At 48.5% G+C, this 143793-nt stretch overlaps 1 protein-coding gene across 3 annotated transcripts; it reads left to right on the top strand.

Moving 5' to 3' along the window:
* The first annotated feature begins 38785 nt into the window (after nucleotides 1–38785).
* Nucleotides 38786–125579, top strand: MFSD12 (major facilitator superfamily domain containing 12). Of its 3 annotated transcripts, none has more exons than XM_078670736.1 (11): nucleotides 38786–39502; nucleotides 73483–73693; nucleotides 77817–77949; nucleotides 79102–79302; nucleotides 92370–92462; nucleotides 92958–93050; nucleotides 101536–101706; nucleotides 102942–103036; nucleotides 103871–104001; nucleotides 122756–122830; nucleotides 123980–125579. In XM_078670736.1, the coding sequence occupies exons 1-10, from the start codon at nucleotides 39238–39240 to the stop codon at nucleotides 122818–122820; spliced, it is 1458 nt and encodes a 485-aa protein (XP_078526862.1). In that variant the 5' UTR covers nucleotides 38786–39237; the 3' UTR covers nucleotides 122821–122830; nucleotides 123980–125579. The 3 variants fall into 3 exon arrangements, with proteins under 3 accessions (XP_078526862.1, XP_078526864.1, XP_078526861.1); XM_078670738.1 differs by lacking the exon at nucleotides 123980–125579 and adding an exon at nucleotides 122972–123973; XM_078670735.1 differs by lacking the exon at nucleotides 122756–122830 and having other exon boundaries at nucleotides 38789–39502.
* Nucleotides 125580–143793: the final 18214 nt, after the last annotated feature.

Raw genomic sequence — 143793 nt, 5'->3', positions numbered from 1 at the left:
CTCCATTGATTTCAGCGGGGCCCCCGGACGTCTTCTTTGCACACTGCACTCAGTCATCCCTGTGCCGCAGGTGGTGCAGTCTCGGTGCTCTTTGTTGGTCCCTGCAGTGCTCATCCTAACCCCTGTGTCCCTTAGCCTTAGGTACTTACCTGTAACCGGTGCCTCTTCGAGGTGCCCCCCAGCCTCCATAGGTTAACATTGGGAACAGTGACCTCTGCACCCCGCTCACCAGTGCTGCTGGCGGTGCAGTACCTAACTTGGTCAGAACCTTGCCCAATGTTGACCTAACCCCCAAGATACTGAACTTGAGAACCGCATACTTACCTGTAAGTTACGCACCTGTCTTTTTTTCCCATAGGATTGTATTGGTCTCTCACTGTATTGTACTAAGTGTGGTTGTAAAAACACAGTATATCTTCTTGTATTGAAAAGCAATTCATGCGCATGCAAAGTATTGTTGATGTTATACAAACCTATTGCCAGTAATTGAAAGTATTGCATAAGACAAACGTAGGGGCACAATTTTAATGCTACTGTCGGGCACAGAATGATCTTACTTACAACACTTACCCTAGGGTTTTTATTGCGAAATATATAGGCATCTGTTTATGTGTCACTATTTTGGAGCAGGCAAGAGGTAGTTGGGAAAAGAAAATTGTAAAATTGTCAGAAAGTTTTTGTAACTAGTCAGTTATCACTCTACTTACTCTAATAATCAACCATCCTGAAATGATTTAGATAGCTCTGAAATACTTTTTAAGCATTGTGATCACTATTTAGAAGCACCAACATGTCACATCCTCTTGTCAACATCACCAAGAATCCAATGATCTGGAACAACTACCTCCTGAACCCTATTTTTCTGCTCTGCATCCTACCACCAATCCGAGAGAAACCCCAAAGTAAAAAACAAACCTTTAGATCCATCAAAGCCTTCTCCATGAATACCCTAATGCTTGAACTCCTCTGTTGCCTTGTTAACTTCATGTCAGATGCCAAGACCATTCTAAACAACATCAAACATTTTCTGGAAAACTATGTGGACATCCACGCTCAAACTAAAGCATGCAAGTGCACCCTAGCTGAAGACAAATGCAGTATCAACAGGAAACAAAGAGAAAGAAAAATAGAAGAACCACTGATGACCTCATAATACTAAAGTTCCACTGGACAACACACAGGTATATCATCACATCAGCCAAAGCACAGTACTATAGCAACACCATCAATAAAGCAACCAACAGAAGCAGCACACTCCTCAGGTCAATTAAGCTCCGCATCGACCACCCCCACCCACCCAACTTTATCCTCCTACCCAAGAGATGATCTGATGACATATCGACAACACCGAGCTAGCTTCTCCTCTTACACCCACCGCTTCTCATAGAGTCCTCCAATGAAAGAAGATAAATCAGTTGGCACTGAAGGAGAGCCATGAAATGAATTGGGTGTTATGACATCATAACCGCTTCATGGCTGTCACTGGTGCAGAGAAGAAAGTCCACCAGGGTTTGTACCAGCTGTTCCAACCTGTTGTTTTACATTTTTCCTCTGGCTTCTGGTGTGTTCAGGTGGCTAAACATGGTCTAGCATTTCTGACTCGCTAGTCTGGAGTGAAGACTGAATTGCATAGTTTCTCTGGAATGCCGCATTGAACATAAAATAATGTAATGGAATGTTTCCCAGAATACATTGCCAGTGGTTTGAATTAATTTATGCATTTCACCTTTCCATTTTTTGCCTACCCCTAATCCAGACACCCACTGCAGGGCCACAGGTAGAGCCGCAAGCTACAGCTGTAATATACTCCTCATGATTTCTGATTTCCTTCTGCTCACCATCCCCAGCAAAGACAGCAATTCCATTGTTTTCCTGTAGATGGCCAACCCAGTTGATGGGTTGTTTTCACATCTCATACAGTGTGCAGTGTGAGACCCAAGAATACCAGGCATGTCCAGGGAAGGCTTCACCTTGCTTTAAAACTTTGGCAGAGGCTGTAGCATTACTGAAGAGCTGACGTCAATAGCAGTGGGACCTGTTAACGCCAAGAACCTACTTGATGATAATGGGAGTGACCCTCAATATGGAGTAGCTTCATGATGTGAATGATAGTTTGCTACTAATTGCAGAAGACTATAGAAGCCAATCACATGTCAGCAAGAGGAAGTAGATGGAATTGAAGAGGACCAGCAGGTATGGCAGAAAAGTGCAGTAAATTACCTCTGGTCTGCAGTAGTCATGAAAATAAAAACAGACCGGTGATAGGTGAAACAGTTCCCTCCATAGACAGTGCATCTACTAACAGACACTCCAAAGCAATTGAAGATGGGAATGAGAAGGCCAATACTTTCTTCATTTGACATCCCTATGGATTGTGTGGGCACCTGCAAACTTGACATAAACCCCCATATGTTTCGGAAGAAGATTCCTTGTGGGCACAGCCGGTCTTAACCACATACTCTAATAGTAGAGCAGGTTGACTCCTTAATTTAACGAACAAGTGATGCAGCCACTCTTGGTGGCTTCCGCAAGCAAGACTAGGCATGAAGTGGCCACATACTTTTTACTGGCTAGTTCCAGTTTTGTAACAACCATCATAATTTAAAACTTAGACTCAACTAAAACTGAAATAAAATGATGGATTTATATATTTCTGCCAATTTACAGATTTTCCATTTTGTAAGTATGCTTTGGGAACACTGGTGTAGGGTTGACTTCTCTTTTGCTTGCTGTTTGTAGAGATCTCATCATTTCTCAAAGCTCAGTTTGGCCCAAAGATGACAGATAGAATCACTGTGTTGATCACGCAGAGCCCAGAGTCTCAAGGTGGGCATCTAAACAGGAAAGTAACACTGGTATGTTTAGCATTTAGGACTCTCTACCACCCATGCATGCATGACTTTGGAAACGTGGCATGGGATGATGAATCTACGACACCTGCAACATCTGAACCTGGCTAGGGTCCAAAGTAATATATTCACTTCTGCAGATATTCTGACTTTGTAACTTAAGTTCTTATTTTGATGGGGCCCTTAGCAACAACTTCACCCCTTTCCCACCACCAAACACTTTGCCAGGTAAACCAAGACAGCATATTGCAAGCTCTTCCCGCCCGAAGCCAGGTTCAGAACAATAATGCACATCCGTGGATGGAAGCAGTGCCCTCCTCAATGGCCTACAAGATGCCAGACTGGCACCCAAGAAGGCACTCCACCTGCTGCAGCTCAACTCATCAAGGGCTTGAAGAGGATCACACATCACCCCAACTCTGAAGGAACTACATTGGGTCTCTTGGAGGCTCGTACCATCTTCAGGAGCAACTGCATCGCCTACACGGTCACTAGAAACAATACCCCAACAATACTGGCTGTTTGGACTGGAAGTCTTGTGGATTGCTCTGGAGAACACACTTCCCTGTCCTATGTTTATTTCCTGGTAAATTGCGGTAGGTTTTCTTGCTTTCTACCTCAGTGAACATAACACTCATATGTCCACTGAGGGTGACTCTGTTTATATAGATTGAGACCCCATGGCTTGGATCTGAGTGCAACCCTCTTTTACAGACTGTGGCTACTGCCCTCTCTACTTAAGCTGTGCTAGACTGACAATAATGGCAACATTAATTTATACTTTGGGGGTACTCGCACCCCGGAGAGAGGGGTTGGCTAGGAGCTCCCTCCTGGTAACATCTGTCTAGTCTCCTTTACATGGATTTGTTTGCCTCTAATTTGTTTAGTATGTGGGTTTTGAGAGCCAGTGGATTCACTGTGTGAGTATGGTAAGCCTTTCTGTTTAATGTGAGCCGAACTGGTATCTGCTTAAGAAATTCCAGCCCTGCCGTGCCCCTCTCTATTCCTTTTAAAAAGTTGGTGGTTTGGGGGTAGGCTCTAGCTATTATCTGTTCTTAACGGGAAACAACCTTTAGAACGCAACTTTTACAACGCACTACCATTACAATGCATTCATTACAATGCAACATCCCTTACAACGCATGCCATTATACAACGCAACCATTACCACGCATGACACTACAACGCATACAATTACAACTCATGTCATTACAACGCAGTCATTACAACGCATACCATTACAACGCATACCATTACAACGCATAGTACCCTTACACTATCAACACTTACCCTACTGTTGCACCCCCTGGAGTTAGAATAGTAAATTTTACCCCTACACTATCCAACACTTACCCTACTGTTGCACCCCCTGGAGTTAGAATAGTAAATTGTACCCCTACACTATCCAACACTTACCCTACTGTTGCACCCCCTGGAGTTAGAATAGTAATTTTTACCCCTACACTATCCAATACTTACCATACATGCAATGTAATGGTATGCGTTGTAATGGTATGAGTTGTAAAGGTAGTATGCGTTGTAATGGAATGCGTTGTAAAGGTAGTTTTAAAAAATTTGTTGTAATGCCATACGTTGTAATGGAATGCGTTGTAATGGATGTTGTGTTGTAAAAAATGCGTTGTAAAGGTATGCGTTGTAAAAGTATGCATTGTAACGTCATACAACCGTTCTTAACTCAAACTCCCTTGCTGGGAGGGACCCCTCCCTTTCTGCTGGTGGTTGGTCACAGCTTACTCGTCTGGAGTTCATTAAAATTCCTCCCGTGTATAGGATGGACAGGTACCAAGTGACTGGGAAAGAGGGCAGCAGCCATTAAAGGTGAGACTGCTTCGCCCCTGCCCCCTCCCCTATGCTGTGGGGGCCTGTGGGTTTTTCCAATTACCATCTGTAGCTGAGGGAAGAGTGCCCTGTTGAAGAACTTACCATTTAACCCTTGGTCCCAGCCCATTATGTTGCATAGTCTCCCGCTTTGTCCTTGCTAGTCCTGCAATAGTAGCGCGTAACACCGTCCCCATGGGTGCCCGCTATTAGAAACTCTAGACTTCAACAAACGTGCTTTGTCTTATAGGACCTACACCCTTTTGTGCCATCTGAGTGTATCTGGATGGACGAGCATCCTGGCCAGCCAGTACCCTCCTATGGCTAGCCAATGGCTACAGGACTAGTGGGACTCCAGTAACTGTGCCAATACACCAAGCACCCCTCACCAGACCCCTGACACCAACAGAGTGGTGCCCTTGCCAAGGAAGTGTGGGTACTTCTGTTGGTTTCGATAGTGGGACAGTGGGAGGGCCAGGCACATTTGACTTCCTATTAACTGCTAAAACCACATCACTGCAATTATAGTACTGGGACCACTGCCCTACTTTAGAAGAGTAACCCTGTGCAACATGTATGTAAATGTATTGCGACTTATATAGCGCAACGTATCACCCGAAGGTATCAAGGCGCTTGCTTAGGGAACCCGTCCTGGTATTCCCCTGTGAGATACCCCGGCAGGGTATCCACAAGGTGAAAGCCAGGCATCCCGCCGCGAGGGGCCGTAGTGGAGATTAAGCAAGCTATTGCCCAGAGTCGCAGAGTGTGACCCCGTGAGTCGAGTAGGCACCGGAGCGAGAATTGTCGAGTCCGTGGAATTTTGAGCCCGAGACCCGCCGAGGCAGGGAATCGAACCCTGGTCCACGGCTGATCTCAGCTTCCGGGTCTGCCGCCTCTAACCACTGAGCCACGCTTCTCCACATGGTCTGTATAATGCAATGTTAACTGTGTTTTTATAGTGCTTGGAGTGTATGCACTATAATACTGTTTGGGGTCAGAACTCTGGCCAAGAAGGTTGTAGGACTTCTGTTTATCACTGCTTATCTTAGTTTTATGTGTAGTATATTTTTTAGAGATGGGCGGAACTCACAGAGTTTTACTCCACGGAATACTGCAAAGTTACCTAAAAACTCTACAGAATTCTGCAGAGTTCCCCGAGCGGTGGAATTTTGGTTTGCCGCACTGCTGGTGCTGATTTTTAGCCTTAGGGTCTTGTCCCTCGCTGTAAAATTAGCAAGAACGGCACCAAGCGGTGCGCCAGCGGGCGTTGCTTCTTTCTGCGACCTGAGTACACTTTCTACTCGTATCGGCACCTTTCTCAATACGAGCAGTAGTGACCTGCTACAACCTGCCTGCATTGAGAAATCTCACCGGGAGGCAGTCTAGCACTCATGTTTTCTGGTTCATGCTCCCCATTTCATCTTTGGCGAGCTGCTCGCAAGAAAAACTCTACCATACAGCGTTTGGCAGCGGTTTTGCTGAGTTCTGCAAAACTCTGCAAACTCCACCGGTGGAGCGCAGTTTACGGCCCACCCCTAATATTCTCTGCATGTGTATTAGAGTAGATTTAAAGCACTGACTTGACATTGATCTTGTTAGCTTGTATTACATTGTAAATTGCATTCTGACGTTTAACCTAACTTCTTCTCCTTAAGTAAACCTTGGACTTCTCTGTCTTGCTAAATTGAGAGAATTAAATGCTGGAGAGGGGTTCTTGGTTATGCAGTTTGAGGTCCAGTAGTAATGTGGCCCTAGGACAGGAGCATTGGATAACTCTAATTCAGGCAACTGGAGACCAGTAACCTCTAACTACCCTGATGCTCCAAGAAACCGGTCGTCACAGTGCCCAAGAAACTAGCCATATCAGGTGGAATGTCCCAGATTAGGAGCTAGGAGATTGTCAGAGTGTAGAAGAAAATGTGCAAGCAGGAAAAGGCCAGAAAGAAGCAAGGATTTCTCCTCCTATGCATCCACCATCTGGAAGAAAATTGAAAAAGACATTAGAACTTTTCCCACCATCTTACATTTCAATAAGAAAGTTAAGCCCAGCTCTTCAAAGAGCACTACCACCCAGCACAATAGGATCCTACATGTTTCTTTCCACCATAAACACTCTTGAAGCAGTGTCCATGGACTTTCACTCACTGTACAGCACTGTTTGCCTCGAGGCTAAGTCCACAATAATAAAATACCAAACATAATTTATGTGTGTGGGGTGGGGATGGCAAAGAAATCTCTAAACCCAAGATTTAATATCACAGAGTACTCACATGGCTATCTCTCTGCATTTCTTTTTACTTTTACCACGCAACTGTCACTAGAGTTGTGGTGGTGGATGAGGTGAAATGTGTACAAAGATGACAGCAAACAGAAGAGACAAGCATTGGCAAAGCCAATAGATTTCACCTACACGAGAGCTATTGGCTTTGCAATGTCTTTTAGCCTTGCTGCACGGCAGCTTGGAGTAGCATGGCATAACGTTGAGTAACGTGGTGTAGAGTGGTTTGATAAAGTGGTGTAGAGTGGGGTGGGTACAGTGAAGTGATGTGGAGTGGCATAGAGTAGATCGGACTGGAGTAGATTGGAGTGGGGTAGAGTGGCATTGTGGAGTGGCATGAAGTAGCGTGGAGAGCAGTGTCATAGTGTGGTATAGAGTAGAGTGGCTTATAGTGCCCTGGGGTAGAGTGGTGCAAAATAGATTGGAGTGCAGTGGTTCAAGTAGAGTTCAGTGGTGTAGAGTAAAGTGATGCAGAGTAAAATAGAGTGGCATACACTGCAGTGGTGCTGAGTGCAGTGGTGCAGAGTAGAGTGGTGCAGAGCAGAGTGTAGTGGTGTAGAGAGGAGCAGGGTAGAGTGGCGTACAATGCAGTAGCATAGAGCAGAGTGGTGCAGAGAAGAGTAGAGTGTCATTGCCTAGAGTAGAGTTCAGTGACATAGGGTGCAGTGGTACACAGTAGAGTGGCATAGAGTGCAGTGGTACAGAATATAATGCAGTGGCGTAGAGTAGAGTACAGTAGCATAAAGTACAATGGCATTGAGTGCAGGGGAGTAGAGTAAAGTGGTGTAGAGAGCACTGCTGCAGATTAGAGTCATGTAGAGTGCAGTAGTGCAGAGTAGTGTGCTTTGGCATAGAGTGCAGTGGACAATGCAGTAGCTAGAAGTAGTGAAGAGTAGAGTGGCATACAGTGCAGTGGCATAGAGCAGAGTGGTGTAGAGAAGAGTAGAGTGCAGTGGTGCAGAGTAGAAGAGTTGCCTTGAGTAGAGTGGTGCACAGTAGAATGCAGTTGCATACAGTGATGCAGAGTAGAATGTCTTAGAGAGCAATGGCGTACAGTGGTATAGAGTAAAATTGTACAGAGTAGAGGCCAATGGCATAGAGTACAGGGTCGTGGTGGGTGGAGAAGCAGAAAAATGGAAGGGGACGGGTGGGAGGGAATAGAAGCTTCTTGTATGGGGATATGAGAGATGGACTGAAAACACAGGCACTCAGATGGGGTGCTTAAACACAAAGCAAAAAGTAGCTCCAAAAATAGGAGCAGGGCATTGATCCAAGAACTTGTTCTATGCTCCAGGGGAGGGTCAAACACAAGAACAGGAATGACTCTCACATGCCCTGACAAATGGGGACAAAGGAAATGAGAGCGATGCTGAAGATAACAAATGGTAAACCATGGACGGGCTGTAAGCCCACTGTATGTAACATGTCTTGTAGAAAGTGCATGCGCTGTCTAGGTGAAACCAAAACATGGTTGTGTTGCCACTTAATGAAGTACTACATCTGGATCACTGAAATAATATCGAGGGACAGAATATCGACCATCAAAAATATCGTTGACAAAATATCGACAGTCAAAATATCGAGTTTCTATCTACAAACAGGTAAGTACAAAAATATCGAGTTAAAATATCGTTTACAAAAATATAGTTGTAAAAAATATCGTATTTACTAAAAACAGTGTTAAATTAAATTAATATTAATAATTAATTACTAAAATATACTTAAAATTACTTAAATTAACTTATAATAATTAAATAATTAATGAAAGTTAAATAAATATTTTTTTATTTCATATTTATTAAAACATATATATATAGTAACAAAATATAATAAAATAATACCCAAAAACTGAAAACTGACCCTGAACCCTAAAAATACCCCTTTACCCAAAAACCCAAAACTGACCCTGAACCCTAAAAATACCCCTTTACCCAAAAACTGAAAACTGACCCTAAACCCTAAAAATACCCCTTTACCCAAAAACTGAAAACTGACCCTAAACCCTAAAAATACCCCTTTACCCAAAAACCCAAAACTGACCCTGAACCCTAAAAATACCCCTTTACCCAAAAACCCAAAACTGACCCTGAACCCTAAAAATAAAAACGATTTTTTTTACTATCTATATTATATACTTACATATTTTCACTTTCTATATTATTTACAGTCGATATTACTTCACTTACCTTAAAAACGATATTTTGGCTGTCTATATTCTGTCCTGTCGATATTTTGTCCAAACGATATTTTTGACTCGATATTCTGTCCAAACGATATTTTGGAGTCGATATTATGTCTGTGCACCACTACATCTAAAACAGTAGCCTATTGTTATTAAAGAATGGAGGACATGCTTTGTGCAAACTCTGTCACCACTTCCGTGGTACTTATTTCACCTTTCCGTGGTGCAAGGTGTGTGTATACCTGTATTGAGCATTCCTCTTCTTGTGGTGCCAGAAGAGGTTGTAGATCAGGGTTGTATGTCATAATATTGATAACAAAAATAATGTCTGAAATATTGTGGGCTAAATATTAACAAAAAAATTGCCTCGTTGGGTGTCAATTTTACATTATTAACTCCATTAAAGTGATATTTTTATAAACAATATTTAGGACACAATATTTCTGTCAGACAGTATTTAGGTGCTAGGCAGTGAAGACCTGGAGGCACAAGCAGATGGACACTGACTTTATGTTGGGCACATACCTGTTGTTTAATTTCTTGGAGAAAAGCCTGTGAAGGAAGCAGATTACTAAGTTTCTCTTCTGCACCACTCATAACCACCAATATAATAGCTTTATTGTGACCCCCCTGAATGAACCGGGTCTTCTCGTGCGCAAACTTAGCCCAATGGGCGTCAAGGCGCCTAAATCAAATAAAGCAGCAATGTACCCCCCTTCTACAGCCTTCTCTCATTGGTATGCCCTCTTGAAAAGGCAGGTTTTAAGAGCCTTTTTAAATGTCTCAATTGAGGGAAGGGTTTTTATTTGGACAGGGATAGAGTTCCAGAGCTTCGGAGCAACCACAGAGAAAGCTCTGGCTCCCCAGCTGGCTAACTTAGCACGAGGAACAACCAGTTGACAAAGTCCCGAAGAGCGAAGATCTCATGTAGGAGCATAGCGTGTGAGAAGAGAGCCAATGGCGCTCGAGGGGCCTTCTGCCAGAGCTCTATAAACCAAGCACAGAATTTTGAAAGAGATTCTGTGGTGGACAGGGAGCCAATGGAGTTCTTTCCTGGCTGCAGTGGCGGAGGAGGATTTGGGGAGAGCCAGGACAAACCGAGCTGCAGCATTCTGCACTATCTGCAGTCGGTGAACAAGACTTTTGTTGGCTTCCGTGTACAGAGAATTGCAATAATCTAACCTTGATCCTACCAAGGCAACTGCAACCTGTTTACGAGCCTGGGGGGAGAGATACCCTCGGATTTTATTGAGTATCCTAATCACACCCCAGCAGGTAGCCACGGTTCTGTTGGTTTGAAGGGTCATGGAGAGCGAGATGTCGAATATTACACCCAGATTCCTGGCCGATTGGGAGGGGGTGGGGCAGATGCCAAGAGAAGGTGGCCACCACTCGTCAGACCAAGCATCTTGGTCCTTCCCGAAAATCAGCACCTCCGTCTTTTCGCCGTTCAGTTTCAGGGAATTTATAGTCATCCAGTCTGCCACATACTGCATGCATACCCTGAAACTGGCAGCCGATGACCTGACGGAGGAGTGAGCCAGTGACACCATTATCTGGGTGTCGTCTGCGTAGGACACCACCTCCATCCCCTGCGATCTTACTAGTCTTGCCAGGGGAGCCACATAGGTGTTAAACAGGGTCGGACTTAACGCCGACCCTTGTGGCACCCCACATTGCAAAGACTTAGCGGGGGAGAGGTGGTTCCCAAGCATCACTCTCTGTTCTCTTTCCAACAGGAAGGAGTTGAGCAAACTCAGGGCCGACCCCGTGACACCAGCTTCCCTAAGCCGAGATGTAAGAATGGCCGGGGATAGGGTGTCAAACGCGGCCCCTGGGGAGAGCTCCTGCAGGAAGCAGAAAGGCAACTAACCAGGGACCATGATGCTTGGAATTCACACATTTGCTGGCACCACTTACCTTTCTAGCCCATATCCCCTAGTGTGACCCTGACTGCCACAACAGGAAGTGTCAAACTCTGAGGGTCTCCCCGCCAGGCAGCACCCCACAGAGACAGGGTACCCAACTGAACAGTCATCAACCAACACCTTTTAACAAAATAATAACATTATGGTGAACAGCAATCAGCAATAGCATGAAATGATTTTTCAACAAGCAGCTCCTTGAGGCTGTAATGCATTAAAGTGCACAGCAGTGGCTCTGATGTAGTAGTGTGGCAGCTGGCTAGAAGTACATCAGCCAAACTCCTAATTATAGACGTCTGGAGTAGCCCGGAGGCAGGGATGCTGATGCTAATCAAAGGCCAGAAATTATGCCACATTCCTAAACTTAGAGGAAGATCTGCATCGCCTCAAACACATTATCAGGAGAGAACCCCAGGTCGAGACTACGGGCTTCGCTGCTTGATGTGAGGTGCCAGCTGAGCTAAATCCACCTGAAGAAAGACCGACACCACAGGTTTGGTTTCTCCTGCTTGTCTTCCTGTTACAAAATGCAAACTTGGCAGTGGCGGCTCCTCCGTTATGGCGGAGGAGCGTCGCCTCCCCCTGCCAGCAGAGACAAAGTTGAAAAATAAAATGTTAATAAAACTGTTTTATTATCATTTAATTTTTCTTTAGGGAGCTGAGTCTTGGGGGTGGGGCCAGGGCTTTAAGGGGACCGGGTCTCACCGGTGCTGAGCACCGGCAGCTTTTTAAAGGGGGCCTCGAAACGGGTCTCTATCGGACTCGGTTTTGTGCCCTGGCACAGGCGGTCCTGCAGTGACAGCAGGCACATCGAAGTGCGCTTGCTCACACTGCTCACTTCTCACTAGTGGAGAAGTTACGGCATGACGTCAGGGAAATCTTTTAAAGAGAGGCATTTTCTTTCTGGATTTCCCTTCTCTTTTTGAAATTCAGGAGCAGCACCATTGTCCTGGTGTCACCAGGGCTTTAAGTGGAAGCTTTTTCAATATTATATACAAGCCATAGTTGCTGCTTATTTATCTTATGCAACTAACAACCATTGACATTGCCAATAGTCCTGACTTGTTGTAGGTGTGATGTTACTTGAATCATATATTTGGATGCAATGATAGAAACAGCAAAATACAAGTCGGCGGCACACTATGCTAAGCACAGATTTTTAGACTACGTGTTTTTAAACCACGCCCTTAATTACAATGCCCATACCCATTTTAGAGGCCCCCACCCAGTTTTTTCATCCCACTTAAAGCCTTGGGTGGGGCCATACTTACCAGAGCACTGGAAGCATGGAGGAGTGTTGGGCACGGCTGGCAGTGCGCATGTCGGTTTAGTTGGCTGTGTGAGGACAGCCAAATCAACATACACTTTGACATCTCTCCAACCTGAGCTGCATTGCCAGGTGGAGAACTGCAGACACAGGCTCCCAGTCCCCATTGGAGTGGAAAACCAGCCCGCTCAGGCCAATCCTAGAGCTTCACTCATGCTGAGTACCAGCAAGAGAGTAGTGTCTGGATTGGCCGTAGGGGAGTCTGGGAGCCTCAGCCAGTTCACAGCAGAAAATAAGAGCGGCGAGCGGCAAGCAAGTTCTTTTTTTGTTTTTTATTTTGTTATTGCCCCACCCAGCGCTGCCTCACCACTTTCACCTGATACGAGCTGCTACTGAAACCTGAAATAATGCTATTTTTTAGTGTGCATACTTCAACAGCATTTTCACAGCTACATTTATGCATGGGCAAATACTGCCGGGTCTGGGTGGTATTTGCGTGCCAGGTTTTACTCCTAGCTTGACATCCTGTGATTCTGGTCAAGTAACTCAGCCTCGGTCTGTGCAGGTAACAGCGGTGGGGCGGTGGGCTGGGTGGGGGGGGGCTATTTCAAGGGATGATGCAGAGGGAAAATTAAATAAATAATGAATTTTCCCTCGAAATACACTCGGCCGCACCGCTGTTACCTGCACAGACCGCGGCTGCTCCCTTTGCCTTAAAAAAAAAAAGATTTAAAAACGAATCCGACCTTGTGTAATGTAACCTGATGCTCATGTGAAGCGCCCCAAAGTCCTTGGGCCGAATTTGCACCATATAAAATTGAAAAATAAAATGTAATGAATTAATGTGAGGAAGAGGTATGTCATAGGTTATCCATGCGGGATGCTGTCTCTGGAAAGAGGAGGTGGAGTATGAGGGGTGCTCCTCTTAGCTCCCTCCACCAAACCCAGACAGCTATGTCAATGTTATTTATGTACTGCATTTTTTTTTTTTTTTGCAGTTTGGATAGCATTGTTTATTTTCCTAGATTTTTTAAAATTTGTATTAATTTGATGTACTGTACTTCCGCTCTTATTGGAAGCATCGAGCTGAGCACACATATGTGCAATACGCGAGTTTAAGAGCAGCTCTAAAATCTTCTCAAGTTTATTTAAGCTTGTACTTTGAGTGCTCGATTCTGCTTGTTTGCCTTTTGAGTTCTTCCGAGAACTAGTGCACGTGACTGCTTGTCACCTGTGACACCATGTTCTATTCTAGGAATTTCCAGTTACAAGTCTTTGTGTTCAACTGTGTGTTTGTCCAAGTAGTTCCTTTGAAGTGAACCAAGACTACAGCTCCCAGAATGCATTGCGTTGTCAAAGTCAAGCCCAGGCCTGGTACAATGAGGTTACCAAAAAACTCAGTGAGATTGCCCCCCCCCCCTCAATGTAACTGAGTTTTTTGGTAACCTCATTGTTACTGCTTTTGTGTGTAGGCACCACACAGCGCCTCGAAGCTCAGTAGTGACCAGAAGCAGACATACCAAAACAGAAAAGAGTAATACCAGAACAAACAAATCCGCCTCTTCCTCTTCTCATGAGTGAGGAGTACTTGCTGACTCAACAGACATCAGATGTCCTAAAATGGACGCAGCCTGCGTCAGTGCTCGGCCTCCCAGCCCTTCCCCTCACCCTCTGGGCACACTTCAGTTGTGTCAGCTGACTGTCACTGTGCTGCACACTCAGTGACACGCTCTGCCGCACTTTCCCTACTCAGAGTTTTGTTAGTAGGAGCTGCCGAAGTCACAAGACCGGTTCTTCCTTTCACCTGGGGTATGTTTTTGTCTTTGGTTGTTGTTTTTTCCTGTTCTTTCCAGGCAGCGAACCAGGTCCCTCAGGGGAACTTGGACCACCGCCATAGCCACCAGAAGTCTGCTCGTGACTCCAAATGCCAGATGTGGGTGAAGTTTACCAGACAATGATTTGCAGAGGTTTTCCCAGAAATCCAACTAGAGTTCCTGCAAGAAGTTGTGCATTGTAGCTGTGCACCTGACAAGGTCCTGGCTGCACCTGCAGAGGGGTAGCACACTACTCCACAAGTGTGGTGCAAACCATCACAGTACATGAACCTCGAGGGAGCAAAGGCACCATTTACAGAGGACATTTACTGTAGAAGGATCACCTCAAACATGTAGAACAGAGACCAATATGGAGTGTAGAGCCCAGTTCAGACTGGTATGTGATGGTATGGGGGGGACAGAAGCATGAACTTGTGGCAGTACTTTGTTCAAACCACTTTGTATATATTTACGTTTCACATATTTACTATTTAACCCCTTCACTGCGGCGGCTATTCCGCCGCAGTGCTAAGGGGGCGGGGCGGAAATACGGCGGGCGCATGCTGGTGACGGAACCGCTCCGTCACCAGCGTCGGTTGCGCTGTGCTTGTCACGGAGCGGTTCCGTCATGGCCCGCCCCGCTCAATAGAACGCTCAGCGCAGGCGCGGAATTCGCGCCACGCATGAGCGGCGAGCGGGCCATGACGGAACCGCTCCGTCATCAGCACAGCGCACCCGCAGCTGATGACGGAGCGGTTCCGTCATCAGCATGCAATGGGTTAAGAGAAGGGGAGATAAAGCAATTTACCTAAAACTAGATAATCATTTTTTTCTCAAGTGATGATGTCAGGATTTGTATCCGGGTCACCAGACTTCAAGGTCAGGCATTAGACCGCATCTCCCCTTGTTATGTGAATTCTGTTATGCAGAAGTTATCTAAGACCCCGCCTGAAGACATTATACAAAACCCTACAAGCAGACATTATCTGAGATACAATGCAGAGATAATGCAACACAGCACATGCATGCATTACACAAGACATCCTAAGCAAAGAAAACTACATTCATCGCGCCACCATGCCTAACGCCTCACTAGCAGATCTTACGCAGTACTCCTCACACAGGCTTTATATAAGAACTGACAAGCACCTCTCATAAAAGATACCCCAAGAAGGTACATAGCAAAACAAAGAAGGCCTTCCTCGAAACCTCATAAGGAGAACTTGTATAAAGACCCAACAAGTCACCAAAAAGATCCCAAAAACAGATCTTGCACAAGATGCACAATATGGAGAAATCAACGTTTATACATAATCGAAAAGCAAACTGTACACAAACCCGTCACAAGCAAGTTAGCTAAAAGACACACATACAGACTTTGTGATAAACTATTGTATGTTGACCTGTAAGCCAGAAGATACATTAATATTTATTTCAATTCATTTAAACATTGTAGATGGTAATAGCATGCCCCACCACGAACTTGCCCATCTTTTCCCTATTTCTAAGTTCCAGCAATTGAGACCTAAGAGAATATTCACGACACACCTCTCTATAGTCCTTGGCTTTTGGACAATCAGCATCTTTTGTCCAATGGATTTTCACCTTACAAAAGTAACACCAAGGCTACTCAGAAAGCTATGATGCTATCTTAATGCAGATCTGGGGTCTTACACATACACTACACTATAGGACCAGACAAGTAAATTCAACCAAGGAAAAGTTCTTAGGTCAGGAGTCAATATAGGTATGCATGAAATCCACTGGCTTTATGTGACTCTTAGTAGCAAGTGTGCGCCGATAGCTGGAAGAGGATCTGGGAGAGGAATGTGATGTGATTGAGTGGGTTAGGTTAATCCAGTGAGGAAGTAGGAGCCACTTGCTGTAAGTGATTCTGGACAAATAGTGGGATCCACTGATTCATAGTGAATCCAGTCAGGGGTTGGACCAATGGCAGTAACTGTATCTGGGAGAAGAGAGCGATCCACTGACGTGTGCTAATTAGCAGTTATTTATTTCCTACCATATCCCAAGTGGTGTAGCCCATCCTCTGCTACTCTTCAGACCTTAAGTATTATAATGAAGTTTTATGTCTGACTCTCTCCTTGAATCTGAATAGAAATGAGCTCATGTGGGCTTCATCTCACATCATGTCTAGTTCTCTGCCCTACACTGAGAAATATCGGTGGACGTCCTGCTGCATCAACATTATGCAGATGTCAACCAATAGGTAGACAGTTCATATACATAATAAAATGGGGACATTGATGTTTGGAGTAGAGAATATGCAAAATTGGTGAGTGTTTTACATTTTTAAAAGTGGTTGAATGAGATAAAGGGCCTTATTACGAGTTTAGTGGTCCTCCCGCCGTAGGACCGCATCTGCCCCCGCCAGCAGCCCATGGTGCTGGTGGTCCAAAGATCGCCATATTACGAGTTGACCGCGGTGTGAAGGCAGAGTCTAGCAGCTGTGATGAGTATTGTTCACAAATAGATGAATGCTTTTATGTGCATTTCGACTGCGTATGTGTCGGATGCACACATATGCATGATATATGTGGGAAAATACTGTATACCCATTACTGGTGTTCAGCCCATATGTGGGCAGTCATTGCAATGGGTATATGGTACGGAAAAGACTCACCTGTAAATCGCAGCAAACAGCGTTGTAATCCTCAGTGTGAAGATCCTGCTGTGAAGCTGAGAGGGGCAGGGGGCTGGAGAAAGGGATCCACATTGGAATCTGCCTAGAAGAAGAAGAAAGGGGTGAGTATGCACCCCAAATCCTTCGTCTCCACCACCTTGAAGCAGGTGCTTGTGGGACAGGCAACTCATAATACGCATGGCGGTGCAGCATCCCTGTACTGCCCTATGGTGGCTGCCTTTCCCCGACCACGGACCTGGTGGTTGGCGGTCTGCTGGCAGTCTTGGCGGTCCAGTGGCGGTCTTCGCACAGCCATTCCACCCAAATCGTAATATGGCAGTCGGACCACCAAGCTCACCGTGCTCGGACCACCAGCCGATATGGTGGTCCACGGGACAGCCAAACTCGTAAAAAGGCCCTAAGTGCGAATGCAAGTGAATGAAAATCAGAGTTCTTTTTGTATGAATAGTGAATTGAATATACTATTTTTATACAACAAAAAAGTGGTGGTTAAATAAACGTTTAATTAAAAGATATTTAGGGTTCATGTTTTACAGCATCCAAGCAAGGCGGAATAATGCTATATCCTGAAGTGGGGAAGAATCCCCAATATAAACGTAAGGGTAAATGGGGAAAAGCGGATAATATTGAGAGCACAGGCATAGGGAGACGCTACTCTATTTAAGGTAATCAACGGAATCAAAACGTGTTTTGTAGTTCTCCGAGTCCTTCCCAGCTACTTCTATCAATAGTTGATCATTTAAGTTTAGTATTGCTCGTTGGTCAAGTACTCTTTCTACCATCATCCTTACTGTTGACCTTATTACTTTCTCCATATTCTTTTTGACTCCGATTTCAGATTTGGGCATAATTGCAGGATAATTGTCAATGAAGTATCTTCCTGGGTCTTTTCTGACATTCTCACCAGCCTCTGTGCAAATCTTCTAAAGAACCAACACTTCACCTATAGCTAGGAATACAACATAGTAGATTTTAATATCTAATAATAGTACTAATAAACATACATTTACAGCAACGTAAGTTGTATATATGTTTTCAACAGTGTCGTCTGCACCAGCACAGTCCCTAAAGTTAAGAAGTAAAGATGTTTATATCTTCGCTGTAAGCTAAAATATGAAACTGCTCACAAGTGAATAGCTGTCAGATTTCCAGACTGTTCCAAAATATAGTGTTTTTAGGTTCTGAGCTCAAGCCATACGAAACGCTTCGACCTCAGAGTATAAATGCGGCTATGGCAAACAGCAGCTTAGAGAAGACCATCTTACTCAGTGATACCATTTAAGAATTTCTCAATTATGTGTTTAATGTACTTTCTAACAAAGCAAACAAGCATTTGCAATGCAATAGGTCTTGCATTTGCAAGAGTTTAAGCTGAAGGCATTAGAATTGAGAACACCTTTTATTTATCTGTTTTGATAATTAACTAAAAGGTATTGTCATTAACAATGCCAATAGCTCAAACTCTTGTAAATGCGAGACCTGTTGCATTTCAAAGAAGCGGCCGCCATTGTTCCGGGCGGATTGGAAAGTGAAAGTGTACATGTCGTGCCTGCAGTAGGAGAAACTCCTTAAAGAAAACAATAAGACATACAGTGTAACAACAGAGGTAAAAGGGCCAGTCCTCATTGATGGTTACAAATGAAGACAAGGCGGTACTAAGGAGGGACTAACAAGCCTATTAACTAATCAGAAGCCAGCATTTACGGAGGACAATGACACACGCCAATGACAAATATGGGTGGAGAGTGGGCGGGGCTTCACATCCATACTCGAATACAGGATGCCTCGCAGAGCAGGACATGCGCTACCCAGGCTTGACCCAAAAACAAGATTGTCCTCCTTAACAAAGAGGCTGCTTGCACTATAATGCAATGTGTTCCACTGCAGGCTGCCATGCAATGTGTAAAATGAATGATTCGTTCATGAATGATTGGTCGGTAGAGAGTGGTTAGCCCTAGAGCCGTCCTGGTATGTGCTGTGGTTGAGGAAAAGGTATTGCCATAAAGAAAAGGATAATAGAGACAGAAGCCTTTATATATTTTCGTTAAAAAATGATTATTTTGTATGCAAATCTCTTAATGAGTGCAAAACCAACTCTTGTGCATGCATATCTAACTTGCACTCCTAAATAGCTTTGAGAAAACGAGCCCATCCTATTTTGACTATTACCTTAAAGATTTCACCTAGTTGTAGAATGTAAATGTCAAGTCTTTGATACAATGCTAAGAACATGCTCACAACTGTGGCAACCGCAGGAGCTGAGAACAGTGAGATGAAGAAATTTGCAGGATTTTAACAAACTGTGGTCAAGTGGAGAAATCCACGTAGCAGCAATACTATGACAGTATAGCTGTCACCTTGAGCACAAGTTTTTGCTGATTCTTCAGCTCCAAAGTTTTAAAAAATAAGTGTTCAAAAAGAATTATTTTTAAGGTTCATTCATGAGTGTCTTTATTGGCACTTTTCCATTATTAATATTCATATATTGACTGTTCCCTGTTTATATCATCCAATGCATTTCGGCAGGATCTCCCGCCTTCATCAGGGAATTATTTCAGCAAATTCAAAACAACTTTCGATCAGTATCACAACCTACTTGACTCGAATACTCAAATCAAACTCATTAAACACATGATATTAAAGGTGAATCTACTCATTACTCGTACAATAAGTATTGTTCTTTCAATAAGTTCTAACACAATCACTTATATAGGTTCAAAGCAATGCGTTTCATTCAATACAATTCTAAATAATCAACAAAATTCAATCGCTGTTGGTCATAGCGTTTTTTGTATCATTTCAGTGAACACACGAAAATGCACTTCTGTGCCGCCCTCTAGTTGCTCTGTTGTTAGACCTGCGCTCTCTAACTAGACCTGTACAAAGAGACTGCTCTTAGCTCGGTTGGTTACTCGCGAGTAACTCTCGGTGGTTTACAACATGTGTAGATCCTACGGGCTTCTACTTCCGTGTTTGTTAGAACGCGCTGTGACGCGCATGCGCTAATGTATACTTTCAACGCGCGCTTCTTTTAAAGAGACACTGTCCCTTTTAAGCGATAGTGATATTGGCTATGGACTATCGTTAGCGGTTCGATCCCCAGCGGGGGTGAATGCTCAATCATGCTACTACGCCTGTCGCGTTTACATATCTATAAATAGCCTGCTAAACAATAGTGTGCAATAAATAATATGCAGTAAATAATATACGATGAATAATGAATAATGATGTGATCCCAGACTCTGAATTAATCAGTGTGAGTTATAAATAACACAAAAACTCTGTGCGTTCAAGTGGAGAAAGTCAGGCTGTAATGCTAATAGGTAAATTTGCAAGAACAATTTACAAGAAAGGGAGCAATGGAACAATTAGAAAAATTATATATACTAAATTTAAGGACACAGGATATTTGCAGCTTTATACCCCCCCCCCCCCCCTTTGTCTCCATTTTGACTGCAGAGTGCTGCTATAATGACTCTGAAATTCCCTGAGCCCTGCTCAACAGGACTCTGTGCATGTGCTCTGACCCTTAAAATAGACAATGTTTAATTGGCTTGTCTCCAATTGCCATAGCCAACTTACTTGTAAGTCCCTAGTATATGGTATCAATTGTACCCAGGGCCTGTAAGTTAGAGTGCCCCACAGAGACTGCAGCACTTGTTGTGCCAAAAGAGTGGAACAAGGTAAAACATGGCTCTCACTCTGCCACTGCAGACTAAAAGGGCAATTTTAAACTGCAAACTCAACTTTGCCATTTAAGGTAATGGCAACGCCCAAACCTCCATTTTTAATATATGTAAAAAGTCACCCCTTATAGAGCCCTAAGGCAGGGTGCTGTATGTTAAGAAGTGGAACATGTACTTTTACGTGCTTCAACAGTAAAAAACCCAAATTGTTGGTTTTACTGTGGAAAGGTTAATAGCCCCATTGGCAAGTACAGAGTTACAGGCTAACACATCATCCCTGCTAACGTCTGAATGGGACTATTAAAGTTCGCACTGAGAGAGCTGCTCCATTGTTTACGTAGATAGGCTGGCACTAGTGTAATGGAATGGCAACAGCAAGAAAAGACACAATATGATAAGAAGCGTTTCTTTATTGTACTTAATACAGGAGCTCAGTAAGTATCAACCGTCCCAAATCACTCCTACTCCCTATCTAGCTCCTCCCGTTCCTGTTCCTTTACTCTGCCGTCTCGCCATTCATACCCATGGGTCCTAGTGCCCTTATGTCACTTATTGGACAATATTATGGAGGTGTGAGTTTTAGCTTTCTTCAATGAGACGTGCAGGTCTTCGACAGGTACGCTGTGACTGACATGCCCGACTTGGTCCTGTTATTTTCCTCTCAGCAGGGGAGGAGTGATGGTCATCACTGCTGGTGGATACTTGAATGGTCTCAAGAGCATCATCGTCTTTCAAGCCAGTCACTGACTCCTTTGTGGGTGAATTGCACTTTCTGATGTGAGAGGTGCTTCGGGTTATCCTTTTTCCATCAGCGGCAGCCGTGAGCATGGTACCTTTAAGACTGGTTACTTGTAGTGGATGTTTATAATATCGACCGTCTTTCTCTTTTGTTCTTGCCTGATGAGTGCCAAGTCTCCTTCGTGTACAATTGATGGCTTGGCTTTCCAACGACTGTCTGCATATGCCTTCATCTTTACCTTCTTCATTTGGTCAAGCTTTGACATCTCGCCATTCATAATCACAGGTCCTAGTGTGCTTGTGTCACTTATTGGACAACATTACAACTAGGTACAGGGAAAGGGAAGCCAGTTGTCAACCCGGTTTTCCAAGGACGTGTAGCCCACATGGTAGCCACACCTCTTGATTGTGCTAGGGAGCTCTGGATGCTGACAGAGAGGTTCTGCCATCTTGGGAGCGGGCAGAATGGTGCATCCTTGGATGGCCAGATGCCACACTTCCCAGGAAGTGGTCATTAGGTAGGAGGGAACCTGGTAGACCATTGGCTACCAACTGCTTTCTATCCTGAGGGAATTTTCTGTACATAAATAGGGCACCCCTGGCATCCAGAACTCAGATCTTGACTGGAAGGACGGCCCTGTTGCACCGTGGAACTGGCAAAGAGAGGCTGCAGTGATGTGGACTGCACCTGCTAAACCAGGTGGCTAACAAAGGAGAGGGACAGTGCCTGCAGTGTCCAGATGGAGGTGAAGTCTTCTCCAGAGTGCAGCCGATGGTCAGTGAGTTGGCCTCTTGTTTATAGCAAACAAACACAACAGCTGAGAAGCCCGCTGAGGCAAGTTGGTAGCCCAGAATCTTCAACCACCTCCAACTGCCGCTGTATAGCACCTGGACCCGACATACAAAGTTACACCTGAGTTTGCTAAACCTGGGTGTGTTGTTGAAGTGCAACTGGGACCTCAAGAGGCCTTGTTATCAACCCAGGAAGGATTGGCCTGTGAACACGATACTGGGTGACCGGTAGCCCAGTTTGCGACTGGACTTCTGCCAGCACACAGAGGACTTCAAGGGACGTCGACCCTGTGACCATGATCAGTCCTCACCACCTTCGTGGTCCCAGGAGTAGTCGCACCAGGACCCCGTTCAACCAAATCCACAGCATCCTTCATCCCTTGCATAAGGAAGGTGCCATAACTGAGCCTGGCTGGAATCAAAACCCTAACTCATGAGCCCGGTCACAATCACAGAAGCTACCATCACAGCTCTAATTTAATGAGAGTGATGCCACGATTTGTCACCTAAATGTGACAAGTGGATTTACTGACCGGACAAGTACATTTCTGAAAAATCTTGTCCCTAGGACAAGCAGATACTTTATAAAATTCCACACCTTTGCCCCCATCCTTTATAAAGTGACCATAGCCACACCATGTGTTACGTAATGAGATCTAGCTTCCTCCCTATGCTAATCTGATTTATAGTTCCACACCTTAAGAACTGGCACAAAAACAGTAATGGAAGCAGGCACAGGGAACGAATAATAACTGCCATTCTAGGTTTGAAAATGTGTCTTTGGTTTCATAGTACTATAAATCTATGATGTTCGCACTTAGCAGGTTAACCAACAGTGACATCGCTACGGCCAAATGCTTAGATTTCCAAAGAGAGTTCAGGAGTAAGTTTATTTTCTTCACAGTAGTTTTTCCATATGGCCTTCTTGTTTACCTTTTCTCCTTTTAGTCTCCTACGGACTATACAAACAGTGTAGATCGAGCCATTACAGTTACAACTAAACTAGGAGGATGGAGAACACAAGAGTAGTTAAAGCCAAAAAGATGGCGGGATGCTGATAAAACTACTTAAATAAAGATTGCACATTGCACACTTTTGAGATGCAGGTTATGCTCACGCCCTACAAGCACACCAGCTGTAAAAGTACTACATGAACCCATCACTATGAAGTCTCTCTAGAATAGTATCTCACATTGACTGTGATGTGTAGATAGGTGCACTCAAGAGCAATCAAACTAACTCTTAAAAATGTGCAGCAAGTGCCTCTGCATTGAAATGAATGCCCATAAAAAATGCATCCTCTGTTTAATAAGATGACCTATTAGGTGGCAAATATGGAAAATCAATATTTGAAAAAAAGCCGCAGAATCACGTAATTCCAGTGGTCCTATCTGTATAGATTGGTATGCCCACATTCACTGTTATGTTTGGACAAGTGCACTGCCCACCCCTACAATGACAATGACTCAGTGGTCTAACACCAGAAGAGATCCAAAACACACTACAATTAAAGCACACTTTAATAGCCTTGTTCTCTAGGGTGGCAAACTATCTGTAAATTTCATGGACCGTCTGTTATTTGAACCTATTGTCTGGGATGATCCCTTTCACGGACACCTCTTGTCCGTAATTCTGGACATTGTCGCGACCTGCGCTGTCCCCCCCAGCAAGAAGCCTCAGAGTTCTAAGAGCAAGCTTGCACTCCAGCTGTGAACACGAGGGCCTGCAGCAGCCCCTCCCCGACCTAGCACAGACTTTGCGCCATTATCATTCTGTTATCCGGCCAATTATCACAAACAGAATGATAATGGGCCTCTCTGTGCAGTTACAGCATTTGCTGGGCCTCCTCCTGGCTCTGGGGAGGTGGGGATGTGGTTGCATTTTGACACTTCTTGCAACAATAAAGAAACACACTTCAGATCCCTTGTGTGCCAGCAATGTATAGGCTAAAAATTAAAGTTTATCTCTAGTGATTATTGCATCTGTTTGAGAGATCTGAGTTTTGTCTTGTCTGAGTTTTGACTCATCATAACGTAGTGCAGAGGGATAGTGTGCTTTCTTTAACAAACAGTGATTTTTGCCTGTATATATGTATATGACCTTTTAGTAGTGCAATCCTAGCCAAAAGGCAGTGAGCACTGTACAAGGTCCAAGACAACACTTAAGGCTGGACACCTGTGCCAAATCTTTGAGGGATATATTTAGTAACATTTCACACAACACAGTGCAGTAAGTGAAGTTGATGTGTTGCGTTGTGTGAAAGGGAAAGAGAAGAGTAGCACCATATTTTCAAAGATATGGTGTATTGGAATTGAAAGGTCTGACATGCAAGTTACAAAGTTAACTCTCACATAATTGCTCTGTTCACTCTATTCAACCTCTTCATCTCTTGGTTCCTTTTTCTCTATCTGTTCTCTCCTCATCCCTATCTAGCCATTAATTTCTGCCTCTTCCCCCCCCACATGCTTTCTCTTGGTTCCCCCACCTCACCTTTTGTATGCCCCATCTACCTTTTTAGGTCTCGCCTACACAGTGCGCATGCGCTGAATAGGAGGAGACCTTTAGGAATCGATTCCCTTTTTCTGCCAAAAACGTGCACGCATTGCATTGCTTTCAATGGCAACGCGTGCACGTTTGGCGATTCCCTTGCGGGAGCGAGCTTTGAAACCATCTGTTTGTAATTAACAGATGGTTCCTGCTCACTCCCGCAAGGGAAACAGGCGCAGGCCCCCTCCTCTCTACCCTCCCCCTGCTGTCTCCTCCTCTCCTCGTCACATGCCCATATGCACGCTTCTCTTTCTCAACACACACATGCATGCAGGCACGCACGAAAAGAGCCACAAGGCCACCTCCCCGTGCAGGGTCACACGTTAACCCGCTCTGCACCACAGATGCTCTCCACGCGCTGGCACGCGAGGAGTTTCACAGACCCGGGTCACTGAACGCCCCGCTCGCCGCCCAGATGTGCACGTGACTCAGGGCAGTTGGAAGGGGCGCACTCGTTTCTTCTGGGACTTGAAGTTTGGCTTCTGCAGTTAGATGTATAGAACTACCAAAAAAGGGTCTGGTTGGCAGCCAGTTAGAGTTTCAGAGGTTGCCAGGGAGTTGTAATAACTTTGGTGTATCTCGTCCAGCGCTACAACCCTCGTCAGGGGTATTTAGCACTACATAAATGCAATTACTAAGAATGCCCTGTTTGGAATTAGTCAGTACGTGATATACCGTGTAAATAATTTCAGAAAAAGAAACTACTGCGATGTGTAGTTTAAGATGTGCCTCCCACATGCCATTACATTATTGCGCACCCCAGCCCCCTCAAGATGTCTCAAGCGCTGTGTTGGCCTTCCTACCACTACCTGCAACGCTCTGGCTGCACTCAGACCCGGGTTGGGGGCGGTCAGGGATGGGAGCTGGCTCTGCGGAGTCCGTGCTATGTCTTACCACCCGGATCTCTTTACGTAGGTGAAACCCGACTCCCAACAAATACTGCCATCGACCCCTGGTGTATGAGGGGCCCTCAGCACTCAGGGAAGCCGAAACCATCCAGGGACAGGAGTGACAATGCGAGTGAATCACTAATGCCCCCCCATTTGTGGCAGCCCCTGAGGGGAGGAGACGGGGCAGTTTACCCTAGGAAACATCTACGTATGATTATAGCATTCATTTTAACAATGTGATTTAATCTCACAGTAAGCACGCACAACTTATTTTGTATATCTAGATGTCAATATACATATGACATGCCCTTATTTTGCAGAGTTCAAGACAAACTTAAGTAAATTACGAAGAGATGGTCCATAAATAAAGCAGAACAGATCCAAAAAGAGATCCACACTATTAACTCAGGTAGCCCAATGGACCCCTGTCCATCCAAAATAATGCACATCTGCTCCAAACAGCTGAGCATAGTACTAGAAAAACTTTTTTCCCAAATTATTAAAACCAACATCTTTCCCGATGAATGGAAAACGATATCGATCAGGCCACTTCTAAAAAACCCAACTTGGACTGCGAAAACCCGAACAACTATAGACCAATAGCCAGGATCCCTTTTGCCGCTAAAGTTTTAGAGAAACTATTAAATAAACAATTATCCCGATACTTGCTGGACGGCAACTGGCTGGATCACTCACAGTTCGGTTTTCGTGAAGGGCACGGAACAGAGACTGCGCTTATCACAGCAGTGGAAGAACTCAGGCAAGTACTGGACAACGGATCGAAGGCCGCCTTGATACTACTTGATTTATCGGCGGCCTTCGATACAGTCTGCCATGAGATCCTCATAACACGCCTGAAAACAGCACAATTACATGAATTAGCTTGTGCACTCATTGCCTCCTATTTAGAGAATAGAACCTTCTCAGTAGAATCGGTAGAGGCAAAATCCAATCAATTTAACCTACCATGTGGAGTCCCGCAGGGCTCCTCGATGAGTCCCACTCTTTTTAATCTGTACGTTACTCCCCTTTCACAAATAATAAGGAACTGTGGCTTCACCCCAATATCCTATGCTGACGATACCCAAATCGTGGTCTCAATAAATAAAGACGTAAAGAACACAGCAGAAAAATGTCATATCTGCATGGTACAAATCAGCCAATGGATGAGAACAAACTGCCTAAAATTAAATGGGGATAAAAGTGAAGTCATGATATTAGGAGGGGACACAAAAATACGGTCCCATTCATGGTGGCCAAAAGAACTAGGAGGATGTCCAGAACCAACAGAAAAGGTGAAAAACCTGGGAATCACGCTAGATATCAATCTTTCCTTTGATGCCCAAGCCAGTAAACTGGCATCATCACTTTGGTACATCCTGAAAATGATTAAGAAAATCCTACCTTACCTACCGCATGACTCACGTAAGACAGTGGTGACAGCATTAGCCTTGTCCCGACTGGACTACGGGAACGGCCTATATGCCGGAGCCAGGAAGAAAATCCTACTCAAACTCCAACGCCTGCAGAATACAGCAGCCAGGCTGATACTAGGGATACCAAAATTTGAAAAAATCAGCCACAAACTAAAAAATCTACATTGGCTGCCAATTGAAAAAAGGATACAATTCAAATCACTATGCTTAGCATATAAAGCAATTAATGGAACTGGATCACAATTTCTAAAATCCCATTTAAAACTATATGAGCCAAATAGACCTCTTAGGTCCAGCCAAAAGAAAACAATCAGGGTCCCAAGATTCAAGAGAGCTAACTGGGGCAGAAGAAGTTTCCTGGTGCACACGACAAGAATCTGGAACCAACTACCGCTAGATATAAAAAATAGCCCATCTTTGAAATCTTTCAGAAAGGAAGTTAAAACGTGGCTTTTCTCCGCATAGCCCTAATCAACATCTTCAAGAGCCAGAGGTATCTCACAGCGCCAAGACGCCCTTGGGCATTCGCGCGCTCTACAAATGGATAAATCAAATCAAATCATAAATGCAAACAGAGAAAACATCAATTTTGTGCTGCGCCCCAATATTTAGTGTGCTTCGTCGAGCAGTTTTAGTACGTTTGTCTATGAGGTGAGAATTGAAAAAAAGCACCAGAACTCACATTTTCTCTTCCAGCTGACACTTAGGTGTGATCGCTTTGGCAGCACATATACTCAAATGGGAGCTGACACTTATGTAATATGAATAAATAATAAATATCGACTTCGTCCAAGGTAGATGGTGTGTCCAGATTTCTAAACTGTACAGCATAGAAACTGAAACCCGGTTAAGGTTGGAACCCCCATATCCATGTGTGATCCTGAGCAAAGCTCTATTGTGAAAATCCACAAAGCTTTTCTGCAAGAGTGGAGCGTGTCTTGGGGAAACTCGGGGTTGACACTCAAGTCAGGAGTAAAGGTGTTTTCTGCAAGGACGCCTCGAGCATGAGTGTGCATCATAGAAAGTAAACACTCAGGGAAATTCCAAAGAGTTAGTGTCCCTGCTAATGTCTGTCTTTTTTTAGCCCAATATTGTAAGTAAGATTCAAATGAGCAGTCAAACATAGTTAAATTGGAGCATGCTTTATCCAAATGGCGGCAAGATCACCTTTCCCCTCAGAACTTCTCGGTCACAGCTGCACTATACTTTGGTAATTGGATCATAACGTTGATTAATTATTTTGTGAAAGTTTGGGTATATGTTGGAAATGGGATCCCCGGCTGGCCAGGGCTTTCGCCAAAGTCAGTCAGCGACCACCACACCCAAGTCAGGGCAAGGGAGTTACACGCCAAGATAACCCCTACTCACCCTCTAGGTAACGTGGCGCGAGCAGCAAGGCTAAACTTGGAGGCGATGTAGGCTAAGTATTTGCGCACGCACCCCAGCAACAACAACCAAAGGTCCACCACAAAGGAAACTCCACACAAGGTTATATAAAAATAGCCTTTGTATTACACCAAAACACATTAGATAAAACACACACTTTACAATGTGCCAGCGGCACGGGCAGAATTTACAAGGGATATGTACAAGACAGGGCCACCTGGACCACTGTCAGGAATCAGAAGTAGCACTTTCAGAAATAGCACTTAGTACATAGAATATAGCACAAAATAGCACCCAATATAACAATAGGGCGCACAACCAGTAATTACTGGTAACCAGGACCTCACTAGCACCACCTGTACTAGGGAGAAAACAACCACCTATGTATCACAATACCTGTAGGGGTGTAAGAGGAAAACACATGATGCAATGCATAACATTCATTCAGAGGTGTAAGGGCACATGACGCATAAACAATACATTCAGAGGTGCATAGAACAATAACAATTGCGCCAAACTCACAAGTCACCACCTGTGACTGTCCATGTGTCCCAATGTCAGGGCCTAAACGTGGCAGTTGCCCACAAAGTGCTGGGCAACTGGGTAGCACAATGATGGGGCCAATGTGGGAGCCTCGCTGGGCTCTCAAGAAATAAATTGGCCCTCTGAGCCTCTCAGGGCTCCAAGTAAATCAATGCACCCCCTCTGGGTGCTGAAAGCACAGATGCAGCCTCACTGGGCTGTGGGGGTCCCTTACGGGGGACCCGGGAACACTGGGGGTGCCTCGAGCCTCTCACTAGGCTCAACGAACACCAAGTGCCCTTCTTGAGCCTCTCTGGGCTCTTCACAACAACTGATGCCCCGAGCCTCGCAGGCTCTTTGAACGAATGCAGCCCGAGTGGAGCCTCTCGGGGCTCAAGCGACCCTGCAATGCCCCCAGAGGTCGCGCTAATGAGAGGGGGCGGGGCGGACACCGGCAATGTGTCCCGACGCCCCCCTCTCCTTTCCAAAGCACCAGCACTCACCGGGTTCTGGCGCTGCAGTTCTCCTCTCTCTTCTGCACTCCTCTGTGTGCAGCGCGGGGCTCTCCTTCCGGCACCGGAGCCCCGCCTGCCTCTGCAGCCGCCCTGTTCCTCTCAGTGACTGCACCGGGGCGCAGGGTAGGCTCCTGCCTGCTCCGGTGCTTCAAAACTGCCGCAGCTTCTCTGTGGGAGGCGGGGTAGGCTCCCGCCCTCCCTCTTCCGGTTCCGGTTGTCCCGGAGGCCCGCCTGACTTCCTGCTTCGAGGCCGCCAATGGCAGCGCGGCCCCGGGGGTGTGGAGGCGGGACTTCCGGGTCGCCGTAGGCAGCGCGGCGGCCCGGGTCTCCTGGGCTGCGGCGGTGATTTAAACACGGGGTGAGCTCCCGATAATAAAATAAATCACGCAAATATGCGGCGTGGGCAGCCGCTAGAGCAGCAAAATGCAGGGTGGGCACCTGCCTTACAAAAGCGCTCCCAGGCGCTGCTGATCAATATAAAGCGCTCTCAAGCGCTAGTGAGCACAAACCACAGCGCTCCCAGCGCTAGGACGAAAATAAAGCGCTCTCAAGCGCTAGAGAGCACAAAATGCAGTGCTTCCAGGCGCTGGAAGCTAGCAAAGTCCAGGCAAAGTCCTTACAAGGGGCAGGGGGCAAGGCTGGGCCCAGAGCCAGCACACTGGGTCTCCAGGCAGGGAGACACCCCAAGTGGCGGTCCTCTGGCCCAGCAGCAGCAGCAACAGCCCCCTCAGGATCCTGGAAGAGAACAACTTCAGTGGGGACACAGCCCCATTTTTATACAGTGCATTCCTTTGTCTGAAGGTGCAGAGTGGGGGCGGAACCAGTCGCAGCTGGTTCTTGAGTACTCTGTTTACCTCAACCACCCTCTCTATTCACTGGCAGGGCTTGGGTCATTAGACACACCACAGGGGGGCGGAGCCAGCATTGTGTGGGGAAAACCCAGCCCATCCAGGACACAGGTACACTCCTCCCACACATCACTCATGCTAATCTCCCACTCACCACCGGGCAGACCCATCCAGACTTCCTGGAGCCTGGCATGCCAGCCAGCTCCAGCCAATCACACGCCAGCACCCTCACAGCACACGTACAGCCATGTCTAGAAATGGCGCTTCGCTACTAGACACATACAAGCCGCACATACCGTTGCGCAGCATTCATTCTCACGAGTTCACACATACCAGACTCAAGCCTGTACACCCCACGCATCAGGAACTACCAGGGACACATACATTCCCCATGCATTCCTATGGGCGGGCAGGCCTAGCTCAGCACATGCACTCAGAGTGCGCACGCACTTTCCACTGGGACACAGTGAAAGTGCGCAGAATCCCAAAATCACCATCTCCAGGTCACCATTTCAAGCAAAAAGTCTAGGGGTGAACCTGCCCTAAGGGCCAAAGTCCAACATAACCCCCTTCCAGCCAAAACGCAGGGGAGACCAATCACCACCGTGATGGACTTCCCTGCTTGGGGCGATAGAACACGGACGCGGGCCCACAACTGCAGGGACACCCTCCTGTTCTACGCCACGGTGAACCCATGGGATTCCTTCTAAACACACTGTCTGGACCAACTGGGCTACCCCACTGGTACTCCCAAGTTGTCCGCGGCCAGGACCAGGCCCTGGGCCACCCAGGTGCCACTGGTCCATGCCAATTCGCAGAGCGGGGGGTAGTAACCCCTGGCAAATAGGAGCCATTCTCCACTCTTCCTGTCTGCAAGGCAGGACTAGACTGCCACTGGTTCTCCAGCCTAAGGCCTACAACCTCAGGCGGACCAGGAGTCTCAGGGAAGGCTCTCCTCCCCCTACCTCTTCTCCTAGGGTTCCTCCTCCCTCTGCGAGTGGTACCCCTAGAACGCCATTCCAACCCAGGACTTATCCACTCAGGTTGCACCGGGGTCAGAGGTGGGCTCTCCCACCCTCTGCACCCCCTTCCAGAGGTCTGCCCTCTCCCACCTGGAGAAGTTCCTCTGGAAGAAGAACCGGTCAGGACACTGGTTACAGTCGTCCTACCCTTCAGGTCAGGCTGACCCTGAACCTGGCCTTCCAACCTCTGGTCTAAAACCTTCGGTGGAACAATTGCCTGGCACTCCAGGACTTCTGGGGACTTACACTCCATCCCCCTGAGGCTAACAAATGTCACATCTGTTGTGTGACTGTCTGTCTGGCGCAGATCTCCCGCCCTCTGTCCACCTGACAGTGCGTGACGATCCCCCAGACCAGAAGTGTTGTTACCATGGTCACTACACGGGAACCTAGCCCAACTGGGTAGTCCCTGACCCACTGGTCCTTCCACTGGGGAACTCCCCCAATCACTCCTCACTCTGGACTCCTGTACCCTCCCTACCGGAGCGGTACTGCCAGACTCTAGAACCACAGGAGCTCTGGTTACAGACACTCCAGGTCCTCTACTCACTAGGAGATCCTCCTCAAGTGGACTAACAGGACAGCCTAGGTCCCCAACCTGGTGTTCCCTCAAGAAACCATCCAAGTCCTGAGGCAGGGCTTCGGGCGTCTGGGGAACCTTGGTCTCCCCCTCACTCCTGCTCCACTGAGCCAGGCAGTGAGCCCCTACACCCTCCTCGCTATCCTGGGACCTAGCTGGGCTACACTGAGCCTCCTCCACCACGCTGGGCTGGAAGATCCCTGAACCACTACTTTTGGAGTCACTCACCAATGACTCTAGAGAACCTCTGGCCCTTTCCCAGCGGTCGGCTTCCCTTGCCAGTAACTCTGTATCAGTAAATCCAACTTGCAACAGGTGTTGGCGCAACTCTGGCGAACAACCACTGAGCACCTGCTCTTTGACAATAAGATCAAACAAGACTTCAAAATCAGAGTCAGTGTGAACCTCTACCCAAGCCCACAGTGCTCCACAACATTCATCCTCAAACTTCTCCCACGACTGGTGAGGCAGCTTCCTACTGCCCCTGAATTTCAACCTATACTCCTCCTCTTGGGAAACAGGTACCAGACTGGGGGAACTGGGACTGGGATTTCCTACACTGGAATCTAAATAGCTGCCACCACTGGACCCAACCCTCCCTGGGGGATCCAGAAACTCAACACTGCGCGCAGGGGATAGTCTACCCTCCAGAGCTACTTCGCCTCTGGTGGAGGCCCTCTCAGCCTCCTCTATCCTTTCCTGCGCTAAGACCCTCTCGGTCTCTAGCTGTTGCTTTCTAATGCCCAGCTGTGCCATAGCCTGGGCATGCTCCAACCTGAGCCTCTCTAAAGCCAGCTGGTGCTCCCTTTCTCTCCTCCTATCTTCCAGCTCCTCTGGGGACAGGGAAAGGGATGAGGCGCTGCCTCCTATGCTGGACCCAGCAAGGGACTCCCTATCTATGGGGTCCTCACTATCTGCTGGCGTCCCTGTGCTATCATTTTCTTCCTCCTCTTCTGAATCTTCAGGGCTCCCCACAGACCCACCACCCTCCTGGTGTGAAGCCCGGGCCCTTTCCTCACTGCGCTCAAGGTCCCACTGACACTTTTGCCATAGGATCAGGCTGCTCCTAAGTTCGGACTGAGTGTCTAACTCATCCACCCCTATGTCTCTCTCTTCACAGAACCTTACCAACTCTCCCATACTGTATCTAAACAGATCACAGACATCAAAAGCAGGCACCATTCTGGCGGACGTTCTAGTGAAGAGATCACACAGGGAACCTAGGGGTCTGAGCTAACACAGGAGTACACAATTCACAAGGTATTCAGCAAGCTCTCTACCCCAGAGAACTCACACTCACTTGCCTAGTGCCACACACCATTCATCCACACACAACCCCCCCCTCGGACTAGTAAGGCAGTTTCTACCACCCCTGACTTCTCAACCTGACCACAAGTGACACAGGTACCAGACTCTGGGCGCGGGGCAGGGGAACAAATGCACTGGACACAATTGCACAATGATACCTTCAGGAGAAGAAAATATGAAACTTCCAAAAAAACAATCCCCTTAAAATGTGGTCATCTAAAATGCAGAGTTTTGTGGTGCAGCCAGCCGCTACTAAGGTACAAGGCAAACACAAATCCTTATCCCACCGCTTGCCGCCAATGTTGGAAATGGGATCCCCGGCTGGCCAGGGCTTTCGCCAAAGTCAGTCAGCGACCACCACACCCAAGTCAGGGCAAGGGAGTTACACGCCAAGATAACCCCTACTCACCCTCTAGGTAACGTGGCGCGAGCAGCAAGGCTAAACTTGGAGGCGATGTAGGCTAAGTATTTGCGCACGCACCCCAGCAACAACAACCAAAGGTCCACCACAAAGGAAACTCCACACAAGGTTATATAAAAATAGCCTTTGTATTACACCAAAACACATTAGATAAAACACACACTTTACAATGTGCCAGCGGCACGGGCAGAATTTACAAGGGATATGTACAAGACAGGGCCACCTGGACCACTGTCAGGAATCAGAAGTAGCACTTTCAGAAATAGCACTTAGTACATAGAATATAGCACAAAATAGCACCCAATATAACAATAGGGCGCACAACCAGTAATTACTGGTAACCAGGACCTCACTAGCACCACCTGTACTAGGGAGAAAACAACCACCTATGTATCACAATACCTGTAGGGGTGTAAGAGGAAAACACATGATGCAATGCATAACATTCATTCAGAGGTGTAAGGGCACATGACGCATAAACAATACATTCAGAGGTGCATAGAACAATAACAATTGCGCCAAACTCACAAGTCACCACCTGTGACTGTCCATGTGTCCCAATGTCAGGGCCTAAACGTGGCAGTTGCCCACAAAGTGCTGGGCAACTGGGTAGCACAATGATGGGGCCAATGTGGGAGCCTCGCTGGGCTCTCAAGAAATAAATTGGCCCTCTGAGCCTCTCAGGGCTCCAAGTAAATCAATGCACCCCCTCTGGGTGCTGAAAGCACAGATGCAGCCTCACTGGGCTGTGGGGGTCCCTTACGGGGGACCCGGGAACACTGGGGGTGCCTCGAGCCTCTCACTAGGCTCAACGAACACCAAGTGCCCTTCTTGAGCCTCTCTGGGCTCTTCACAACAACTGATGCCCCGAGCCTCGCAGGCTCTTTGAACGAATGCAGCCCGAGTGGAGCCTCTCGGGGCTCAAGCGACCCTGCAATGCCCCCAGAGGTCGCGCTAATGAGAGGGGGCGGGGCGGACACCGGCAATGTGTCCCGACGCCCCCCTCTCCTTTCCAAAGCACCAGCACTCACCGGGTTCTGGCGCTGCAGTTCTCCTCTCTCTTCTGCACTCCTCTGTGTGCAGCGCGGGGCTCTCCTTCCGGCACCGGAGCCCCGCCTGCCTCTGCAGCCGCCCTGTTCCTCTCAGTGACTGCACCGGGGCGCAGGGTAGGCTCCTGCCTGCTCCGGTGCTTCAAAACTGCCGCAGCTTCTCTGTGGGAGGCGGGGTAGGCTCCCGCCCTCCCTCTTCCGGTTCCGGTTGTCCCGGAGGCCCGCCTGACTTCCTGCTTCGAGGCCGCCAATGGCAGCGCGGCCCCGGGGGTGTGGAGGCGGGACTTCCGGGTCGCCGTAGGCAGCGCGGCGGCCCGGGTCTCCTGGGCTGCGGCGGTGATTTAAACACGGGGTGAGCTCCCGATAATAAAATAAATCACGCAAATATGCGGCGTGGGCAGCCGCTAGAGCAGCAAAATGCAGGGTGGGCACCTGCCTTACAAAAGCGCTCCCAGGCGCTGCTGATCAATATAAAGCGCTCTCAAGCGCTAGTGAGCACAAACCACAGCGCTCCCAGCGCTAGGACGAAAATAAAGCGCTCTCAAGCGCTAGAGAGCACAAAATGCAGTGCTTCCAGGCGCTGGAAGCTAGCAAAGTCCAGGCAAAGTCCTTACAAGGGGCAGGGGGCAAGGCTGGGCCCAGAGCCAGCACACTGGGTCTCCAGGCAGGGAGACACCCCAAGTGGCGGTCCTCTGGCCCAGCAGCAGCAGCAACAGCCCCCTCAGGATCCTGGAAGAGAACAACTTCAGTGGGGACACAGCCCCATTTTTATACAGTGCATTCCTTTGTCTGAAGGTGCAGAGTGGGGGCGGAACCAGTCGCAGCTGGTTCTTGAGTACTCTGTTTACCTCAACCACCCTCTCTATTCACTGGCAGGGCTTGGGTCATTAGACACACCACAGGGGGGCGGAGCCAGCATTGTGTGGGGAAAACCCAGCCCATCCAGGACACAGGTACACTCCTCCCACACATCACTCATGCTAATCTCCCACTCACCACCGGGCAGACCCATCCAGACTTCCTGGAGCCTGGCATGCCAGCCAGCTCCAGCCAATCACACGCCAGCACCCTCACAGCACACGTACAGCCATGTCTAGAAATGGCGCTTCGCTACTAGACACATACAAGCCGCACATACCGTTGCGCAGCATTCATTCTCACGAGTTCACACATACCAGACTCAAGCCTGTACACCCCACGCATCAGGAACTACCAGGGACACATACATTCCCCATGCATTCCTATGGGCGGGCAGGCCTAGCTCAGCACATGCACTCAGAGTGCGCACGCACTTTCCACTGGGACACAGTGAAAGTGCGCAGAATCCCAAAATCACCATCTCCAGGTCACCATTTCAAGCAAAAAGTCTAGGGGTGAACCTGCCCTAAGGGCCAAAGTCCAACAGTATACAACATTAGATTTCAAAATCACTGCACTCTTGGCATGTTTTATAATTGAATATAAGTTGACATCTTTGGAATTTCCTGTCAAAAACGTGCAACGTGCCTTGTGCGCACTCATAAATGAATGAATGGAAAGCATGCGTTATCAAAGCCTCAAAGTATGCATTATCAAAGCATCATGGGCAGTGCGCTCATTCATAATTCTCGTACTGACTACTTCCTCCCCACCCCCATTTGTCTGAAACTTACTTCAAAGATTAGATTACTATCATAACTGACAAATTACCCCATGGCAGGCGAGCCTTCTTGACATTTTTTTTGCAGTTTTATAGTGCTCGAACTCGAACCAAAGGTATTTGAGTCGTTTCTGGATCTCTGAACTGCAGCCATATTTCAGTAGAAGAGCCTGTGACTGCTTTACTAAGCAGCGTGCAGGATGCAGCTTTGGAAAGGGTCTCTTTGAGTGCAGATTTTACCCCACTGGCTCTGCATGCGAGGCGTACCTTCCTCACTGTGTTAGGTGGCAATAAAAACACGACAGCATGAAAACACATTACCACATCTAAAGGATGGGCATTGCCTAGAAAAGTTATCATTCACCTGAACACCAGATTTGGATAATTTTGCCCTCCCTCGCTCACTTGTTCTCTCGTTTATCTCCCTGCTTTTGTTTTGTTCCCTCCTTCACGCATACTTCCATTATGTTTCCTATTCCGTCCCATCTGCCATGACCATACCAATCCTCCTCCCTCCTTCCTTCTTTCCTGATCCCTCCTCCTTCTCTCCGGTTCCTCAGCCCCCTCATCTGTTCCAATAATCCCTCTCCTGTTCCCTTCTACCCTCCCACCATCTTTCCCACTTAAGTTAATTCCTTCCCTGTCCTCAGTCCCTGACTATCCTATTTCCTCCTCCTTTATTTCCTCTACTGGTCATTCCTTTTGTTCTCTCGTTCCTCTGTCCCGCCACTGTTCTCTCTTTCCGTTCTGTTACCTCCTTGCCTGTCCTATTCCATCTTGCATCTTTCGTACATTGCTCTATCTTCTGTTCCTCCCTTGTCTCTCTTGATCCCTCATGCCTTCTGTCCTCCCTCCTTGGCTCTAATATTCCATCCTATCCTCTCTCATGTGCCTCCCATTCCCTTTATGCATGTCCTGGTCTCTCTTTTCGTCTCACATTCTCCTGTTTTCACTCTCACATACCCCTTTCCCCATCAACCGTTCCTACCGTCTCTTTCTTCTCCCTCTTCTTTCTCCTGTTCCCTTCTTCCCTTTCCCGTTTTTTCTTCCCTCCGCTTCTAACCTCTACAGTCCATTCCTTGCTCCTCCGTCTCCACGTTCCCTGTCATGTTCCTTCCTTCAACACCTGCTGCCTCTCGGTGCTTCGAAGTGTCATTTTGTCGGTATAAGCGCTATTCCTCCCATGAGGGGAGAGGATGTGGCGTAACAGCCAGAGCGGCCAACTTTTTAGTTGGAGAAGTAGGGTTGAGTTTGGCGCCCGCTCAACATACTGTGATTCTGGGCAAATCACTTCATGTCCCCGCGCCTACCAACAATGAATATGCCCTTGTGTAATATAATTGGTGCTAATGTAAAGCGCTTCAATACATTAGGATCGAGTTTGCGCTATCTAAAACTACAGAAAACAAGCACTGGCATAGCCAATAGGTCTCGCCTTTAGGACCTTATAAGTGTTTAGCCATGCAACAGTTAATGTTGTTGCACCAAGGATATTGCGCTGCATAACTAAATACTTATAAGGTCCCAAAGGTGAGACTAATTGGCTATGCCATTGCTTGTTTTTTCCTCTTTTCAACCTTATCTTTGTCACCCTTACCATCTTTCTGTATTTGAGGTTTGCTCTTTATCTGCTCCATGTTCTTCTGTTGTCTTCTTTTCACCATCTGTTCTTTCTCTTAGCTGGTGGGCCCTCACTTGCTTTCCTCTTCTCTCACTGATCCAACCTTCTGTCTCTCCCTCTTGGGATATAGCTCTCTCCTTTCTCACCATCATTCCCTCTCCTTTTCTCACGTTCTAGAAGTGTTACATCCTGTGAACGCTTAAGTCTATGTTCAGCAACAGAGCGAAGCTCTAATCGGGGTGTATATGTTTTACTAGTTTTTTTCATCTTTAAATCTGTTCAGCTAGTTGTGAATGTTTTTTGAACACTCAGATGTGTAATTCAAACTAAAGAACGGAAATCTATTTTGGCTAATACTTCTGTCAGCTGTCTGTTTTATAAGCATTCAATGTCCTCAGATGTGTCCCTAAAAAATGACCTTTTGTTCAGAATATTTGTCATGATTTTTTACCTTTTGTCCTGAATTTGTACTGTCCAGAAATTGCCTTCTTGGCAGGGGGTCACCCTATTGTTCTCTGAGGTAGCAATGATTGTACTCCTTGTCTCAGTGTGCACAACGTGTGTGACTCAGTGATCATAAGACCACAAGTGATGAAACCTGGGAAAAGTAGGGCTGGCCCTCAGGCAGCAGGAAATTGGCGAATATGGATGAAACAGGAAACACCCAGACATTACACATTCCTGAAACATCAAATCATAGACATGTCCTTTTCTACCATTGATGGGGAAGGCATACAAATATTGAAGGGCATGTTTATACGCCTCCCCTCCGCTTCCGGGGAGCATGGAAATACAAGGGACCTCAAACGGTTAGAGCCCCTGCTCGTGCCAGGGCTCGCATGATGTAACCGTGTTTCTTTGACCGCGCGCCGCTTTCGTCACAGACGGCCGCGCGGACCGGCTCAGTGCAGCCGACCGGCTCTGGTGCTGCTGGTCCACGACTTCCGGTCCAGCTGGACGTCACTTCGGGGTCAGCCTCACGGCTGGTCTCTTCCCAGGCAACGGGACGCTCTTTTCCGGTGCCCGAGCAGCTGGTGTTTCTCTGGGGATGGGGAGGGCCGTGTGTTTCGGGGCGTGCCAGGCTTCGAACCAATCGCAGGACTTGCTGAGAGGGACCCTACTAGTACCGCCCCGCAGAAGGGTTAATCAGTTTAAAAACTGATTTTTTATGGCCCCAGCGTATTGCAGCTGTTTTAGGTTAGAGTGGAAAGTCAAGTGGGGCCGGCCGGATGTTTATGAAACGAGTGGCGAGCCAGCGCACCCGCCAGGCTGTACAGAGTTGTCATGAGGGGCACTTTATAATAAATAACAATTAAAAAAGGGGAAATTAGCTAAAAGCCAAGTCCCTTCCTGCCAGCGCCCCTCACATGACCACCTTCCAGCTGGTGTGACGGCCCCCAGGGGGCACAGACCGGACCATGGCGGACCAGGACTCCATGCCGCTGCGGCAGCGGCTGAGTTACTCCACCGGCCACTTCCTGAACGACCTGTGCGCTTCCATGTGGTTCACCTACTTTCTGCTCTACTACCACTCGGTGCTGGGCTTCAACACCACCTACGCGGGGGTCCTGCTGCTCCTGGGCCAGGTGGCCGATGGCATCTGCACCCCTCTGGTGGGCTACGAGGCGGACAGCTCCCCCGGGTGCCGCTGCTACAGCCGCCGAAAAACATGGCACCTGGTCGGTAAGTTGGTCGTTTTGTCATTTATGTACTGGTGTCCATGTTTCAGTGCCAATTGTGAGAAATATTGTATTGCGAGTACCTCTGATATATCACGTTTCTCATTTCTGGTGTGAGTACCTGAGAGTTCTCATAATGTCCCAGGTTAGGCGTGAGCAGTTCAGGAATCTCAAGCTGTCTCACTTTGGGTGTGAATGGTTCAAGGGTCTCACGTTTCATGTGTGAGATAAGTGTAGTTAAGACACTTGTGGTCGCCCTGTGCTTGGTCTGAGATGACCAGAGATCTCAAGGTGACGTGTGTTCAGAAATTCGAGATTGTTCGGTGACAGATGTGAGTACCTCAGATATTCCCAGCTGTCCAGTGCCTGATGTGAGTACTTCCCAGTTCGTTGATTGATTCTTGGCCACAGTGATGCTTACGAGATTACTTTGTCCAGTGTGAGGAGTTTGGACATTTCGGATTGTCCTTTGCAGGTGAGTGACCTTCAGTTGTACTGTGCCAGATGTGAGGAGGCAGAGATCTTTGTCTCATGCTGGCATAAGCAGTACTTCATAGATCTCAAGTGGCCTCGCTATGCGTGAGTAACTGTCCTGCCCATGCTTCTTCCATTTTATACTCTCTAGTTTGGATTTTCCCATTCTTGTTTTGTAATTGCATTTACATAACGCTTACTACCCCTGGTAGGGCGGTGAATCGCTTTTTCGGCAAGTAGCACGCTACTCCGGAACCCATAAAGGATTAGTGGTGAATTAGTATAGTGAAATATGAAATTAATTTGAGCAGTGGATATGTTAGTCTTTTATTTGGATTGAAAAGGGTAGTGGAGGGATATAAGAGGGAAGGGTTTGCTTTTATATAGCGCTTGCTACCCCTGATGAGACGTTGAAGTGCTTTTCGGCGGGTAGGATGCTACTCCAGAATCCAAGAAGGATTAGTGGGGAAGTTAGTATAGGGAAGCATGAAATTAATTTGAGCGGTGGTTGGCTCACATATCTCACTACAAGTACCAGAAGGCTCTACGTCTGCACAAATGAAACTGTTTGTCCGGTCGCTCCATGTTGGCCGTGCACAAGCACTCCAGTAGTGGGCTTTGCTTTTAAAGCACGTTATTTGACATGACGTGGTTTGAAGAATCCGTTGATTTCATGATTAAAAATCAGGGATGGAAACATTGTGTCATTCTGACATTGAGTAATCTGGCAACCCTTGCAGCGTTTCCACGCTTTATTGTATGTCTGTACGCACAAAGGATGCTTTGTGGTACTGCAGGCAGCAATTTGTTATGAACTCTAACATAAATAGGATGACTGAGCAAAGGGCCAGATTAGCGTGGGTCTCTTGGCCAGGCTGACACCACCACGAGGCAGTTTGGGATGCCACAATAATGGTAGTAAAACATCAATTTCCCTCTAAGTGTGATGCAGCGATAAATGTGCGATTAAATAGTTTCATGTAAAACCTTGATACAAGTTACTCTAATCCCAGTTTGCGCACATGACTAAATTGCGTGCCCTTGGACGTCTCGGGTGTCTGTCCCTCGGGACCCATCGCTACTGTAACTGAAAACAATTCGATACAAGCTATTAAATATTAACAAAGCCAATAGGAGTGACTGCTCATATGGGCGGCACGGATGTCTTAGTTTCTTTGAGATTTTGGATAGTTTGTAAGTTTACAGCACTTTGGAACTGGCGAACCGGGTGCGAGTCTCGGCGTTGGATCAATATCCTGCGATTCTGGGCAGATCACTTAATCTTCCTGTGCCTACAAAAAATTAATGTAACCATGTGATGTAACAGATGGTCGAGTTTGCACTGCAAAAAACAGAGAAAGAAAGAGTAGCACAAATGAATAGGAGCCTGGACCTTGGTGCCATCGCGGGCAAAGTTAAGATTAGTAATATGGCAGAGACTGACCGAAGTGTTTTAATAGCTCTTCTACTGGGCTACATGGGGGTTGGGCAGTGGGAAGATGTCCAGGCCAAATAACCCATGTCATTGTGTCCTTTACCCTGGTGCCTGAATGCAGCAAACACGTGAGCTCTGTAGGTGTGCAGACAGACATAGGCGTAGTAATGCTGGTTAGGACGAGGCTATCCTGCCCCCAGGACGCAGGGAGGCTGCTAGGAGATGTCTGACAGACTGAGGATTTGAAAGCCGAGACCCCCAATGGGTAGCTGGAGGTAATCCAAGAGATTCATGGTTTACATACCTGTTTTCTTTCTAAAGGTTGAGTTGTGTTGGAAATTGATACCCAATTTATAGATTAGCTCCAATGATTCATCTATATTATGTTTGGAAAAGGCTGCACTATCCATGGAGGTTGAGCCAGATTCTGCACTCCAGTCATAAGTCAAACAAGCTTTAATGCAGGAGAGCACTCTGCACGGCCTGGTTGTAATGTACAGAGCTTCGTGTTCTGTGGGTTTGTACCTGGCAGCAGGTTATGTTCCAGTGACTTCTGGCAGAGATATCATATATGCTTCTTTTTTGTTTTTGCAAACATGTTTCAGTGACATCTGCTTCCATTCTGTCCTGTTCACATTCTAGTGCCTTAGTTTCTGCGTACTCAACTGGGGTGAGGGTCCCGGAAATGTTTTATGTGTTAGGATACATGCATTGTGGCGGGTTACTAACACTGCTGCTGTGCATTGTGCTGCAGTAATGCCCTTCGGATGATGTGCACTGGATTGTTACCTGTAGGGTGCAGTGAAATGCGACGTGTTAGCATTTCTAGACCGGAGCATGGTTTGTTGTTTTGCTGAGGATAAAGTGGAACGGGAGTCAGGACTGTATCAGCGGCAGATATGAAGTCTCTGTTGCTGGCAGAGTTTGGCACAAAGGGTACATCGATGCCATTGTGATGGAATATCCACTCTGCCAAGCTTTAAATCAGGCCTTGATTGCACAATGTTTCTTTCCTCTTCCTTGGCTTTTGTTTTATGTTTTTTCATGCCACCTGGATGCCGTTACTGAGTAAATGTTTGACATTGTTCAACATTCTGTCCATCAATTGTTCTTTTTGCATTTGTCACCCGAGTGGGACAGGCATGCCCAGACGTGGGTCCTGTGCTCTCCATGCCGCTGGAGTCAAGCTAGTCTTGCTGATGAGGGGTGAAACCCTGAAACCAGTCCTAGGTTGCTTGGTTTCCAGTCCAGGGAGAACCTGGCCTGGCAGTTTGGTCTAGATTGTTCCCATGGGGAACAGGGACAAGACTGAATTGCATATGGCTGGGTTTAAACTGGAATGGTGTGGGAGCAAAAAAACGATGGCTTTAGGTCCAGATCTTTGTACTGGGGTGAAAGCTTGACCTTTTTCAACATTCTGTCCATCAATTGTTCTTTTTACATTTGTCACCGCTAGTGTGATGGGTATGCCAAGACTCGGGTCCCGTGCTCTCTATGCTGCTGGAGTCAAGCTAGCCTGGCTGATGAGGGGTGGAACCCTGAAACTGGTCCTAGGATGCTTGTTTTCCAGTCTAGGGAGAACCTGTCCTGGCAGTTCGGGAAGGACTAGGGAACATGGTCAAGAATAAATTGCTTATGGCTGGATTTAAACTGGAATGGCATGGGGAGCAAAAAAACGATGGATTTAGGCCCACGACTGGCAGACAAGAATATAACCTATTATTTATTTCCTCTTTTTGGTACATCCTGTTTCTACCACACGTTCTGCTTTTGTTGACTCTATTTTTGAAAGTGTCTTGCTTTGTAGGCAAAGCACCCATGAAAAACGTCAAACAGGAAAATAAAAACTTTTTAAAGGTAGTGACACCATAAGTAAGATGTCCCGTGATCTGGTATCACTCAAAGTCACCATCCTCGTGATTATTACTTTCCTGTGATGTCGACTGAGCAGAGGTCCCGTGATAACATATTGAAAGCATGAATTTAAGTCTAATAGCAAAGACTGTAGATTGGGAATCACTTGCAAAACAGCCTGCCGGTGACTATCTTTGCAAAGTGTGCCAACCATGTTAATAATTGGTGGGGCACACAGACCCTTTAGTGGGGCTTTAAGAGGAGCTTACCATCCCATCAATGGAGCTTTTGGACAGGCATACCACCAATTCAATACTGCTTTTGGGTAGAGCTACTCTCCCATCGACTTGGCTTTTGCAGAGTCAGTGAATCCCATTGATGTGGCTGTTAATGTAGTGACCATCTGAAAGATGTGGCTTTTAGAAGGGAAAATCGGCCCTTTGGTGTGGCTTTCGAAAGAGCATACCAGCTCAACAGCCCAGCTTTTGTAGGGGCACCTGTTCCAATAGAAGTGATCTTTGGAGAGGCAGACGTCCAACTGGGCATTTGAAGAAACAGACCATCCTACTGGTGTGGCTTTTAGAGAGGCAGGCCATCCCACCGATGTTGCTTTTAGAGAACCAGGCAGTCTCACCAGCATTGATTTTAGAGAACCAGGCAGTCCCACCGGTGTTGATTTTATAGAACCAAGTAAGTCTAGAGGAAATCCCTGGAATCTTATTAAGAAATAACGGTGTATAGGGGACAGGTATTATATTTTGTCCACAAAACCCCTAGTCCGATAGGCAAGGGATACACCAGAAACCAAAGTATGACGTTTACAATCTTTTATTAAAAATAAAAACCTGGTATTAAAATTTCAGTAAAAATCAATCAATTTTTCTGAAAGTTTACAATTTTTTCGAAAAAATAATACAGTGTCAACAAAGTAGATTGCAATTCATATTAATAAAATGTGGTTAAAAAGAACACATAAATCACATATTCTGAATTTAAAAAAGAAAATTACATACAGATTTAAACATAAACATATGCAGCACATTGATTTTATAGAACCAGAGTTTCATCGGTTTTGATTTTAAAGAAGCAGACAGTCCCACCAGTCTTCCTTTTAGAGAACCAGACAGTCCCACCAATGTTGCTTTTTGAGAGTCACATTCCCACCGGTGTTGCTTTTAGAGGGACAGACGTCCCACCGGTGTTGCTTTTAGAGAGGCAGACAGTCCCACCAGTGTTGCTTTTAGAGAGGCAGACAGTCCCACCGGTGTTGCTTTTAGAGAGGCAGACAGTCCCACCGGTGTTGCTTTTAGAGAGGCAGACCGTCCCACCGTTGTGATTTTTAGAGAGGGAGACAGTCCCACCGTTGTGACTTTTAGAGAGGGAGACAGTCCCACCGTTGTGACTTTTAGAGAGGGAGACAGTCTCACCGTTGTGACTTTTAGAGAGGGAGACAGTCTCACCGTTGTGACTTTTAGAGAGGGAGACAGTCTCACCGTTGTGACTTTTAGAGAGGGAGACAGCCCCACCGTTGTGACTTTTAGAGAGGGAGACACCCCCACCGTTGTGACTTTTAGAGAGGGAGACAGTCCCACCGTTGTGACTTTTAAGAGAGGGAGACAGTCCCACCATTGGGACTTTTAGAGAGGGAGACCGTTCCTCTGCTGTGGCTTTTTTGAGTTGCAGACCGTTCCATTGTTGCGACTTTTCAGTAGGCATATACTCTACCTGTGTGGCTATTAGAAGTAAAGACCTTCCTTTGGTGTGGCTTTTATAGGTGGAAACCATCCACTGATCTGGCCACATAAATTCCAATTCAGGTTGGCGTCTCCTTAGTTTTAAGCTAAAAATAGCTTTCCTTTAGCACTCTCCCACCTAAAATTGTCTTCAATTCATTTGAACTCAGTGGGGAAAATACATTCTTAACTTTTTAGGGCGAGGCCTCCGCCCACGTAAGTGGGAGGAGTTTCGAGATCCTAATGTTAAAGAAGAGAAAAAAAAGTATCTCCTAGGGCTTTGGCGAGACAAATTCCACAAATTCCTTACTGTGTTCTGTCATGTGGCCAGTGATTCGTCTTCGTTGTGTTGTCGTTTTAATAGGCTTGAAGTGATAGGGTAAATGTAGTTTTGTTCCGCCATCTTGGGCATTTTTCGTTCGTGCTCGCGCAAAGAAGAACATTAATTATAATTAGGAGCTGTCAGGGTGCCTCCGTAAGTGAATCCAGATGGCCGGGCGCGTTCACCATTCAGCAGCGCTCAGCTGCTCCATGCCAGGCCGGGAAAGGGCTTCATTAGCCTCACTCATCCGGCGCTGAGACAGGCCCCCTCCCTCATCTGTATCGGCGAAACCGGACAACTGGGGGGGGGGGGTTGTCTAAAATATCCTGTTAAACGAGGTTGCTGAACTTGTAATAAACTGCGTTTTGCTGGACCCATAAAGGAAATGCAGTTGTTTACTATTCCATGGGTGAGTGTGTTGAAAAACATGGATGTAGGTTCGTTGTTATAAAAAATCCTGCTTGTGCAAGACTAATGTTTACTTGTTTTTATATGGTGTCTGGTGCCCTGGCGTTTAGATTTGCATCGATATAAATACTATTTGGAATTCCCTACCAATTCGGACTCCGTGATTATCGGCATTGACCAGAATGGAATGGAAGATGGAGGCCGCCTGCTCTAACTCAAACCCAAGGCACCCCAAGTCATCTTACCACCCTAACACTTAATCCTCCTATTATGTTGACATGGGTACCGGAAGCCCACTTGGCTGGGAGAGGCTCGTTAATGGTCTCTGGCATCTCCAAGACTGACCGCGCGGCCGGCCCGAAGCCTCACAGTAGCGCTCCAATGGAAAGCGCCTGCTTCAAAGCGCCCGCTCTTTCTGAAATGTTGGCCCCGTAAACTCGCTTGGTGTCACATGTTTGGGGAAATAATATATGGCTGTAGTTTGTAAAGGCAATGCCTTGTTTACAGCACAGACCATCAAAGCCCCCCCCCCCCCCAAACCCCCTCGGGGGACTCCCCACTCCAATGATGCCAGCAATAAACAGATTGTATGATCGGCTCTCCCCCGTTTTGTGTTTGTGGCTGCAGCGCTTGACAATGCTGATCCCAGACGCTATCGGGGGCACCGCACCACAACAGAGGCGCTTGTTATGGGGGCGGGGGCGTAGGGTCAGCTGTCTGAGACGAATGGGGAATCGAAAGGGGGCGTCTCTGTTCCAGTCATGAGACCGAGCCTGAGGGGCTTCACCTTTAATGTCGTAGATCGCGGTCACTGGTACATTCACCCTCTGTGACCTCCGTCGAGAACCAATGGCATCCTTTACAGCCCGACACGTCACTAATAAGAGGCCCCATTCGCATGGATCTTTAACTTGTACACGTTCAACCCTGTTGCCTCGTGAATATACAAAGATTGCAGCAACATTAACCAACTGAGCTATCTTACCCGGATACGAGGGTGTGATCTGCAAATTAAACACGGAGCTTAGAGAATGTACAGTCGCTCACCTAGGTTTGTCCATTGGATTCTTCCCTGAGACCTGCAGGCTACACCCATACCTCAGCAGCAGGAGCATTAACCCTCAGGACTGTTTTACCAGCTAGTGCGCTTCCATTTGTTTTCGGGCATAGCCCCCTGCGTGTGATGGGACTACGGGCAGTGCAGAGTGCAGAATCAGAGTGCAGAATCAGAGTGCAGAATCAGAGTGCAGTTTGAGAGTGCAGAGTGCAGATTGAGAGTGGAGAGTGCAGTGTGAGAGTGCAGTGTGAGAGTGCAGTGTGAGAGTGCAGTGTGAGAGTGCAGTGTGAGAGTGCAGTGTGAGAGTGCAGTTTGAGAGTGCAGTTTGAGAGTGCAGTATGAGAGTTGAGAGTGCAGTTTGAGAGTGCAGTTTGAGAGTGCAGTTTGAGAGTGCAGTTTGAGAGTGCAGTTTGAGAGTGCAGTTTGAGAGTGCAGTTTGAGAGTGCAGTTTGAGAGTGCAGTTTGAGAGTGCAGTTTGAGAGAGCAGAGTGCAGTTTGAGAGTGGAGAGTGCATATTGAGAGTGCATATTGAGAGTGCAGTTTGAGAGTGCATTTTGAGAGTGCAGTTTGAGAGTGCAGATTGAGAGTGCAGATTGAGAGTGCAGTTTGAGAGTGCAGTTTGAGAGTGCAGTATGAGACTTGAGAGTGCAGATTGAGAGTGCATATTGATAGTGCAGTTTGAGAGTGCAGAATGAGAGTGCAGAATGAGAGTGCAGAGTGCAGTTTGAGAGTGCAGTTTGAGAGTGCAGGTTGAGAGTGCAGGTTGAGAGTGCAGGTTGAGAGTGCAGGTTGAGAGTGCAGGTTGAGAGTGCAGGTTGAGAGTGCAGGTTGAGAGTGCAGTTTGAGAGTTGAGAGTGCATTTTGAGAGTGCAGTTTGAGAGTGCAGTATGAGACTTGAGTGCAGATTGAGAGTGCAGATTGAGAGTGCAGATTGAGAGTGCAGAGTGCAGATTGCAGTTTGAGAGTGCAGTTTGAGAGTGCAGAGTGCAGATTGAGTGGAGAGTGCAGTTTGAGAGTGCAGATTGAGAGTGCAGTTTGAGAGTGCATACTGAGTGCAGAGTGGCAGTGAGTGCAGACTGAGTGCAGAGTGACAGTGAGTGCAGACTGAGTGCAGAGTGCCAGTGAGTGCAGAGTGCCAGTGAGTGCAGAGTGCCAGTGAGTGCAGAGTGCCAGTGAGTGCAGAGTGCCAGTGAGTGCCAGTGAGTGCAGAGTGAGTGCAGAGTGAGTGCAGAGTGAGTGCAGAGTGAGTGCAGAGTGACAGCGAGTGCAGAGTGACAGCGAGTGCAGAGTGACAGCGAGTGCAGAGTGACAGCGAGTGCAGAGTGACAGCGAGGACAGTGAGTGCAGAGTGACAGTGAGTGCAGAGTGACAGTGAGTGCAGAGTGACAGTGAGTGCAGAGTGACAGTGAGTGCAGAGTGACAGTGAGTGCAGAGTGACTAGAGTGAGTGCAGAGTGAGTGCAGAGTGACAGTGAGTGACAGTGAGTGCAGAGTGACAGTGAGTGTAGTGACAGTGAGTGTAGTGACAGTGAGTGCAGAGTGACAGTGAGTGCAGAGTGACAGTGAGTGCAGAGTGACAGTGAGTGCAGAGTGACAGTGAGTGCAGAGTGACAGTGAGTGCAGAGTGACAGTGAGTGCAGAGTGACAGTGAGTGCAGAGTGACAGTGAGTGCAGAGTGACAGTGAGTGCAGAGTGACAGTGAGTGTAGAGTGACAGTGAGTGTAGAGTGACAGTGAGTGTAGAGTGACAGTGAGTGTAGAGTGACAGTGAGTGTAGAGTGACAGTGAGTGTAGAGTGACAGTGAGTGTAGAGTGACAGTGAGTGTAGAGTGACAGTGAGTGTAGAGTGACAGTGAGTGTAGAGTGACAGTGAGTGTAGAGTGACAGTGAGTGTAGAGTGACAGTGAGTGTAGAGTGACAGTGAGTGTAGAGTGACAGTGAGTGTAGAGTGACTGCAGAGTGACTGAGTGCAGAGTGACAGCAGAGTGACAGTGAGTGCAGAGTGACAGTGAGTGCAGAGTGACAGCAGAGTGACAGTGACTGCAGAGTGACAGTGAGTGCAGAGTGACAGCAGAGTGACAGTGACTGCAGAGTGACAGTGAGTGCAGAGTGACAGCAGAGTGACAGTGAGTGCAGAGTGACAGTGAGTGCAGAGTGACAGTGAGTGCAGAGTGACAGCAGAGTGACAGTGACAGCAGAGTGACAGTGACAGCAGAGTGACAGTGACAGCAGAGTGACAGTGACAGCAGAGTGACAGTGACTGCAGAGTGACAGTGACTGCAGAGTGACAGTGACTGCAGAGTGACAGTGAGTGCAGAGTGACAGTGAGTGCAGAGTGACAGTGAGTGCAGAGTGACAGTAGAGTGCAGAGTGACAGTAGAGTGCAGAGTGACAGTAGAGTGCAGAGTGACAGTAGAGTGCAGAGTGACAGTAGAGTGCAGAGTGACAGTAGAGTGCAGAGTGACAGTAGAGTGCAGAGTGACAGTAGAGTGCAGAGTGACAGTAGAGTGCAGAGTGACAGTAGAGTGCAGAGTGACAGTAGAGTGCAGAGTGACAGTAGAGTGCAGAGTGACAGTAGAGTGCAGAGTGACAGTAGAGTGCAGAGTGACAGTAGAGTGCAGAGTGACAGTAGAGTGCAGAGTGACAGTAGAGTGCAGAGTGACAGTAGAGTGCAGAGTGACAGTAGAGTGCAGAGTGACAGTAGAGTGCAGAGTGAGAGTGAGTGCAGAGTGAGAGTGAGTGCAGAGTGAGAGTGAGTGCAGAGTGAGAGTGAGTGCAGAGTGAGAGTGAGTGCAGAGTGAGAGTGAGTGCAGAGTGAGAGTGAGTGCAGAGTGAGAGTGAGTGCAGAGTGAGAGTGAGTGCAGAGTGAGAGTGAGTGCAGAGTGAGAGTGAGTGCAGAGTGAGAGTGAGTGCAGAGTGAGAGTGAGTGCAGAGTGAGAGTGAGTGCAGAGTGACTGTAGAGTGCAGAGTGACTGTAGAGTGACTGTAGAGTGCAGAGTGACTGTAGAGTGCAGAGTGAGTGCAGAGTGACTGTAGAGTGCAGAGTGAGTGCAGAGTGACTGTAGAGTGCAGAGTGAGTGCAGAGTGACTGTAGAGTGCAGAGTGACTGTAGAGTGCAGAGTGAGTGCAGAGTGACTGTAGAGTGCAGAGTGACTGTAGAGTGCAGAGTGACTGTAGAGTGCAGAGTGACTGTAGAGTGCAGAGTGACTGTAGAGTGCAGAGTGACTGTAGAGTGCAGAGTGACTGTAGAGTGCAGAGTGACTGTAGAGTGCAGAGTGACTGTAGAGTGCAGAGTGACTGTAGAGTGCAGAGTGACTGTAGAGTGCAGAGTGACTGTAGAGTGCAGAGTGACTGTAGAGTGCAGAGTGACTGTAGAGTGCAGAGTGACTGTAGAGTGCAGAGTGACTGTAGAGTGCAGAGTGACTGTAGAGTGCAGAGTGACTGTAGAGTGCAGAGTGACTGTAGAGTGCAGAGTGACTGTAGAGTGCAGAGTGACTGTAGAGTGCAGAGTGACTGTAGAGTGCAGAGTGACTGTAGAGTGCAGAGTGACTGTAGAGTGCAGAGTGACTGTAGAGTGCAGAGTGACTGTAGAGTGCAGAGTGACTGTAGAGTGCAGAGTGACTGTAGAGTGCAGAGTGACTGTAGAGTGCAGAGTGACTGTAGAGTGCAGAGTGACTGTAGAGTGCAGAGTGACAGTAGAGTGCAGAGTGACAGTAGAGTGCAGAGTGACAGTAGAGTGCAGAGTGACAGTAGAGTGCAGAGTGACAGTAGAGTGCAGAGTGACAGTAGAGTGCAGAGTGACAGTAGAGTGCAGAGTGACAGTAGAGTGCAGAGTGACAGTAGAGTGCAGAGTGACAGTAGAGTGCAGAGTGACAGTAGAGTGCAGAGTGACAGTAGAGTGCAGAGTGACAGTAGAGTGCAGAGTGACAGTAGAGTGCAGAGTGAGAGTGAGTGCAGAGTGAGAGTGAGTGCAGAGTGAGAGTGAGTGCAGAGTGAGAGTGAGTGCAGAGTGAGAGTGAGTGCAGAGTGAGAGTGAGTGCAGAGTGAGAGTGAGTGCAGAGTGAGAGTGAGTGCAGAGTGAGAGTGAGTGCAGAGTGAGAGTGAGTGCAGAGTGAGAGTGAGTGCAGAGTGAGAGTGAGTGCAGAGTGAGAGTGAGTGCAGAGTGAGAGTGAGTGCAGAGTGACTGTAGAGTGCAGAGTGACTGTAGAGTGACTGTAGAGTGCAGAGTGACTGTAGAGTGCAGAGTGAGTGCAGAGTGACTGTAGAGTGCAGAGTGAGTGCAGAGTGACTGTAGAGTGCAGAGTGAGTGCAGAGTGACTGTAGAGTGCAGAGTGACTGTAGAGTGCAGAGTGAGTGCAGAGTGACTGTAGAGTGCAGAGTGACTGTAGAGTGCAGAGTGACTGTAGAGTGCAGAGTGACTGTAGAGTGCAGAGTGACTGTAGAGTGCAGAGTGACTGTAGAGTGCAGAGTGACTGTAGAGTGCAGAGTGACTGTAGAGTGCAGAGTGACTGTAGAGTGCAGAGTGACTGTAGAGTGCAGAGTGACTGTAGAGTGCAGAGTGACTGTAGAGTGCAGAGTGACTGTAGAGTGCAGAGTGACTGTAGAGTGCAGAGTGACTGTAGAGTGCAGAGTGACTGTAGAGTGCAGAGTGACTGTAGAGTGCAGAGTGACTGTAGAGTGCAGAGTGACTGTAGAGTGCAGAGTGACTGTAGAGTGCAGAGTGACTGTAGAGTGCAGAGTGACTGTAGAGTGCAGAGTGACTGTAGAGTGCAGAGTGACTGTAGAGTGCAGAGTGACTGTAGAGTGCAGAGTGACTGTAGAGTGCAGAGTGACTGTAGAGTGCAGAGTGACTGTAGAGTGCAGAGTGACTGTAGAGTGCAGAGTGACAGTTATTGCAGAGTGACAGCAGAGTGACAGTGAGTGCAGAGTGAGAGTGAGTGCAGAGTGAGAGTGAGTGCAGAGTGAGAGTGAGTGCAGAGTGAGAGTGAGTGCAGAGTGAGAGTGAGTGCAGAGTGAGAGTGAGTGCAGAGTGAGAGTGACAGTGCAGAGTGACAGTGAGGGCAGAGTGACAGTGAGGGCAGAGTGACAGTGAGGGCAGAGTGACAGTGAGGGCAGAGTGACAGTGAGGGCAGAGTGACAGTGAGGGCAGAGTGACAGTGAGGGCAGAGTGACAGCGAGGGCAGAGTGACAGCGAGGGCAGAGTGACAGCGAGGGCAGAGTGACAGCGAGGGCAGAGTGACAGCGAGTGCAGAGTGACAGCGAGTGCAGAGTGACAGCGAGTGCAGAGTGACAGCGAGTGCAGAGTGACAGCGAGTGCAGAGTGACAGCGAGTGCAGAGTGACAGCGAGTGCAGAGTGACAGCGAGTGCAGAGTGACAGCGAGTGCAGAGTGACAGCGAGTGCAGAGTGACAGCGAGTGCAGAGTGACAGCGAGTGCAGAGTGACAGCGAGTGCAGAGTGACAGCGAGTGCAGAGTGACAGCGAGTGCAGAGTGACAGCGAGTGCAGAGTGACAGCGAGTGCAGAGTGAGAGCGAGTGCAGAGTGAGAGCGAGTGCAGAGTGAGAGCGAGTGCAGAGTGAGAGCGAGTGCAGAGTGAGAGCGAGTGCAGAGTGAGAGCGAGTGCAGAGTGAGAGCGAGTGCAGAGTGAGAGCGAGTGCAGAGTGAGAGTGACAGTGCAGAGTGACAGTGAGGGCAGAGTGACAGTGAGGGCAGAGTGACAGTGAGGGCAGAGTGACAGTGAGGGCAGAGTGACAGTGAGGGCAGAGTGACAGTGAGGGCAGAGTGACAGTGAGGGCAGAGTGACAGCGAGGGCAGAGTGACAGCGAGGGCAGAGTGACAGCGAGTGCAGAGTGACAGCGAGTGCAGAGTGACAGCGAGTGCAGAGTGACAGCGAGTGCAGAGTGACAGCGAGTGCAGAGTGACAGCGAGTGCAGAGTGACAGCAGAGTGACAGTGAGTGCAGAGTGACAGTGAGTGCAGAGTGACAGTGAGTGCAGAGTGACAGTGAGTGCAGAGTGACAGTGAGTGCAGAGTGACAGTGAGTGCAGAGTGACAGTGAGTGCAGAGTGACAGTGAGTGCAGAGTGACAGTGAGTGCAGAGTGACAGTGAGTGCAGAGTGACAGTGAGTGCAGAGTGACAGTGAGTGCAGAGTGACAGTGAGTGCAGAGTGACAGTGAGTGCAGAGTGACAGTGAGTGCAGAGTGACAGTGAGGGCAGAGTGACAGTGAGGGCAGAGTGACAGTGAGGGCAGAGTGACAGTGAGGGCAGAGTGACAGTGAGTGCAGAGTGACAGTGAGTGCAGAGTGACAGTGAGTGCAGAGTGACAGTGAGTGCAGAGTGACAGTGAGTGCAGAGTGACAGTTATTGCAGAGTGACAGCAGAGTGACAGTGAGTGCAGAGTGACAGCAGAGTGACAGTGAGGGCAGAGTGACAGCAGAGTGACAGTGAGGGCAGAGTGACAGCAGAGTGACAGTGAGGGCAGAGTGACAGCAGAGTGACAGTGAGGGCAGAGTGACAGCAGAGTGACAGTGAGGGCAGAGTGACAGTGAGGGCAGAGTGACAGTGAGGGCAGAGTGACAGTGAGGGCAGAGTGACAGTGAGGGCAGAGTGACAGTGAGGGCAGAGTGACAGCAGAGTGACAGTGAGTGCAGAGTGACAGCAGAGTGACAGTGAGGGCAGAGTGACAGCAGAGTGACAGTGAGGGCAGAGTGACAGCAGAGTGACAGTGAGGGCAGAGTGACAGTGAGGGCAGAGTGACAGCAGAGTGACAGTGAGGGCAGAGTGACAGTGAGGGCAGAGTGACAGTGAGGGCAGAGTGACAGTGAGGGCAGAGTGACAGTGAGGGCAGAGTGACAGTGAGGGCAGAGTGACAGTGAGGGCAGAGTGACAGTGAGGGCAGAGTGACAGTGAGGGCAGAGTGACAGTGAGGGCAGAGTGACAGTGAGGGCAGAGTGACAGTGAGGGCAGAGTGACAGCGAGGGCAGAGTGACAGCGAGGGCAGAGTGACAGCGAGTGCAGAGTGACAGCGAGTGCAGAGTGACAGCGAGTGCAGAGTGACAGCGAGTGCAGAGTGACAGTTAGTGCAGAGTGACTGCAGAGACAGTGTGTCAGGGTGCACATTGTGTGAGTGTGCAGAATGAGTGTGCAGGGTAAACAGTGTGTGACTATGCAGGGTGACATTGGGAGTGTGCGGGTGAGCAGTGTGTGAATGTTACGGGGCAGTGTGTGAGTGTGCAGAAAACACCACACACACATACACCGCACACACAAACCACACACCTCAGTCTCTCAACACCACACACTTGTCACCACTCAACACAACACACTCACCACCACACTCACTCCCCAGGCTCACCCCCACAGACTCACCACCACACACTCACCAGCACACAGAAAACAACACACACAACAACACACCCCCAGCCGTCAATGAATGCTTTCACCATGCACAAACACCAACAACCATCATCCATCTGTGCACGCTTTTACCAAGCACACACCCACCAGCCGTCAGTGCACCCTTCCACCAGGCACACACACCTCCAGCCGGCAGTGCACTTTTCCACCAAGCAATCGCAGTATGGTACACTTTACTTTTAAACATATTCATATAAAGCACAGCATGCCACCATTGGTAAAATTACAATTCAACCAAGATACTTCCACTACACACCACATGCACACACTCCATAACACATGGCAAAAAGACATTGGCATTTACAATGCCATTAGCTCAAACTCAAATAAATCCGAGCCCGATTGCATTTCTAATGCTTGTTAAATATCTACTATAAAGCTTATAGCATCTGCTTTCATGGTTTGCATTACAGATGTGTAGACTTTTTTTATTATTTATTCCTGAAGTTTGTCAGCCCAACACACATTGAGTTGCTTTTTTAACAACCTGGTTTTTGTGTCACCCAAACAGCCAGTTTTTAGGGCTCGGGCCTACGTCACACGAAGTGAGGCGGGGCTTCCGAGCTCTAATGTTATAAAAAAAAAAAGTTCAGAAAGGGCTGTCGGCTGCCGCATTCCAGAAAGCGCGCGGTTTTTGCGTGTGGTATTCTGCGATGTGAATGGTAATTGGTCCAGGCAAGGCTGTGTTTAAGTAAGGCAGCACGCCATAGGGCTTTGGAATTTTTGCAATGTCCACTTCCTGCATAAAGTGTTCGGACACGCGCAGAAGAATACATAAATCCTCAATTACCAGCTGTCCGAGGTGCCGGTAATTGAAGGCAGATAGTGCTGGGAGCGTGTGCACTGATGTGTTTTTTTATCCCTTGAGCTCTGTGTGCGCGCCGGCAAACCCGCGCCTGCTCTTTGACTGAGGTAGGCTAAACAAGCATTGGCAAAGCAAATAGGACTCTCCTATACAAAATCTGTTGGTTTTGTCAGGGATATGTTTAGCCATGTTGTACAGCAGCCTGGCTGCTATGCAGCACAGCTGAAAGTAAAAAAACAAACAAAGTGCTTTGATAAGCACTCGTGCCCACTCACCCGAACTCAAACTTTTAATGTCAAAATAGAAGATCACTTTAATTTACTGCCCTCATAACAGACCCCTTGCAGTAGCTCTCGTTGTCCTCTTACCAGATCCCTTGCATCTTCCCAGCTATTGCCAGATTCCTCACTCGCTACCCGTCTCGTCACCATGACTCACTCTCTCCACCCTTTCATAAAAAAAACACTCCACCTCGCTTTCCTCACTGGGAGCCTCACATTTACTCTCACAGTCCGGTTACCAGATTCCTACTGCCATTGTACCAGATCACTCATTGTAGAGTGGCGGTGCAGAGTGGCGGTGCAGAGTGGCGGTGCGGCGGTGCAGAGTGGCGGTGCAGAGTGGCGGTGCAGAGTGGGGGTGCAGAGTGGGGGTGCAGAGTGCAGAGTGGGGGTGCAGAGTGGGGGTGCAGAGTGGGGGTGCAGAGTGGCGGTGCAGACTGCAGAGTGGCGGTGCGGCGTGGCGGTGCGGCGTGGCGGTGCGGCGTGGCGGTGCGGCGTTGCAGAGTGGCGTTGCAGAGTGGCGTTGCAGAGTGGCGTTGCAGAGTGGCGTTGCAGAGTGGCGTTGCAGAGTGGCGTTGCAGAGTGGCGTTGCAGAGTGGCGTTGCAGAGTGGCGTTGCAGAGTGGCGTTGCAGAGTGGCGGTGCAGAGTGGCGGTGCAGAGTGCAGAGTGGCGGTGCAGAGTGGCGGTGCAGAGTGCAGAGTGGCGGTGCAGAGTGGCGGTGCAGAGTGGCGGTGCGGCGGTGCAGAGTGGCGGTGCAGAGTGGCGGTGCAGAGTGGCGGTGCAGAGTGGCGGTGCAGAGTGGCGGTGCAGAGTGGCGGTGCAGAGTGGCGGTGCGGTGGTGCAGAGTGGCAGTGCAGAGTGGCGGTGCGGTGCGGTGGTGCAGAGTGGCAGTGCAGAGTGGCGGTGAAGAGTGCAGAGTGGCGGTGCAGAGTGGCGGTGCAGAGTGGCGGTGCAGAGTGGCGGTGCGGCGGTGCAGTGCGGCGGTGCAGAGTGGCGGTGCAGAGTGCAGAGTGGCGGTGCAGAGTGGCGGTGCAGAGTGGCGGTGCAGAGTGGCGGTGCAGAGTGGCGGTGCAGCGTGGCGGTGCAGACTGCAGAGTGGCGGTGCAGAGTGGCGGTGCAGAGTGGCGGTGCAGAGTGGCGGTGCAGAGTGGCGGTGCAGAGTGGCGGTGCAGAGTGCAGAGTGGCGGTGCAGAGTGGCGGTGTGGCAGTGCAGAGTGGCGGTGCAGAGTGGCGGTGCAGAGTGGCGGTGCAGAGTGGCGGTGCAGAGTGGCGGTGCAGAGTGGCGGTGCAGAGTGCAGAGTGGGGGTGCAGAGTGGCGGTGCAGAGTGGCGGTGCAGACTACAGAGTGGCGGGGCAGAGTGGCGGTGCAGACTACAGAGTGGCGGGGCAGAGTGGAGGTGCAGAGTGGCAGTGCGGCGGTGCAGAGTGGCGGTGCAGAGTGGCGGTGCAGAGTGGCGGTGCAGAGTGGCGGTGCAGAGTGGCGGTGCAGAGTGGCGGTGCAGAGTGGTGGTGCAGTGGCGGTGCAGAGTGGCGGTGCGGTGGTGCAGAGTGGCAGTGCAGAGTGGCGGTGCGGTGGTGCAGAGTGGCAGTGCAGAGTGGCGGTGCAGAGTGGCGGTGCAGAGTGCAGAGTGGCGGTGCAGAGTGGCGGTGCAGAGTGGCGGTGCAGAGTGGCGGTGCAGAGTGGCGGTGCGGTGGTGCAGAGTGGCAGTGCAGAGTGGCGGTGCGGTGGTGCAGAGTGGCGGTGCAGAGTGCAGAGTGGCGGTGCAGAGTGGCGGTGCAGAGTGGCGGTGCAGAGTGGCGGTGCAATGCAGAGTGGCGGTGCAATGCAGAGTGGCGGTGCAGAGTGGCGGTGCAGAGTGGCGGTGCAGAGTGGCGGTGCAGAGTGGCGGTGCAGAGTGGCGGTGCAGTGCAGAGTGGCGGTGCAGAGTGGCGGTGCAGAGTGGCGGTGCAGAGTGGCGGTGCAGAGTGGCGGTGCAGAGTGGCGGTGCAGTGGTGCAGAGTGGCGGTGCAGTGGTGCAGAGTGGCGGTGCAGAGTGGCGGTGCAGTGGTGCAGAGTGGCGGTGCAGAGTGGCGGTGCAGTGGTGCAGAGTGGCGGTGCAGAGTGGCAGTGCAACGGTGCAGAGTGGCGGTGCAGAGTGCAGAGTGGCGGTGCAGAGTGGCGGTGCGGTGGTGCAGAGTGGCAGTGCAGAGTGGCGGTGCGGTGGTGCAGAGTGGCGGTGCAGAGTGGCGGTGCAGAGTGGCGGTGCAGAGTGGCGGTGCAGAGTGGCGGTGCAGAGTGGCGGTGCAGAGTGGCGGTGCAGAGTGGGGGTGCAGAGTGGGGGTGCAGAGTGGGGGTGCAGAGTGGGGGTGCGGTGGTGCAGAGTGGGGGTGCAGAGTGGGGGTGCAGAGTGGGGGTGCAGAGTGGGGGTGCAGAGTGGGGGTGCAGAGTGCAGAGTGGGGGTGCAGAGTGGGGGTGCAGAGTGGGGGTGCAGAGTGGGGGTGCAGAGTGGCGGTGCAGAGTGGCGGTGCAGAGTGCAGAGTGGCGGTGCAGAGTGGCGGTGCAGAGTGCAGAGTGGCGGTGCAGAGTGGCGGTGCAGTGCAGAGTGGCGGTGCAGTGGTGCAGAGTGGCGGTGCAGAGTGGCGGTGCAGTGCAGAGTGGCGGTGCAGAGTGGCGGTGCAGAGTGGCGGTGCAGAGTGGCAGAGTGGCAGAGTGGCGGTGCAGAGTGGCAGTGCGGCGCTGCAGAGTGGCGGTGCAGAGTGCAGAGTGGCGGTGCAGAGTGGCGGTGCAGAGTGGCGGTGCAGAGTGGCGGTGCAGAGTGGCGGTGCAGAGTGGGGGTGCAGAGTGGGGGTGCAGAGTGGGGGTGCAGAGTGCAGAGTGGCGTTGCAGAGTGGCGTTGCAGAGTGGCGTTGCAGAGTGGCGTTGCAGAGTGGCGTTGCAGAGTGGCGTTGCAGAGTGGCAGAGTGGCGGTGCAGAGTGTCAGTGCAGAGTGGCGGTGCAGAGTGGCGGTGCAGAGTGGGGGTGCAGAGTGGCGGTGCAGAGTGGCGGTGCAGAGTGGCAGAGTGGCAGAGTGGCGGTGCAGAGTGGCGGTGCAGTGCAGAGTTGGTGCAGTGGTGCAGAGTGGCGGTGCAGAGTGGCGGTGCAGAGTGGCGGTGCAGAGTGGCGGTGCAGAGTGGCGGTGCAGAGTGCAGAGTGGCGGTGCAGAGTGGCGGTGCAGAGTGGGGGTGCAGAGTGGGGGTGCAGAGTGGGGGTGCAGAGTGGCGGTGCAGAGTGGCAGTGCAGAGTGGCAGTGCAGAGTGGCAGTGCAGTGCAGAGTGGCGGTGCAGTGGTGCAGAGCAGAGTGGCGGTGCAGTGGTGCAGAGTGGCGGTGCAGAGTGGCGGTGCAGAGTGGCGGTGCAGAGTGGCAGTGCGGCGGTGCAGAGTGGCGGTGCAGAGTGGCAGTGCGCGGTGCAGAGTGGCGGTGCAGAGTGGCGGTGCAGAGTGGCGGTGCAGAGTGCAGAGTGGGGGTGCAGAGTGGGGGTGCAGAGTGGGGGTGCAGAGTGGGGGTGCAGAGTGGCGGTGCAGAGTGGTGGTGCAGAGTGGCGGTACAGAGTGCAGAGTGGCGGTGCAGAGTGGCGGTGCAGAGTGGCGGTGCAGAGTGCAGAGTGGCGGTGCAGAGTGGCGGTGCAGAGTGGCGGTGCAGAGTGCAGAGTGGGGGTGCAGAGTGGGGGTGCAGAGTGGGGGTGCAGAGTGGGGGTGCAGAGTGGGGGTGCAGAGTGGGGGTGCAGAGTGGCAGTGCAGAGTGGCAGTGCAGAGTTGCAGTGCAGTGCAGAGTGGCGGTGCAGTGGTGCAGAGCAGAGTGGCGGTGCAGAGTGGCAGTGCAGAGTGGCAGTGCAGAGTGGCGGTGCAGAGTGGCGGTGCAGAGTGGCAGTGCAGAGTGGCGGTGCAGAGTGGCAGTGCAGAGTGGCGGTGCAGAGTGGCAGTGCAGAGTGGCGGTGCAGAGTGGCGGTGCAGAGTGGCGGTGCAGAGTGCAGAGTGGCGGTGCAGAGTGGCGGTGCAGAGTGCAGAGTGGCGGTGCAGAGTGGCGGTGCAGAGTGGCGGTGCAGAGTGGCGGTGCAGAGTGGCGGTGCAGAGTGGCGGTGCAGAGTGGCGGTGCAGAGTGCAGAGTGGCGGTGCAGAGTGGCGGTGCAGAGTGGCGGTGCAGAGTGGCGGTGCAGAGTGGGGGTGCAGAGTGGCGGTGCAGAGTGGCGGTGCAGTGCAGAGTTGGTGCAGTGGTGCAGAGTGGCGGTGCAGTGCAGAGTGGCGGTGCAGAGTGGCGGTGCAGAGTGGCGGTGCAGAGTGGCGGTGCAGAGTGGCGGTGCAGAGTGCAGAGTGGCGGTGCAGAGTGGCGGTGCAGAGTGGCGGTGCAGAGTGGGGGTGCAGAGTGGGGGTGCAGAGTGGCGGTGCAGTGCAGAGTTGGTGCAGTGGTGCAGAGTGGCGGTGCAGTGCAGAGTGGCGGTGCAGAGTGGCGGTGCAGAGTGGCGGTGCAGAGTGGCGGTGCAGAGTGGCGGTGCAGAGTGCAGAGTGGCGGTGCAGAGTGGCGGTGCAGAGTGGCGGTGCAGAGTGGCGGTGCAGAGTGGCGGTGCAGAGTGGCGGTGCAGAGTGGCGGTGCAGAGTGCAGAGTGGTGGTGCAGAGTGGTGGTGCAGAGTGGCGGTGCAGAGTGGTGGTGCAGAGTGGCGGTGCAGAGTGCAAGTGCAGAGTGGGGGTGCAGAGTGGGGGTGCAGAGTGGGGGTGCAGAGTGGGGGTGCAGAGTGGGGGTGCAGAGTGGGGGTGCAGAGTGGGGGTGCAGAGTGGGGGTGCAGAGTGGGGGTGCAGAGTGGGGGTGCAGAGTGGGGGTGCAGAGTGCAGAGTGGCGGTGCAGAGTGGCGGTGCAGAGTGGCGGTGCAGAGTGGCGGTGCAGAGTGGCGGTGCAGAGTGGCGGTGCAGAGTGGCGGTGCAGAGTGGCAGTGCAGAGTGGCGGTGCAGAGTGCAGAGTGGCGGTGCAGAGTGGCGGTGCAGAGTGGGGGTGCAGAGTGGGGGTGCAGAGTGGGGGTGCAGAGTGGGGGTGCAGAGTGGGGGTGCAGAGTGGGGGTGCAGAGTGGCGGTGCAGAGTGGCGGTGCGGTGGTGCAGAGTGGCGTGCAGAGTGGCGTGCAGAGTGGCGGTGCAGAGTGGCGGTGCAGAGTGGCGGTGCAGTGCAGAGTGGCGGTGCAGTGGTGCAGAGTGGCGGTGCAGAGTGGCGGTGCAGAGTGGCGGTGCAGTGCAGAGTTGGTGCAGTGGTGCAGAGTGGCGGAGCAGTGCAGAGTTGGTGCAGTGGTGCAGAGTGGCGGAGCAGTGCAGAGTGGCGGTGCAGAGTGGCGGTGCAGAGTGGCGGTGCAGAGTGGCGGTGCAGAGTGCAGAGTGGGGGTGCAGAGTGGGGGTGCAGAGTGGGGGTGCAGAGTGGGGGTGCAGAGTGGGGGTGCAGAGTGCAGAGTGGCGGTGCAGAGTGGCGGTGCAGAGTGGCGGTGCAGAGTGCAGAGTGGCGGTGCAGAGTGGCGGTGCAGAGTGGCGGTGCAGAGTGCAGAGTGGCGGTGCAGAGTGGCAGTGCAGAGTGGCGGTGCAGAGTGGCGGTGCAGAGTGGCGGTGCAGAGTGGGGGTGCAGTGCAGAGTGGCGGTGCAGTGGTGCAGTGGTGCAGAGTGGCGGTGCAGTGGTGCAGAGTGGCGGTGCAGTGGTGCAGAGTGGCGGTGCAGTGGTGCAGAGTGGCGGTGCAGTGGTGCAGAGTGGCGGTGCAGAGTGGCAGAGTGGCGGTGCAGAGTGGCGGTGCAGAGTGGCGGTGCAGAGTGGCGGTGCAGAGTGGCGGTGCAGAGTGGCGGTGCAGAGTGGGGGTGCAGTGCAGAGTGGCGGTGCAGTGGTGCAGTGGTGCAGAGTGGCGGTGCAGTGGTGCAGAGTGGCGGTGCAGTGGTGCAGAGTGGCGGTGCAGTGGTGCAGAGTGGCGGTGCAGTGGTGCAGAGTGGCGGTGCAGAGTGGCAGAGTGGCGGTGCAGAGTGGCGGTGCAGAGTGGCGGTGCAGAGTGGCGGTGCGGTGGTGCAGAGTGGGGGTGCAGAGTGGGGGTGCAGAGTGGGGGTGCAGAGTGGGGGTGCAGAGTGCAGAGTGGCGGTGCAGAGTGGCGGTGCAGAGTGGCGGTGCGGTGGTGCAGAGTGGCGGTGCAGAGTGGCGGTGCAGAGTGGCGGTGCAGAGTGGCGGTGCAGAGTGGCGGTGCAGTGCAGAGTGGCGGTGCAGTGGTGCAGAGTGGCGGTGCAGTGGTGCAGAGTGGCGGTGCAGAGTGGCGGTGCAGTGCAGAGTTGGTGCAGTGGTGCAGAGTGGCGGAGCAGTGCAGAGTGGCGGTGCAGAGTGGCGGTGCAGAGTGGCGGTGCAGAGTGGCGGTGCAGAGTGGGGGTGCAGAGTGGGGGTGCAGAGTGGGGGTGCAGAGTGGGGGTGCAGAGTGGGGGTGCAGAGTGGGGGTGCAGAGTGGGGGTGCAGAGTGGGGGTGCAGAGTGGCGGTGCAGAGTGCAGAGTGGCGGTGCAGAGTGCAGAGTGGCGGTGCAGAGTGCAGAGTGGCGGTGCAGAGTGGCAGTGCAAAGTGGCGGTGCAGAGTGGCGGTGCAGAGTGGGGGTGCAGAGTGGGGGTGCAGTGCAGAGTGGGGGTGCAGTGCAGAGTGGCGGTGCAGTGGTGCAGAGTGGCGGTGCAGTGGTGCAGAGTGGCGGTGCAGTGGTGCAGAGTGGCGGTGCAGTGGTGCAGAGTGGCGGTGCAGTGGTGCAGAGTGGCGGTGCAGTGGTGCAGAGTGGCGGTGCAGTGGTGCAGAGTGGCGGTGCAGTGGTGCAGAGTGGCGGTGCAGTGCAGAGTGGCGGTGCAGTGGTGCAGAGTGGCGGTGCAGTGGTGCAGAGTGGCGGTGCAGAGTGGCAGAGTGGCGGTGCAGAGTGGCGGTGCAGAGTGCAGAGTGGCGGTGCAGAGTGGCAGTGCAGAGTGCAGAGTGGGGGTGCAGAGTGGGGGTGCAGAGTGGGGGTGCAGAGTGGGGGTGCAGAGTGGGGGTGCAGAGTGGGGGTGCAGAGTGGGGGTGCAGAGTGGGGGTGCAGAGTGCAGAGTGGCGGTGCAGAGTGGTGGTGCAGTGGTGCAGAGTGGTGGTGCAGTGGTGCAGAGTGGCGGTGCAGTGGTGCAGAGTGGCGGTGCAGTGGTGCAGAGTGGCGGTGCAGTGGTGCAGAGTGGCGGTGCAGTGGTGCAGAGTGGCGGTGCAGTGGTGCAGAGTGGCGGTGCAGTGGTGCAGAGTGGCGGTGCAGTGGTGCAGAGTGGCGGTGCAGAGTGGCGGTGCAGAGTGCAGGGTGGCGGTGCAGAGTGCAGAGTGGCGGTGCAGAGTGGCGGTGCAGAGTGGGGGTGCAGAGTGGCGGTGCAGAGTGGGGGTGCAGAGTGCAGAGTGGGGGTGCAGAGTGGGGGTGCAGAGTGGGGGTGCAGAGTGGGGGTGCAGAGTGGGGGTGCAGAGTGGGGGTGCAGAGTGGGGGTGCAGAGTGGGGGTGCAGAGTGGCGGTGCAGAGTGGCGGTGCAGAGCGCAGAGTGGGGGTGCAGAGTGGGGGTGCAGAGTGGGGGTGCAGAGTGGGGGTGCAGAGTGGGGGTGCAGAGTGGGGGTGCAGAGTGGCGGTGCAGAGTGCAGAGTGGGGGTGCAGAGTGGGGGTGCAGAGTGGGGGTGCAGAGTGGGGGTGCGGTGGTGCAGAGTGGCGGTGCAGAGTGGCGGTGCAGAGCAGAGTGGCGGTGCAGTGGTGCAGAGTGGCGGTGCAGAGTGGCGGTGCAGAGTGGCGGTGCAGAGTGGCGGTGCAGAGTGGCGGTGCAGTGCAGAGTTGGTGCAGTGGTGCAGAGTGGCGGAGCAGTGCAGAGTGGCGGTGCAGAGTGGCGGTGCAGAGTGGCGGTGCAGAGTGGCGGTGCAGAGTGGCGGTGCAGAGTGGCGGTGCAGAGTGGCGGTGCAGAGTGGCGGTGCAGAGTGGCGGTGCAGAGTGGCGGTGCAGAGTGGGGGTGCAGAGTGGCGGTGCAGAGTGGTGGTGCAGAGTGGGGGTGCAGTGCAGAGTGGCGGTGCAGTGGTGCAGAGTGGCGGTGCAGTGGTGCAGAGTGGCGGTGCAGTGGTGCAGAGTGGCGGTGCAGTGGTGCAGAGTGGCGGTGCAGTGGTGCAGAGTGGCGGTGCAGTGGTGCAGAGTGGCGGTGCAGTGGTGCAGAGTGGCGGTGCAGAGTGGCGGTGCAGAGTGGCGGTGCAGAGTGGCGGTGCAGAGTGGCGGTGCAGAGTGGCGGTGCAGAGTGCAGAGTGGGGGTGCAGAGTGGGGGTGCAGAGTGGGGGTGCAGAGTGGGGGTGCAGAGTGGGGGTGCAGAGTGGGGGTGCAGAGTGGCGGTGCAGAGTGGCGGTGCAGATTGCAGAGTGGGGGTGCAGAGTGGGGGTGCAGAGTGGGGGTGCAGAGTGGGGGTGCAGAGTGGGGGTGCAGAGTGGGGGTGCAGAGTGGGGGTGCAGAGTGGGGGTGCAGAGTGGGGGTGCAGAGTGGGGGTGCAGAGTGGCGGTGCAGAGTGGCGGTGCAGAGTGCAGAGTGGCGGTGCAGAGTGGCGGTGCAGAGTGGCGGTGCAGAGTGGCGGTGCAGAGTGGCGGTGCAGAGTGGCGGTGCAGAGTGGCGGTGCAGAGTGGCGGTGCGGTGGTGCAGAGTGGCGGTGCAGAGTGGCGGTGCAGTGCAGAGTGGCGGTGCAGTGGTGCAGAGTGGCGGTGCAGTGGTGCAGAGTGGCGGTGCAGTGGTGCAGAGTGGCGGTGCAGTGGTGCAGAGTGGCGGTGCAGTGGTGCAGAGTGGCGGTGCAGAGTGGCGGTGCAGAGTGGCGGTGCAGAGTGGCGGTGCAGAGTGGCGGTGCAGAGTGCAGAATGGTGTTGCAGAATGGTGTTGGAGAGTGGCGGGGCAGAGTGGCGGGGCAGAGTGGCGGGGCAGAGTGGCGGTGCAGAGTGGCGGTGCAGAGTGCAGAGTGGCGGTGCAGAGTGGCGGGGCAGAGTGGCGGTGCGGTGCGGCAGAGTGGCGGTGCAGAGTGGCGGTGCAGAGTGGCGGTGCAGAGTGGCGGTGCAGAGTGCAGAGTGCAGAGTGGGGGTGCAGAGTGGGGGTGCAGAGTGGGGGTGCGGCGGTGCAGAGTGGCGGTGCAGAGTGGCGGTGCAGAGTGGCGGTGCAGAGTGGCGGTGCAGAGTGGCGGTGCAGAGTGGCGGTGCAGAGTGCAGAATGGTGTTGCAGAGTGGCGGTGCAGAGTGGCGGTGCAGAGTGGCGGTGCAGTGCAGAGTGGCGGTGCAGTGGTGCAGAGTGGCGGTGCAGTGGTGCAGAGTGGCGGTGCAGAGTGGCGGTGCAGTGCAGAGTTGGTGCAGTGGTGCAGAGTGGCGGTGCAGAGTGGCGGTGCAGAGTGGCGGTGCAGAGTGGCGGTGCAGAGTGGCGGTGCGGCGGTGCAGAGTGGCGGTGCGGAGTGGCGGTGCAGAGTGGCGGTGCAGAGTGGCGGTGCGGCGGTGCAGAGTGCAGAGTGGCGGTGCGGAGTGGCGGTGCGGAGTGGCGGTGCGGAGTGGCGGTGCGGAGTGGCGGTGCAGAGTGGCGGTGCAGAGTGGCGGTGCAGAGTGGCGGTGCAGAGTGGCGGTGCAGAGTGGCGGTGCGGAGTGGCGGTGCGGAGTGGCGGTGCAGAGTGGCGGTGCAGAGTGGCGGTGCAGAGTGGCGGTGCAGAGTGGCGGTGCAGAGTGGCGGTGCAGAGTGGCGGTGCAGAGTGGCGGTGCAGAGTGGCGGTGCAGAGTGGCGGTGCAGAGTGGCGGTGCAGAGTGGCGGTGCAGAGTGGGGGTGCAGAGTGGGGGTGCAGAGTGGGGGTGCAGAGTGGGGGTGCAGAGTGCAGAGTGGGGGTGCAGAGTGCAGAGTGGGGGTGAGTGCAGAGTGGCAGTGAGTGCAGAGTGACAGTGAGTGCAGAGTGACAGTGAGTGCAGTGTGACAGTGAGTGCAGAGTGACAGTGAGTGCAGAGTGACAGTGAGTGCAGAGTGACAGTGAGTGCAGAGTGACAGTGAGTGCAGAGTGACAGTGAGTGCAGAGTGACAGTGAGTGCAGAGTGACAGTGAGTGCAGAGTGACAGCAGAGTGCAGAGTGAGTGCAGAGTGACAGTGAGTGCAGAGTGACAGTGAGTGCAGAGTGACAGTGAGTGCAGAGTGACAGTGAGTGCAGAGTGACAGTGAGTGCAGAGTGACAGTGAGTGCAGAGTGACAGTGAGTGCAGAGTGACAGTGAGTGCAGAGTGACAGTGAGTGCAGAGTGACAGTGAGTGCAGAGTGACAGTGAGTGCAGAGTGAGTGCAGAGTGAGTGCAGAGTGAGTGCAGAGTGAGTGCAGAGTGACAGTGAGTGCAGAGTGAGTGCAGAGTGACAGTGAGTGCAGAGTGACAGTGAGTGCAGAGTGACAGTGAGTGCAGAGTGACAGTGAGTGCAGAGTGACAGTGACAGCAGAGTGACAGTGAGTGCAGAGTGACAGCAGAGTGACAGCGAGTGCAGAGTGACAGCGAGTGCAGAGTGACAGCGAGTGCAGAGTGACAGCGAGTGCAGAGTGACAGCGAGTGCAGAGTGACAGCGAGTGCAGAGTGACAGCGAGTGCAGAGTGACAGCGAGTGCAGAGTGACAGCGAGTGCAGAGTGACAGCGAGTGCAGAGTGACAGCGAGTGCAGAGTGACAGCGAGTGCAGAGTGACAGCGAGTGCAGAGTGACAGCGAGTGCAGAGTGACAGCGAGTGCAGAGTGACAGCGAGTGCAGAGTGACTGTAGAGTGACTGTAGAGTGAGTGCAGAGTGAGTGCAGAGTGACAGTGAGTGCAGAGTGACAGTGAGTGCAGAGTGACAGTGAGTGCAGAGTGACAGTGAGTGCAGAGTGACAGTGAGTGCAGAGTGACAGTGAGTGCAGAGTGACAGTGAGTGCAGAGTGACAGTGAGTGCAGAGTGACAGCAGAGTGACAGCAGAGTGACAGCAGAGTGACAGCAGAGTGACAGCAGAGTGACAGCAGAGTGACAGTGAGTGCAGAGTGACTGTAGAGTGCAGAGTGACTGTAGAGTGCAGAGTGACTGTAGAGTGCAGAGTGACTGTAGAGTGCAGAGTGACTGTAGAGTGCAGAGTGACTGTAGAGTGCAGAGTGACTGTAGAGTGCAGAGTGACTGTAGAGTGCAGAGTGACTGTAGAGTGCAGAGTGACTGTAGAGTGCAGAGTGACTGTAGAGTGCAGAGTGACTGTAGAGTGCAGAGTGACTGTAGAGTGCAGAGTGACTGTAGAGTGCAGAGTGACTGTAGAGTGCAGAGTGACTGTAGAGTGCAGAGTGACTGTAGAGTGCAGAGTGACAGTGAGTGCATGTTGGAAATGGGATCCCCGGCTGGCCAGGGCTTTCGCCAAAGTCAGTCAGAGACCCACACTCCCAAGGTCAGGGCAAGGGAGTTGCACGCCAAGATAACCCCTACTCACCCTCTAGGTAACGTGGCGCGAGCAGCAAGGCTAAACTTGGAGGCGATGTAGGCTAAGTATTTGCGCACGCACCCCAGCAACAACAACCAAAGGCCCACCACAAAGGAAACTCCACACAAGGTTATATAAAAATAGCCTTTGTATTACACCAAAACACATTAGATAGAACACACACTTTACAATGTGCCAGAGGCACGGGCAGAATTTACAAGGGATTATTTACAAGACAGGGCCACCTGGACCACTGTCAGGAATCAGAAGTAGCACTTTCAAAAATAGCACTTTAGCACAAAATAGCACACAATATAACAATAGAGCGCACAACCAGTAATTACTGGTAACCAGGATCTCACTAGCACCACCTGTACTAGGGAGAAAACAACCACCTATGTATTACAATACCTGTAGGGGTGTAAGAGGAAAACACATGATGCAATGCATAACATTCATTCAGAGGTGTAAAGGCACATGACGCATAAACAATACATTCAGAGGTGCATAGAAATAACATTGCGCCAAACTCACGTAAGTCACCACCTGTGACTGTCCCTGTGTCCCAATGTCAGGGCCTAAACGTAGCAGTTGCCCACAAAGTGCTGGGCAACTGGTGCAGGGAAAGTTAGGGCAAAGTTGGAGCCTCTCTGGGCTCAAGAACCACCACTGTGGCACTGGTGAGCCTCTCTTAGGCCCTCTGACCAGTAAGGGGGGGCTGCTGAGCCTCTCAGGGCTCCAGCAACAAAAAGGTGCAGCCTCGCCGGGCTGTGGGGTCCCCCTCCCTGGGGAAACAAAGGGATGAAGTTTGCCAAGAGCCTCGCTGGGCTCTAACTCAACTGGTGCCCCCGGGGCCCCTCGTGACTCAACAGGAGCGCTGAGGTGCTCTCTCTCGTTGGAGCCTCTCTTAGGCTCGGGACGCGGGGCTGGCAATCGAGCCTCGCCAGGCTCGCCAATAGAAAATGCCCCCAGAGCCTCTCTGGCTCTTACTGATTACAGGCGCGAGGTCGCGCTACAGAGAGGGGGCGGGGCGGACACCGGCAATGTGTCCCGACGCTCCCCCCCTCCTCTGCAGGCACCTGCACTCACCGGGTTCGCGCTGGGCTCTCCAGCGACGGCGGGTCTCTCCCGCTGGTCCCGGGGCTCTCCTCGGCAGGCTGCTTCTCGTCTTGCCCCCGGCCTGCCTGACTTCCGGGTCGCGGCAGCGGGGCGGGACTTCCGGTCGGCCTCTCCGGGGCCGCACTGTGATTGGTCGGCCGCCTCACCACTTCCGGGTCGCCGCGGGCAGCGCGGCGGCTCGCTTTTTAGGCAGGCAGGCGGCTTCCCAGGATCCGAGGAGTGGGCTCCCTCGTGAATCCAATAAATCACGGGCACAACAAAGCGGCAAGGAGCGGGGTGGCACCCGCGCCGCCAAAGCAAATATAAAGCGAGGTAGGCACTCGCTAGGCCACCACGAGCAGGGTGGGCACCTGCACAGCAATTGGCGCGCTCCCAAGCGCTAGGCAGATAATCACAGCGCTCTAAGCGCTATAATTCAAAATACAGCGCTCTCAGCGCTGGGGTGAAGGCACAGCGCTCCCAAGCGCTACAAGCCAAATAAAGCGCTCTTAAGCGCTATAAGTAAAATAAAGCGCTCCCAGGTGCCCTCAGCAAGCAGGGCAGATTCCCAGCAGTCCTTGGGCAGGCAGGGGGGACCAGGCTGGGCCCAGAGCCAGCACACTGGGTCTCCAGGCAGGGAGACACCCCAAGTGGCGGTCCTCTGGCCCAGCGACAGCAGCAACAGCCCCCTCAGGATCCTGGAAGAGAACAACATCTGTGGGGACACAGCCCCATTTTTATATAGTGCATTCCTTTGTCTGAGGGTGCAGAGTGGGGGCGGAACCAGTCGCAGCTGGTTCTTGAGTACTCTGTTTACCTCAACCACCCTCTCTATTCACTGGCAGGGCTTGGGTCATTAGACACACCACAGGGGGGCGGAGCCAGCATTGTGTGGGGAAAACCCAGCCCATCCAGGACACAGGTACACTCCTCCCACACATTACTCATGCAAATCTCCCACTCACCCTCCGGGCAGACCCATCCAGACTTCCTGGAGCCTGGCATGCCAGCCAGCTCCAGCCAATCACACGCCAGCACCCTCACAGCACACGTACAGCCATGTCTAGAAATGGCGCTTCCCTACTAGACACATACATGCTGCATACACCGTTGCGCAGCATTCACTCACACGAGTTCACACATACCAGACTCAAGCCTGTACACCCCACGCATCAGGAACTACCAGGGACACATACATTCCCCATGCATTCCTATGGGCGGGCAGGCCTAGCTCAGCACATGCACTCAGAGTGCGCACGCACTTTCCACTGGGACACAGTGAAAGTGCGCAGAATCCCTAAAATCACCATTGCGAGGTCACCATTTCAAGCAAAAAGTCTAGGGGTGAACCTGCCCCAAGGGCCAAAGTCCAACAGTGCAGAGTGACTGTAGAGTGCAGAGTGACTGTAGAGTGCAGAGTGACTGTAGAGTGCAGAGTGACTGTAGAGTGCAGAGTGACTGTAGAGTGCAGAGTGACTGTAGAGTGCAGAGTGACTGTAGAGTGCAGAGTGACTGTAGAGTGCAGAGTGACTGTAGAGTGCAGAGTGACTGTAGAGTGCAGAGTGACTGTAGAGTGCAGAGTGACTGTAGAGTGCAGAGTGACTGTAGAGTGCAGAGTGACTGTAGAGTGCAGAGTGACTGTAGAGTGCAGAGTGACTGTAGAGTGCAGAGTGACTGTAGAGTGCAGAGTGACTGTAGAGTGCAGAGTGACTGTAGAGTGCAGAGTGACTGTAGAGTGCAGAGTGACTGTAGAGTGCAGAGTGACAGCAGAGTGACAGTGAGTGCAGAGTGACAGTGAGTGCAGAGTGACAGTGAGTGCAGAGTGACAGTGAGTGCAGAGTGACAGTGAGTGCAGAGTGACAGTGAGTGCAGAGTGACAGTGAGTGCAGAGTGACTGCAGAGACAGTGTGTCAGGGTGCACATTGTGTGAGTGTGCAGAATGAGTGTGCAGGGTAAACAGTGTGTGACTATGCAGGGTGACATTGGGAGTGTGCGGGTGAGCAGTGTGTGAATGTTACGGGGCAGTGTGTGAGTGTGCAGAAAACACCACACACACATACACCACACACACATAACGCACACACACTCACCACCACACTCACTCCCCAGGCTCACCCCCACAGACTCACCACCACACACTCACCAGCACACAGAAAACAACACACACAACAACACACCCCCAGCCGTCAATGAATGCTTTCACCATGCACAAACACCAACAACCATCATCCATCTGTGCACGCTTTTACCAAGCACACACCCACCAGCCGTCAGTGCACCCTTCCACCAGGCACACACACCTCCAGCCGGCAGTGCACTTTTCCACCAAGCAATCGCAGTATGGTACACTTTACTTTTAAACATATTCATATAAAGCACAGCATGCCACCATTGGTAAAATTACAATTCAACCAACATACTTCCACTACACACCACATGCACACACTCCATAACACATGGCAAAAAGACATTGGCATTTACAATGCCATTAGCTCAAACTCAAATAAATCCGAGCCCGATTGCATTTCTAATGCTTGTTTCTTATTTTTTTCAAAATTTCCCTCTGTCCTTTTCCCAATTATTGTCAAGTATGTGGGCATCTTACTCTAAACAAATTGACCCTCCTGCTAAGTGTGGGCAAGGACCCCAGTCTAATTAGAATTTACCAAATCTGGTGGCTTTCGACACTCCCAGGATCTGGACTATAATGTGATTCAAAATCCAGTTCAGTTCTGTTTGACACTTTATTCAGAAGGTTTTCCATCCATTAATAAGTAACATACATATAACAATAGACATTTCATCCAGTTAAAAACATAATTAAATATTACCAGAAGGGAAATTGCAGATAACTGCACGTTGCTAAATCATAAACTGCCACGTGCCCTCACAACATGTCGAGCCTATGTGTAAACATGTTTCACTGTCGGCCATTTGAATAACAGATAAAAACATCGCTCTACACTGCTCAATGTCACAGTTTTTACTTTTACAAAGCAGGATCAAAAATAACCCTGTTAAAAAAAAATTATCATAAGATTTACAAGACAGTAAAATGTGTGACTTAGGTTTTGCCTGTCTTATTATTGCTCTGGGAAGGAACAGCAACGATGTTAGTTTGATACCCAAGCGGAAAACACAGTAAATATTTGACGGTGTCAGCTCGAAACCTAAATAACAAAGAGTGTTCCCATCTCCCGTAAGGCTATTCTAAATACGTAGGACATGCCGCCGAAACACACACATACATATAAACGGTGATCATGGGTTGGGTGTTCTCTTCTGCACGTTTAAGGCGTCTTTCATGCGCTAGTTCATAACAATCTGTGGCTACTTCCCTTTTATTAAAACCACGACATAAATATGTCTCTGCAAAAACCCTCAGCATGCCAATTTTTCCGAATTCAGATTTAATGTTTGCCAACCACGGAATTCGGAGGACATTATCACAGGAAAGGCAGTCAGTTATTATATCTCTTATAAGTGTTGCCTTCTCATTACTCCAGATAGATAGCCAAAATAGTAAAGGCCTCACTCTAATAATATCAGTTATGTATGGAAGCTTTAACTCTTTATGGAAAATAATGTGAGGAGAGGAAATTGGTACTCCGAGGAGTCGCCTGCAGAACCTATTTTCTTCGTTTTGTAAAATTTCATAATTTTTACCCCCCAGATGATTAATAGTCATTCTGGATCCCAAAGTTACCAATGTCCGTAATTAGAAAGAAGAAAATCCCAAAACCTCTGTTCAAGAAATTGGGTGTCTAGATCTTTTCTTCTCCACAGGTCAAGACATATGGTTTGCTACCATTTTCCTTGAGAAAATCTATCTTGGGCATGTAAACCCTGTTTAAGGTTGACTGCTGCTGTCAGATTTGAAAAAAGGGACTCTTTTCAGAAACGTCTTCCAGCCGTCCTCAAACAGAATAATTTTTCTATTTTCTTATCTTTTTTTGGGGAAAAAATTTGAAATAAGTTTGGCCGGAGACTTATTTAAACAGTAAACAATGCAGAAATGAGATGGAACAACTAGACACAACAATAGAAAGGAAGTAATAATTGACCACCCAATTGAAAGAAGAAATATTATAACCTCTTAATTTAAGGGAATAAATGTGCCTTTCCACCCCGCCCCTGCAATATAGAAGCACACTTTTCCAGATTTTTGCATCCTGGGCACCTGTTGTGGCCCACACAAACAAAATACACTTGTCCTGGTGTCTCTTTGCAGTAAATGTTTGAGGCAGTCGAGTTGTCCCCCTGTGATGCACAAGGGTGGACCCACAGACCAGGGTGTGCATCAATTAATCGTTTTAAGTGATGTGCACCTTTTCAGGAGGCCAGTAGATTTGGCAGAGAACCGTGGTGGGATCCATCTTGGTGGTTTTGTGACTGGTTCTCCCCAACTTGTAAGTGATGCCTTGTGTCAGGCCCACTTAGAATGTGTTGCATTTCGACAGCTTGCTTCCCACAATACAGCAGACATCGGTAGCCCCATGGAATTGGTGAAAATAGGCATACCTTTTATAAGCTAAAGAGAGCTAATCTGATGATAATCTTGATGCTGAACATAGAAGGCGGACTCTAAATGAACTCGTAGGGGTTTTCATTTATGGTTAGTGGTATATCCAGATTTTGACGAAGCACAGGAGTGAGAGAGAGATAGAGAGCACAGAAGTGGCTGTCAGCCACTTCAATGTATCATAAAGTAAAAACAAATGGACTTGCTCTCAAAAACTGAGTAAACGCATAGTGTGCTAGAAGTGTGCAGAATATATTGTTAGCTGATTGTTCTGGTTATGTCCATGTGCACTTTGCTTAGAGAGAGGTTCCATGAGAAAATGGTAAAGGATCAACCTATTAACAAAACCAGTAACTCTACAATTCTGTTTTCCTTTTCTGTTTGTTGCTTTCTTGCCCTGGCTTTTCTGTCTCTTTCCCGCTTGGTCTTGACAGTTTTATATTTTCTTGAGCTTAACCTGTATTGAATCTTTTATCCCCTTTCTTTCTCTTATTTTCTGATTTGTATATGTATATTTTGTTTGCCTTTTCTTTTCGTGTCTCTTTCCTCTATCACTTTTGTGTCACACCTCTTTCTCCACTTCCCAACTCATATCTCTTGTTCTGTTTCTTCCTTGAGCTGTTTGGCTTTCGGTCTGGCTACCTTTATTCCTTCCATTGCCTCTTCCTTTTGCTAACTGTCTTTTGATCTGTATTTCTTGTTTCCCTCCACACCGTGAAGATCCTGTTAGTCAAGTTCCCAGCAAGACAAATTGAACTATTAGGCCCACAGGTCTGCTACCGAAAATACATTATTTCATTTCTGTACGCCTAGAACTTCCTGCTTGTCAAGGTAGATGAATGTTTGAAGGAGGCTTTTCTCCTTCTAAAATTGAAGATTTGTGTGAATGTTAGCAGTGGCTCCTGTGTCTGTAGCCATCAACATGTCACGCTCTCTTCTGCTGGTGCACGTGATGTTTATGTACTGCTGTGGCATCAAGGATGTAACCCTTTAAGATATTATTCACAGTCTCAGCTATTATTTGTTCCCTTTGGTGTCTAGATTTCAAAGGCTGTTGTCCTCCCTGTGCAGATAAACGTTTGAAAATATAAACAGCTGCCTCCTGATTCTTTTTTTTTTCTTCTTTTTTCTGACTCCTTAGGTACCATCAGTGTGATCTTATCATTCCCCTTCATCTTTAACCCTTGCCTGGCCTGCACGGAGAATACTCCACAGTGGGCAGCATTGGTTTATTTTGCCCCTTTCATTGTAATCTTCCAGTTTGGCTGGGCAGCCACGCAAATCTCACACCTGTCCCTCATTCCGGAACTGGCGAAGAACGAACATGAGAAGGTGGAGCTGACCGCGTTCAGGTAAGCAAGCATGAGTGGCTCTCATCTGTCCTATCACTGGTCTTCTTCCACCCTTTCCATCAGGATTAGACTGTCCTTTTAGTACGGTTTGTTTCGAGTCGTTAGTCAGAACTAGTGCGCGTTATGAGGTATATTTAGGATAGTGTAGCTACTCCTGCACAACAAATTGAAACGTTTTGAGTACTGCTTCTTATATTGTCATTGCTTTAAATTTCAGGGAGGTACATGGGAGTTTGTTGAGGGGGAGCAGCGGGGTGGCTGTAGGGACAGAGGAGCGTTGTCTTGTGAGGACATGGAAGGAGCAGGGAGGGTAGCATAGAAATATTGCGTTCCTATGAGCCACCATCCTTACTTCAAAGGGGTCTAAGAAAATTGAGGAAGTCCCTTAACCCATACCTCCTTTCTGAACCACAGTTAGACAAAGTTTGCGCCTCAGAGCCATCCTCTAGAACAGTAGCCTGTACCCAAGCTTGTGTCCGAGCATGTTGAAAGAGCCATTTGCCTCATCGGGTGCTTCAATATTATACATTTGAGAAATTAGGGTACAACCCACCTATACCCTCCAAGTTTCTCAGAATTTCCTGAACAGTAGAGGTGCATGCAATCATTGCAGTCCTTCAGAATGTCATCGGTCACTGCAGTGCCCTGGAGGCTCGCTGCTCCACCGTGTGTTTTGTGACTTATTTCTATGCTCTGGTTCAAATCCCTTTTGTTGTTTCTGCTGAAGGGCCTCTGGATCATGGGATGTACACCTTTTTATAAATGTATGTTTGTCTCTGTATAGTGACTGCCTCACTCACCAGATACTAATACTTGACATCTTTCTGTATCCACCCGCACAATTCAGCAATGGTATAAGATCCTATGTTAAGCCTTTCGGTCTAGCGCACAATCAGATAAATAAAAAATGTCATGTGTTCATTGCCTGGAGAGTCAGAAGTTGTTATCTTTGCTGCACAGGCCTCTGTCACACCACTCACAGTCTCAGATCCTGATCACGGACAGGAACTTATGCAAAGGCTGCATCCTGTAACTGCACTATCGCTATAAGAAGGCGGGGGCGTAGCAGATCACTCTAAAGTACATTAGTCTGACCTCTCCGAAATCTGTAGTCATTGATTGCAGAAACATCTACGCAATATTCTCGGCCTATGTCTAATGGCTGTTGAAATTTTGATTCCCCCCTCTGCCCCTCTTTAAATACTGGAGGCAGTTACATTTGTTTATTATCTCCATCCACTAGAGACCTTCCTATGCTGCTACTATGCCTGAATAAACCATATTGACTCCTCCAGCATGTTCTTGGGCCACCCTTCCTCAGAATATGTCCTCCTCCTCCTGCATCGTAAGAGGCAGAGGTATTTTAAGGTGTTTATAAAATCTTATCGCTCTCTTTGTTCCCTAAACCTTCTACCATAAACAAATTCTAGTTCTTGTGTGGGAAGTCCATCTGTCCCAGTAAAAGATCTATATGCCTTTGTTGGGGGCACCTGCACTTTCTCTATTGCCAGGCACCCTAAGCCTGCAGCTGTTGTTGCCTTAGTGAGGCATACTTTTTCAAATGTCATACGTTTGATGAAGGCTGGATGTAATGTATTGTTTGATGAATAAGCATGTATGTGCACTGTAGGGTTCACCCTTTAGGTCGTGCTTATCGAAATTATGGAGTTCTGCTTCTTTACCGCTAGACTTTACATGCATGATCTATATGCACCTTGTCCTGGATTGTGGAATACCACTTATTAATAGGAGGTCTGACTGATCTGTGCATTCTGGATACTTAATCGCTTCGCTCCTTTGGGTGACCGCCCAAGGCAGGCACAGCATGAACTTTCCTTTGTTGACTAACCCCAAGAATTGCCAAGGAAGTACCATACCTTGCCTCTTCAGCTGTCTCCTGAAGTAATAAGAAAGCTGGCCCATCTGGCCTGCACTTCCATAGAGCACCAGACCTAGCAAGTACTAGCCTCAAACGATCGAGAGAGCGGAATCTCCTCCACATTGGTCTAATGTGCTTCCTGCTCTTCGAAGTCGGTTGTATGTCCTTGCTCTCGTGTTCCATCTGTTTGCAGATACTGCCACACTACCTATTTCTCTGATAAAGGCTAATGTCTGGTTTTGGCTAAAATGACAGATATGTCCCTGCAGTATTCTAGTAACGTACCACCAGTTCAATTCATTATTAAAATGTGCTGTGCGTTTAGATTTCTTAATGATTTTGTCTGGTGTTACGATGGTGGGTCCATCTACCTTTCCTCTTATTCTCTTAGTGGATACAACAAACTGTATTTTCGTGTCAGAGAAATCAACCAGGAAGGGTTGCAAAGACCAATTGTGAATTGACTTACTGAGCTTTGGCCAATCAGCAGCTGGTCCTTGTGCATAGTTTTTAATCCCTGAAGTAGCTTAGGTGCAGGAGGTGGCCATAACTTCTCCCCATTCTTAATTAGCTCAGGATTTAAGTTGCAGTCCAGTCAAGTGGCTGAACGTGCTTTGACTGTTCCCTTATCTGTTCTTTCTACTATGAGAATATTTGGTGCTCTTCAGTGACCGATTCTCTGCTGCAAGGCCTCTATTAATGGGCATGTTGATCACCCACCCCTGGTTCTGAGCTCTATCAAGAACTACTGAGTCCTGGACTTTTTTTTTCTTTTTTTAAAAATTTTTTTTTAAGGATTGCTAGCTTTGGGAACTTATTGTTGATTTTAAGACCATTAAGGAAGGTTTGCTCAGGCAGTAGTTATTTTCTGGTTCACAGCCTGCATCACCTATCTGCTACCACCTGGTATTTCACCAAATGCATGACGTTATATTTCTCTGTAGGGATTCTTATTTGTCCTTTCTATGCCCTCTTAACGTACTCTTAAATGCTTCCACATTATTGCCACTTGATTATCATGTGCAAAGACACACTCCCTGTCACCCCATGCATCTACCAGACTGCCGGCAGGTGTAGAGCAGAAATCCCTGATTTTTGTGTTACCTTAGCAGATATTTAACATTTTTCTGTAGCACAACTGCACCGAGTGGTATTCACATTCTTTACACATAGCAAACCATTATAAACAATGTAACAGTGAGTAGCAAAAGAGCAACTTACATGGAGACGATGTGTATGTAAAAGATAAAGTTCGGAAGAGAAAGTCAACTTAAAACTTAGTCCCAATTATAATGCTGACTGGAGTCGGAGGTACAGTAGCAACTGTGGCAGCATTTAACACTGCATCATCCAGTGGGTGAGTCGAAGGCCATTAGGATATATAAATGGAAGAATGAAACATGGCTTAGTTGGACCTTTGTGTGATATCAGCACAGGCACATCTTGAATAAGTGAATGTTAAAAGCGCCTCTCGGAGATAAAATGTGGGCCCTGCCATAAACTGAACCAGGAGAGGATAGCATTACTGGTTGTGTCTCCTGAAAAAGATTGTTTTAGTGCATGTGTTCACTTCAAGAGGATTGACAGAAAGTTGGCTAGGTAGCTTGGTTGTCTCCTGTGTAAAGCTGTGTAAGGTAAGCAGCCAAGTTTTTCAACTTGTTCCTATCTGTGCTATAAGGGTATAGCCAGTGAATATGATATGATTACTTCTGCTGTAGAGTGGAGTCCTAGGCTTTGTGCTAGTAAGGCACTGCGTTCGGCACTTAATTGGTTGGCTCGTTAAGAGCTCGCTTGTTTCACTACTAAACTTTGTTCTGCAATGTAGTTGGTTCCTAACCCAGTTCACCACCTTAAGACCTGGCTAACATACCTTTTGCGTGCAGACATGGTTCATGCAGGATTATTTGTTTCGCTAGCTAGCTCTGCGATCCCCATGCATAGATGGTGACGTGATTTCCTTAAGCGATGATAATAAGGTCCATAGAATCCATGAAAAGATTCAACTCTGAACCTCCTGCTACCAGGGAAATCCACTATGAAGATTAAGTCTCTTCTTGAAATAACTCCAACCAATGTCAGCCAGGTCCCTTTGAGTCTAAAATCCGGCTCTTCAGATGATCCATGTCCTGTGAATAAATTGCAGGCACCTTTTATTACTTCTCCATATGTGACTGCTTTCATTCCTCTCTTTCCTGTGCCTTATGGAGACCCCCTTCATAATGTTTTTTCTTTCTTTTTGCTTAGGTACGCCTTCACTGTCATTGCCAATATCACTGTGTATGCGGTGGCGTGGGTGCTCCTCCACTTCCAGGTGGGGCAGGATGAAGACCTACCTCAATCTAAACACCTGGGGAGAGAGGATGTGCCCATCTTTAGGGTGAGTTGTGCTTCTACTTCTTTCAGTTCAGAGTTCTAAAGTGTTGGTTTTGTGTCCTAGATCAAAGTTGGGTCAATGAGAAGCAGGAAGTCCTAATTGTAAATCTTTTCTAAAATGAGTCCCCTTATGGCATGAACGGGTCTGCCCCCAAAATGGGGCACATGTGCATGACACTACCAGCTCATGGTGCCATTCTGGTGTGGCCACGGTTCTTGTGGGCTCAATAAATACATTGACCCTAAGCTTCCTCATTCTGAGCAGGGTAGATTCCATTATACATGACTGACACATGACTTATTATACCAGACCTGCACCAGTCTCCCAGATTCAGCGCCTTATTGGGGATACTAACCTAATTTCATAGTGCCTGCTACTACACGCCGCATTCATCAGCAATTGAGGTAGGGCAGACAAGAAGAGTAAGTTCCCCGTTCCCATAGTGCCACTGTCTACTTTCAGAGCTCATTCTGCCCTCAGTGAACTCCTTCTTCTCGGGTTGAGAACTCTCTTCCCCCAATGACCCAGCATTAGTCTGATTTTACACTCACTGGATGTCTGCAGTCCTGTCCATGCTTGTTCCAGAGCTCACTGTCCCTCAGTGGTCATGCATTTGCAAGGTTTCTGTACTCTCTGTGCCATTCATGGCTCTATCCATGTCTGGTTTCAGAGCTCAATGTGCCCAGAGTGAGGCTCCGTGCCTCATTTAGATCAAGCAGTCCCTCTGTGACCCTGATTTGGCCTACGTTTTTCTCATTGAATCCCTGTCCATGTCTGCCTTCAGAGCCCTACGTGATCTCTTCCTTGTGTGGGTTCAGATCCCCGTGCCCCCAGTTATACTGCTGATGTCTGATTTTGGAGCCCTCTGTGCCCTACGTCGCCTGATTCTTGTCTGGGTTCAGACTCCCTGTGACCTCTGTGATTCTGCTTATATCTGATTTCAGAGCTCACTGAACCCGTACACGGACGATACGACTTAGAGCGCAGACTCCATGTCCCCAGGGATCCTGTTGATGACCCTCTTCAGAGGGCATTTTCCCTTTTATGATCTGTTTCTTGTCAGGTTTTAAGCTCAGTGTGTGCCCAGAAGGATGCTGTTTGTGTGTAATTTTAGACCTCACGGTCCTCATTGGCTATATGCTTTTCTCGTTTCAGAATCTGGCCTTCCTCGTGGTGGGACTGGGTGCGTTGTTTTCGTTATTGTTCCATGTTGGAACGAAAGAGAAAAATAGAAACTATGCTCCGATCCCGGAGCCCGAGGAACACCTGCCCGAGCAGACAAGTGAAAAACGAGCAAACTCTGCTCATCTTCTCCTCCTCTGGAAAGACTGGTTGAAGGAACCATCCTTCTATCAGGTTAGCAATTTACAACATCACCTGTTCTTCCTTCATTCCTCGGTGGTAGAAAAACCTATACACCTCATAAAGAATCTCAACTTTATTTTTCTATAGGTTGGTAATACGCTGTTTTGTATCCCGCACACTGTATTTTTTTCCACCCTTTACAGTTCACCGAATGAAATAGAAATGAGTTTGACTGCTACGGCTCTTAGAGTTGAGGGCAGTACTTAAAGAGCATGTTGTAATATTTATACTTGCCTGAGTGTCCCTACATTGTTCATTCCACCATTTCATTCTGTTTTGCATTTCAATATATAATGTTTGCACTTTTTGTCCCCCCAACTTCTTCCATGCCTTGTTGTTCAGCTTTGTCAGCCCCGACCCAATGGTATGTGTGCTTGTAGGGGCGGTTACTTTATATGGCTGTCCATTTATAGAGCCCACTCGAAGCTACAGAGTATCCAATCAGTGGCTACTGTCATCTCTCTCTCTTGGGATCAATTGTGAGTTAGGAGGTATTTCCACCTCCTCAGGGGCTACCCCTTTTAGAGAACTTTCAACTGTGTCCAGTTCAGGCTGATCTCCGTTGGATGAACTGCAAATCACTATGGTCACTAAGAACCTTGCTTCCTTAGTAGCTAGGTCATGTATGTGGCTTCTCTTTAGAAGAGCGAGGAACAAGGATAAATGCTGTACACTTCAAATTAAAACCTAAATAGTGGAAAGTCACATGTATGTTAAAAAAAATGTATTGAGTTCAAGTACATGGGAAAAATGTCATAATAGTGTTTCCACCAAACAAGACCTAGTATCTCTTCTCCTCAGACCTGGTTTCCTGACTGCCCAGCCACACCCAAACTCAGAGACACCCTGTGCAAATTCAGCTGGGGTGTGGACTTCACACAGTGAAGACTTCCTGTTCTTGATATCTTGTTTTATTGAGGAAGCTAATTTCTGAGTTTGCATATGTTTAATCGCTGAATGCTGGACATTGCAACGCTTGGAGCAATAACATCCTAAGTTTGGAACCATCCCAGGTTCCTTATAAATCTATGCTAGATGGAGGATTTTGATTGTTTTCAGTTCAGAGTGCTGAGATCTAATGGTGTTGAATCTGTATCGGCGGAATTGGCTTTAATTATAGCTGTGATCAGCAGAGTTGACAGCTCAAGGGCTTCTTGCCGGGCCGAACCTTGACCTGTCACTTAAAGTTCATTTTATGTACAAAAAAATGACAGTTGTGCATTTTTGGGACTGACTTTTTGCACCCAGCCAGTGCCTGGTGAAAGTCGATAAGACCAGCTCCATTGCCATAGTCTGGATTAGAGAGTTATGTTATGTGTATTGTATTTGTAAAGCGCACTATCACCTGTGTGGGACAACTATAGGAATGTGCCTTGCTCCTAAATCCAAAGGGAATATGCAGCCGGGTCTGAATTTGAACAGAAATTTTTCAATTCTCTGTTTAGATTCACTTTGTCTCCTATGACAACAGCTTTTGTGAACACCATCACAATTCACCATTGAAGGCTTTTGCTGAAAATTCCTGTTTGACTGCCCAATAGTACATTTCTTGATTATACTGTCCTGAAGAGAACACCAAATGTATGTCTTGTTTGGTTTCCTTTCAGTGTGTTTTTTTACTTGTTTTTTTTTTTTTGCATATTACAAGTGGCTATAATGACTTGCTTGACTTTTCAGATCCCATATTCTGTCTGTGGATCAGTAAAAAGGTTAATAAATGTATTTATTTATTTATTTATTTATTTATTTATTAAAGGCGGAGGCATCTAATGTATGTCTCATAGCACTCAGTCTTTTTTTAATGATTACTACTGTGTAAATGTTTTTTTATATATTCATAGTATGTACACTTAGGTCACGGATATCCATTTGTAATGATATAACACAAACCACGTTTTTAAGAGTTTTAATAATGTACACATAAAGCCTTCTAGCCGGTCCCAAATATTTAATAAGATGTGGAAAATGGAGATAACCTTTTGGTCCAGTTTCACCCCTTGTAGGAAGTGACTTTGAGAATGGGTACCTGGTATTATTTGGGTGAACATTTAAGTGTGTGTGTGTGTGTTATACTCGGTCTTACGCTGCCTTGAAAGGGTGTATTTTCAATTTCAATAGAACATTTGTAATTGTCTACAGTTCTGATATGGCAACTAAGAGAATTCTAGCGGGTTGGAGTCTTAGTTGTGATGCTCTCACCACCCTCCTGGGAACCACTCCTTTTTGTCTACATAAGGAGTCTCTAACCTTTTTTGAACTAAAAGCAACTTCTGTTCAAATAAAATCCTCAGAGCTACTAATATTATCACAGATGTAACCATAACCACATCAGATGACATTATATGTGTGGCCACCACATACAAAAAAAACCTGCAGCGACCACTTCAGCACACCTGGCACGGTTGGCAGCAGTAATGTAAAAAACGATTTGTCAATATGGAATGCCTCTACATGGGTAAAGTATAACAGCCATAGCTGCAAGGTTCCTAGCAGCAACGTAATAATATTGTCAATTGTTTCCCCAACACTGTTTGATTTTTATATTTGAAATATAAGCTTTCAATATATTTTTTAAACTATTTTTCTCCAAATATCAGCTTTTGAATTCTAAAAATACATACATTTTACATTTTTGTCTCTAATACACACTTTTCAATCAGGTATAAACATAGTAATTGAACCTAGGAAAAGCTTCTATTTTAGTTCACTGGGCTGTACCCAGTAGACCTACTAACAGGTAGCTGGAGAGCTACCGGTATCCAAGAGCTGCTTGTTGGTGAAGCCTGGACAAGAAGAAAGGCAAGTGGGTTACAAATCTCCTTGCTTTCTTACACATACAAAAGACATACATATTCATAAAAGGAAGCTAAAAAGATCAGTTGCTGCAAGGGAGGGGGGGGGGGAAACATGAAGTATGAGTGAGAAATCCTATATCGATGGTCATCATATCCTGCTCTTATCTAGGGATGCGACACTTGTACGTTTGCTTATTCAGTTTTAAATCCAGGACTATGATGCAAATATGCACCTGACAAGTTAAAGAGAAGAAAAACGCAAATAAATGACAAACTGGCTCCTACAGGAAGTGGCTAGTGTAGGAAAACATTACATTGATTGCTGGCCGTTCATCATCATAATATTATACAAGTCTCACTATCTAAAATCAAACCTTCACTACTGGTATTCAAATCCTACTAAAAACCAAACTTACTAAGCTGTTACAACTGTGTTAGATTTCTAAATAATAGCTAGCAGACATTTACTGTTAAAGCTGAAAAAAAGAACCTCCATCGCTATTTGTGCAGATCTTATTTTCTTTATATTTTTATTTTTCACGTTGTCGCCCAAGTTATAGATCCACTTTAAAAGTAACAGAAATATGACTCGATGTCATCCACACAACTAGTATTAGTGAAACCGGTGGAAGGGGGAAAATGCATGCAGTATATGAATAAGATACGTAGGAGTGTAGGGCGATGATAGAAGAAGAAGGCGAGTGGCGTCTCACGGCAAGGCAGAAGAGGAAGTCTTGATGCGGAACGAGAGGTCATGTGGGAGGTGGCATGATGAGTAAAGGCAGAGGCATTAGACAGGAGGAGAGAAACAAACCTAGCTGAGTGGAAAAGAGTAGGGATGGGAAGCTGTTGATGGGGTGATTGAAGTAGATAAGATAATTAAACATGAACAGGAGAAGCTCAGAAGAGTAACTTCTGAGGGTAATGGGCCAGTCCTATGGTTTAGTAGGTATTGAGGGCCAGGCACAGTCTAAAAAGATGAGTCTTCAAGAGACGTCAAAAGAGTTGCAGTGTTTGGCTGACAAAAAGGACACTAGGAAGGTCTTTGATTCCATTTTTACAGAGCTGACACACCCATCTTTGGCTTCTTGCCTGTTCCACAATCTTCAGTCTTTCGCAAAAGATCATTTGATTTTAGACTTAAATAGAAATGCACAACATTTGCCCTCCGATTGGCCTGCAAATAAAATCAGGAGGAACCTATTTTTTTTCTCTTCCAGATGGACTGTAGTTTCTTAATTATTAGAAAACTCAAACTAATTAACGACCACCAGTGGCAACTTCACATGGTCTTTAAAATTGGGTTTTACCTGATCTTTTGAAAATATCATAATCATACTGTTAGCAGTGCTAATAATTGGGTAGCTATCCCTTGCATACTAGGGTAACAGACCGAGTTCTCACTGGACGCTAATAGACATAAGAGCTAAAAAACAAAACAATTACCCAAGGATAGGTTAGTCAGACATTTTCAAATTTGGAGAAAAGACCAAGATTGACCAATTACCATGGATAAATCCACAGTAGGCTGTGCAAGCCATGAAGGGCCTAGCTGACCGCCTTATTTTAAACCATTCACCACTTGAAAAGCTTTAGAAAATTGATTGTGGTATGCCATTTGAATGTGATCGACGTAGATGTTTGTTGTTGGAAATGGGATCCCCGGCTGGCCAGGGCTTTCGCCAAAGTCAGTCAGAGACCACCACACCCAAGTCAGGGCAAGGGAGTTACACGCCAAGATAACCCCTACTCACCCTCTAGGTAACGTGGCGCGAGCAGCAAGGCTAAACTTGGAGGCGATGTAGGCTAAGTATTTGCGCACGCACCCCAGCAACAACAACCAAAGGCCCACCACAAAGGAACACAAGAGGAGCTGCAGCACCTTCCCACCGAGAGCCGGTAAGTGGAAAACCGGCTGAGGGAGCGGAAGGGTGGAGCGCGGTCCCGCCCCCCAGGGCTGTGCTAGCTTTGTGCAACCTGACTGTCGAGCGGCCCCGCCTGATCAGAGGGCCGCTCCAGCATTGTTCTAGGTGCCCCAATTGCACTTCGAGTCCCCAGGAGGGGAGACTCCAACGTTGGGGGCCATTTTGTATTCAGAACCTGCGAGGCTCCAACCCCGAGGCTCTTGGGGCCTTGCTTAGTGTTGGGAGCCCTGAGAGGCACCACGTGGCCCATTTTGTTGATCCCGAGCCCTGAGAGGCTCAGGAGGGCCAGTTCTTTGTTCAGAGCCCAGTGAGGCTCAGGGGCAGTCCATGTGTTTTGAGTCCAGAGAGGCTCTTTGGGTGCCATGTGTGTTTAGAGCCCAGAGGAGGCTCCAGGGGGCATTTCCTTTCGCCCCACCAGTGTTCTAAGAGCCCAGAGAGGCTCAGGGGGACATTTTGTTTCTGCAGAGCCTGTGAGGCTCTCCCATTGGCCCCACTGTTGTTCTTGAGCCCTGGCAGGCTCAAACATTGTTGCACCAGTTGCCCAGCACTTTGTGGGCAACTGCTCCGTTTAGGCCCCCCTGACATTGGACACAGGGCGTCCTAGCCCCAACAAGGCCAGAGGGCCTAGGGACAGTCACAGGTGGTGACTTACGTGAGTTTGGCGCAATTGTACTTTCTGCACCTCTGAATGTGTTTTTATGCGTCATGTGCCTTACACCTCTGAATGTATTGTGATGCATCATGTGTTTTCCTCCTTACACCTCTGAATGAATGTTATGCATTGCATCATGTGTTTTCCTCTTACACCCCTACAGGTATTGTGATACATAGGTGGTTGTTTTCTCCCTAGTACAGGTGGTGCTAGTGAGGTCCTGTTACCAGTGATTACTGGTTGTGTGCTATTTTGTGCTATATTCTATGTACTAAGTGCTATTTCTGAAAGTGCTACTTCTGATTCCTGACAGTGGTCCAGGTGGCCCTGTCTTGTACATATCCCCTGTAAATTCTGCCCGTGCCTCTGGCACATTGTAAAGTGTGTGTTTTATCTAATGTGTTTTGGTGTAATACAAAGGCTAGTTTTATATAACCTTGTGTGGAGTTTCCTTTGTGGTGGGCCTTTGGTTGTTGTTGCTGGGGTGCGTGCGCAAATACTTAGCCTACATCGCCTCCAAGTTTAGCCTTGCTGCTCGCGCCACGCTACCTAGAGGGTGAGTAGGGGTTATCTTGGCGTGTAACTCCCTTGCCCTGACTTGGGTGTGGTGGTCTCTGACTGACTTTGGCGAAAGCCCTGGCCAGCCGGGGATCCCATTTCCAACATTGGTGGCAGCGGTGGGATCCCATTTCCAACATTGGCGGCAAGCGGCGGGATAAGGATTTGTGTTTGCCTTGTACCTTAGTAGCAGCTGGCTGCACCACAAAACTCTGCATTTAGATGACCACATTTTAGGGGATTGTGTTTTTGAAATTCCATTGTTTCTTCTCCTGAAGAGTGTCATTTGATTGTGTTCAGTACATTTGTCCCCCGCCCTGCTTCCAGAGTTTGGTACCTGTGTCGCTTTTGGTCAGGTTGAGAAGTCAGGGGTGGTAGAAACTGCCTTACCGATCCGAGGGGAGGGTGTGTGTGGATGAATGGTGTGTTTTCCTGGACGCATGAGTATGAGTTCTCTTTGATAAGGAGATTGTTGAAGTTTTGGAATTGTCCTCTTACTTCAGATTGTTCAGTCCCCTGTGTTGCACGTGTCTGTGAGCATCTTGCCAAGATGGAGTCTGCTTTTAATGTCTGGGGTCTGTTTTTGCATGAACTGAGAGAGTTTTGCAAAGAGAGAGACATTGAAGTGAATGAGTAAGACACCCAGTCCCAACTTAGGGGTAACCTGATCCAATGGCAGAAGGATGACTGGGAGCGTGAGCACAGTGCGGAGAGGGCCCGGGTCTCACACCATGAGGGTGGTGGGTCAGAGGGGAGCCCTGAAGAGTCTGAGGAGGAAGAAGATGACAGCACAGGGACGCCAGCAGAGAGTGAGGACCCCATAGATAGGGAGTCCCTTGCTGGGTCCAGTTTAGGAGGCAGCGCCTCATCCCTTTCCCTGTCCCCAGAGGAGCTGGAAGATAGGAGGAGAGAAAGGGAGCACCAGCTGGCTTTAGAAAAGCTCAGGTTGGAGCATGCCCAGGCTATGGCACAGCTGGGCATTAGAAAGCAACAGCTGGAGACCGAGAGGGTCTTAGCGCAGGAAAGGATAGAGGAGGCTGAGAGGGCCGCCACCAGAGGCAAAGTAGCTCTGGAGGGTAGACTATCCCCTGCGCGCAGTGTTGAGTTTCTGGATCCCCCAGGGAGGGTTGGGTCCAGTGGTGGCAGCTATTTAAATCTCAGTCTAGAAAGTCCCAGTTCCCAGAGTATGGTTCCTGTTTCCCCAGAGGAGGAGAATAGGTTGAGGTTTAGGAACCTTAGGAAACCGTCTCATCAGTCTTGGGAAGACTTTGAGGATGACTGTTGTAGCGCCCTGTGTGATTGGGTACGGGAGCCCACGAAATGTGATTGGGACCTATTGTTCGATATGTTTCTCAGAGAGCAGTTGCTCAGTTGTTGTTCACCAGGGTTGCGCCAACACCTGTTAGGGTGTGGATTGTCTGAACCATGTGAGCTGGCAGAGGAAGCAGACCGCTGGGAAAGGGCCAGAGGTTCTCTAGGGTCATTGGTGAGTGACTCCAAAAGTAGTGGTTCAGGGATCTTCCAGCCCAGCGTGGTGGAAGAGGCTCAGTGTAGCCCAGCTAGGTCCCAGGATAGCGAGGAGGGTGTAGGGGCTCACTGCCTGGCTCAGTGGAGCAGGAGTGAGGGGGAGACCGAGGTTCCCCAGACGCCCAAAGCCCTGCCTCAGGACTTGGATGGTTTCTTGAGGGAACACCAGGTTGGGGACCTAGGCTGTCCTGTTAGTCCACTTGAGGAGGATCTCCTAGTGAGTAGAGGACCTGGAGCGTCTGTAACCAGAGCTCCTGTGGTTCTAGAATCTGGCAGTACCGCTCCGATAGGGAGGGTACAGGAGTCCAGAGTGAGGAGTGATTGGGGGAGTTCCCCAGTGGAAGGACCAGTGGGTCAGGGACTACCCAGTTGGGCTAGGTTCCCGTGTAGTGACCATGGTAACACCACTTCTGGTCTGGGGGATCGTCACGCACTGTCAGGTGGACAGAGGGCGGGAGATCTGCGCCAGACAGACAGTCACACAACAGATGTGACATTTGTTAGCCTCAGGGGGATGGAGTGTAAGTCCCCAGAAGTCCTGGAGTGCCAGGCAATTGTTCCACCGAAGGTTTTAGACCAGAGGTTGGGAGGCCAGGTTCAGGATCAGCCTGACCTGAAGGGTAGGACGACTGTAACCAGTGTCCTGACCGGTTCTTCTTCCAGAGGAACTTCTCCAGGTGGGAGAGGGCAGACCTCTGGAAGGGGGTGCAGAGGGTGGGAGAGCCCACCTCTGACCCCGGTGCAACCTGAGTGGATAAGTCCTGGGTTGGAATGGCGTTCTAGGGGTACCCCTCGCAGAGGGAGGAGGAACCCTAGGAGAAGAGGTAGGGGGAGGAGAGCCTTCCCCGAGACTCCTGGTCCGCCTGAGGTTGTAGGCCCTAGGCTGGAGTACCAGAGGCAGTCTAGTCCTGTCTTGCAGACAGGAAGAGTGGAGAATGGCTCCTATGTGCCAGGGGTTACTACCCCCCGCTCTGCGAATTGGCATGGACCAGTGGCACCTGGGTGGCCCAGGGCCTGGTCCTGGCCGCGGACAACTTGGGAGTACCAGTGGGGTAGCCCAGTTGGTCCAGACAGTTTGTTTAGAGGGAATCCCATGGGTTCACCGTGGCGAAGAACAGGAGGGTGTCCCTGCAGTTGCGGGCCTGCGTCCGTGTTCTATCGCCCCAAGCAGGGAAGTCCATCACGGTGGTGATTGGTCTCCCCTGCGTTTTGGCTGGAAGGGGGTTGTGTTGGACTTTGGCCCTTAGGGCAGGTTCACCCCGAGACTTTTTGCTTGAAATGGTGACCTGGAGATGGTGATTTTTGGATTCTGCGCACTTTCACTGTGTCCCAGTGGAAAGTGCGTGCGCACTCTGAGTGCATGTGCTGAGCTAGGCCTGCCCGCCCATAGGAATGCATGGGGAATGTATGTGTCCCTGGTAGTTCCTGATGCGTGGGGTGTACAGGCTTGAGTCTGGTATGTGTGAACTCGTGTGAATGAATGCTGCGCAACGGTGTATGCAGCATGTATGTGTCTAGTAGCGAAGCGCCATTTCTAGACATGGCTGTACATGTGCTGTGAGGGTGCTGGCGTGTGATTGGCTGGAGCTGGCTGGCATGCCAGGCTCCAGGAAGTCTGGATGGGTCTGCCCGGTGGTGAGTGGGAGATTAGCATGAGTGATGTGTGGGAGGAGTGTACCTGTGTCCTGGATGGGCTGGGTTTTCCCCACACAATGCTGGCTCCGCCCCCCTGTGGTGTGTCTAATGACCCAAGCCCTGCCAGTGAATAGAGAGGGTGGTTGAGGTAAACGGAGTACTCAAGAACCAGCTGCGACTGGTTCCGCCCCCACTCTACACCCTTGAACAAAGGAATGCACTGTATAAAAATGGGGCTGTGTCCCCACTGAAGTTGTTCTCTTCCAGGATCCTGAGGGGGCTGTTGCTGCTGGGCCAGAGGACCGCCACTTGGGGTGTCTCCCTGCCTGGAGACCCAGTGTGCTGGCTCTGGGCCCAGCTTTGCCCCTTTGCCTGCCTACAAGGACTTTGCTGGGTCTTTTCCTGATTTATAGCGCTAGGAGCGCTTGGCTTTTCCTCCTAGCGCTTGGAAGCGCTTTGTTTCGTCCTAGCGCTGGGAGCGCTGTGGTTTGTGCCCCCTAGCGCTTGAGAGCGCTTTATATAGACCACGAGGCGCTTGGGAGCGCTTTTGTAAGGCAGGTGCCCACCCTGCATTTTGCCTGCTCTAGCGGCTGCCCACGCCGCATATTTGCGTGGTTATCGATCTACGAGAGAGCCCACTCCTCGGATCATCTGGGAAGCCGCCTGCCTGCCTAAATCGGGCCGCCGCGCTGCCCGCGGTGACCCGGAAGTGAAGGGCCGACCGGCCAATCCGTGCGCGGCCCCGGGGGGAAGCAACCGGAAGTCCCGCCTCCGCATTTCCAGCGCGAGGAGAAGAGGAAGCCCGGAGCAGAGAGAGAGCGTGCTGGTTCCCCCGCCTGCCGCCCCCGGCCCCCAGAAGCGGGACCGGTTGAGGAAGGGCCCGCCTGCAGAGGGGCCCGGCGTGCAGGGGAGAGAGGAGCCGCCCCACCATCGCAGGCACACAAGAGGAGCTGCAGCACCTTCCCACCGAGAGCCGGTAAGTGGAAAACCGGCTGAGGGAGCGGAAGGGTGGAGCGCGGTCCCGCCCCCCAGGGCTGTGCTAGCTTTGTGCAACCTGACTGTCGAGCGGCCCCGCCTGATCAGAGGGCCGCTCCAGCATTGTTCTAGGTGCCCCAATTGCACTTCGAGTCCCCAGGAGGGGAGACTCCAACGTTGGGGGCCATTTTGTATTCAGAACCTGCGAGGCTCCAACCCCGAGGCTCTTGGGGCCTTGCTTAGTGTTGGGAGCCCTGAGAGGCACCACGTGGCCCATTTTGTTGATCCCGAGCCCTGAGAGGCTCAGGAGGGCCAGTTCTTTGTTCAGAGCCCAGTGAGGCTCAGGGGCAGTCCATGTGTTTTGAGTCCAGAGAGGCTCTTTGGGTGCCATGTGTGTTTAGAGCCCAGAGGAGGCTCCAGGGGGCATTTCCTTTCGCCCCACCAGTGTTCTAAGAGCCCAGAGAGGCTCAGGGGGACATTTTGTTTCTGCAGAGCCTGTGAGGCTCTCCCATTGGCCCCACTGTTGTTCTTGAGCCCTGGCAGGCTCAAACATTGTTGCACCAGTTGCCCAGCACTTTGTGGGCAACTGCTCCGTTTAGGCCCCCCTGACATTGGACACAGGGCGTCCTAGCCCCAACAAGGCCAGAGGGCCTAGGGACAGTCACAGGTGGTGACTTACGTGAGTTTGGCGCAATTGTACTTTCTGCACCTCTGAATGTGTTTTTATGCGTCATGTGCCTTACACCTCTGAATGTATTGTGATGCATCATGTGTTTTCCTCCTTACACCTCTGAATGAATGTTATGCATTGCATCATGTGTTTTCCTCTTACACCCCTACAGGTATTGTGATACATAGGTGGTTGTTTTCTCCCTAGTACAGGTGGTGCTAGTGAGGTCCTGTTACCAGTGATTACTGGTTGTGTGCTATTTTGTGCTATATTCTATGTACTAAGTGCTATTTCTGAAAGTGCTACTTCTGATTCCTGACAGTGGTCCAGGTGGCCCTGTCTTGTACATATCCCCTGTAAATTCTGCCCGTGCCTCTGGCACATTGTAAAGTGTGTGTTTTATCTAATGTGTTTTGGTGTAATACAAAGGCTAGTTTTATATAACCTTGTGTGGAGTTTCCTTTGTGGTGGGCCTTTGGTTGTTGTTGCTGGGGTGCGTGCGCAAATACTTAGCCTACATCGCCTCCAAGTTTAGCCTTGCTGCTCGCGCCACGCTACCTAGAGGGTGAGTAGGGGTTATCTTGGCGTGTAACTCCCTTGCCCTGACTTGGGTGTGGTGGTCTCTGACTGACTTTGGCGAAAGCCCTGGCCAGCCGGGGATCCCATTTCCAACATTTGTCATTGGATAATTAGTGCTAGTAGTTGTCGACGGACTCCACGCTGGAACAATTGCAGCCTTAAGAAGACCAATCGCTGCAGTTGAATGTGCTAGAAAAATCAATAGAGACATCTGTCTCTTGTGCATTATGTGTTAATATTCAGGATCATTCTCTGTGCATTAATGGGCTCTAATCCCGGTCTGCACCCTTCGAATATGCATCAGGGCTGGATGAATAGTTCACACTGGACAGGAGACAGTTTGAGGTCTCTGGGGGTGAGTTACACTAAGATTCCAATATTTTTTGTGAACATCTCTCTGTGCCAAGCAGAGGACATAGTGTGTTGCTTCCTAGCTAGGATTGCACTGTGTAGTTCCAGTACACACGTATGCATGTAAATGGAAAACTATGATGACACCATTTCTGCTTCTGGTACATAGAGCTTGATGTAAACCCCACAGAGGGGTGAACATGGGAAGTAAGCTAGAATACCTACTCCAGTCATTTAAACTCTGGTGTGGCTTGCTGGTCTGGCGAAGGCCTTCATCTCTCCGCCACCCCTCAGCGAAAGACAGATTGCCGTATTTAGAGATCCCTGGTTGCTGCAAACATCTCTTTGCTGAAGGTGCATCTGCTAGTGTAATAGATCCATTTTCAACTAAGCTGAAGACCAGTAATTTTTTTATTTTTGGTCACAAAGCTGGGTTTTCTTTATGAACAAAAAATCAGATGGTAGAGCCGTACAGTAGAAATTTGCCCTGAATGTGGCAGTCCTCTCTATGCATAAAAGATGGAGTTTTTTCCGCTGATGGGTCACTGCCGTCAATTGACCACTGGCAGTGGCTGCACCAGTGGTCAGTCAGCGGCTCCTGGTATAGCGCTTCTCCTGGCCCGCCATACTGTAAACAACCTGGCCCCTCTTGTTTATTCCAGCAAATGTAAGGAAGACAAATGTCCACTTTCTAGCTAACATTTAGGCCAGACTCTAACTAATCCTTTCCCGTCAGATGAGGGTATTACCAGGGAATTACATGTACCCCTAAACTACACCATCATATACAGAACACTTTGCTGCTTCCTCTTTTTATTTCTGTGAACAATTGGATGAAAGCCATCCTTCGATCTTAACATCGCCTCTCTACGTCGAATGTGTGCTTTAATGGCTGTGAGCTGATAGCCCTCAATAAGGCACACAAACTATATGAATGTTGCATGCTCTTCACCCTTACAGAAAAATAAATAGATTTGTGTTATTCTTCTGTGCATTTGTATGCTTTATGCATTTGTTTAGTATTTGTGTGACCATAGAATCCTTGTGCTTGAGAAGGGGGTATGTGTCCTGAAGGAATTGCTCAAGACCGTGCTTGAAATGAAAATAAAAAATTTGCAGCTTCTCGCTATCTCAGGGTACCTATTTGCTGTTGTGAAGTGCCAGCACTCTCGCATTAAAAGTATAGCATCCCTGCTGAGAAGTGCTAGTACCAAATGTGCCCCTTCCAGACAATGACAATGCCGACTACAGGTGGGTGGCTTGTTTCCTGAGTTCTATGCTTCAATGATGGTTATCTTGTGCAGTGCCTGCAAAGCTCAGAGAAGCACATGAGAACCTTCCTTATACAAGTCCTGCCTCTCTAGTGATCGTGGTCTGGTCTCTCCTCACAGGTGGCTCTGCTGTACATGTCCACGCGTCTCATTGTTAACCTGTCGCAGACCTACATACCCATGTACCTGACCAACTCTCTGCATCTGCCCAAGGTGAGGCCTTCCTACTGTGTACAATAAAGGGCAATATTAAAAATTGTGGATGTATCTCCTTAAAGTGTATATGTATATGGCACAGAAGTATACCACCGCATGTGTTAACTGTAGGGAAAAGGGAGCAAATTTTTAAGGTTTTGATTACAAATATTGAGGGGGAGTAGCACCCTTTTAAAAACGCACAAAAAAGCTATGCCTGTTTTAGAGCCCAGTGGGGATGGTAAATCTTTCAATTGCTGGAGGAAAACAGTAAATCCAGAGAAGAATATTCCTGCAAAATTTCCTCCACTGTTGGCAGGACACCATTTGGCGTATTTGCGCACTCAAAAAATCAATTAAAATAGGAACATAATAACAGTTCTGTGCATGCAGGCCTAATCTCGTGCAACCACAGGCCATGTTCCCCTTTAAAAACTATTTCCCTTGTGTCCCAGGTGTGGTTTGTGGGTTGGCAGTGACGTTGAGTATTCTGTCCTTTGCTCTTTTTAACAGAGGTTCATCGCGACCATCCCCTTGGTGATGTACGTGAGTGGCTTTATCTCCTCGCTCCTCATGAAACCCATCAACCGCTGGATTGGACGAAATGTGAGTGAGATTAACTGGTAGGGTTTGTGCTGAGCATAATGGGTGGGGGGAACCACAGAGGGAGAATACTGTAGTGTACGCGTACAGTGGGAGAAGAGATGGGCAGCTGTCATTTGTGGGGAGATTTAGAGAAGAGTGTTACCAGTGGCAGCCTCTAGTTACCTAGGGGAGAATAGAGGGAGAGCACAGGTGTGTGGGTTGAGAAAAAAAGATGGGGAGCTGAATTAGAGAAAGGAGTGAAACTCAACAACTCGAGGTTAGGTTGGAGAATCAGACCAATAAGGGTTTAATGTTGCGCGATAGGTGTCTCTTGCTGTTGTTTTTTATGTTTTTAGTCATTCTCTTGCTGTTTGATAACGTTTTCATGGTAGCCTGTTCTACCTCCATCGTTATTTCTCTCTCTCCGTTTATACATTTTGTACCCGAGAAGTTGGTTGCCTTTGTTTTCTTTCTCCCTCTTTGTTATTTGCTGTTACGTTATTGTGGTTTCTTGGCACTTCTTGCCTTTATTGCTATTTGCTCACCTTTTTCTCTGCTGTACTTTACTTGGGGTTTTTCTCTTTTTCTTCTGGCATTCCTCTGTTTTCTCATGCCATGCTTCTCTTCTTGTGCCCGATATTTACCTTTTCTGCCCTAGTGTATTGTTGGTGCTCTTTTCTACTGTTTCTTACGTTCTTCCATCATCCTTTCCTGTTGGTGGTTAGTCCCTGCCGTCCTTCCTTTTCTATCTGTTTTCCTTCTTTTTCTTCTAAAGTTTCATAGTGTTGTTCTTTCATTTCTTATAGCTGTTTCTCTCGAGTGGGATCTTGACATATCTTCTATCTGTGTGTCATTTGTTTAATCTCTTGTAGCTTTTTGTAGATCTTCTCTCTCTTCATTGCTTATCTTTTGTTGTTTTTACTCTTTCTTGCTGTTCATTTGCCTCTCATTTATTTATATTACAATGTGGTTTCTTGCTGTTAATATTTTTGTGTTTCTTGGTGTACTTGTCTCATAATTTCTTGCTTTTCCTTTCTCCGCCTTTATTGATATTATTCTCTGCCGGTTTCTGTTTCTTGAGAGCTTGGATGCTGCTCTTTTTGTGTTTTGCCTTCTCTATCTTGCTGTACCTCTAGTGCTTTCCTTGTGTTCCCCTTGTTTTGTGCCTGTTTTTTTTTCTTTTAATAAGTTTTACTTAATTTCTTCCTTCTCTTTCACCATTCATCTTATCCTCTTATTCTCCTTTCTGCTTCTGACTAGAAGTATACTGATTAATCATATAATGTGTTCAATCTTTTCTGTAGTTCTCACCACTTATTGCTATTATCCTCCTATAGTTTATTATAACGTTTACTTTACACACCCTTTCTTATAAAACCGCTCCAGCAGCTGGTTGAACAGTTTGTCTGAAGTGTTGTGCTTCGCTCTTCTCCTTTTTAGGTCGAGCTGGCGTTGGAGCGCGAAGCGCTCCCGCCAGCAAGACTATAGTCACCTTCCTCCCTGCCAAGGGAGTCAGAGCTGTGAACGAGCAGCTCCAAACCTGGGCGCGAGCCGACTCAGGTCCGTGAACGTGAGAGAACGTCAACGTGCACGTTCACGCGCGTCACGCGCCTGTCCTCCCGCGTCTCTTCTGAGGCGCGCTCGAGGCCGACTTGCGGTGTGCTGTTCCAGCGTTAGGTAAGTGAGGGCCGGGGGGGATTTGTTTGCTTGTTTTTCTTCCTGTATTGTTTATTACCTCCCCCCACAGTTCCTAACAAGCACACATTCATTTTCTGTCTGCTATAGTAACTACAACCCTGTTTTGTTAGCAAACCCAGAGGGACTGTTCTGCAAAGTTGCAGTGGAGCCATTTTCTCTGATCTCATGTTTCTGAGGTTTACTTTCCATCTCTCTGCAACGTGGTGGGAAGCGTCTATGTTTTTTGCCTATTTTTCTTTTAGGCTAAACACGGCAAGCGGCTCATTGTAACATTTTCTTTTTCTCCAATTCCTGCTTTTCCCTCTCCCTCGGGGCATGTAGCTATGTGCAAACCAAGTTGTGAAACGTTAATTTGAATTCAAGGCTCATTTGTTTTTGAAGCAGTGGGTGCGGGAGGCGTGGGGGGGGGGGGCTCGTAGGTTTATGGGGTGCGCAGTGTGTGTGGTAGCAGGGGGTTCTTAACATTGATATAAAATCCGAGTGGTTAACATTTTGGATGGATGAGTGTGCTCGAAAGATATTAATTCTGAACTGTATTCTTGTTGTTTTTTCTATCCAAATATTGCTTGCGGTATTCGGTGCATTTGCTGTATTAAAGGCGAATAATCATTCATAACCATGCTGTATCAGGATGTCTAATAAATTCAATGAGGTGTGTAACGGAAAACTGTAGGTCCAATATCTTAACAGTAGTACTGTTAGTCTTCATAGTTGACTTCTTTTTCTTAAATGCCATCCTAATAGCAGTGTGTGTTTGCTAAACTAAAAAATGTAGCTTGAGAAATCAATTTTCGGAATGGATTTTTACCCTGGACATCCAGTTCAAATATGGCTCTATTATACTAAGACTGAAACGCCTCTTCTGTCCAGGTATAACACATTGCTATTAGGAAAGCACTACAAACCTCCTTAAACTATATTATATGTTGCACTCATAGATCCTGTGTTTTTCATGAGGCACCGCGTGAACTTCTGCATCGAATTGTTTTTAAAACTGTTATATGTGAGGCCTCGAAATTCGGACAGCTCTAGTGCCAACACTGGTACTGTAACTGTGTAAAAATAAGGGACCGCTAGACTAGCGCTCCCTGTCATCTTCTCTTTTATCTTTCCTCTTTCTTCTTTCCACCTCTCCTCTTTTCTGTTTTATTGTTTACTGGGGTTATGCCCATTATACTCAGATGACCGTAATAACCTCACCTCACATTTTGGTATACGTTATGATTGCCTCACAAATATACTATGATAACCCTGGTACAGTATTACTTCATGTATGTTTCTTTTGAAAAACAATAAAAATATTTTGGGGGGGAAAAACCTGTTCGATATGAAAACTTTTATGTGTAAAATATAGGGGTTTCAGGACTGCATTTTAGACTATTCGAACAGGGATCATGAATGCAAAGTGTGTGTACAGTGGTTAGAAGTTTTAACATTTTGTTTAGGAGGCTATCTAGAGAGTACACTCAATAGGACGGCATGGTGTGTTGCATTGTTTGTGTGCAGGTTTTCACATTATTTTAGGGCCATATGATGTACCAAGAAACCAATGTATCGGGCCTCTTTCCACAGATTGAATGTAGAATCCACCCGACGCTCCAGGGTTCCACTTAGACTTTACTGCCAATTACACTTCACCATTTTTATTTATTTTTTTACTACATTGGTCTGCATCAGATCTTTTTTTTTTCTATGAAAAGAAGGCATTGCGAAATCCTGGGTTGGATTTGGTGCCAGTTTTTAACTTGGACAGTTTAACACCATAATGCACATCTGGTGCTATCCCTTCACCTCATGGATTGAATGCAAGGCAGGACCGTGCTATTAACAAAGATCATACAAAAGATGAACCCCTAACTTAGTTCACACCCAAACAGAAGATTGATTTTTTAGGTTTCGCCTGACGATCACAACGCGAAGCGCTGTCGCCAGCGAGATTTATTGCTACTGACTTGCCTCGGAAGGGAGACAGGAGAGAGGCACGCACATGCCGGACTGGAAATATGAACGTGCCGTGCACATCTCCTATCCCCCCTTCCTCGCAAGGCTCCTGTAGTTTCACTTTTGTTTTGTAGGCGCACGCGCGCTCAACTCTGGATGTGGCCACCACACAAATTCCAATACTTAGTAATACTTAGCTTTGTGTGGGGAGGGAGGTGTCGGCAGGTGGAAATAAAAAAGGAACAACAATTGCAAATGCAATGGAAGCGTGGGACGGGGCAGGGAGGACTTTAAAGGCAACTTTGAGGAAGGAGTGTAATAAAAATTTATGGCGGATGTAATTATTAGCGCCAAGCAAACAGCAGCTTGTAAATCTCCAGGCGCAAGTTCCCTTTAAACAAGCGCTGGGGAGGGGTCCCTGCAGCTCGGGCCGCAGCGTGCGGGGTTTACTTACGCGTGGTGACATGCACCTTCTTCATCCAGGCGTAGACCATGGGCTCCTTGCCAGGGGGGCTTTGTGCATCAGGGGGGTCAGGCTGCAGGAGGGTGGCTGTGGCGACGGCGGGCTCGGGGTCCCTGGCTCAAAGAGGGGGCCGCAGCCCCTGCTGCTGAGCAGAGCGGGGGCTTGCTGGCGCCCAGACACGAGGAGTAGCGCTGCTCCGGGCTCGCCGGGCGGAAGGACGCCTCGATCGGCTGCTGCGGGAACCTGCTGCCGGCGTCTCGCCTCTGACCGTTGTACAAGTACGGGCTGTGGCTGCTGGGAAGATACTCCGTCTGGCAATATTCCTCGCAGGGGGGGAACTTGGGTTCCACATAGTTGGAGTTGACCAAAAACGAGCTCATGGCCATTAATTTGCCTTGGAATGGCACGCACACAACCCCCTAAAATGCACTAAAATGTATTCCTGGACCCTGTCTCGTGTTCCTGTTTCCCCTAAACCCTCCTCCCTGCACTTTCAAGTCAAGAAAGTTAGCTTTGCATGTAACGGCGGGGCCAATGGCAGCCCGCCTGCAGTCCCAGATCAGGAAGCAGGTTGGCGAACACCACAGGTCCGAAGGCATCAGCAGGCAGGTCAGTTGTTTTTTTTCCCCATCAATATTTACATATTTTTAGGCTGCTGAATGTCAAGGGGAGGTCGGCTGGACCAGGTCCGTGCAGGGGCTCCACTAGCTCCACTGTAACCCTCCCTAGGGGGACCTGAGCGAGTACGGCCCAGCGAAGACTCCTCTCTATTTCCCATTGATAGCAATAATCACAGAACATTCTGTCAAATGCAGAGAGCTCTGCAGGGGGCACAGCTGACTCCACGCGCAGGGGTCGGGGGTCTCTCCCTGGCGGGGGGTTTACAGATATAAAACACCAGGACTGGGGTGCTCCCTGCTCTCCAGCTGGTGGCCTTGCACAGGGGACTTGGGGGTTTCTTCCTGGCGAGGGTCTATAGATATGAAACACCAGTGTCCCAGAGACTTCCAGGATCCACAAAAAGGTAGAAGGAGATTGCTGCTGGGGCCTTCTACCCCCACCCACCCACCCTCCCTCCCTCCAGCATTTATGGTAGTTTAGACCCCTTGTAGCGGGAATTCCGTTCTCCTACAGAACTGTGCAGAGAGATTTGGAACTTCAGTGAATTAGGCTGGCCCAAAAACTCACCTTCGTATCCAAAATCCTCTTACCGAGCTAACTACAGTGTCTCATTGGTCATAACAAACTCCCAATGTTTAGACAGACCAGAACATGAACTTAGAATACCTCAGGTATCGTGCAACACATGAACACTCGTTCGTTATGCAATCATTTCAAACCAGAACGTGGAATAAAAGAGGACGCGTGCACATTTGAAATATTTATTTACTAATGCAGGGTTCTCAAACGCAGTATCTTAGATAATACTAGCAAACATATTATCACAAGCACAGTTATCAGCATAGTTACTAATCCATAGAAAGCGAAGCATTTAATAAGCTCATGCGAACTTAACACGGTATATAGGTAAGCAGTAACTATATGACACCCCCCCAATGATCCGAGCACGGACAAAATAAGGTATGGTAAGACAAAACTAGGGGCATATCATGAAAGCAGAGTTCACTAATAACGAGCTAAAATCTGGTGAAATGGCATTATAAAGGTCAATATAGAAGCCTCACTCTCACTCAAGTCAATAGGTCCGGGTTTGTAGAATAAATTGTACGGAAAAGGTCCAAATATTTCGTAATCAATAACTGGCTAGTAGCAAAAAGTCTCGAAGGCTTCTAGGACAGGACTGAATATGCAAAATATGCAGCAACAGCCTCCAGCATGAAATCACTGTCATCATCCAAAAACAGTTCAGCCATCCAATTCATTAGCGGGAAAGAACATATGTGCTCCTCCAGCACCAGAGCCTCTAGCATCATCATGCAGACTGCCCACACCACCCTCTGTGGTGTGGGCAGTCTGAAGACTTCATCTACAGTTGTGAGTTCCATTGTGTCTTCCGTCTTAAAAATCAGGAATGCTTGTGGTGTGGTGGGCGGGTATGCCTCTCCATGTCTGTGTGCTGCACACTCTCACAAAGCCTGGATTGGTTTACCCATCCATAAAAGGAACAGTTATAATTAAACAATTATCCTTGCTTAATGAGAATGAGTTATGATGTCCAATAAATGTAATGTAGAGGCTTCCCTGTAATAGCTATGATATATGTATGAGGTTCTTTTCCTCTTTCTGTTTTCTAAGGGAAATTTCACACACAAGCATTCTCTTTCAGCACCCAACGACCATATGTAAATAATATGAATTACACAGTCAAGTTGCACATAAATACCGAAAAAATCAAATGCATTGACTTCTATGTGTGTGATAAGTACTGATATTTAATTTTCTATTCCATATTGTTGAAAGTAATACCTTACACACTACCTCTAGGTTGAGGAGTCTGGTTTGTACATATACAATTCAGGATACATTAATTTGTTAAATCTTGTCCTTCCTGTTGGCCTATCTGCTTGGACCATTGTTTTCGCGTATCAGTTTTAGACATGAACCCTTATTATGAGTGGCACAAATTGATTTTATATTTATTGCACCTGAGTGGAAATCAGACTTCTTAGAATTAGAATTTATCTGGTGCGGTAAATACCATCCAATTCCAAGATTTTGAGGAATAGCATGAGGATCTTTGTGCTTACTACACCAAAATTTGCATGTTCTGGTTAATAGGTGTAACTTTTCACCGATGATTGGCAGATTTTTACCTGCTAATATATGTACTACAAAACTCATAATTGCGAGATTTCGAAATAGCACTTATCACACATAGTTCAATTAACTGGGCTGGTTGTGATGAGAGCAATGGATGTGTTGGTTTTCACATTCTGGTGCATAAACTAGTGCTGTGTATCTGATCCACAGTAAGTCATCAGGTGGGCAGAGTTTTTGTCAAATATAAATGCCTTTGATTAGCCATCTGCAAATGAAAAAGGAGTAAACTTTTAACACCTTTCTTTAATGGTCTACTCATGATATGGTATTAGTCTACTATAGAATAGACCAACGTCATGACCTCTTTGTCTGATCCTTATTAGAATGGTTTCTGATGGACATGTCTCCACCGAAAAGACAAGAAAGCTGTATGCTTTCTCTCCATATCCACAGTATCTTTGGAGCCTTTCACCCTCCCTCGTCAGGTGCTATGTCATAAATTGGGTTCCTTAAAAAGCTGCAAGGTGCCCACATTTGTTAGTAAATTGGATGAACAAATAACGCCCCAAAATCCTGTGCTGTATGTGGAACAAGTTTACTTGTTGGAACCCATGGGGTAAACTATTGCATCAGTGAGAAATGGGACGGGAAGTGACAAAATGCTTCCAGCCTATTCCCAACAGCAACAAGCATTTGCAATGCAATAGGTCTCGCAATAACGCGAGTTTGAGCTATTAGCATTGTAAATGATAATGCCTTTTATTTTTGGTCTGGTTTTTAAAACCTAAATAAAAGGCTTTATTTACAATGACAATAGCTTAAACTTGCGTAAATGCGAGACCTATTGCATTGCAAATGCTTGTTAACATTTGTTCCCTTTCATATTGCTGTGCTTTTTCTCTGGTGATTTCTTGCTGTTCTCTCGTCTTTTTTGTTCTTATTTAATCTTTTCTTCCTATTGTTTCTGATAAATACCTGCCTTTCTGTTCTTGCTGATGCCTACTTTTCTGGCTTTTTTTTGCTTCTTTATTTTTCTCACAATCCTCTAGTGCATCTTGCTTCTCTCCCATAACGATCCATGTAATTCACTCACCATCTGTTGTTCATCTCCTGAGCATTTACCCTGTTACTCTATAACTGTTTTTGCTGTTCTTCACCCAAGGGTCTTGCTTGTCATTGTTTACAGAATTTTGGTGATCTGTAACTTGTCTTGTTTTCCCTCTTTTGTGAGTTTTTGCAGTTTATTTCTTTGCATCTTGCAGTTTTGTGCTGATACTCTTTGAGATGCTGTTTTCTTTTCTCTTCTCATATTTTCAAACTGCTTGGGAGAAGTTTCAATATTGATCTCTTGCTGTCTTATGCTGTTGTCCCTCCACAATTTCTTTCTAATTTCTACTTTCTATTACTTGCTATTTTCTGGTCTCCTTTAGAGATGCCTGCTGTTTTTCACGGTTCCTGGAGGTTCCTCTGTAGAGTGTTTTGATTTTCTTCTCCTGTGATTTCTAATGATTTATTCTGTTTTTCTTCTCTTACCATTCTTGCTAGTTACTCAAACTTCTTGATGGTTCTTTCTTGCCTTTTCAATTGGTTAATTGCAGGTCTCTTGTTAGTTACTACTGTCTGCCTCTTACTAATTTTTTCATTCCTTCTCTTTTATCTTGTTATCTGTGCTGCTGAACCCAGTTGACATATTTCCTGGGTCTTGTTGCGATCCTAGTCTTCGCCTCTTGGGTAGCGTTGGACCGTGCGATTGGGGTTGCAGTTTATGGAGCTGCTGTAGTGCTGGGAATCGGCTGTGCTACCATCTTAGTTACATCACTCGCCATGACCGCCGACCTCATTGGTGTTAACATGGTGAGTATCACCAAAGTGCCAGAGATGGAGATGGTTTAAAGCAGAAACTGTATACAATGCTTCAATATGGATACCAAGATTGGAGATGCACCTCAGAGATGCATTGTTTGTGTGGAATCTTCAAAGTTACTAGATTTGAATCATGCTTCAGATACACCAGGGTTTAAAAATGTTTCATTAATGTCCGGATGAAGGAGTTGGGGAACCTCAGTGATGCTTCAGTTGGGGCGCATTGGACGCTTCTTTGTTTGATAAAGAGGGTTGTACCCTAATGATGTAATGAGTGCAGCACTTGGGAGATGTCCTTGTTTGCTTGGATTGGGCCTTCAGTTTACTCAAAGATGTTGGACCATTCCTGGCCTGGTTGACTGTTAGTTATCCAGGTTCAGGAACTCTGCTGGAGTTCCGTGGATGCTTTGCTCTTTGCCGGGGTCAACACCCCGAGGAGGATTCCATGATACTAGTGGCATTGCAGGTTCTGAGGCCGTAGGAGACTAAAAAAAGAATTTGCATCAGCATCAAGGTTTTCTCTGCAACTGTTCATAAAGGGTGCTATGTAAATTAATCATCCCACGAACGGGACATAATTCAGCATATGTCGCAAGTGGAATACATTTGTTGTTGTGGACATATGTATCCGCATAACTTCCCAATTCAGAGACAGTCTTACACTCTCACTTAGTAAATGTGGTTTAGTCTATTCTCCAAAGGGGGTGTAGATGAATGTTTTATCCAGCATGGAGGATGTGGTTTAACGTATTTTGTCAGAGGGCCTTGGCTCAACTTATCCTCCAGTGGGGGGTTTGGATGAATGCATTTTCTTGTGGGGGTAATGTAGATGTAGCCATTATGTTAAACTCGATTTGGATTGATGCACTATCCCATAGGAGACCTGTGTAAATGCATTAGCAGTAATTCAATATCAATTTGGAGATATGAATCCAGGCAATACAGGATGGGCGACACCGGTGAACGCATAAGCACTAATGCAGCTCCTGGTTTAAAAAGTGGCTTTTAGGCGATATGAAAAGAGAGGTAGCTAACTGTGACTGAATGGCAAGTAGAAAGTCTGTAAATAAACAGCAGTGTGTTCAGGAGCGCCGTGCATTTAGCACAAGAGTGGAAGTGAAGCTGGCTTGCCTTTTTGGTGACACAAAGTAGTTTGTCTTTGCTTTTGTGATTTGTGTATGGATCTGTGCCCTCTCTGATACTTCTCTCTGTCTCACTGTTGTCAGCAAAGCGGGGCCTTCGTGTACGGAGCGATGAGCTTCACTGACAAGGTGGCCAACGGGCTAGCGGTGGTGCTGATCCAGAGCCTGCATCCCTGCCAGTAAGTCCTGAGCTTGCGCGCTTTTCGACTTGAGGTGGGATATGTTGCGCTCTGTCCCTCTTCCTCTCCACATCCATTGTATGAATGCTGCCTCAGTATATGGATTATATTCATTACAGACAATATTAAAGAGCAAATGGGACTGCCCACAGAGGATCACCCTGGCTAAACCCCAGGAAGCCAGTGAAGGCCACTGCTCTGCATCCATTAAATTTTTTTTGCAGGGAGCAGGCACCCTACGGAGGGAGCTAGTTTCTTCCTTAGCTTTCTGTCCCTCCTTTGGCTTCACACGCAGGAAACCCCTAGCTTTCCCTTACATTAGAGGCACCTCAAAGGTCTGATTGAACTGTTCTGGGATAGTTGCCTTTTAACAAAAAGCAGGGAAACTGTTTGATTAAAATAAAGTACGGGCACGCTGTTCCCCACAGATCCGCCCACTTTGGCTTCTGGTCTGATTGCTTTTCCGGTGTGTTTGGCTGCCTTCCCACAGTGTTTGTATGTGAGGTGCATTGCTTCACTCAGTGGGAACACACTGCCTACCTTTGTGTGTGTGTGTGTGTGTGTTTGTTCACTCTTACTATCTTCTTGCACCAGGGAGAGCACTCTGCTTACTCCCTGTGTTGTGGATACCTGGATTTACATCACAGTATGAGTGCTCTGATTGCCTCCCTGCAGTGAGACTTCTCTGCCTGCTTTCCTGCAGTGTGAGCACTCTGTCTGCCTTCCCCTCTGGTGTGTGCTCCCTTAGATGGTTTGTTGTCATCTGCATTCTTGTTTCTCGTTTCCGTTCTGCCTTTAAACCCTTATGTTTCAAAATATTACCCTTCCCACCAGGACCAAGTTGTGCTGCCCGGCCTGCGTCCAGTACTACCACTACGTGATGGTCCTCGTTACAGGAGGTGTTGCGGTCCTGGCTGTTCTCTTCCTCTGCTCTATCATGATCTGGCCGATCAGTGTTCGATTCCGTAAGTAATGCTGATTGAACCCCCTGGGCAAAGGTGTACCCTCTCTGCATGACCTCTGTCTCTATACTTTATGATGCACATCCGGGCCACTGTCGCTGCACTCTGTAATCCAATCTTCCTCTGGGCAAGCATCTCTGGTGTTCATACAAGGTACTTTAATGTAGGCAGAAGTATTGCCTCAGAACGGGATAATAAAACACCATCGGGGGCTGGTGGGGCAACTGCTAGTCTGAGTCGAACTGGAATCCAAAATCAGCCCTGTAAACTGTTTAGACCACTTCACTCTGCAGGAGTCTGCTTCTGGAAAGGGGCCATGGTTGACTCATGGTAGCTAGGGGTGGTCGGGCCTTTTAGTCCACTGGATATTTCTTCAATGGGCAGGAGGCCTTGTAGGCCAGTTTTGAAAGCCCAGGGCAGCTCCTAGTGTCTTGGTCACTATCCCTCAAGGTTAATTGCAGAAGGCACATACCGGCTTAAAGAACGAGAGAAAGTGATGAGTTTGAGAGACAGCAATCGGAGAAGGAGAAAGAAGGAGTGATTGAGAGAGAACAGATGGAAAGAAAGATAGATAAAGGGAGCGGGACTGGTTTGAGCATTTTACCCAGGGCTGCTTTGGGTTCCCCAGTCTGGCCCTTAGTGTTCATGTTAATTGCATTTGTAGAGCGCAACTGTTACCCGAAGGTGTCCTGGCGCTAGGTGAAGACCTACCACTGAATCAAGCATTTGGGTTATTGAGCAACCTAATTTGTGAAAAGCCAAGTTTTTAATGCTTTCCTGAAGGCCATTAGATTGGTCATGCGTCTCAGATGTATTGGGAGGGTATTCCAGGCCTGAGCTGCATTGGCCATGAAACTCCTACCCCCCCAATTGGCTTTTTTCACCAAGGGCATCACCACCAGTTTAGCATCTGATGACCGAAGTGCTCTTTTTGGTGAATACCAGCCCCGTTATCTGAAGAGCTCTAAAGACCAGCCATACAGCCTTGAACTGAGTGCGCTTCCTAACCGGCAGCCAGTGAAGTTTTTTTGATCACGGCTGTAACCGATACATACTTAGGAGTGCACGTAATGAGTCTGGCCGCTGCGTTCTGTAGAATTTGTAGTTTGTTCATTGATCCTTCATGTAACTTGAGGTAAAGACTGTTACAATAGTCCAGTCTGGACATTATTAACGCAGTGACCACCGTTTGTTGTGCGTCTTTAGGTAGTAGTGGCATTATTTTTTTACACGATTTGAGGATGTACGAAGTGGCTGATGCCACGGTGTTCACCTGGTCCTTGAAACTAAGTGTATCATCAATCCACACTCCCAAGTTCTTCACCTTCACAGTCGGGGAGGGCAATGGTCCTAAGGAATTCGGCCAACAGTCAGGGGTCCAGATGATAGGATTGTTGCCGAAAAGCACAACCTCTGTTTTACTGGAGTTTAGTTTTAAACAGTTCTGTGCCATCCAGCACCGCTAGCCCTAAGCCTGCCAGGAACATGTCAGAGTGGCACAGTGGCCTGGCTAACCGTGCTTCTAGTCCAGAACTGGTGCTGGAAAATAATATTTTGTCTAACCAGAATTTGCCATTTTGACACTCTGACATTTTTCGGGTTATCTGCTAGAGAAGGGCTTTCCATCACAACTGGATGGACTAGATCTGAAAGTGCTTAGCTAATATAATTTTAAAAACTGTGCTTTAATGTACACAATTGAACCCATTTTTACCGGGAGGGCAGCCACTCCACACCTTTTTGCCAGGGATGATGTTGGAGCCCAGCCGAGTCCTGTCAGTAAGATTGTGCATGGGGCAATAGTGCCAACTCATTCAGAGTCCAACTCGGTTTACCAATTGTTTAACTGGAGGAAAGCAACCACTTAGTTGAAGTGTGTTTTTATGTGGTAGGTAAATACCTATATGTACTGAAAATGTTTACGTATAGGAACACTAATGGCACAAGGCCTCAAATGAGCCCAAATCTGCTCCATTTATTTTTCATTTTTGTTACATCACGTAGGTACAATCTTCTGCAAGATACAAACATAGCGCTCAATCTAATAAGAGTCGAGTCGCTCTGTGGTGATTGCATTTACTGGGTCTGTGATATCCGTTGATTTCTTTGGGACAATGATCAGCAGACACCTCATTGAATGCCTCAAAGACCACCATCACATTGACAGACCTCTGTCTGGTTTCTGACCCAGCCATAGCACGGAAACTGCCCTCATCACCGCAACAGACGATATTTGCATGACTCTGAATGGAGGTAACACGTGACCCTAATTTTCCTGGACCTCTCCTCAGCATTTGACACAGTAGCCAACCCCATCTTCATCCAGCACCTACATGACCTCGGAATCCAAGGACATACACATACATAGATCCGGTCCTTCCTGACTGGAAGGACCCAGTCTGTCAGCCTTTCGCCATACACGTTGGATGTCCATGACTTGATCTGCGGGGTTACGCAAGTGTCCTGGCTGAGCCAGACCCTCTTCAATGCATGCACAATACCTCTAGTTAGCATAATCCGCTCTCATTACATCAACTTCCTCTTCTGCATAATTCTCTCCTTTACGGACAAGTCACCCAGTACCCAGATGAAGGTATATGCCTGCATGACTGAAATAGCCCACTTGATGAAGACCAAGTGTTTAAAACTGAACACCGACAAGACAGAAATCATGATCTTCGGGAAGAGCCCATCACTGTGGGACTCCATATGGTGCTAACTGAGCTAGGACCCACCCGCATTAAGAACCTCTGGAACATCCACAGCAATCTTGACATGACCGCCCAAGTCAGTGCCATCACCGCCTCATACTTCCATAACCTGAAGATGCTCAGGAAGATTTTCAAATGGCTCCCAATTTGCATCCGCAAAACAATTGCGCACGCTCTGGTCACAAGCAAGCTGGACCACAGGAACACCCTTTATGCAGCGATAAATGAAAAACTCTCCAGAAGGCTGCAGACCATTCAGAACTCGGCATCCCGAATCACCCTCATCCAACGCCGCACCTGAAGGAGCTCCTCTGGCTTTTCATTTACTAACAAGCACAATTCATACTCCTCACCCACGCTTTCAAGGCACTATGTAACACAGGCCCAGCATACCTCAACTATCGCATCTGCTTTCACAAACCTTCCAGACACCTCCGCTCGCCAGACTCCTACTTGCACAAATCCCACGTATACGGAAAACCAGATCCGCAGATCAACCTTGTCCTACACACTCCTAGAGCATGGGACAACAAGCCCCCTACACATAAGAGCCTCCTCTTTACTTCTTGAATTTTGCTGGAAGCTCAAGACGTGGCTTTTCGAGTAGTCTCACTAGGCCGGAAGTGTGCCGACACACGCCTGCTCAGTACCTGGATACCCTCCCAGTTGATAGTGAGCTCGACAAATCTGCATAATATCCATCGGTCTTTTCTTGAAACTTTGGGCAGTTCACAAGGGCTTTGGTATTATGTGTTTCTCGACTCTGCTAAATGATATTTACTTCTCTCAGAGACTTGTTGTTATCACAAAAGGTGCACCAGCTCTCAGTTGCACTTTTCATCATTTGCCACTAGAGGGCAGAGTCTATCCACTTGCAGTAGTTCGTTTCTGAAAGCTGCAAATGCTGGCCAAAACCTCTGATTATTCCCTGGAAGCAGCTACTCCGCAGACTGGCTTCTTTATGGTCGGCTTGACAGGGCAGCTTTTGACAGACAATTATGTGAGCATCACTAGAGGGTTTTTAGCTTCGCCCACATATAGGAAGCCAGAAGTGCATGTTTTGATTGTGCAGATGTTGTGCACTTCCACAAAAAAGTGCTTGCCATCCACGCAGCTGTGATCATTTTGTTTATTTATCCTGCAGCCTAAGCTTGAACTTACAGGGGGCATACAAGTGACATTGGAATGCTATAAAAGCGTCTTCGTTATCGAGATCATTTGTTGTTTCTCTGGCAGCAGCACCGATCGGAGGAGGGCAGTCATTAACCTACATGCATTTTTAGACCTGGCTTGACAGTACAACTGGCACCTTCCATTTTAATATACTCCAATATTATTCTACAGCTCTTTGCTTCTACACAAATAGACTTCTATTCCCATTTACTGAGGCATTTACTTGTAATGCTTCAGAATGCCATATAACTTTTCTTTCAAGCCAGACCCATTAGCATTGCAAGTGCTTGTACTCTCCACAGAGAATAGCATATATGTCTTATTTAGAAAATAATAGAAAATTATTTAGAAAATTTAGAAAATAACTTTGTAGTGAAGTGCCTAAGAGACAGGTGGACCCAGCTGCTAGACCAGGGATAACAGTTGATAAAAACAGCATTTATTTGAGTGTTCATACTGTTACCGTTTTCACCACAAGTGGAGTCTAGGATTGGAACTCTGATCTCGCACTTTATCTGTTCAACCACAAGTCCCATGCAGCCTGTCATTTACTATAACGTAATCAGCCCATGTATTTAAATAGTACCCGAGTTGTGAGGCAACAAAGCACTTGTGCAAAAAGAGCGAAGTGTACACTACTGTTCCTTCACAGGCTTTACTTCTGGTAGCACTTACCAAGGTGCCTTGCATCATGGTGGGTGTCGCATCAAGAGATGGTGCATCAGGTTTTTTTTCTGGAGTCATTACTTCCAATATAGGTAAGGGGATGTTTAGGTTTTGCCTGCAAGTGCGCACGTAGTGCGCATGCGCTAAAAAACCTCTTGAGATCTATGTCGGATCGATGACCCGCCTCTGTCTCTCATTGGCTAGCTCCATAAATGGAGGCTAGCCATTGGGAGACAGAGGTTGTCAATCACGCTTTCTCGGGGAAAACGCGATTCGGGGGCGTTTCTCTGGCTTTTTTTAAGTCCCGCCCCTTTGTCCCGGGCCGCGCTGTGATTGGCTGCCGGCCCGGGACACTCCCGTGACGTCATTTCCCGGGCGTTTTTTTTTGTTTCTTGTTATTCTCGTTCTTTGCACTCGACTTTATTCGGGAAGTGACCGTCTTGCTGGCAGCTCGATGTGTTTGGTAAGCAGGAAGGTGTGCAAATAGGGCATCATCGGGCCCCTTTCTTCTTGCAGTGTGTTTACTGTTTACTCGGCTACGTAAAATACGTGATACTACAAGGCGCACAAATTGTACAAATGAAAGGCTCTGACTTAGCCCAGGCCGTCGCGCTGCATCGGGTACACGGTGTTGAAGGATGGATGTGTGCTGGTGAGGAAGGGTCCTCGGCTAGCATGGTGCCCTGGCATCCCAGTTATTTAAGGTAAGCACGATGGTCTCGGATTTGAGACGATTTTCGGAATGAGAGGCAGAAATAATATAAGATGCTTTCGGCGTTCGTGCAGGCAGTGGTGGGGCTCCCCGTTGCAGAAGAGTGCTTGATTCGCAATCCTCTCCCATAGTGTGTTTTGAATCAAATCTTTTACTGGAAAGGCCATGACAAAGGTATTCAGAATTTAATCTGAAAAGAACGCGAGTTGCAGATCATAGGAGAGTGAGGTTAATTGTGAGCAAAATGCAGACACTTGTCCGACGAGAGAAGCATGTCTTTTTTTAGAGTTCAGCATATTATCATTTCCTTTGACGAGGCTAAGGTTGGCGTGCTGCTCAGGTTTTTATTTAATTTTTAGAATTCCCAGCTATAGCTCACAACCAAGAGCCGAGTGCAGGACCCAGAGAGGGGTATAACTCTCTGAGAGCTGTTGCCGGGTTAAGGGTTATAAGTGTGTATCTTTCCAAGGTGGGGAAATCAGCCTGTCAGTTAATGGATAGTGCGGTCTTAACTGGTGTGCTTAAGAGCTGAGTAACACAACATGGTAGACAGATCGTCTAACTACGTCCATTCACAAAACCAATGGGACACCAGACAACAGTAACCATTAGGAGGTATTACAAAAATACAAACCCCTTGATGGAGCACCATACACATATTCAACACTGATAGTTTAGCCAGTATCAACGTACCAATAAATTCCCCAAATGCTGGGACACTGACATTTTACCAACCTAAGAGAAGGGTAAAAATAAGAAAAACACTGACCACACCACTTAAGCACTTCCATTGCTCATTAAGTAAGGCAAGGCCACCATGCAACCCATCAAAGCAGTAGAGATGGACCGTTTCTCAAAAAAAGAAACTCCTCATTACCGGATGGATGGCTCTGATTCAATCTGTTATGGGAACCTAAACATCACATAGAAATTATCTCTGTGCAGTGAACAACACTACAGTGTCCTACTGAGTGCAGGCTGAATGGTATACAAACTGTGTTAATCTAGAACTGACGTGCCCAGACATATGGGGCTAAAAACAGTCAATGCTTTATGATTTTTACATTTCTTCTATGATTCCATTGAAAAAAATCCCCACAGGGGGAGGACATCACAGTATTTCCTATTAAACGAGTTGTTGGGAACCGAAAAGGTATTTCAATTAATAAGAAGGTGATGTTTGGAATCTCTGGTCCAGAGCTTTTCTGCATCACTCATTAATAATTACAGCCAGCCATGGGCACATGCTTGTTTATGTAGAAAAATGCATTGGAGAAGTCCTGTTGGAAAGGCAAATGCGCTAGAAGAAGCAGGTCTGATCATCAAAGCGAAGGATTGGGAAGTTGGTCGTTTATCCTGTGTACAGATCACGGACGACCAATGGGCTGCCTGCTGCGCGGCCACTAAAGAGGTGTCCATTAATAGCAGGCATAAGCTTATACATTTGAAGTTTCTGAGGCGCATGTATCATTCCCCTGCGCTGGCGCACAGGATAGACGCTAGCAGGTCGCATTGTTGTCCTAAATGCAAGGCACCGCAGGCCGACTTTGCCCATCTCTCTTGGGGAGTGCCCACGTTTACATATCTATTGGCCATAAGATTCTGGGTACAATGCTGGCTTTAGAGTTGACTCCCACTCCTGAAGTGGCGCTAATGGGCTATGTTGTGAATTTTCTCGCTCCTCTCGCAGGCTGGTTGCCATTAGTTTACTCTTGGCGAAGAGGGAAGTTGCACTGCTTTGGGGTGCCAAACGCGCCCCCAGCGCTCAAGCCTGGTTACGTAGCATGGCCTACTGCAATGTCAATGTTGAGGGATTGGCTGTATATATGCATCTATCCATCCACCCATCCATGCATCTATCTATACACCCACCCATACACCCATCCATGCATGCACCCATCCATGCATCCACCAACTCATCCATGCAAGCATTACAACAAGAGCCCGCAGCTCTCCTTCGTCTCTCCTCGTCCCCCTTCCCTGAGCCCGCAGCTCTCCTTCGTCTCTCCTCGCCCCCCCCTTCCCTGAGCCCGCAGCTCTCCTTCGTCTCTCCTGGCCCCCCTTCCCTGTGCCCTGTCCTGCTATTGTAAATGACAATGCCATTTATTTATGTTAAAAAAAAAATAAAAAAATGTCAAGAGCAATGCCATTAGCTCTAACTTTAACAAAGGCAAAACCATTGCATTGTAAATGCTTGTTTTTAAGTTTTTACAGGGGGAGTGTCAAGGATTTTGGGGTGTAGGTGGCTAATGTTTGTGTGGGGTTTGGGGGACTAGCTTAATGATTTTTTTAGGGATCAGGGTATTATTTATGTTTCTGGTTAATGGGATGGGTTTTTATGATTTAGGATCAGGAACAGGTTTTGTTGCATTTTCAAGATTTGCACAAAAGCGCAGTACTTGTTCAGGAAGTGCAAGTGGTCTTGTGTCTCATTCCAGCGCCTAGTTGACGAGGCAGATATGGTCTATTGTCCTAAATCTCACAGAGACACATATTTAGCTTAACCAGATCTCTTAAGTATTACTACAGAGCTCACTGGATGTTGTCATAGGTTTTACTGAAGATATCAGTGGGGTCATTGCAGATCTGACTGAGCCACCGTCCCTTGAATTAGACGGCTCTCCCTGACGTTCTAACAAATTTCACTGGGATACTGTTGCAGATATTAGTAGGATTACTAGCGATTTATTTGGGATGCTCTTGCAGATTTCAGAGGATTACTAGTGATTTCATTGGGATGTTCTTGCAGATTTCAGAGGATTACTTTTGATTTATTTGGAATGCTCTTGCAGATTTCAGAGGATTACTAGTGATTTCATTGGGATGCTCTTGCAGATTTCAGAGGATTACTAGTAATTTCATTGGGATACTCTTGCAGATTTCAGAGGATTACTAGTAATTTCATTGGGATACTCTTCCAGATTTCAGAGGTTTATTAGTGATTTATTTGGAATGTTCTTGCAGATTTCAGAGGATTACTAGTAATTTCATTGGGATACTCTTGCAGATTTCAGAGGATTACTAGTGATTTCATTGGGATACTCCTGGAGATTTCAGAGGATTACTAGTGATTTCATTGGGATACTCTTGCAGATTTCAGAGGATTACTAGTGATTTATTTGGAATGCTCTTGCAGATTTCAGAGGATTGCTAGTAATTTCATTGGGATACTCTTGCAGATTTCAGAGGATTACTAGTGATTTATTTGGAATTCTCTTGCAGATTTCAGAGGATTACTAGTAATTTCATTGGGATACTCTTGCAGATTTCAGAGGATTACTTTTGATTTATTTGGAATGCTCTTGCAGATTTCAGAGGATTACTAGTAATTTCATTGGGATACTCTTGCAGATTTCAGAGGATTACTAGTGATTTAATTGGGATGCTCTTGCAGATTTCAGAGGATTACTAGTAATTTCATTGGGATACTCTTGCAGATTTCAGAGGATTACTAGTGATTTAATTGGGATGCTCTTGCAGATTTCAGAGGATTAACTATTGATTTCACTGGGGTACTCCTGTAGAGCTCGTTGGGATTACTACAAATTTCAGGTATCGGAGATTACTACAGGATTTCTCTAGAATGCTGACACAGATCTCAGGATTACTATAGATTGCACTAGGACACTGCGCAGACCTCCGTGGAAATACTATAGCTTTCTCGTGGATACTTTTGCAGACCTCCGTATCACGACAGATTTCAGTGGGATAACTTCACAGATCTCGGGAGGATTACTACCGATTTCAACGCCACACTGTCGCCGATCTCAGTGGGATTATAACAGATCTTGCTGGGACATTGTAGTGATTGTTCAGAACTCTGGACACTTTAATAGATGACTCTTGATTATAGTCCCTGGAATTGTTGCAGATTTGTTACAAATCTTACTTGTTCTCAGCTCTCGCAGGAACACTTACACTAAGGTAGTTGCAGATCTCCCTGCTGTAGATTTACTTGGCTCATTTCAGATCTCACTTACGGTGGTAATTCCAGATCTCTCTGAGGCACTCTCGCTGGGAGTCAGATGGCAGTGAGGGTATTGCAGATGTCAGCAAGAGTGTGGTAGATTTCACTGTAGTAAGTGCAGATCTCACTTGGATACTGCTACCAGATCTACTAACACCTCAGTAGGATACTCCCTGAGTCTATGAAGATCTCTCCTAGATACTGCCACCAGAGCTGCTAATGCCTCACTTGGACACTACCTGTGTCTTTGAAGATTACACTTCGATACACGTTGCATGTGTCCGTAGGACTGGGACCTTGAAATGTGACGTTTTAGTTTTCTTAATGAAAATGTACACCTGTGACTAGCTCTCAGGGAGCGAGAAGAGAAGCGGATGGCAGAGGAGGTTGTGGCCAGGGGCTCGATGACAGAACAGGGTCTCACATGTATCTTTTCACTGGGGATTTGGACGGGAGTGCCACCTGGGCTACTTTTTGAAATGCATCATGCTGTGTATCTGGAGTGTACATCCAACGTAAAAGTGAAACCCATTGAGCTAGACTTCCAGTGATGCAGTTTTCAGTTCCATTCTCCGTCCATCAGACTCTGTCTTAGAAGGTTTGTCTACCCAAGGGTAGACGTTATTGATAGGATAGGAGGGGACAGAGCTGGGGTGTGGGCATCGTCTGGGCGAGAAGAGGGCAGTTGTCGAAGGAGCATGACTTGCTCCAGTTGTGATAAAATCAGTTCTGATGTTTCCAGACCGAAAATTACTGGCATGCTATGCTACCATTATTATTGTTTGCATATGATGAACTTTTCAGGTAGTAGGTTTTGATTGTTATCCTGATAGTAAGCAGGGATTACGCCAGTCGAGGTCCAAAGTTTTAGGCAGACTCTGAGAAGGGTTAGCTGTAAGTGGTTTAGACTTCCTGAAGCTATTAATTTCCTGGCACAGACTTAGATGAGAGAGATGCCGGTCTTGTTCAAGAGATGACCTGGGCCCGTTTTATATTTTGAGGCCTGCTTTATGCGCCTCCGGGGCACATTGGTATTACAGAAGGGGCCGCAGATGTGTGTGCCACCACTTCTGTAATGCAGATGGCGATGCTGGAAAAGTTTCGCCAGCGCTATCATCAGAGGGCGTTCCCTCAATTGTGTAGGGACGTTGCCCCATAAAAATGAGGGAATCACTTTGCCTCTTCGCCCGTGCCATATTACCGATGTGGGCGCAGAGGCAAACATGCCTTTAAGAGGCTCACTAAAAGTATTCCACAAAAAGGTGTCGCACTTTGCTTGCGCCTGCCAAAGACAGTTCACTGGGGGCGACAAACGGGGTCCCATGGACTCCCCAAACATTCTACTGCAGTCACTCACTGCACTCGCCTGCAAGGGGATCTCCAATCCCTCTTAAAAGTGCCAGCATGTTGCCGTCTGCACAGTGAAACACAGCAGCTTTTAAACAGCGGATCCCTATTTTATTGGAATGTGCTGCCCCAGGGCGAGTTTGTGGCTGCTCTGGGGGCAGCGCATTAATTCTAATACAACACACTTTCATTGTTTGCGCAGGGCGCACCTTTTGAAAGGGAAAAGTGCGGAAAAGTGCAACATATTTGTTATCCGTCCATTGGTGTGTTTTTATCTTCGACCTAGTCAGACAGGCCAACTTGAAAATGTATCTGGCCTCCATGAAACTGTGAAGCAAAGCACTGGGGTACTTGGATTGAATTATTTTGGTGCTGGACATCATTCCATGGATCCACGCAAAAGAGTGCGATTCCTGCAGAATGTGGCTTTTGCTTTTCTTTTAATACAGTAATATTTGAATGGCAATAGTCTCACAGAAAAAAATGTTGTGCCATAAAATAGTGTTGGAAGTATGAACATAAGACGGCTGCTGGTGAAACAAGATGGCTGCCAAGGTGTACTATCTCTTCCATGTAGCCATTGTCCTGTCCCACTTGATCACTCGGTCAGATCACGGAAGTATCATCAGCCAGACTTCTGTATGGTGCTATTTCTCAGAGATACCATATTTGTTATTGCAGACAATTGGGCACCCCCCAGGGTTAGCCGAAGACCCAAATGAGCTGCAGATCAGAATCGGAAAAGGGGTGACCTTAACTGTTTGAGTGACAGGCTGGTGAACATGACATGTTTTACCATTTGGGGTGGCTTGGTGTGCCTTTAGCAACTGCACTGAGGGGTGGAAATTGCCTCAGTCTAATGGACTCATTATTGTCTCAAAGGAACTTAGACTTTAAAAAGAGTGAATTGGTGGTTGACGGGACTCCGTTTGTGGACGAGAGATGGCAAAGAGGCGGTGGAGTGTTGCTGTGGGTAATGAGCTGTCTGTCTAGTGCCTGGTAAGCTGAGGGGTTCCTTGGAAGGGCAAAGGCTGTTGAAAAATGCCAGGGTCATACAGACGAAGAGCAGACCAGTCTGGCAGCCATTTAACAATTGAGGCTGTATGTCTACACCGCCAGGGGCTCCTACAGACAAAGAACAGCCCAGTCTGGCAGCCATTTAACAGTAGAGGCTGTACGTCTACACCGCCAGGGGCTCCTACAGACAAAGAACAGCCCAGTCTGGCAGCCATTTAACAATGGACGTTGTAAATCCACCCCACCAGGGGCTCCTACAGGCCATGCGCAGCCCAGTCTGGCAGCCATTTAACAATGGAGGCTGTATATCCACACCGCCAGGGACTCCCACAGGCCATGCGCAGCCCAGTCTGGCAGCCATTTAACAATGGAGTCTGTCTGTGATTTCACTACCTACTGGTGCCATAATGAGATGGTTCGAGATGGTCGAACTGTATTCATGTTCTACATGACTGATGCCAATTCTGGGGGGTTTGTTTATTTTTCTTCTTGTTGAAAAAGCAAAAATAAAGTTTTTTTAAAAAAACAATAGAGGCTGTATAGCCACACCGCCAGGGACTCCCACATACAAAGAGCTGCTCATCCTGGTAGCCATTTAACAGAGGATGCTGTGCACATACATTTGCCAGGAACTCTGGGATTATGGGACGCAGCTTGGGGAACAGTTGTGTAGTGCTTAATCAATATGCAGATAAGTCTAAAAAAAAATAACAAAAACTAATCCTATTCCTTGTGGATTTGTTGGCATGTGTGTACCAAAAATGTTCAGCGAGAATACACCGTGATAGTGGCATGTGTGTAGTGGCATGTGTGTAATGAACATTTTGTCTCCCTCGAACACAGACTTTTGACATGTATGCACCCAAAATATTGTGTAGCCCTCCAAAGCTTGGGCATTCTGCATGTACGTATCAACAATAGGTTGTCCCTCCCACATAAGGGTAGTTGGCATGTACAAAGTGTGTCCTTAAAGATTTGTGTTTACAGGGTGGTGTGGTGCGGAATGTTCAGTATATGGAGTCCTAGTTGTCACTCTCCTGTATACTTCACCTAGGGCAGCTAACAACCTTGCATCTGTCCTGTGATGGGTCTTCATCTCTGAGTCACAGGCCTGTACTTGCCATATGTTGAAGGAAATAGAACCTTTCTGTTTCAGATCAAAAGGATAACTGTTGCAAGGTACTTCTGGGTGAGGTGGGGGTTCGCTTAAATGTTTAGTAACTTTTGACCACTGGAGTCCACTAACCTTGGTTTAGTTGTACACTGATCAATGGAGACTGCAAACTTTTGGTTTGTTAGTGCACGGACATCTGGAGACACATACATTGGCTTTATTGTACATTGACCATTGGAGACAACAAACTTTAGCTTCTTATGCATGGAGCATTAGCGCCTGGGGACAACTAACATTTGCTTTGTTGTGCATGAACCACTGGACACCACAGAACTTCTCATTGTTGTACATGAACCACTGGAGTCCACTAGCCTTGGATTCCTTGTGCATGGACCATTAACGAGCACTAACATTGTTTTTTTGTGCATTGTCCACTTGAGTGTACTAACCTTGGTTTTCTTGTGCATGGACCATTGAAGTGCGCTGACCTTAGCTTCTTTGTGCATGGACCACTGGAGTACATCAACCTTAGAATCTTTGTTCATGGACCACTGGAGTACATTAACCTTAGCATCTTTGTTCATGGACCACTGGAGTACATCAACCTTAGCTTCTTTGTGCATGGAGCACTGGAGTACATCAACCTTAGCTTCTTTGTGCATGGACCACTGGAGTACATTAACCTTAGCATCTTTGTTCATGGACCACTGGAGTACATCAACCTTAGCTTCTTTGTGCATGGACCACTGGAGTACATCAACCTTAGCTTCTTTGTGCATGGACCACTGGAGTACATTAACCTTAGCATCTTTGTTCATGGACCACTGGAGTACATCAACCTTAGCTTCTTTGTGCATGGACCACTGGAGTACATTAACCTTGGCGTTCTTGTGCATGGATAGTGGAATCAACATACCTTGGCTTCCTTGTGCATGGACCACTGATGCGTACTGACCTTAGCTTCTTTGTGCATGGACCACTGAAGCGCACTGGCATTGGCTTCCTTGTGCATGGATCACTTAAGCCCACTAACATTTGCTTCCTTGTGCATGGATCACTGAAGCGCACTGACATTGGCTTCCTTCTGCACAGCGCTCTAACCTGGGCTTCCTTATGCATTGTTGCCTCAGTCCTCGATGCACTGAGAGACGGTGAACCCCTTGTGCCCACCTTAAAGCTTGGATTTAGACTATTCAAAGGGGACAAGAAAGGAGAAATCCTGGAGTGCCCCACCCCCACAAAAACTCAGTAGGTGGGTATAAACGGCACAACATTCAACTGAGAGTGGTCTCACTAATCACGTGATACCCGACAGTCAAGTGTGTGCCATGCACGGTATCTATGAAACCCGCAGAGTGAAGGCAGCCCTTCTAGCCCTTTTAAACAACGTCATGGCCGCATGCTATCTCCTTTCTTCCCCCTTCTTTTCTCTTCTTTTCGTTCTCTGTCCAAATGCTCTCCCTTTCCCACATACCATCACTCACCCTGCCTCCTTTCACCACTCCCACCTGCCTCTACAACACCATTTTCGCCCTCCCTTCCACTTCTGTTTCCTCTACTACACGCTGGAGCAGCCAGGAGCTTGCATGAGAAGTAGAAACCACTATGCAAAAGGAACAATTGATGGACGGAATGCTGGACAATGCAAACATTCACCTCCAGTCACAAGGATCTGGGTTAAATCCATCATTATTTTGCTCACCACAGCACCCCAGTTTGGACCCAGCCATATGCAAATCAGTCTTGACACTGTTCCTTGTGGAAACAGCCTAGCCCGAACTGCCAAGCCAGGTCCTCCCAGGACCGGAAACTAGCATCCTGGGACCGGTATGTGGGCATCACCCTTCATCAGCTAGGCTAGCTTGAATCCAGTGGTGTAGTGAGCATGGAACCCCACGTCTGGGCATACCCTTCCCACTTAGGGCCACATATGCAAAAGTAACAATTGATGGACAGAATGCTGGACAATGCAAACATTCACCCCAGTCACAAGGATCTGGGTTAAATCCATCATTCGAGCAATCCTGGCTGATGAGGGGGTGCAACCCAGAAACCGGTCCTCCGATGCTTGTTTCCATTCCAGGAAGGACCTGGCCTGGCATTTCGGGCTGGATTGTTCCCATGATGCACAGGGTCAAGACTGATTTACATATGGCTGGGTTCAAACTGGAATGGCACGTGAGCAAAGAAATGATGGATTTAGGACCAGATCTCTCTACTGAGGTGAATGTATGACATTGTTCTACATTCTTTTTTTTCTCTTCAAAATATTTTATTGATTTTCAGAAGGTCAGACAGAAAGCCTGTAACAGGGTTAGCATGAGATATCTAAGGCAAAGTTAAACATATATTGTCAAAAAGTGAGGGGTAATGCGCCTATATGGGTAAGATGAGACTAACCCAAGTGATCAATAGTAAAAGAAGAAAGGACAGACAAAAGAAGGGAAAAAAGAAAGAAAGACGAAGGGAAGAAAGAGCAACGGCTAGTCCGGCTATGTCAATCACTTCCAACATTCTATGCATATGTCGGCACTAGGGCAATCCGATATTGGCAGTCCTAACATACAGAAGCAGCCTAATACAGGCAACAGTGGTTATTACACTTAAGTACAAATATTCAAATGGTACATCAGTAAAGGCACAGGATATGAGTCAATTGGATACATTTAGTTCATGGAGGTTCGTAAGAGTCTAGGGGCCCGATGTAGGTTGGCAAATACCGGTCGGAAACGGCCGAAAATACCGATTTTAGGCCGTTTCCGCCCGGTATGTGGATATTGAGATGTAGGGGCATGTCAAATTACAGAATCGGTAATTTTACCGAATCTGTAATTTTACCGATTCTGTAAAATACAGAATCAGTAAAATTACCGATTCTGTAATACATGTAGGTAGCACTGTAATCAGTCCTACCTAAGGGCATGTATGTCAGCAACATGTGCACCCATGCACAATTGAGGGGTGCATTCGGGTGTCAAAGTGACACCCTGTCCCCCTTGTAAATTCGGTACTTTTACCGAATCGGTATTTACCGATTCGGTAATTGGCATTGATTCCTATGGGCCTCAAGGCCCGTAGGAATCAATGGCAATTACCGAATCGGTAAATACAGATTCGGTAATTACCGAATCTTACCGATTCGGTAATTTAAAAATAGAAATTACCTACATCCCATTTGCCTACTCTTAAATACCGAATCGGTATTTAAGAGTAGGTAAATCGAGATTACCTACATCGGGCCCTAGATATGTGTCCAAAGAGTTCCACATCATCCTGCTGAAGGCTTTCAGGGAGGGTTTTGTAATGCTATGTTGTGTGCCCCTCTGAGATGGATGATCCAGTTTATCCAGCTCTTATGAGATGTCTTACTCGTGCCTTTCCAGTTGGCAAGAACCATTTTCACCGCAGACGTTAGTAACGGGTCAAGTAGATCTTTGTCAATCAGTTTTCAAGGTTGTGCTCATAAAGGTCATGGGTGTCCATCAATTGTTCTTTTTGCAAGTAGAAACCCCTACCAGGGGCAAGCCGCAGTGCATTCAGCAACCTGAAGAGGGCAGCATCGTGCCGCCAAGCAGACCTTGTGGGTTATTTACTTGTGATTCGCTCGTTCCACTAACCCCAGTTTCCGTCAGAAACACTTGTCACAATGGACTTTTCTCGTCTCACTTTCCAAGAGGCTGTATTGTAGGTCATCCTATGGATTTATACGTATTAATTACATGGTCCGAGCAGTGTCATTTTAGGATTTTGGGGGCCCGGGGCAAGACAAAGGTTGGGCCCCCCGTACGGAATAAATGTAAATTTTGTGACCCATTAATTACTCACCAAGCTGGCATAATGGAAACCGCAGTAAATCATAGGTTAATCTTTAAGTTGCTCGTGAACTCGCAAATCCTCAAAATGACACGGGGCGGAGAGCCGGAGTCAGAGGTAGAGGAGAGAGGGAGAGAGGTTCAGATGGAGAAATAAAGCAGACATAAGTGAAATAGAGAGAAAAGTCACTTTACCAGGGGGCCCTTTGGAAGGTGGGGCACGAGGCAATTGACCATGCCTTAAAACGCCTCTGAGCCCGAGGGAGTCAGTGTGGGCACATGCACACAGAGTTGAGGGCTAACGTTTGCACGGCACATTGGGGGGGGGCATAGATTGAGCAAAATTAAAAAAAATTGGGTGAAATTGAGAATCCACATTTCAGCTGTTCCAGTGCTCTTTATTAACCTAGAGGGTTTGGAGGAGGCCCCTGGTCCTGTTTCTTGGGGCTTGTGGGTACCGGTCACTAACGAGACCCGGCCCGCTGCCCCCAGTCATCCACAGCTGGACGATGAGTTGAGTCTGGAGTGTCTTCGGTGTCTGAACTCGCGCTCTCCCTTTCTGTGGTTAACCTCCACAGGCGGTGCCGATGGCTCTTCCCTCTCATTCCTTAGGTGGTCCTCTGAGTTGGGGTCTCTCCTGAAGACTGATGGAGGTCTGAACTGGCTGCTGTTGAGGTTCTTCCTCTGGAGGGAGGCTCCAAAGACACTAGCATGGAAACAAGTGAGCTGTCGCTATCCCCTCTCCAGGCAAGAACCTGGTCTGGAGTATGTGCCTTGTGAGCTCTTTGCTTCCACAGAGCTCTCCTTCAGGGTGCCGAAGAGTCTGTCTGTCTACTACTGTTAGGGGCGACAGACACACACACTGTGCAGATAGAATGGAGGCTTTTAAAGATGAGATGAGCGCCCTGCTCCTGGAGCCTGACTGCTCCATGAACCTTTACTGGCGAAAACATAGTGATCGGGAGCTAAAAACCAACAAACTCACCTCAAATATTTCTGCTAAAGCAACAAAGACTGCTCAACATGCCAACTAGCAAACACTATCCCACTGAACACGTGCAAAGCACCGGAAACTACAGTGACATTGGGAACTGATTGAGGAGCTTATATACATTTTTTAGGCTTTCTTGGTTTGATGGCCATTTAGAGTTGAGGGGAAGGATGCCCTTACACATTCCATGGTCAGGCTTCTAGTCCTCCCATCCTCCCCGTCACAGACGTTCTGCTACTCTCTTCGTTTTACGTCGGTTGGTACCCAGTGCGTATCCTGGTTTCATCGATGGTGTAGACTAGGTTTGTTTTTGTAGCACCGGACACTGGACAATAAGGGGCCGGGGGAATGTTTATCCTGACATAGCTTGGTGCATCATATGCTTTACAGGGCACTCCCCCAAATGCCTGCTTCTCTGTTGAAATCCTCCATATGTTCGATGGCTTTCACATGGACGGTGCTTGTTAACTGTCCTTGGGAAGCAGCAGAATGGGTACTAGGGGGAGGATCAAGTTTGGCTTACAAGTCTAGGAGGACATGAAATTTACACCAGAGTAATTCCCGATTCCTCCCTCCCAATTTGTGTAATGTGCAATTTAAGCTTACTTTAGAGACCTTTTTCTGTATACTGCTAAATACTTTTCTCCACATATTGAGTAAAATGTTCACTCCAATCAAGCCCAGCCAAGATGAAAAATGTATGCACTCTTTTTCTCTTCAAGTTTACCTGTTGCACAGTTGTTCTCTTTAAGTTTGTCTTTAGCAACAAGAATTACCTCAAAAGTTCATATCTTCAACCAAGTGTTGCAAATGTTTAAATCTTCACAACTTCGTGAAGTTGCGAAGCTTTCCATTGAACTTCACAAAGGTTGCGAGGAAAACAAACATTTGGATTTTCACACACTCCTAGCTCGGTCACCTTGCCCCACGAGGTTTCTCACTCCAAAAACATGCATGCTCTCACCAAACCACAACACTGACGTCTCCCACCGATATCCCCACCACTTCGATCACCCGGGTGAAGGTTTGGACACCTAAGGCACCATTTTTACTTAAGCTCCATTCACATCCGTCTGGTGGTTTCATGCTGGTGGCGTGCAGGCGGCCATTTTGGGTCTTTGTGTCACAGTTCACGAGTTGATAGCATATATAGTTCTCTCCCTTTGATTGCACGGAGCTGGTCGGTGATAAGGCACGCTCTTTGGTTCAAACAGTTGTTTACTCATGTTTTCCTTCCTTGTTGGCAGCAAATCCAATTTCATTGAGCAAGAGACAGACTCGACGCCCGAGTAAACTTGCGTTGCTAAGTTAAATCTTTGAAGGTAAGACAAGGGAGCACGTTCTGGATCTGGGGAACATTTTATCACAGGAGCTGTGGTCAAACATTTCTTTAAATCTCCTCCTTTGTTCCGGGTTGTTCTTGATAAAAAATGTGAATAATTGATTTTTACTCTGCTCTTTAGCTGGTATTCTCTATGGAATGATGGACATAACTGGAGAGTCAGCAACATCTGTAATGACTGCCACAGGTGGGGAGCTGGTCAAGCAGTGTAAATCTTTTTAGTTTTCCCACTTTTGCAGTGTATAAATCTTTGTGACGTAGGCGTGCCCAAAAGGTCCACAATACATGCTCTCTGCTTTGATATATTGTTTGCCGGTGACCGTGTATGTTTTACGAATTGGAGTATTTCTACACTGTATTCTGAAAGTGGGCATGGGTATGCTTTACAAAACAGATATGTATTCTTTTAATAACATGATAGTGGTTTTAGGCTTGGCCTGGGCAGTGTTTTTGTTTAGTTCTTGCTTCGTGGTATTCTGCTTTAAAATGGCGGTCTGGTGCCCTTGCAGTAGGAGAGCGTCGGCACGGAGAGTAACGAAGAGAGCATTTGATGGGTCGTGCCTCTGAAAGGGTTCTGTTGGAGTCCATCATAATAGAGCTTGTTCTATCCAAGCTTGACTGACCTTTCAGAGACGCATCCTACTATCTGAAATTTGACTGACCCCCACCTGGGCCCTACAGTGCTCGCAGAAGCCGTAGCATGGCTGGAAATCAGTGATTCCTTTGTACACACAGTTGCCTTCAATTTTTCAACAAAGAAAGCGTTCCCTGGTATCTACGCAAATTCAGTCAGTTCCATTTACTTTTAAGGATGATAATGAAGTATTATATATCGGGGAAGAATCCTGTGACCAACGGTTTGACGATTGATAAAGAATTTGAATAAAATGAGATTCAGTATGGATTAAAATGTCATGAATTCTATCTTTCTGGTATAGTCTGTGCCAGTGCACCTTGTGTCTGTTTCTCCTTTGCTATTGTAGTAGCAATTTTCTCTGGCCCGGTTAGTTTTGCTCCAGATTACGTTTCCAATAAGAAATAAAAAATAAAAAAAAGGTTTTGTTGAAACATGTTTAGCAACAAAAGACCATTACTAACATGATTTCCTCTTTCTCTCTATTTTTGGTAGATGAGGCATCGGTAAACGGCATGGTTGTGAGTGTACCAGTTGACGATGAACTTCCCGCTGCCGAGCAGGAGAACATACTTGTGAATTGATGCAACTTCTTCATTTGTAGGATGGAAAGTATTAGGCGTCTCAACCTGCGCTGCACCCAAGCATCATCAATCTGCAGAGGAAGGCTTGTGATATCACACCACAGCACTTTATACAGAGGGGTATTCCTGGAAGTTGGCAGCAGAGTCCATAGCATCTACTCTCTGAGGTCCATCTTAGATTGTTTGATGGGACTTGAGCTCATCACTGGCCGGATGTGTCAGATACAAAATATGGCGAACACTTAAAGCCTGCATGGGCTATCTGCACATCACACTTCAAGTCTTGGCACTGCATATAGGTCAGAAGGTCTCTGAATTGGTGTTCAATTTGCTGCTATTTCCCAGAAAGCTCCAGTTGTATCAGGGGCAAGTACCAAGGTCAGGCGTTTTATTTATATATATATATATATATATATATATATATATATATATATATATATATATATATATATATATATATATTTGTAAATATATAAAGAAGGAATGGACTGCACTGGACACTAAATTCTTAACAGTCCAGTATCGGATGGGTTTCTACTTGTGGAGTTACCCATTCTGCATTCTGTCCGTGGCCCTGAAATCATTTGCCCCAAGAGTGAACCCGGACTGCCAGTTCTGGGGTCTGCCTGTTCTTTCGTGTCACCTGTGCCAAAGACAGCACTGTTAACCTGAGCCAGTAGCGGCCTGCAAGACTGGAATAACGTTGGGTTTGAGGGGGTATTGGAGATTCTTCTGGTGAGAATGCCTTGCCACCCCCAATACCTTTAAGTGTTCCCTGAAGAGTGTGACAGTCGTCACTTGTGGTTAGTACCTGGGTGGATGAGTCATGCGCCCCAACACGCTTGGACCAATGTTGACATCACATTCTATTTGTTAATAGCTCTTCACTACTATTATGCAGTAATGTGAACCAGTCACCTTTGATATAGCTAAACAGAGGGTCAAGAGACTTCTACATGGGTTTAATGTATATGTCTCTGGTCTTGATAACCTCACTCCTCTTTCTGCCATAAATCCCCCACCGGCCCAGTCATGTGTGACTGAGGCACTGGAAGGCCTTTAACATTGCTCTTGTTCTGCCTGTCAATCAGACACTGGCTTCTCCATCAAATGTATAACTTTTACTTGGTAAATGCTGTGCTAGTTTCTAATTAGCTTTCAGACAAATTCAATCTGAGTCAAGTTTTCTAAAACATAGGAATGGGATGTCTCTGAAGTTAGCTGGGGTGGGGGGAGGTCTCAAATTTGCACTACAGGGTTGTTAAAAGGGATGATAAATTAGCCACTTCGGCTTTAAGGTTTTCAGAATCTACTTGTTATTACAGAGAGAGTTGTGATTCTTCATAATCCTGCAATGAATTCATAATCTCCTAAAATGATGGATAAAACCACTGAACTATCTCATAAAATAAATGCTTAATCTCTTATTTTGATATCAACAGAACTCTTGGATATCTGTCACAAATTGTTAAAATGTTAAATATTTAAAACTGATAAACTCTTTTGAAGTATTGTGCGTACAGGTGCCTACATTTTGTCTTCTATATTAATAGCAGGCCTTGATACATGAGCCCTTTTAATTCTATTTGAGTAGAGATTGAAGCTGGGAAAGGTAAACACTGCCAGTAAATGTAGAGACTTACAACCCTTTGGGGTATTTTGGAATTTCTAGACCAGCTGAGTCCTATTAAAGGCTCAGTAGGGCTTGAGACTGGATCTACCTGATTTTTCTGATCGCTTCACATTTTCCAAGAGGGCAGTCCACCCACTGTAGTTAAAAGGGAGGTTGGGACCATGCCCTCCCTGCCATGTCCAGTTACATTGTTTTAGTCAATGCTCCAAAACCCAATTAAATAAGTGATTTTCAGGGTGATTTATTTTTGTCTTGTCTCACTTAGAGATCCGGCATCGGGCAGACGCATTGGTCGGCAACAAGGGAAAGGGCTGGGAAAGGAGACCAGATGAAGACTGATGGCCAAATAATTTGGGAATTGGGAGAGTCGGAAAGTGGAATGTGTGTTGGGGGAAAGGAATTGAGAAGAGACCTATCACTGAAGCAAGCGTGTTAGAAGAAGAGGAGAGTAAAGGAGGTGGAGTAGGGGTGCCGTGATGGAGATTGGATGATTGGGTATGGAGAGACATTTGGAGAGAAGGCAAAAATGATTATAAAGGGAGTTGAGAGAGAAAGAGACAGAGGAACAGTTTGAGACGATATTGGGGTACAAGGGCAGGAGATGTACGCAATAAAAAAACGAGCACCAGGCAAGTCTAGAGGAAAGAAATTGAAAGGAATGGAAGGTGAGGGTGGAAAATGAATAGGAATGGGAGGCTTAGGAGAGGTGAGGAAGGAGGCTTGACAGAAAGTTTGGACAAAAGGAGTCTGAGAAAGTAGAGGTGAGAGAAAAGAGCTTGGTGAGAGGCTTTGAAGGAAAGGAGGGATTGACCGGAGTAAGACGTGGGCATGGCAGTGACGAGAAAGATGGGAAAGGTGCGCAGTTATGAGATAAATAAATGAGGAGAAGTCATGAAAGGCGATGGGCGGTGAAGCGAAATAGAGGCTAGAGCTGCACGGGTGATATTGAATAGCAAGAAAAGTTAGAAGTGAGTTGGTTGACTTGCAGGGAATGACCGGCAAAGAGCAAGTGGGAGGAGGTAATGGCCGGTTTCCTGTGCATGTTGTGACCAGGAGAGAAAGAGAGAGAGAAAGGAAGAAATAAATAATAAAAACATCTGGTGTGGCATACTTTTCCTTTAAAGACATCCTGATACTTTACTTGCAAACCAGTGTGGCCGTTCAATCATTACAAATGACAAAGAATATCAGGTAAGCGGATAAAAACAGAGGCTGCCCAGAGTGTCCTTAAAATGATTTTGGGAAGACCTGTAAACATATTATTCTAACCCCACTCCATGGTGTTCCATAAAGGATGGAAACCCTCACCCAACTTCGGGTGGCATGCTTCGTCATCTGGTTCCTTGCCCCAGTATTGGAACTTTCATAGATTCCCATGCTTTGTATCATTCCCCGTCGTCGGAATGGGAGCCTCGGTAGTATAAAAAATCATAGAAACAAAAGAGAAACCTAGGCCTAGGCCTCATCTCATTTTGTATTCTATCCACCTCTTTTTGTGAAAAAGAGACCAAACTTTTGCCAGGACCAATCAGAGCAGCCTCACCCTCTAGAACCTTCCTGAGAGAGCTCAGAGCCTCAGATTTTTCTACCGCACGTTGTGCTAGGGAGTCTCCACTGAGCTCTGCTCAGTTTTCACTGTTTTCTACTTATTTCTTCAAGTTTCTGCTTCAAATCGTCATGTCTGACAAGGAGAAGAAGGCCTTATTCAGGTCCTGTGCCTCTTGTGGCAAAAAACGTCTTTTTGTGGAGGATAAGCACGATAATTGCATCTATTGCTTATATCCTGACCACAAGGCCACAGACTGCAAGATCTGCAGGACTTTCTCGAACAAGACTCTTCGGGACAGAGAAGGCCGGCTACTTACCTGGCTTCAGAAGATGAAGACACGCAAGGAGGTGCTCTCTTCGGATGAGGAGGATTCCGTGTCTGCTGCTTCCTCGCAAAGATCAAAGAAGAGGGGTAGGTCTCCCCCTGGTTCTTCGACATCTGAGCCCCCTCTTAAAGCCCCTCACAAGATCTCTGACAGGTCTGAGAGGGCTGGTCCCCTTCAATCTCCTCACGAAAGTGTAAAGGAGAGGCAGGGACAGGCTACAGCAGTGGTGCCAGCCTTAAAGGACAAAAAGGAGGTGGTGATCCTTTCTCCTCCGTCCAAAAAGATCAAGCCCAGTGAGAAACACTCTACTGGCACGTCAGGATCTGGGCCGGAGAAAAAACAGCGTCCGTCGACGACGAGAACACCAGGTACGTCGACGACTGTGACTTTGGCTAAAGTTCCCGCTGTTTCTGTGGCTCCGTCGACGGGCTCGTCGACGGTAGTGGTGTCCACGACGACGACTTCGTCGACGTTCAAGGTTCCGAGCTCGTCGACGATGATGGCTTCCACGTCGACGACGACTAGCAGGCCGCTGTCGACGGCCGCAACGACGACGAAGACTACGTCGACGACGTCGACGACGACGGCTTCCACGTCGACGACGATGATAATGACGACGAGTTCGTCGACGAGACCGTCGACGGTGGTCCCATCGACGACGAGGATTGTGTCGACGAAGGCTGTGGTGCAGTCGACGGTTACAGTAACTGATGCTCCGACGACGACGGCGTCGTCGACGAGACCGTCGACGGTCCAAAAATTGCATTTTCCAGTTCAGAGAATGAAAATCACGCCGGAGATGACGTCTCCGCGACGAGTCTCTTCCCATCTACCGACAATGCTGTTAGATGATGAGTCTGACGAGGATGAGTTTCAGGACAATTATGGACCTGCCTATAGTCCCTCGGACTTGAACGTAAAGTTGCAGGAGACGGACACGGAGGAGTATTTCGACCAGGCAGGTGGCCAACAACTACATCCTTATGTTGTGGAAGAGCGACATCCGCCGAGTTTGGGACAAGGCATGGTAGCCATGCCCTCCTCTCTCATTTCGGATCTTCAGGACATGCTTCAGGATTATCGTAAAAGGTTTCCGTCAGACCCTTCCGGACAGACTACGTTTTTTCCACTTCCACCACAGCCGCAAGTGCAGCCGGCTACTAGTGTTCCGGTGGTACCCTCCACACCACCGCCAGTGACACCTTTGGCCCGGGTTCCCACACCAGATCCCGTACCACTGCCCGATGCCCATCAGGATACCTCTTCAGATGAGGAGGTTGTTCCAGTGGATCCCTTGATGGATCCTTTACAGGACCCTGACCCGGATCAGGGGGACAATGACCCGCAAGACCCAAATGCTGCTGGTCGTGACACTTCCATCTCCCCTCCGGTGGATATAGGGGGTTTTCATCATCTGATGGAACGGGCTGCTAAGAGGTTTGGACTACCTATTTCAAGAGAGGAATCGGAATGTTTCCTTTATGACTTTAAGGAACAACACCAACGCTCTGTCAAATCTATTCCCATTATAGAGCATGTATGGGAGGAGGGCATGAAGATCATGCAGAGTCCTGCCACGGTGATTCCAGTCCTCCCCAGACTGGAGAAGAAATATAAAGCTCCTGAAGGCAGTCCAGCTTGCCTTATTGGTCAGCCAAAGCCTGACTCGGTGATTTCTCAGGCGGCACAAAGCAAGTCAAAGAATCCGTCCACACCGTTGACCACTCCTCCGGACAAAGACGGCAGACGTCTGGATAATGTTGGAAAACGATTTTCCTCTATGGCCAGCTTACTGGTTAGAGCGGCGAATGCCCTTGCCATCTTAGGCCGTTACGACCGCCAGAGGTGGTGCGACATGGAACCCTTCGTGGACCTATTACCTGAGCCCACTAAGGAGGACGCCAAGAAGGTGCTGGCGGAAGGAGAGAAATCGTCTGCAGAAGTGATTGACTGCGCAATGGACATTGCTTCCACGGCCTTCCGGGCCTTGGCCGGCTCCGCCGTCTTACGGCGTCAGGGTTGGCTGAAGGCCACCTGGTTTCGTCAGGAGGTCCAGAACAGAGTCCTAGACCTCCCTTTTGATGGGGAGATGCTGTTCGGGAAGCATGTGGATGATACCCTACAGAATATCAAGAAGGACACAGACACAGCAAAGTCCTTGGGCTCTCTCACCTATCGCAAGGTCCCCTTTAGGGGCGCACGAGGGAGAGGATTTACATCTTACAGAGGAAACCAACAACGTTTTTCCTCGCAGTCTTCCCAGTCATATAAACCCAATTACTCGAATCAGCGACAAGGGCAATCAGCATCTTTCTCTCGCAACCCTCCGCGAGGCCGTCAACAGCGACAAGGCCGTGACAACACCAAACGACAATAGCGGCCTCCCGGCTCTACCTGCTGTTCCTCCCCTCCCGATCACATCAGTGGGGGGCAGGATATCCCTTTGTCTGGACAGTTGGATGTCAATAACATCGGACCAATGGGTCCTCAACATAGTGAAGAGTGGCCATACTTTGGAGTTTCACGACTTTCCTCCAACACGAGCTCCGGGCGCCATCCGCTCAGGACATCTAGGATTACTACATCTAGAAGCCCACCAGTTGTTCCTCAAAGGAGCAATAGAACCGGTCCCGCTCTCTCAGAGGGGCCGGGGGTTCTATTCAAGATTCTTCCTAGTGCGGAAGACGAAAGACACTTGGCGTCCCATCCTCGATCTTCGGGAGCTCAACACCTATCTCGTAAAGCTCTCCTTCAGGATGGTCACTCTCCAGGAAATTCTTCCTCTCTTAAATCCAGGCGACTACTTGGCGTCGCTGGATTTAGAAGACGCATATTTCCATATTCCAATACACCCAGCTCACAGACAATACCTTCGCTTTACAGTGGGAAAGAGCCATTTCCAGTTCAAAGTGCTTCCATTCGGCCTTCGATCGGCGCCGAGAGTGTTCACCAAAGTATTGGCACCGGTGGCAGCTTTCCTTCGACGACAATCTCTCGAAGTTTTCCCTTACTTGGACGACTGGCTCGTCAAGGCACCATCTTTCCAGGACGCTTCGCAAGCCGTGTCTACTTGCCTCCATTTGTTCCGCTGCCTGGGCCTTCAGTTGAACGAACACAAGTCAGTCCTCCTGCCTTCCAAATCTGCAAGATTCCTGGGGTCCGTGCTGGACACCACGCATTGTACGGCTCGTCCCTCAGAAGAGCGACAACAAAAATTGATGGTTTCGGCTCAACTACTCTGCCGCAGCAAGGTCCTATCGGTCCGCCAATACAAATCCCTTCTCGGATCGATGTCCTCCTGCATACCATTAGTACCGCATTGCAGGCTAAGGATGCGTCCTCTACAGGAGGAGCTGGACAAGCAATGGCGCCAAGCAGAGGGGTCGTTCGACGACAGGGTTGTCGTAACATCAGCAATGAGAACAGCGAGCGAATGGTGGCTTCAGAAAAGCAATCTCGCCCAAGGCCTAACATTCAGGATTTCTCCTTCACCCATGGTGATGACCACGGACGCCTCGTTGGAAGGCTGGGGTGCAGTGCTCCGAGAGCTTCAAGTCAGTGGCCATTGGAGTCCAGGACAGCGGCAGTGCCATATCAATTTCCTGGAGCTGACAGCCATTCGGTTGGCCTTGCAAGCTTTTCTACCCAGAGTGGGCAATCGCTCAGTGCTGGTCCGGACGGACAATACGACGGCCATGCACTATGTAAACAAACAAGGAGGCACCAAATCGCAGACTCTGTCCGCAGAAGCTCAACGGATTTGGGATTTCGCAATTCACAACAACATCACTCTGAGAGCCGAGCACTTGGCGGGAACTCTCAATGTCAAGGCGGACGCCTTGAGTCGCCAGACGGAAGTGACTCACGAGTGGGAGTTGAATCAATCCATTCTCGACGGAGTGTTCTCAGTTTGGGGGATGCCGACCATCGACCTCTTTGCTTCGCCGGAGAACGCCAAATGCCGGTTCTACGCAAGCAAGGTTCACCATCGGGGGTCCCTAGGGAACGCTCTTTCGATGGCCTGGTACAGCGCGTTCTTTTACGCTTTTCCTCCCATTCCCCTCATTCCTCGAGTTCTCAAGAAAATGAAGGCGGAACCCTGCAGGATGATTCTAATTGCTCCAGCGTGGCCCAGACAATTCTGGTACACAGAACTGCTGCGACTCTCCCAAGCTCCTCCAATTCACTTGAGGCCCATTCCGTCCCTCTTGTCCAGGAGTCAGGGACAGGTTTTCCACCCGGATCCGAGATCCCTCCACTTGACGGCGTGGCTCCTGAACACAGAGAATTCAGTCATCTAGCTTTGTCTCAAGAATGCAGAGAGGTCTTGGCTCATGCCAGAGCACCAAGTACCAACAAGACGTACACGGCAAAATGGAAGAGATTCTGCTTGTGGTGTCAACGGGAAGGTCTCCATCCTTACACTTCCCAACCTCATCAGTTGCTGCCGTATTTGCTATCTCTGGCTAAGTCTGGTTTGGCACATTCATCAGTAAAGGTGCATCTAGCGGCCATATCAAGGTTTCGACGCAGTTCGGCAGGTCCTTCCTTATGGTCCTCTAGGGTGGTTAAACAATTCTTGAAGGGCCTATTCCGGATGTATCCGCCAGTTCGTCCTCCTCCACCAGTGTGGCAGCTCAACCTTGTCTTGGCTCAACTCATGAAAGCTCCGTTCGAGCCGGTTCACAAGGCAGACTTAAAGTTCCTCTCCTGGAAACTAGCACTCCTCTTAGCTCTAACATCGGCTAGACGAGTGAGTGAGCTTCAGGCACTCTCCATAGTGCATCCATTCCTGCAATTTACTAAACAAGGTCTGGTTCTTCGGACTAATCCCAAATTCATCCCGAAAGTGCCATCTGAGTTCCACTTGAATGAACCGGTGATTCTGAAAACATTTTTTCCACATCCTTCTACACCTGCGGAGCGTACGCTCCATTCTTTGGACATTCAACGGTGCTTAAAGTTTTACTTGGAGCGCACACGTCCCTTTCGGAAGTCTACTCAGTTGTTTGTGTCCTACAGTGCACCTCGTAAGGGGTTGCCTTTGGCAAAGACTGGCATTTCCCGCTGGATCTCCAGTGCGATTCAATTCTGTCATCAGGAAGCGGGCAAGCCGCTGGACGGCAGAGTCCGTGCACATTCCACGAGGTCGGTGGCTTCATCTGTGGCTCTCTTTTCGGGAGTTGCCATTAAAGACATCTGCAGGGCAGCAACGTGGAGCAGTACTCATACCTTCACGAAACACTACTGCCTGGATTCTGCAGGACGAGATGATGCGGCTGTTGGCCAGGCAGTCCTGCGTAATCTGTTTCATTGAGAGGTGAGCTTTCCCTACGATCCCTCCATCCTGGTGAGCACATTTTGTTTGTTTTTACTGTACTTTATGTATTTTTCTATGGTTATGTGATGCCATGTATTTACAAAATGTGTTCATGGTGCTGTACTGCTAGCTATTCTGATACAAAGCATGGGAATCTATGAAAGTTCCAATACTGGGGCAAGAAAACAAGTTACTTACCTGTAACTTTGGTTCCCCAGTATTGGTAACTTTCATAGATTCCCATGCGCCCGCCCACCTCCCCTGGGAAAGCTCATCCTTTTACAGAGTTAGTGGCTGTTTGCACAACGGCTACGAAAATCTGAGGCTCTGAGCTCTCTCAGGAAGGTTCTAGAGGGTGAGGCTGCTCTGATTGGTCCTGGCAAAAGTTTGGTCTCTTTTTCACAAAAAGAGGTGGATAGAATACAAAATGAGATGAGGCCTAGGCCTAGGTTTCTCTTTTGTTTCTATGATTTTTTATACTACCGAGGCTCCCATTCCGACGACGGGGAATGATACAAAGCATGGGAATCTATGAAAGTTACCAATACTGGGGAACCAAAGTTACAGGTAAGTAACTTGTTTTCTCCTCACCATAACCAATTCATTGTTGAATTGTGGTCTTACTTAGAAGCACTTTACGAGATTTTTAATGTTGTTTGGTAGAAATAGCTATTGAGCGAGATTTCCTTCAACTGGTGTGAACAAAATGAAAGAGTGACTTAGCTCTCAAAAGGAAGCGACAAAAGGGTATAAAAATGCAAACCACTAACAGTACACATGTTTCTGCCCTCAATGAAGACCATGCATGGTGTGTCAGTGACACTCTTCAGGACAGGTCCCTAGGCGCCAAAGCAGATATTCCAGTTACATGATTGCTGTCTCCATCATGTCTGAAAGACCGGGAAACTGGAGGACGACACACAAGTCTTGCATATCACAGGAGGATCATCATGCACTGATGAATTGGTCATGGTGAGAACGAAGCAAGCCGCTGGTAGTGTGCAAGTGCTTTCTTCCCTTTTTTTTTAGGAGAACCATAAATGCAATTTAAGGTTATATGTTTCCCAATCTTCCCTAAGTCTGGGAGTTTGCAACATTCTGGCCCTCCGCTCCATCTCTGCGTACCTGATATTCACTATGATTTGCCATACTATTGGGAAGACCTGTCTGGGAGCTTTTTCCTCAGTTTCCCTCTTTTCTTGTGGATGGTCATGTAATCATTACCATGAAGGCATTAGAGCTTTCCTTCCTGCTCCGCCGGTGGGCAGTCCTTGTGCTCTTGCACCTACCTCATTGGATGGGAGCACCATCCCACCTTGCGCCATGGGCGGAGGTTCTGACGGAGCACCACTCGTTTTCTTCTCTACCAGTCACGCCAGTGGTGAACGACCCAACCCCTAGGCTTATCTTGCATGATCTATGATCATAAAACTGTTATCGGTTGGTAGATCTGACCTTGAGCCTTGTAATTGCTATTACCACATCACTCCGACATTGGCAGATGAGAGGCGTTAGAAGGAAATTACGTCTCCTCATATTGTCTTTCACGTGCTTCAGAGTTGAAGGCGAGTTTGTTGAACATCCTGGTGGTTTTAGTTTTTTTTAAACGTAGGACTGTTCGAGAATCTTCCTTCAAAGGTCAGTTTGAAAAGGTGAGCCATGGTAGTCAAATGGTAGGTTGAGGTTTTTGAGTTTAATTTTTTTTATGTTTGAGGATTTTTTTTTTTTTTTTTTTATAGATATCTTTTTATTAAACAAACAAACCTGACTAAATAAAAGCATCAGGCGAGCGAATCATGACAATGTGGCAGGGTAAATGCTGTCAAACGTGCAAAATAAAAATTACAGTATATAGAGCATTTGGGATCATGGGGGATTCCAGCGTTACATCTTCTCCCAGCGACTTCGGGGGGTGTACATATATTGCCTCGGTGGCTGTTCCAAGCCCCCCCAAATCTTCCCCCATTTCTGAGGACAGCCCCTAGCTACGAAAACCGCCCTCTCCCGAAACATACACCAGTCTAAATCCTGAGCCCACTTGGTGGGCTGGGGTGATTGGCCAGCTCCCCACAACTGAGCAATGTTACGCTTCACCACCATACACGCCAATGTCACCCATTGTTTCTGATAGTCGTTTAAATCTGTGGGTTTCCACACATTCAATATGACTCTACGGGCCCCGTAACGTATGATCTATGCAGGATTTTAAGTTGCACCAATCTAAGCCTCATCTGAACCCCGACTACTTTTGAGGAAGAGACCGCCTCAACCCAATCTTCATCGTCCAATTCCAACCCATCGGCACTCCACGCAGCTCTAAGACTACCAAGCGGGTTCTCTATGTTATTGATTAGTTTCTTATAGATCAGGGAAACGGTCTTTTCAGGTAGGTGTCCATCAAGTACTCGGTCTTCGAGGGGGAAAGCCTCCGGAGGCTCTGTGCCCACCGGCACGTGGGTGATAAGGGCATGTCTAATCTGTCGATATCGGAAGTGTTCATTGTTGTGCAGGTTGTATTGTGCCTGGAGAGACTCGAAGGTCTGCACACAACCCTTCCCCCACACATCTTTGATCTGACTAATTCCAATGAGGTCCCACTTGTCAAACCCCTTGGTCCGCCACAGGCTCCCAAGCCGCTCCGAACTAAACAGGGGGTAGCTTTCGTCAGTCTCCCCTCCCAGACCTTTGGTAGCCGCATGCCAGACGAGTATCGCATGTACCGTCGGACCCGACAGAGTATATCTCCCAGGTTTGGCATATAGTGCTCTAACTATGTCCCCACCTGGGGCCAGCCCCCGGTCCATGGCAAAGCCAGGGTCTCCGGAAGGGCCATAGATCACGTGCTTCAGTGCCGCAAGATGAGCAGCCCAATAATATTTCTTCAAATCCGGCAGTCCAATTCCGCCATCATACCAAGGAAGAGTGAGTTTGACAAATGATATACAAGCCCTGCCATCCCATAGCAGCTGCCGCTGGAGCACCTCAATCTCCCTGAAATAATTACCAGGCACAGGATCCATGGAGTTTTGGAGCATGTATAAAAATCGTGGCAAGGCCATCATTTTGAACAGAACCGCCCTTCCAAGCAATGATAAAGGGAGAGCTCTCCAACGTTCCACATCTCCCCTCAGCCGGCGCAAGGGGGGTTCTAAATTATTAGTATACCTCATTTTTGGATCCAATGTTATATATATGCCTAGATATTTAAATCCCACTAGTTCGAGCTTTATAAGGCACGCCTGTGGGATCTCAGGCGGATCACCAGATATGACAAACAACACCGACGTCATCCAATTTATTGCAAACCCGGAATATCTGCCAAATATCGTCAATACGTTTAGGAAATTACTCGGGGATACTCTGGGTTTTGTGAGATATAACAAGAAATCATCCGCATAAAGCGAGATTTTATCTTCCCAGTCCGGCGTTCACCGCAGTCCACATATTGACCGGTCCCATTGGACCCATGCCGCCAATGGCTCCAACGCTAGTGCAACCGCAAATAAGTAGGCCCATTCAACATGATCAAAGGCCATGGTGGCATCTAGGGACACCAAGGCCGAGTTCCAGTATCTTTGAAGCACCGCCCAAGATCCCATGAAGTTTTCGCAGGTTCAAAGCTGTATTACGACGTGGCATGAAGCCAGACTGGTCAGGATGCACGAGAGTCGTGATGACCTTGACCAACCTAGTGGCGAGCAGCTTTGCCAGTATCTTGTGTTCAGAATTGAGAAGCGAGATCGGCCGGTAAGAGGAAGGGGACATCTTAGCTTTGCCTGCTTTATGAATGACCACAATATTCGTCACCCGTTGATCATATGGCAATTGTCCCTGCTTTCCAGGAACATGGCACGGATATGGGGAGCGAATGTTATTGGCATTCAGTTTATATAATTCTATAGGCAACCCATTAGGACCCGTAGCCTTCCCGGACTTGATACCTCTAATTGCTTGTGCGATTTCGTCGTCTGCAATGGGTGAGTCTAAATACACCTATTGTCTTCTGATAGGCGAGGCATGGCGATATCTCTAATCATCTCCCCTTTCTCGATCTCGTAAAACCATTCGCCGAGGTGTACACTTCTTTATAATACTCAGAGAAGGTGTCTGCCACTGCCTGCGGGTCTGTAACTTTCGGGCAGACCCGCCACCCCCTTCCCCCCCCCCCCCGCCGGAAACATCATGGCGTACTTCATACTCTTGTCTCTCAGTCTCCTCTTCACCGCCAGGAAGCCTTGTCTTTGCTTTTGCACCGTTTGAGTGAAGTCCGGGAAAAAGGAGAGAGTCGCATTTTCAAATTTCAATGGAGCTCCGGTTCGCGCCGCCTGGAGGATCACATCTCTGTCCCGAAAATTCAGAACCCTAGCGATCATGGGACGGGGAGGAGCCCCCGGTCTGGGTCTACCTCCCGGAACTCTATGGGCACGTTCGACTGTGAAGAAATTACTCAAACCTTTGGGTTGCAGGTGATTAAGGATGAGACCTTCCACGAATAAGTCCGGTGTTTGCCCTTCCGACTTCTTTGGCACCCCCAGTATGTGAACGTTGTTGCGCCGCGCCCTTCCTTCATAATCATCAAGCTTGCAATCGGTGAGAACCTTTGAGGTCTTGAGATCATGCACCTCTTGCTGCAAAAAATTCACATCGTCGATGAGGCTTGCTGTCTTGACTTCCAGCGATTTGACTTTCTCACTTGCCTTTGTGAGATCTGCTCTCATCAGCCCCATCTCAATTGTGACCGTATCAAGCTTGTTGTCCAATGCCTCCATCTTGTGGCCCAGGGACGTCTGTACTCCAGCGATGGCCGCCATGAAATCCGTCAGCGTCGGCTCCCCGCTAGTAGGAGCCTCCCCCGTCCCCCCAACGGGGCACTTTTTTGCATCCATCGGGGAGCCTTTAGGTAGAGTGTAACGGTCCAATTTGTTGGACTGGATATTTCTGGCACCTCTAGTGGATTTGGGCTGAGATTTATCTGCGTCGGCCCTTGCAGCCATATCGCCTTCAGATGTTGTGGACTCCTTATAACCTCCTGCCAGTAGAGTCTTGTTTACAGCATTCATTAATCAGTCCCAGCGCATTTACCTCCACCAGGCTGAATCAAGTCGCCAATCCTGGTCACCCCTTCTGGCTGTTTGACACCCGTGGACGTACTGCATCGCCCAGGGGCGTCGCTCCGCTTCCGCCGCTAACACACAAGCAAGGGAGGTGTGAGGATCTGTATCTCCACCGGGTCCAACTTCCTAGACCAGCCAACCTGTTACATCTGCAGGCACCCAGGCCTCTATCACTCAGGGTGGGTCTCAGGGTCCCCTCCAGTAGTATGTTTCCCACATCCGGGCACACGTTGGATATTTGCCAGGGGGAGCAGCGCTACAACAGCATCAGCGTGTTGTTTCACTTCGGCTTCAGCAGACATTATCTCCCCTGTGGAGCACACAATCCATGCCCGCAATAACCATGTCGCCGATCATTGCCCCAGGACAGGGCAGCTCCGTTACACCGTGCCCGGCTCCCCAAGGCACACAATGAGTAACAGGGGGGGGGAGGACCCACCCGTGTGCAGGTTCGGCCCCCACGGCGCTCCCAGGTCACAGTCCACCGGGGCTCCCACTGACGATTCAAGTTGGTAATTCTGGGTCCGTATCCCTCCAGCCACTGTCCGGCTGACTTTCACCGCCACTGGGGCCCCCCTCTCACCTCTGGGCATTGGCATCACACCGCGCCAGCAGGCCGACCCCACCCGGCCCGCGGCGGCCGATGTTGTTGTACTGGTCAGCGGCTTCTCTACTACTCGAGGCCCCGGCTTCACGGCTAGGTAGGCCGCAGTCCAAACGGCGACGTATCTCCGCCGCCGAAGGTCAGAGGCGGCTCGTTTCAGCGCCCGCTTGCTCCGCTGCAGCTCCCTCACAAGGGGGTACACATGGGGCTCAGGATAAGGAGTAGGGAGAGAGGGGTCGGCGTGGCCTAACCCCTAAGCGGCCATCTTGGTCGCCGTCATAGCTCCTCCTCCTGCTTGAGGATTTCTTATTGTTGCCCCAGGATATGATTAACTTTTTATTTATGTTTATTTGCACATTCTGTAAAGTTCATCAGGTTTGCGAAACTCCGTTCCGAGCACCTGGTTGTACGGCTAGGTATCCATCAGCTGCAGAGGTGGATTAAAACTAACCGGATGCGACACGAGGGTCCCGGCCTGGTTTGTGCTCCTTTTTAAGTCTTCTGCCAAAGGGCAGACTGGGTGGCTTGTAGAGTTGGCATAAAGGATACCTTGGGATCAAACTCTTTGATACCCAACTCTTCTGTATGAAAGCAACATTTAAAGTGATGCCACCACCCCTAAACTATCCAAAACAATGGTATTGTATCATAAAAAGCATTTTCAGAAAATGTATCTAAAACCACAACAATCTAGGGTCTGATAGTTTGGTGAATGGGTACTCGGTCACAAGCATGACAGATATCCCATCTGCCGTATTACAAGTGCCACAGGATGTTACACACTTGTAACATAGCAACTTGAATGCCCCTGCACACTCTAGAACATATATACAGTCAATAGGTGTCGATTTTGGAGAGGACAAAGCCTATCAGTGTGCAATAGTGATTGAAATCTTAAAAGTCTTTGCGTAGGTAGGTGGTGTCTTTAACCCCTCCCATGCTCATGACGGAACCGTTCCGTCACGAGCCTCGGGTGGGCTGTGCTGGTGACAGAACGGTTCCATCACGGCCCGCTCGCCATGCCTGCGCGGCGCGAATTCCGCGCCTGCACTGACGTTCTAATGGGCGGGCGGGGCCTTGACGGAACCGTTCCGTCACAAGCACAGCTCACCCGAGGGCCGCGACGGAGCGGTTCCGTCACGAGCATGGGACCGCCGCGCGGCCCCGCCTCCCCCATAGCGCTGCGGCGGAAAAGCCGCCGCAGCAGCGAAGGGGTTAATGTTCATAACAAGTAAACCAGCCGACACGTGCTTCGTCGCATTTGTGGGACAATCTTCCCGCGACTCCTCAGGGCTAAGAAACACTGTGGACAAATGGTGGAAGTCGCTCTGTCGGTGATATTTCCGACCCGACAGGGCCCTAGACTTGTAGGTGGGTGTAGCCTAGTTGACTGTAAATCTTGTCAGTGCAGCTAAGGTGCCGAATGATGAGTCAATAAGAGTGTGGAGACACTCTCCAATATGGCACATGGTAGTTGTGAACCCTAATTGTAGAGCACGTGTGTACAATATGACTGCACAGAGCGATATAGGCAAGAGGGACCACTACCGGATACACAGAGCAATCGAACAGTACGGACGAACACGTCGGACAGAAATAGTAATAGAAATGCCAAGTGGTATTCCGTGTACTCTGCTTGCCACGCTTCAAACGTGCATATCCGCACCTTCAAATATTCGAGCTTCAATTTGTTACATGTACTAAGGAACTTGCATTCGGCACCTTAGCCGATAGTATTCCACCTGAAGTGAGAAATATAGAAAAAATAAAGGGGGATTATCCTTTCTCCCTACTAATGTGTCCTGACGAAAGCCATCGACCCGGCAAGGGCGCATGTCTGCTGAAACATGTAGACCATTCTTTTACCCTAATTGATAGTGATGTGAAGGACACATTGCAGGTACTATTTTCCACATTCACCGTGGTTTTAACCTTATTCCTATCTTTAAAAAAAAAAAAAATTGAGTCTATGATAAAGAGGTCTTTTTAACTCACACTTTTCACAATGAAGAGCCCACCTAGGTTCTCAGGATCTCCTCCTGGAGGAGGAAAACAAAGACCCGATGATGATGCTACCAACCAGGATCACTCTAGTGGCAAAAGACATAACATAGACGCAAAAGGGCTGTTGAGAGTCCCATATATATATGTTTTATTTAGATCCCTCGAGGCCTCAAAGCTCCACTGCTTTTTAGGTCGAGCTGCTGTCCAGCGAAACCTCTATTGTTAATGACTTGCTCTGGAAGTGGGACAGGAGATGGGCACGCGCAGAGCCCTTGGCGATTCCAGCAGGTGTACGCGCTTCTGCAGGCGGGCTTGCATGACGTGTACAGCTGCTGCTCGTCGCCGTCGCTCTGCTAGAGGCAGTAGCTGTGGGCACGCTTCCGAAGATGTGCTAGGCTATAGTACATGTTAATTACTTTCTTGCCGGCAATGGGCAGCGCCTATGGAGCCCCCCAGCCCTTCTGACCTTACCGGGCTGCTCTCCAGGGGACTCCCTCTGTGATGGCAGCACTTCTCCTGTGGGGCTTCCCTGGACTCCTGGGAGCCCCGCACTGCCGTTGGTGGCCTCGGCCGCCTTCCTTCATACACCCGGCCCCCTCTTGGAAACCAGGGCTCTCCTCCATTTGGCCGCCACCGCGGGGCTCTCCGTCAAGTATGGGAGCCCCGCGGCACAGCTCACGCCGGCCTCTTCCGTTTTTTTGTTTTTGCACGCGCGTGCGCACACAACTAACTCCCTGCCAAGTTGCGCATGACGAGATGGGGCTGAGTGCGGTGGGACAGGTAATACGGCTATGTTATTAGTGGTGGGAATGCGGGGTGCAGGGAGAGGGGGTGCATGGAGGTCTGGGTGGGAGAACAGGTACGAAGCGCTTTAATAACTTCCTAGCGCATCAGTCTGCCGTTTCAAAGTTCGGCTGTTTATGTCTCCCAGTTTTAATGGTGATCGCTTTACTGGTCCCGGAAGGATGAAAGGGTGAGTCAGCCTTGCACGGACTGTGAGATCAACGGTTGTGTTAGAGGCACTGGGCGCTTGTGTATTTTGCGGGCAACATGGCACGCGGGTTGTCACACGCGTGCATGTCCTGGGGCTGTTGTGTCACTGTCGCTTCAGAGCTGCGCACAGAGGCCGGCACTTTCGAGGCATTGAGCCCTTGCAGTTCGTGCGGGCTCGCTTGCACGTCGAGGCCCCGCTTCTGTCCGCTATCTGCTGCTATCGACAGATTCCAGTTGCCACAGAGGCGGCCGCCATATCGCTCGCCTTGATACAGAAATATGAATTTATCAGGTGCAACAAATAGTGCCAAATACTTTTGTAACCCGAAATGAGGCATAAAATGCATAGTACGGTGCTTTCCAAACCAAAAACCGTAGGGCTTACATCTGCAGGTGAGGTTCTTCCCTGCTAAGGTTCCGAAGGCCTGGCCTGCCGATGTTTACTGGAGTAACTGTGGGAAGTGGGGTTCTTACTGCACACATTGTCGTTATTCGATGTGTACCATAACTGGAGGTATTGCACGTGTCATGGAAAGAACACAGCCTTCCATAACAGGGGCCTACACGTCTTAAACTTCTATAAATGAATCGACCTCAGTCCAGCATTCCTTTGTTTTCCTATAAAAAGAACCTCTTGTACCTCTGTCTTGATGGAAGTCTTCACCCCGGCATCAAAGTGTGACTGTAGCTGAGGGCAGGCGTGAGGATGTTCTCCCCTCATCCTTTCAGAATAATTTAATTCTTATAGGTTTTTGGCCAATGAAGCACATGCTTATGTACCAAAGATGCCATTTGACCAAAGGGAATAGTCAGAACAAACCTTTGTTTTACTTTATTGTGCACTTAACTCGTCTTCAGCCCACACAGCCCCTGGCGGCTCTCAAGCCCTCCTTCCCACCCCCACATAGCCTTCAGTGCGCTATGACAGCCCAGGGACAGACTGCTGACATGCGCCCACCTGCAACTTGGTGCTTCCAAGGAATAGACCTACATTCTTTGCAAATTTACAAGCAGTCTCGCGGTGTTATGTTTTGTTACTTTAGCATTTGTAAAGCGCAGTGTTTGGCTTCTTGGCGCTTTCCTTGGATTTTGGTCGGAAGTGAATATGGGCTATATTGTAGTGCTTCTACTGGCTTTGCTAGTCTGGCGGTGGTGAGGAGCTGGAGATAGGCAATGGTCTGGTCTTCTGACGTCTTTATTTGTTTCGTAGCTATTTCCAAGTATATCGCCCTGTCAGCCAAAACTGGCAGAATCTCACTTATTTTACAATAACAAGCAACGTATTTTTCAAAATTCTAGTGTAACATCATATATCTGCGACTGGCCCTGTTTGGAATGTCACAGCGTGAACCAGTAGCAAGTATTTTCTCTTCCAGAGTTGGCACACCACCCACACTTGGAGATTGCTTGGCCACAACCCAGCATATTGTTCCATGTTGTGCTGTCTTGCAACCCTTGCCGAGTGCCACGGACGGGCATCTGTGCCCTGCTGCCAGGGTGCGGCTGTTAGCTAGGCTTGTGAGAAGCATACAGTGCCCAATGCAGTGACCGCTGGGTGCATACGGTGCCCAATGCACTGACCGCTGCGTGCATACGGTGCCCAATGCACTGGGTGCATATGGTGCCCAATGCAGTGACTGCTGGGTGCATACGGTGCCCAATGCACTGACCGCTGCGTGCATACGGTGCCCAATGCACTGGGTGCATATGGTGCCCAATGCACTGACCGCTGGGTGCATATGGTGCCCAATGCACTGACCGCTGGGTGCATATGGTGCCCAATGCACTGACCGCCGGGTGCATGCGGTGCCCAATGCACTGACCGCTGGGTGCATGCGGTGCCCAATGCAGTGACCGCTGGGTGCATGCAGTGACTGCTAGGTGCATACGGTGGTCACTGGAGCTCTGGTCTATACAAGCTGGAAGCGTTAAGGTTTTTCTTTTTGTATTTTTGTTTACATATGACTAAGCTGGAAGCGTTAAGGTTTTTCTTTTTGTATTTTTGTTTACATATGACTTTTGTACATTCCTATGTTTTCAGTAAATTACCTGCTTCTTTGTAAGCCAATAGCTTTAATGGACATTTTGTTTGAATGACTCTTAAGCCATCTACCCTGATTGGAGTATGCGATGGCATCTCACCCACGCTACCCTTCAGAAGTCCAGTGTGTAGCGAAAGTAAC

This window comes from Lissotriton helveticus, chromosome 12, assembly GCF_964261635.1.
Source record: "Lissotriton helveticus chromosome 12, aLisHel1.1, whole genome shotgun sequence".
NCBI classification, from domain to species: Eukaryota; Metazoa; Chordata; class Amphibia; order Caudata; family Salamandridae; genus Lissotriton; species Lissotriton helveticus.
This window is presented reverse-complemented; position numbering and strand designations above follow the sequence as displayed.

Coding starts and splice junctions, on each gene's coding strand:
- MFSD12 (XM_078670735.1), top strand. CDS start 39,238: ATGGCGGACCAGGACTCCATGCCGCTGCGGCAGCGGCTGAGTTACTCC. Junction 92,463..92,957: donor ACTCTCTGCATCTGCCCAAG/GTGAGGCCTTCC, acceptor TCTTTTTAACAG/AGGTTCATCGCGACCATCCC. Junction 101,707..102,941: donor ACCTCATTGGTGTTAACATG/GTGAGTATCACC, acceptor CACTGTTGTCAG/CAAAGCGGGGCCTTCGTGTA.